Source organism: Tricharina praecox (genome assembly GCF_024521635.1).
Source record: "Tricharina praecox strain CBS 144465 chromosome Unknown BZA05scaffold_39, whole genome shotgun sequence".
NCBI classification, from domain to species: Eukaryota; Fungi; Ascomycota; class Pezizomycetes; order Pezizales; family Pyronemataceae; genus Tricharina; species Tricharina praecox.
Window position 1 is genome coordinate 19,308 of NW_026250441.1, and position 134,514 is coordinate 153,821.

General features: G+C 54.4%; 30 protein-coding genes and 1 non-coding gene across 31 annotated transcripts; 17 read left to right on the top strand and 14 right to left on the bottom strand.

Moving 5' to 3' along the window:
* Positions 1 to 1,003: 1,003 nt before the first annotated feature.
* BZA05DRAFT_449126 (uncharacterized protein) lies at positions 1,004 to 2,915 on the top strand (the record flags this gene model as incomplete). The annotated part of the gene is made up of 3 exons (XM_051487325.1): positions 1,004 to 1,108; positions 1,158 to 1,271; positions 1,317 to 2,915. The coding sequence occupies 3 exons, from the start codon at positions 1,004 to 1,006 to the stop codon at positions 2,913 to 2,915; spliced, it is 1,818 nt and encodes a 605-aa protein (XP_051335118.1).
* An 8,565-nt stretch (positions 2,916 to 11,480) lies between these two features.
* Positions 11,481 to 12,751, top strand: BZA05DRAFT_422498 (uncharacterized protein; the record flags this gene model as incomplete). The annotated part of the gene is made up of 3 exons (XM_051485792.1): positions 11,481 to 11,723; positions 11,772 to 12,569; positions 12,668 to 12,751. The coding sequence occupies 3 exons, from the start codon at positions 11,481 to 11,483 to the stop codon at positions 12,749 to 12,751; spliced, it is 1,125 nt and encodes a 374-aa protein (XP_051335119.1).
* Positions 12,752 to 15,402: 2,651 nt separating this feature from the next.
* Positions 15,403 to 17,170, bottom strand: BZA05DRAFT_462055 (uncharacterized protein; the record flags this gene model as incomplete). Its single annotated transcript, XM_051487697.1, has 2 exons — positions 15,403 to 16,756; positions 16,812 to 17,170. The coding sequence occupies 2 exons, from the start codon at positions 17,168 to 17,170 to the stop codon at positions 15,403 to 15,405; spliced, it is 1,713 nt and encodes a 570-aa protein (XP_051335120.1).
* A 4,970-nt stretch (positions 17,171 to 22,140) lies between these two features.
* BZA05DRAFT_439499 (uncharacterized protein) lies at positions 22,141 to 23,341 on the top strand. Its single transcript, XM_051486540.1, has 3 exons — positions 22,141 to 22,631; positions 22,688 to 22,893; positions 22,952 to 23,341. The coding sequence occupies exons 1-3, from the start codon at positions 22,461 to 22,463 to the stop codon at positions 23,217 to 23,219; spliced, it is 645 nt and encodes a 214-aa protein (XP_051335121.1). The 5' UTR covers positions 22,141 to 22,460; the 3' UTR covers positions 23,220 to 23,341.
* Positions 23,342 to 24,050: 709 nt separating this feature from the next.
* On the bottom strand, positions 24,051 to 24,136 carry BZA05DRAFT_t284. Its single transcript has one exon. It is a non-coding gene; the product is annotated as a tRNA-Asp (tRNA).
* Positions 24,137 to 24,901: 765 nt separating this feature from the next.
* Positions 24,902 to 26,464, top strand: BZA05DRAFT_379903 (uncharacterized protein). Its single transcript, XM_051481895.1, has one exon. It carries the CDS (start codon positions 25,284 to 25,286, stop codon positions 26,226 to 26,228), a length of 945 nt encoding a protein of 314 aa, XP_051335122.1. The 5' UTR covers positions 24,902 to 25,283; the 3' UTR covers positions 26,229 to 26,464.
* A 1,169-nt stretch (positions 26,465 to 27,633) lies between these two features.
* Positions 27,634 to 29,639, bottom strand: BZA05DRAFT_359900 (uncharacterized protein; the record flags this gene model as incomplete). The annotated part of the gene is made up of 3 exons (XM_051481477.1): positions 29,239 to 29,639; positions 28,304 to 29,124; positions 27,634 to 28,198 (listed from the first exon to the last, which is right to left on the bottom strand). Coding segments are annotated over exons 1-3 (1,479 nt in total), but the record flags the coding sequence as incomplete, so codon positions are not given.
* Positions 29,640 to 32,525: 2,886 nt separating this feature from the next.
* BZA05DRAFT_477502 (uncharacterized protein) lies at positions 32,526 to 34,042 on the bottom strand. Its single transcript, XM_051488309.1, has 2 exons — positions 33,093 to 34,042; positions 32,526 to 33,028 (listed from the first exon to the last, which is right to left on the bottom strand). The coding sequence occupies exons 1-2, from the start codon at positions 33,652 to 33,654 to the stop codon at positions 32,979 to 32,981; spliced, it is 612 nt and encodes a 203-aa protein (XP_051335124.1). The 5' UTR covers positions 33,655 to 34,042; the 3' UTR covers positions 32,526 to 32,978.
* Positions 34,043 to 35,726: 1,684 nt separating this feature from the next.
* BZA05DRAFT_412106 (cytochrome P450) lies at positions 35,727 to 38,107 on the top strand. Its single transcript, XM_051485067.1, has 6 exons — positions 35,727 to 36,385; positions 36,465 to 36,525; positions 36,579 to 37,050; positions 37,102 to 37,452; positions 37,525 to 37,802; positions 37,873 to 38,107. The coding sequence occupies exons 1-6, from the start codon at positions 35,866 to 35,868 to the stop codon at positions 38,033 to 38,035; spliced, it is 1,845 nt and encodes a 614-aa protein (XP_051335125.1). The 5' UTR covers positions 35,727 to 35,865; the 3' UTR covers positions 38,036 to 38,107.
* A 1,354-nt stretch (positions 38,108 to 39,461) lies between these two features.
* BZA05DRAFT_462066 (uncharacterized protein) lies at positions 39,462 to 40,629 on the top strand. The gene is made up of 3 exons (XM_051487698.1): positions 39,462 to 39,584; positions 39,646 to 40,039; positions 40,097 to 40,629. Exons 1-3 carry the CDS (start codon positions 39,466 to 39,468, stop codon positions 40,538 to 40,540), a joined length of 957 nt encoding a protein of 318 aa, XP_051335126.1. The 5' UTR covers positions 39,462 to 39,465; the 3' UTR covers positions 40,541 to 40,629.
* Positions 40,630 to 42,116: 1,487 nt separating this feature from the next.
* BZA05DRAFT_412112 (uncharacterized protein) lies at positions 42,117 to 43,502 on the top strand. The gene is made up of 3 exons (XM_051485068.1): positions 42,117 to 42,514; positions 42,575 to 42,925; positions 42,975 to 43,502. Exons 1-3 carry the CDS (start codon positions 42,311 to 42,313, stop codon positions 43,260 to 43,262), a joined length of 843 nt encoding a protein of 280 aa, XP_051335127.1. The 5' UTR covers positions 42,117 to 42,310; the 3' UTR covers positions 43,263 to 43,502.
* An 82-nt stretch (positions 43,503 to 43,584) lies between these two features.
* On the top strand, positions 43,585 to 46,842 carry BZA05DRAFT_359909 (glycosyl hydrolase family 47-domain-containing protein). The gene is made up of 4 exons (XM_051481478.1): positions 43,585 to 43,821; positions 43,892 to 44,085; positions 44,134 to 45,452; positions 45,501 to 46,842. Exons 1-4 carry the CDS (start codon positions 43,618 to 43,620, stop codon positions 46,679 to 46,681), a joined length of 2,898 nt encoding a protein of 965 aa, XP_051335128.1. The 5' UTR covers positions 43,585 to 43,617; the 3' UTR covers positions 46,682 to 46,842.
* A 1,650-nt stretch (positions 46,843 to 48,492) lies between these two features.
* On the bottom strand, positions 48,493 to 49,164 carry BZA05DRAFT_422508 (uncharacterized protein; the record flags this gene model as incomplete). Its single annotated transcript, XM_051485793.1, has 1 exon — positions 48,493 to 49,164. One exon carries the CDS (start codon positions 49,162 to 49,164, stop codon positions 48,493 to 48,495), a length of 672 nt encoding a protein of 223 aa, XP_051335129.1.
* A 2,432-nt stretch (positions 49,165 to 51,596) lies between these two features.
* On the bottom strand, positions 51,597 to 51,965 carry BZA05DRAFT_449140 (uncharacterized protein; the record flags this gene model as incomplete). The annotated part of the gene is made up of 1 exon (XM_051487326.1): positions 51,597 to 51,965. The coding sequence occupies one exon, from the start codon at positions 51,963 to 51,965 to the stop codon at positions 51,597 to 51,599; it is 369 nt and encodes a 122-aa protein (XP_051335130.1).
* Positions 51,966 to 56,668: 4,703 nt separating this feature from the next.
* BZA05DRAFT_192709 (uncharacterized protein) lies at positions 56,669 to 57,656 on the bottom strand. Its single transcript, XM_051479435.1, has 2 exons — positions 57,550 to 57,656; positions 56,669 to 57,483 (listed from the first exon to the last, which is right to left on the bottom strand). Exon 2 carries the CDS (start codon positions 57,263 to 57,265, stop codon positions 56,765 to 56,767), a length of 501 nt encoding a protein of 166 aa, XP_051335131.1. The 5' UTR covers positions 57,266 to 57,483; positions 57,550 to 57,656; the 3' UTR covers positions 56,669 to 56,764.
* BZA05DRAFT_344360 (uncharacterized protein) lies at positions 57,617 to 57,865 on the bottom strand (the record flags this gene model as incomplete). The annotated part of the gene is made up of 1 exon (XM_051481122.1): positions 57,617 to 57,865. A coding segment is annotated over one exon (249 nt), but the record flags the coding sequence as incomplete, so codon positions are not given.
* An 800-nt stretch (positions 57,866 to 58,665) lies between these two features.
* Positions 58,666 to 59,880, bottom strand: BZA05DRAFT_192690 (uncharacterized protein). Its single transcript, XM_051479434.1, has 2 exons — positions 59,043 to 59,880; positions 58,666 to 58,983 (listed from the first exon to the last, which is right to left on the bottom strand). The coding sequence occupies exons 1-2, from the start codon at positions 59,664 to 59,666 to the stop codon at positions 58,774 to 58,776; spliced, it is 834 nt and encodes a 277-aa protein (XP_051335133.1). The 5' UTR covers positions 59,667 to 59,880; the 3' UTR covers positions 58,666 to 58,773.
* A 5,095-nt stretch (positions 59,881 to 64,975) lies between these two features.
* Positions 64,976 to 66,784, top strand: BZA05DRAFT_344379 (uncharacterized protein; the record flags this gene model as incomplete). Its single annotated transcript, XM_051481125.1, has 1 exon — positions 64,976 to 66,784. A coding segment is annotated over one exon (1,809 nt), but the record flags the coding sequence as incomplete, so codon positions are not given.
* Positions 66,785 to 73,603: 6,819 nt separating this feature from the next.
* Positions 73,604 to 76,034, bottom strand: BZA05DRAFT_477511 (amino acid permease/ SLC12A domain-containing protein; the record flags this gene model as incomplete). Its single annotated transcript, XM_051488310.1, has 4 exons — positions 73,604 to 74,954; positions 75,019 to 75,170; positions 75,222 to 75,726; positions 75,807 to 76,034. The coding sequence occupies 4 exons, from the start codon at positions 76,032 to 76,034 to the stop codon at positions 74,067 to 74,069; spliced, it is 1,773 nt and encodes a 590-aa protein (XP_051335135.1). The 3' UTR covers positions 73,604 to 74,066.
* Positions 76,035 to 77,772: 1,738 nt separating this feature from the next.
* BZA05DRAFT_194108 (uncharacterized protein) lies at positions 77,773 to 81,326 on the top strand. The gene is made up of 4 exons (XM_051479437.1): positions 77,773 to 78,044; positions 78,149 to 78,948; positions 79,004 to 80,107; positions 80,158 to 81,326. The coding sequence occupies exons 1-4, from the start codon at positions 77,957 to 77,959 to the stop codon at positions 80,995 to 80,997; spliced, it is 2,832 nt and encodes a 943-aa protein (XP_051335136.1). The 5' UTR covers positions 77,773 to 77,956; the 3' UTR covers positions 80,998 to 81,326.
* Positions 81,327 to 82,775: 1,449 nt separating this feature from the next.
* BZA05DRAFT_422515 (uncharacterized protein) lies at positions 82,776 to 84,139 on the top strand (the record flags this gene model as incomplete). The annotated part of the gene is made up of 6 exons (XM_051485794.1): positions 82,776 to 82,811; positions 82,914 to 82,916; positions 82,964 to 83,180; positions 83,658 to 83,783; positions 83,848 to 83,897; positions 83,936 to 84,139. The coding sequence occupies 6 exons, from the start codon at positions 82,776 to 82,778 to the stop codon at positions 84,137 to 84,139; spliced, it is 636 nt and encodes a 211-aa protein (XP_051335137.1).
* A 3,320-nt stretch (positions 84,140 to 87,459) lies between these two features.
* Positions 87,460 to 91,081, top strand: BZA05DRAFT_412175 (uncharacterized protein). The gene is made up of 7 exons (XM_051485069.1): positions 87,460 to 87,783; positions 87,840 to 88,191; positions 88,246 to 88,876; positions 88,934 to 89,075; positions 89,130 to 89,189; positions 89,258 to 89,304; positions 89,367 to 91,081. The coding sequence occupies exons 1-7, from the start codon at positions 87,618 to 87,620 to the stop codon at positions 90,951 to 90,953; spliced, it is 2,985 nt and encodes a 994-aa protein (XP_051335138.1). The 5' UTR covers positions 87,460 to 87,617; the 3' UTR covers positions 90,954 to 91,081.
* Positions 91,082 to 91,606: 525 nt separating this feature from the next.
* Positions 91,607 to 93,516, bottom strand: BZA05DRAFT_477514 (uncharacterized protein; the record flags this gene model as incomplete). Its single annotated transcript, XM_051488311.1, has 3 exons — positions 91,607 to 92,604; positions 92,663 to 93,066; positions 93,364 to 93,516. The coding sequence occupies 3 exons, from the start codon at positions 93,514 to 93,516 to the stop codon at positions 91,614 to 91,616; spliced, it is 1,548 nt and encodes a 515-aa protein (XP_051335139.1). The 3' UTR covers positions 91,607 to 91,613.
* Positions 93,517 to 93,834: 318 nt separating this feature from the next.
* Positions 93,835 to 94,289, bottom strand: BZA05DRAFT_194131 (uncharacterized protein). Its single transcript, XM_051479438.1, has one exon. The coding sequence runs from the start codon at positions 94,189 to 94,191 to the stop codon at positions 93,925 to 93,927; it is 267 nt and encodes an 88-aa protein (XP_051335140.1). The 5' UTR covers positions 94,192 to 94,289; the 3' UTR covers positions 93,835 to 93,924.
* Positions 94,290 to 95,331: 1,042 nt separating this feature from the next.
* Positions 95,332 to 95,550, top strand: BZA05DRAFT_319554 (uncharacterized protein; the record flags this gene model as incomplete). Its single annotated transcript, XM_051480423.1, has 1 exon — positions 95,332 to 95,550. A coding segment is annotated over one exon (219 nt), but the record flags the coding sequence as incomplete, so codon positions are not given.
* A 1,797-nt stretch (positions 95,551 to 97,347) lies between these two features.
* BZA05DRAFT_412180 (uncharacterized protein) lies at positions 97,348 to 97,959 on the bottom strand. Its single transcript, XM_051485070.1, has one exon. The coding sequence runs from the start codon at positions 97,722 to 97,724 to the stop codon at positions 97,428 to 97,430; it is 297 nt and encodes a 98-aa protein (XP_051335142.1). The 5' UTR covers positions 97,725 to 97,959; the 3' UTR covers positions 97,348 to 97,427.
* Positions 97,960 to 103,785: 5,826 nt separating this feature from the next.
* On the top strand, positions 103,786 to 104,715 carry BZA05DRAFT_449149 (uncharacterized protein; the record flags this gene model as incomplete). The annotated part of the gene is made up of 2 exons (XM_051487327.1): positions 103,786 to 104,336; positions 104,601 to 104,715. 2 exons carry the CDS (start codon positions 103,786 to 103,788, stop codon positions 104,713 to 104,715), a joined length of 666 nt encoding a protein of 221 aa, XP_051335143.1.
* Positions 104,716 to 106,214: 1,499 nt separating this feature from the next.
* BZA05DRAFT_344359 (DUF1479 domain protein) lies at positions 106,215 to 107,705 on the bottom strand (the record flags this gene model as incomplete). Its single annotated transcript, XM_051481121.1, has 2 exons — positions 106,215 to 107,369; positions 107,418 to 107,705. The coding sequence occupies 2 exons, from the start codon at positions 107,703 to 107,705 to the stop codon at positions 106,215 to 106,217; spliced, it is 1,443 nt and encodes a 480-aa protein (XP_051335144.1).
* Positions 107,706 to 108,732: 1,027 nt separating this feature from the next.
* Positions 108,733 to 111,231, top strand: BZA05DRAFT_477518 (uncharacterized protein; the record flags this gene model as incomplete). Its single annotated transcript, XM_051488312.1, has 3 exons — positions 108,733 to 109,181; positions 109,368 to 109,438; positions 109,518 to 111,231. The coding sequence occupies exons 1-3, from the start codon at positions 109,092 to 109,094 to the stop codon at positions 111,229 to 111,231; spliced, it is 1,875 nt and encodes a 624-aa protein (XP_051335145.1). The 5' UTR covers positions 108,733 to 109,091.
* A 247-nt stretch (positions 111,232 to 111,478) lies between these two features.
* BZA05DRAFT_379935 (ER lumen protein retaining receptor-domain-containing protein) lies at positions 111,479 to 112,867 on the top strand. The gene is made up of 2 exons (XM_051481896.1): positions 111,479 to 111,726; positions 111,793 to 112,867. Exons 1-2 carry the CDS (start codon positions 111,630 to 111,632, stop codon positions 112,596 to 112,598), a joined length of 903 nt encoding a protein of 300 aa, XP_051335146.1. The 5' UTR covers positions 111,479 to 111,629; the 3' UTR covers positions 112,599 to 112,867.
* A 12,759-nt stretch (positions 112,868 to 125,626) lies between these two features.
* Positions 125,627 to 126,455, top strand: BZA05DRAFT_194191 (uncharacterized protein). The gene has a single exon (XM_051479439.1). The coding sequence runs from the start codon at positions 125,851 to 125,853 to the stop codon at positions 126,349 to 126,351; it is 501 nt and encodes a 166-aa protein (XP_051335147.1). The 5' UTR covers positions 125,627 to 125,850; the 3' UTR covers positions 126,352 to 126,455.
* Positions 126,456 to 134,514: the final 8,059 nt, after the last annotated feature.

The window sequence follows — 134,514 nt, forward strand, 5'->3', positions numbered from 1 at the left end:
TACAAGCCCCATTCACTTCTTCCCTCCGTTATATGCTCTTCGCGCTGCCTCTTTCCGCCTACAGCTCTGAGCTCTCCCATCGCTTTTCAACACCACCTCGAGACTCCAGCACATTCGGCGTCTTCCTCGGTGGAATTGAGTCTTTCACACGTGGCGACTGAAACACCTCCAAAAACATTGAAGGCTCAAACGATGGACTTAGTCACGACTGGAAATGTAAGGAAAAGCGTCCTTAAAGGTGAAAATTTACCAAACTCGAGTGCAGGTGGTAGGGCTTAAATGAAAAAATCAAAAAACGTTTGCGGTTTTGTCATTCTAGGACTCGTTGCACAGTCGGCCGTCATCGGTTTGATCAATAATAGTTTACCGTGCGGTAGCGGTGTCGCTGTCAAGCGTCGCATGTTTGATAAAGACGCCACATCTTTTCTCTGAGCGAGTCGTCATTCATTCTAGCCCTAGGTGCACGGAACCTACAATCACTACTCACCGCACGTGCCGCGAGGTTTGATTGGTGCCAACTTGCAAACTAGGGCATTTATTGCGTGCCCTGGACAAACTGGGCAAACGCTAGGGATTTTTACATGATGCGCTCGCAGGTTCTATTCACGCTCACACGCTTTCCTCAACTAACAACTTGTGAATTACGCTACGGTCTTTTCGTTGCCTGCAAGGTTCTCCCTCCTTAAATACCCTCCTTTCCCCATACCTTCCTTCCTTCTTTACTCCTTCGACCTTCACTACTTCGATCTTCACTCCTTTTCGCCTTAACGCTCCTTACGACTACCTGATCTACCCGATCTTTTCCCCAAAGCCTACCACCCCTACTAGTGAGTCATCCATTTCACCTGGGCTGCAACCCAAGCTGCTTATTGGATCTGCCTTTACCACTTCTTCATCCCTTGTTCCATCATGCCCAACTCAACCGAGCTCCGGTTGTATGAGCTTCAGAACTCGCTGACTTACCTGACTTCTTCAGCAGAACGGTTACGACTTCAGCAACAACATGAGTAACATGTATGTCTTCACGGCGGGCGGCGACGACCCAAGCAAGCTTATCGAGGCTTTGCAACAGAGCCAGGCCATTCGCTCTGCGGTTGAGGCTCCTACAGTAAGCCTAACATACCATCTTTTCAACATCATTGACTGACTCCTTTTAGGCCAACCTCACCTCTAGCACCCCGTGCACCGTAATCCTCCACCAGTTCCGTTCCGAGGATCAGCGCGGCAAGATCCTGTACCACATCTACCTCCCGGCCAACATCACAATCGAGGTAAGCATCACTTCTCATTCCCGCCACCGTCACTGATCATTGTAGGAACTACTCAACACCATCAGGGAAGAGTTCGGTGATGCTGAACGCACCGTGAGCTTCGGAAACATTCGCGTTAACGAGAAGGCGGAATTCATCAACAATCCCCTAACCATGATGCCGAAGTATATGGCCTCCACCTACCTCAAGCGGCTGTGGCCTGCAGGATGGCCATGGGTGTACTGCTTCCGCTGCATCGCTGACGACAATCCAAACACCGTTCGCTACGATATGGTTATGTCGAAGCAGGCGATGGGTCGTCCTCTATACGGCACCGTCCATCATCCAAACGCGCCAACTCTCAACAGCCCTCCGATCATTACGCACCCACAGCCGAATCCGAACCAGACTCAGCTGGGCCCAGCGGGCGTGCTGGTCGGTCACGACACTACTGGTAAGCCGATTTATAGGCCTATCGGTGCCCCGATGCCAAGCTCCGTCATTAGGCTCCCTGGCTTAGGTGGTTCTGTTGCCTCCGTTCACGACTCACCTCCGAACGACGCTACCCAAGAGAACAATGCATCTGCCCGCTCCGGAAATGAACTGCGGTCTTCGCCAACGGAGTCGATCGCTTCTTGTGCGCCTAAGAGGGTAACCAGAGAATCCCTCGCCAACTCCGCGGGCCAGGCCAAGGCAGCAGAGACACCTGTGCCGAAAAAGAGTACCATCAAGACTTCCGGCTCTACCGCGAAGGGCAAGAAATCGAAGCCTACCGGGGTCAAGAAGTCGAAGCCAGGATCGAAGAAAAAGGCGACACTTTCCTCCATCTCCCCCGCATCCACCGTGGTTACTGAGGAGTTGAAGAGCGAGCACACCTCGATTGGTAGAGACCCACCTGTGCCGAACATGCTTCTTATGGACACTCCGAGTCCTAAGGAGGTTCCACCCGTCGTTGCTCACAGGCTCGCCGCTATGGGTATCTTGAAGGAAGGAAACGTGAACGCCCCTAACACCTCTTTCTCGGGTGCGGCTGCTCCTCCGGCGGTGCACTGTGCAGATAAGAGAGAACCCGCGACTCTCAGCGCTGCTTCGGCTCTGATCACGCTGGCCTCTCAGGATCTCTCCATCGGTTCCAACCAGGAGAAGTTTCCCGAGACGCCAGTTGGTCCCTCGCAGCAGCATAGCCCCAGCAGCTCCCCCATGCTGCGCCGCTTTGAACGCTCCACTTCGCCTACCCACGAGGCCGAAAAGGAGGAGCTCTTGAAGATGTGGAGTCACTCGGTTTCACGTCTGGGCAAGTCCGCTGCTCTCAAGAAAAAGACTGCTGGCAACGCTGAGATCACAGAGACGTCGCAGCGACCTGTCGATGCCAATGCCGCCGAGACCTCGGATGACAAGCAGTACGACTCAGACGAGCCTATGAGTTCTAAGAACAAGCTCGCCGCTTTCCGCAAACAGGCGGGCGCCTCCAAGAAACAACTTGCTGACTCTCCCTCCAGCTTCACGCCGATCAACAAGCCCATGTCCAAGAAGAAGGTGGCGCTGCCCAGCAGCTTCACCCCCATCAACAAGCCCACCACCGGCGCGATGCGCATCGTGCAGGAGTGCATGGATTACGACGGCTCTGATGAGGAGGGAGGGTCAACTCCCGGCACCTCTCCGTAGGCATGGTATCCCTCGTGAGGACCAGCCTGCAGGCATCCATCCACGATAGTTCGCTTTCGTGCTTCAAGAAAATATCCTTTCTCATTTCTTTTGTTTCCGCGACGCTACGGCTTTGGTTTGACAACGGCTCTTTTCCTTGGTTCGGTTTTGTTAGCTGTTGAACGTTTTTAGTTCTACGCACGCGGGAGCAGTGTAGAATTGAATTTGTTCGGGCCTTGTCACTTGTGTGTTCTCATAATATCGTTCAGTTCCGTGATACTAACACGTAAACCCGACTTCAAGAAAAGAGCGACTGAGAAGTTGGCATCAGTGAGTTCGCAATTATACAGGCACATAGTACCGGCGGTATCAGTGGTACGTTCCTTCCTCCCTACTTCCCTACCGTGACTAGGAACTTCACCGTGATCCTCTATTGTTTAGATGATAACAACGTCGACGAGATTCTTGCCGTCAACCTAGCATCAGTGATTCGAATAAGCAATAGAAAGTGGATGGAAAAATGATATCATAGGCCGGCGATTTCTCGAGGATCCCCTCATCCATAATGCATAATCCGCCGCATACAACGTATTAATGTTTTCCCCGCGTATACGTCGATTGCGGCAGGGGGTTATCGACGAACATCGCGGGAGCTGAGTAGCCATTCCTGGCGAAGCGTTACCGGTCGGCACCGATACGTGATCGACGAAAATACTGGCTCGCGGTAATCTTGATCGATGGCGCGATGCTCTGCTGGAGGACTGAGAAGATGCCCACGTCAAAAGGCGTCTAGAGCGCGCTCGATACGTCGGCGGGTGGGCGCCGTCTCCGCCGCGATTGCGACTGGTGCGTACGTGATGGTGTCTGGTTTCTCCTGAGTATGGTGCATGGCTCCGACACTGTGCATGAGGGGTTTTGGCGCTTCATCTTTTACTCACGTTGACAGCTACCACCAACACAATGATGGCAAGCTTCTACTATATACGTACGGCACACGCATTGTCGACTCCAACACGGATCGGATAATTGTTTTCCTTCCCTTGATTTGTCAACACACTGTCAACCACCATATTTGTCACCATTTCCAACAGGCACGTAAAAGCTAGTACCGAGTGATTGTGCATGCTGAAACGTGCACATTGAGATTTGAAGTGAAAATCCGCACTAGGGGAATCGAAGACTGTTGGAAGGAACCGGAAATAGTTTCACAAGAACGTATGACTTGTATGAGAGTTGCTCTTTCAATTGACGGCTATCTAGCGACTCTTATATCGATCGTCCTGCCGGCGGCAGACTGGCCGGCGGACGACTTGGCGGCGCCGCCGCTGACCATCCACACCTTCGTATAGTGCTGGCTTTAAGGTGATTCGTCATACCTTCCAACAAGGACGGCGCTTCTCCGAGGGCTCTTCTCCAATGACACTGTGGGTCGAAAGGCCTGATGATGACGGGAGCACAGACAGAGGAGTGAGCGGGTGCGAGGTTCGAATCTCGATAGATAATGATCAAGAAAGAAGAAGAAACCAGCTGAAGTCCTCCATTCCCATTTAGCGACCGCGCCATGGATACTGAAAACATACGTTTTCTCCCGCCAACACCTCCTCCATCACTCCGCCACAGCGCCGGCTCCGAAATCGACAGCTTCCTATGTCCTATCCTGGCATCGCCCAATCGCGGAATTCAGCTCACAGATCGCAGCCGGCGCGAACTAAAAATCATCAATGTCGTGGGACATCGGGAATACATGCTTCTGCGTTGGGAGTGGATACTCACACCCAAGCTCTTCAAACGCACACAAGGAGATCCTCCTTCGCATCACGCTACACGCGGTACGCGTCGTCGAAATTGTCGCAACCCTGAATCCCCGGGTAGACGCAGACCGCGGCCGCTATCTTTACGTGTATAGCCACTCCAGGATCAATGCTGCCAACCGGACGCCCCGGCAAAGCACACATTTCCCTGCAGTGAACGCAAAGCTGGTTGTTCACACGGACACCACACCAACTCAATGGTGAGCATACTCTGTCTGTACCGTAGAGTGCTATAAATTGTATCGCAATTATAGTAGTAATACTATGTACACTGAATATTGCGGGCAGCGGGCTCCACCAACAGCGGTCACCAACAGCATCCAAACGGAGACTTTGCCACGAGTGCGTTTACGTGAATACATCTTCGCATGATACCGTAATACGTTCACACGGCACTCTGCCGATCGTGGTGCAGCTAGAATTAAACATGATAGAAGTCCATTACTAGATACAAAAGAAGAAGAAACCAAATCTCAACTAGCCCCCGTATCCTCCAAACAACGAACCGAAACAAATTCAGAATCCTCCAGCACACTGCAGTGAACCTATGATTTCAGCATAGAGTCAGCGATTTCTAATTGACCGTCGAAATTCAGGGAGAAAGAATGGTAAGTTATTCCTCACCCCGCTCTCCCTCGTCTGTGAGGTAGCAGGGATGGGGTATGCGAAGACGACTAGCTAGAGCTGGAAGGCCCCTCCGCAAGTTGAAAGAAAGCAAGATGAGGGGAAGGCGCGGGCCAGGTCCCAAAGACTTTCTCCAGCTTGCCTTCCATCGTGGTTTCCCGGTAGGTTTAAACCAGTCTCTGAAGCGCCGAAACACCAGATCAGGCCGAGCCAGGTAGCCAGAGCGGGTAGGCAAACCGGAAGAAAGCCCGGGTCGAGGAGGAAAGTACCGGGTGCCGAATACTTTATAACTCGCTTACGCTTAACGCTCGTGCGGTCCTGGCATATTTAAACCTCTCGGAAGCATTGGCAATACTAGAGCAGGCAGAGCCGATACCCTTCACTGCAGTATCATCTCTGCCAGAGCAGGCCGGGCCAAGTAGCGGCGGCCGATCGGCTGGCAAAGGAAAGCACGGGACAAGGGGTGGAGGGGGGGACCGAGTCCTGAAGGCTATCCGTGGTGTCCTGAGAAATCTAAACCCTCTCTGTATCGCGCAATGCCAGAGCAGGCTGAGCCGGTAGGCACAAAGCGTTTTCTGATGTATTGACAATGCCAGAGGAGGTCGAGCCAGGTAGCGAGCAGGAAGTCGGTAAACCGAAGAACACAACAGGACAAGGGGGAAAGGGGTTGACAGTCCCGAAGACAATCTCCAGCGTGCCTTCGCATCGTGGTGTCCTGGCAAATTTAAACGTTTTCTGTAGCATTGGCAATACCCAAGAAGGCCGAGCCGGACGCCTTCTCTGCAGTATTGCCAATGACGGAGCAGGTCGAGCCAAGTAGCGGCGAGCGGATCGGCTAACCGAAAGCAAGCAACGGGACACGAAGGGGGAGCACGGGCAGGAGGCACGGGAAGGGGCAGTACGAAGAGCACAGGAAGGAAGAAGGGGAAAAGGAAACCGCTGAGTAGGGTTACCCACAGAAAAGAAACTTTCGACAGTTGTAGTACGGTATTGACGTTCTTTGCTGGTACTTCTTGCCCATCCGTGCCGGTAATGTCGTGCTGTTGCTGGCCTGATGGTTCTTTTCTTTGTATTAGATAGATAATAACCTATCAAGGGTGGTGTTGGTGTTGGTGGTGGTAGTAAGGAGGAGGAAGAAGAGGAAGAGGAAGAAGGAAGGAAGTAGAAGAAAGGAATTTGAAGAAAGAAGAAAGAAGAATGCTTACTAAGAGTGTTGTTGGTGTTGGTGGTGGTAGTGAGGAAGAGGAAGCGAATGGTGGAGAGGAAAAGGAAGAGGAAGAGGAAGAGAAGGAAAGAGGGTAAGTAGAATGTGTGCGGTAGAAGAAGGAGCACTAGTGTTTTCGTCCACTGTTGCATAATTGGTTTCCGCATCTGAGTGTCCTCGCCGATTGTGCCGACCCCTTCGCACGGTGCAATTTCCGAACCCACATCTTCACCACTTGCAAAACATGAAGAAGAGGGCCCATGTAGGTGGGGAAAGGTAGGTTGATTGGGAAGAGACGGTCGAGGACCCGAAGTCTATCTACCTCCGTACATCCGTCGTCACTCGGACTTATCTACAACGCTACCCTATCTACAACCCTAAAGCCCAGCCGCGACTCGGCGTGTCATCAGCATATTCGTGAAAGGATTAGAATACTAGTGTGTTTCTGGGGCGCCGTTCGTTCATTTTAGTACTGCCTTTAGCTCTCCAGCCGAGTTTCACCCCACACTCTCCGGCTTCTGCTCCTGATCCTATCAACCACACATACGAAGACAACAGCTCGCTCTACAATCATCCCGGTGCAACTCTGCCTGTTCCCACCGCCGCCCCCCCCCCCCCCCCCGCATCCCACTCTCATCGACGCCACTATCACACCAACATGGACCAGAACGTTTCTACGATCGATGCCAATCTTGTGAGTAATACCGCCTCGTCCAGTGCATCGATTTCCAGCCCCGGATCTAGGGCAGGGTAGGAGAGGTCTCGGAGCCTCGTATCTCAGCATTATGCTGACATGTAAAAGATCGCAATCCGCCAGAGGAACGAATTGTATGGGAACACCGAGCACACTTCCACAGGCGACGTCAGTGATGCCGCGGATAGCGACGTTGGCATAGCAACACGACATGGTAGAGACTAGCGGATCCGCCGAGTCACAGGAATCGGACAGCGACGACGAGGACGTCGCTGTGCCACGCGCGCATACTCTCACCACCATTAACGAGAAGTACTCCAAGGAGACGAAGTCGAACATACGCAAGAAGCCTTCGTCCGACAGTGGCGAAAGCGAGTACAACACGCTCGTTGGTTCACCAGAGGTGGCCGCCACCACCACCAGCACCACTGCTGCCGACATCGAGCGCATCCGTCTTCTGGTGCAACTCGCCCAGGTCGAGGCCAACCTCGCGGCTGACGAGGAGAAACTCGCCAAGCACCGCAGTGAGCAGAAGATGGATGTGTCAAGCGCGGCGAAGTTCCAGGACCTAAGGGCACGACGTGAGGAGAAACACGAGAAGTGGGAGATCTTGAGAATGAAGAGAAGACTCTCAAAGCAGGCTTTTCAAGATTCAAAGTCTTAGAAGGTGTTCCATCAGCTGGACTCGATGATCTGGAACATGATTGACATAGGTTCCCAGATGGGGAATGGCGTGGAGTCGCTGGATCCCGATGCGGATAAGTATGATGACGCGGAAAAGGATCCTATGTTGGGGACTTCTTACATCACAATTTTGAGACCCAATTCGACCCTGGTTTTTTTTGACGAGCGTTTTGTGTGGCAATGTTTTTGAACGTCACCTGATTATGTAGTGCGCTAGCATAACCACTAGTCATGTAAGTTAAGTAACACTTGCTCTATTATAGACGATTCAGTGCTTTTGGCGGATGGTTCTGATTTTCTGCCACCGTTTTCTGTCATGGACCCATGGTTGAGAGCTTTAATGCCAAGATCTAGTCGAGAAGTAGACTACTATAGTACAGAGCCGCTAGTCCACATATGGTGACTGGCGCCCCTACATGATGTGGTCAGTAAAAACAAATGTCCCGAGTGATTGGTTTAAGGGGTCCCCAACCACATGATATCGATCGACCTTTCCTGAATCGTCAATTGTCCGTCCTGTACATAGCGTCAGGGAGTGAATCTCACGTCGTCCATCTCGTCTTTCGCATAGCCCAAAGCTGTGCCGACGGTCAACCTACATGCCAAAGGGATCGATTGTGAGTTCTCTGGTAGTAAAAACGCAGAACCGGTAGAACGTCGCGGAGCGTAACTGGCCGGCTAGTGAGATGAGTTGCGGCAACTCACGCCGTGCTTGTTCAGACAGTGAACTTTGACTGAAAGAAGGATGATCGCCTCGCTATCACTACAACCTGAAGACAGGATTGCACAGATAAGTCCCCGCCGCATATATCCGCGTCACATCGACTCGTGGCCAATCGACGAAACGAATAGCTTGACGAAAGTCTTCCTGTGTTTCCGCAACACAGCCTTCAGTGACGTATTGATCCCTCTCGACTCCCCCCACTGTACCCACGCCACGACACTGACTGAGCTCACTGCGATTCCTCGGCGCCTTCACGCGTAGTACTGCCTCTTCACCTTGTACTTTGTCTGTGTTCTAGCCCACATGGCAGATTTTTCCACCTTTAGATGGGCCGGCCCATCTACCAGCTGGCCAGCCCGTCTATGAATAGTCCTGATCGGCTTGTTGGCCGGACGATGCCCAGAAAAGTTCTGGTCCCTGGGCACGCTCAAAAATAATGTTTTGGAAACTTGGGGCCGGACCATCCACACACTCCTCCGGCTGGGCTGGACCATCAACAGAATCCTTCGGCTGGGCCAGACCATCCACAAAGTTTAATCTTTCTTTCCAAGCTCCCAATATTCTTAACCGCGCTCGCCTAGTATTCCTCCGGGAATATGAACTGACGGTGGGGAAAGAGATTCACTGAACAGGCCGTGACGAAGAACTGGCCGTGAGGAAAGAGATTCTCTGAACTGGCCGTGAGAAAAGAGATTCACTGAACACTACGCCCTTAATTGAAAATAATTTACATATTTACAACTAAGCATAACCATCCCTCAATCTTAGACCCGCCTTCCCCTTTTCGTCAGAGATCTTCCCGAGTCTGCACCCTTATTCGGCATAACTTTGGATGGAATGGAAACCCTGCGTACCCTCTTTCTAATTTGCTGGGCCAGTGGCGGCGGTGACTCCTCCGAGTCTTCAACATCACGAAGCTCGGACTCTTCAACAGTAACCCGGCCTACTTTCTCGCTCTCCGAGCCCACATTTTGGCAATCAAACTCTGTCGCTCCTGGAGCGAACTGTCCAATCGTGTGCCGCTTGTTGATAGTGGCGACAGGCAGTAGAGTAGAGGTAGCGATGGGTAGAACAGGTGCGGCGGCGGGTAGTCCTGCGCTTGTCTTAATTCATGCATCTTTCGAATTGCTGAAAATATTCTGTCGAAAACGGAGTGTATTGATTGGCTAGATGGCGGCGACGTGGGCGGTGGACTTGATGGTGCTGGGGATAACGTGTTGGTCGAGTGTTCGTTGAAATTGTAAACCTAGGGTGAATTTTTTTAACCTTGGCGACGGTCTTACTCTATGGACGAGAGGGTCCGCACCACTGAGCTTTATCAGCCCGCGCCGAGACGTCTCCCTCTCTTCCAAATCCTGTCTCGCTCTTTTTCCGCTTTCCCTTGCCTCTTCCTCTCAACCTTCTTCCATCCTTCATCCTTCTCAGCGTCGCGAGGTGGAGACGCTGCGGACACGGCAAATGCTGGTGGTTTAGGTGGTGCGGTGTCGGACTCCACTTCCCTATGCTCAGATTGCTCAGGCGTCTGGGTGGGGGGTTTGTTTCTCGCAAGCTTCTTTCACGGAGGAGTTTCCGGGAATGGGCGGACAGAAGATACGCTTGACGTCGAGGAGCAAGTCACGGCCCATGATCTACTTTTTTTTCTGCTGTCGTGGTGCTGGTTGTGAGGGTCATTACGTGGGTGCTATGATTGATTTGAGGGGCGGAATACCGGTGGTGGGTGGGATGGGTGCAGTTTGGACGCGGATGTCGGCTACACTTGTGCTTGATAGCTCTACAGGTTGCGAGATAACTATGACGGTGCGGATGGAGCTGAACTCTTGACGCATGTCCCAGGCTTCAGCATAAAGATTATCAAGTGGCATGTCCCAGGCTTCAGCATAAAGATTATCAAGTGGGTTTGTGAAACTCGTTACGTCGACTGTTGGACATGAGTGCTGGAACAGCGATGGCACCGCTGGTTGTAGTAGAAATGCCTGCTGAGATTCCGGTTTGATGGATGAGCAAAGTATCGAAGCAGAAATGGCCAAAATTATCATTCCAGTCCAGCGCGGGGTGGGTTACGGCACACTTTTGCGGATCTACAACATCAAGACGGCGCCACTAATATGTCTTCTTCTTTCGGAACCTGCATTCCTACACGGGTAGCAGATCTCAGGCATGGACAGCTGCGGTAAGGCATGGAAAGATGTGGTCACATGGCATCGTGCGTATTCAGTGAGTGTGTCTCACCATATGCAGTTCAAGCAGTAGAAACGCCTCCCCGCACCCACCAGAATTGTTCCAATTCCTGATGCAAAACTCCCTTATCCTCACGATTAAACACCAGGCCCGGGAATTGTCCGTCCAGTCCGTCCTGGGTTATGCCCCAGACGGGACGGGATTTGTCGGGCCCGGGATAGCAAGGACTATAGGGCTCCGGGAAAGCCAGAGGAAGACTGAAGCCCCATTGGGGCCCGGAAATGATGCAGCTTGTGGTACTAGTCGTGGCGTAGTGGATCTCTCGGCACCCCTTGATATTAGATCACTCGACATGCATCTCCCTTCCCAATATGTTGAAAGTGATTCTACTTGGTGAATATGGTGTATGCAGAGTGGCACGTGGTTTGAGGGGATCCAGCAAAATATCTACGTAGGGGTTGAAAGCCCTACTGTTCCAGGCCCACACCCAAAACGCCCCACTGTGATGGTTGACCTTCTTCTCCTATCGGCTTCCTCCTCCTCTTCTTCTTCTTCTTCTTCTTCAGATACACACAGACACGATTGTCCACGACTTTCAGCACCAACCGAAATCATGACGAGCCACAATTGCACTGCGTCTGTACTCCGTCCTCGCACCACTTCCACCATGCCCGACACCTCTCGTCGGGTTACCCCAGCCACGCGGCCCACCATACCGGAGCTGCTCGCGCAAAGCCGCCACCTGAGCGCCGCGTCGATCAGGACAATCACTAAGGTGACGTCAGGCAAACGCCTCAATCCTTTCGGCGAGGAGAACACCGACGGGGGACCTGCAGCCAGAAAGCTTCGGACTACCCGGCGCAGCGGCTCTGTTCAAGCACAGGCCGTCGATAGAGCCAGTAATGGCAAGGTAAGGGATTTGACCCCAGTAACGCTGACTATTACTAACTTAAGTTAGAGGTATCGTGATGCGACAGCACCGGACCTCGTACGGGAGCGCAGCTCCGCCTTGAACCGTCTTCCTACCAGTGGCCGTGATGGCGAGTCCGCTCGTCAGAGCCCTCTGAAGCGCCCAGCAGACGACGACCTCATGTTTCCCAGTGCCAAGCGCCTCACTTTTCCCTTCCCGCGCCTTGTCCCATCCTTCCCACGCAGGTCTCTTTACGGCCCGTTTGGACCTCGCGTCCATTGTTCATGGGGGCCGCCGAACGCTCCGAAGAAAGAGGAAGACCTCGAGGAAGCGTATCTTGTCGCGCTTGCCTTGGAGGCAAATCCGCTCGCTGAAGCAGAGGGAAGGAGTGCGCTAGATGGGGGAATGGAGACCTCGACGACCGAGGCGGAAGAGCTTGACCTGGATGGGAATCCTTCAATTTCCGTGAGCATCGTCGGTATTCCCTCCGCGCCAAGCTCTTCCGGACAGGGGCCACGCAGAGCCGCAATTTCCTCTCGTGTCGGTCGCCGATTTGCTCCCTACCGTCTGCGGAGGGACCGCGTCCACGGGCGCGAGGTTGAGCATGCAGAGATGAAGGAGAACGACCTTCTAGCCGCACACGATAGGGCTTTGACCCTCGAGCGCCAGCTCCAGAGAGAGATCGTGGTGGTGACCTTTGCGGATGAGGACGAGATCTGGGAGCAGCCGGGAGTGCGGCAAGCGGCGGAAGAGCCGGAGGACGAATCCCTTGTCAATGCGCAGGGGGTGGCCGAAGCGCAGCAGAGGCGGGACTTGGAGGAGGGAGTCGTTGTCGAAGAGGCACCCGTAAGCGGGGGGTGCCTGGTGTTGATGATACTAGAATGAAAGAGAGCTTGATCCGTTCCCTCCACTGTCGTTTGACTGCATTCGAAGCCTATCTACAGGAGATCTGTGTGGACAACCAAGGCACCATACAGCTGGCCAAGAACCGAAATCCCTATGACGGGACGAGGCCTATCGGTGAGTGATTTTACTTCTTCCTAGAGGCATGCGAGCGGGACGCCATTGAAACAATCCATCTGCCGATATCACAGATAGTAGCAAACTTCCTGACGAAGAGTCTCCCCAAGATACGCACTGGAAGCATGTGGTTAGAGTTGAGAACTTGAGATGACGCGTTGAGCTCAAGGGGAAGCGTTTGGTTTCGGTTATGAAGCGGACAGCGCTTACTGGTGCGAATTAGGATACATGCTTCTTTCATTTTCTGTTTGGTATACTCTTTCTCAAGTAGCCACGGGTTTCCTTCTGCTTGAAGGCTTTTTACGTGGCCATGAATTTCGATGAGGTACCAAGATTTTATGAGTCTTCGTTTGACGGGGTTTTCGTATGGGTCTTCAGTACATAGTTATTTCTTATGGGATTCCGAAGGAAGGGAAATGTTGTGGTTTGAACGTCCGGAAGCGGCTGATAATGGTCGCAGCCTGCGAGCGTTGAAGGTGTTCAATAAACACCTTCCACGCTAGAAGTATGTCAGTAGCTTGGACCATGATCGCTTCTGTCAGAGTGGGCAGTAATGCTCACGGCTGTAAAGAAATCACAGCCTTTACAATGAGCTTTTTAGGATTGGATCTGAAGTAATACAAAGGTGCTACTACGAAGCAGTAGAACGTCATGCTATCATTACTGGTCATAGTAAAATACTTGCCTACACAGGAGATTGAAGCGAGTTTTGAGCTTGTATGGCTGCGATCACTGATAGAAGGATGAATCATGACGAGTACCATTCTAAAGATATCACTGCCGCCACTGCTCATAAATACCATTCCTGGTGTTGATATCACTCTGCTGTTTGTTCCTTGTTAAACTCCCGACAGTCCTCACATCCGTACCTACCGACGCCGCCGAGGCCCCACCTTTCACACCAAACCTATCTTCTCTCTGACAACATCATAATTATGGATCAACGGTCTTCATCTACGTTTTTTCCCACCTGGAAGTGCGTTCTCTGCGGGAACCACAATATAATGAGCGCGCAAACGTGCACCCACGTCGCGTATGACAAGCGCTATCCCGACAAGGAGTTCATCGCCTTCCACATAGAGGTCCGGATCCGGCTTCCGCAGAGGGCACCGCCTGCCAGGGAAAACGCGCCGCAATAATCATGAGCTGCGTTCGAGTCCCCCTTACTGCCTTTCACCAATGAGATTTTCCAACGGTTCGGCTTTGTACAACTAACGGGACAGGGAAATTCTGGACAACCAATATTCAGCGATGGCTTCTGGCATCTCTCGAAAGACGTAGATTGCAATTACTGTCAACCTTCTTACGATAGGAGCTCACGTCGGTCGGGGCTCTGACGTGTAGCGGGGGCACCGATATTTTCACCTGCGCGCATGTGGGGGGTCGTAGGTTTCCTACAAGACATGTAGTGAGGCGTGCGTATTGTGGGTGGTTCTCTCCTTCGGCGCTTTCCTGTAATTTTATGTGTTTTAATGAAGTCTTGTAGTCTTCTTTTCTCACTTTCACCCTCATATAGTCATTGCCATGATCTCTTTACCGCGTTCCCAGACAACTGAGATGATCTTTCATCAGGCCGCTAAAAGCGAGTGATCTGGCATGACGGTGTTTCGTGGTCCGAAAAAAAAACTGCGGTTCTCTCACCTGTGACCTCTCCACCAAATAATCTCTCTCGGGCTTTCGGTTGAGAACAGTAATGTGATCCACAAATAACATGTAGAGTGCCGGCTCATCGCGATCGTTGCACTGAAGTCTGCTTTTACTTTGACCCATCTCTAGGCCTTTAACACGGCGAATTGATTCTCCGGGGTGAAGAAATCGGTATGGATAGACCGGGCCGCGGGTATCAGCCGCACCACAATCCCCGCTCGGCCAAAATTATTACCGACGTGAATTTTGCGTTTCGGTCGTATTAGGTAACTATACGTGACTATCACGACGTGGGATGGTATGACTGTCATACTGCCGGTGGCGGTGGATACACCTACCCGCGGGCTGCGACGTCGCGCGCACCAGACGTACTGCAGCCGGCGCTTAGTGGCTTGGCCACAGTATAAAGAAAACAGTGTGTGCGAATTTTAAGCGAAGAGCACGGCTCTCATCACGTGCGCGTGAATTGGGAGGCCCGGCCTGGGAGGTGCGTCTGGCGCCAACGTGCACCTAGTGAAGTCCGACAGCGTCAGAACACTGGTCGATGGGAGCTATGGAATACGGGTAGCGTGATAATTCACCCTCGCGTAAAACATCTCGCCGACGTTCCCGATTCGCAGGGTTTATCGAGATCCCGAAAAACCTCGATCTAGCGACGTTGTGCGATCCCGCGACGTGGGACTATGGACGTTTACTAGTAGTGAGAGCCTGTGTTTTGCTAATTATGCGAACGATGGGTGCATTAGGAAAGGTATCCTACGAGGTGAGAAGGGTCCGGTCGGCTTGTACAAATACATGGCGATTCTACAGCACAGGGCACACATATACTCAGTCACTCCGCACTCGTTTTCTAACTGTAAATTTTCGTGAACCATGATCTAAGTCCTATGCCATGCAACGCGCCCCCTCTTACCCGAAATCCTGACGGCCAAATCGTTTATTCGTGAGACAACATTTCTTGGAACTTCTGGTAGCGCGACAGCTCCACCCGGAATCCTGACAACCAAATCATTTATTCGTGAGACAACTTTTCTTGGGTCTTCTGGTGGCACGACAACTTCTCAATCTCGCGTTTTAGGATGTTCGCCATGTGGCCGATGACCTTAGTACTCACCTGCTGTGGCAAATGCATTGGCAAGGCGCTTGGGATGATGTCGCCATTCGTGGGGAGCCACCTGACCTTGGTGGAGTGCGGTACGAGAACCTCCATGATGGTCATGCAGACGCCACAGCACGGGGCAGAGGTACTGATGAGCGACGGCGTGTTGTGAAAGAGTTTCAGGAAAGAGTCATGGCGATCTTCCTTGGCGAGATGGCGGACGGTCGCGAGGACGGCTTCCGGGTGTGTAGTGAACTCGGGTATGAAGGACGGGTTCGCGATGAAGTTCTTCTCGGACCCGTTGGCGAACTGGGCTTCCAGCACCGAGATGGCGTCATTCTCGGTCTCCAGGTGGTGATAACGATAGATCCACTTGATGCAATCGCGCCACGGCAGCATCTCTCTAGAAGGGGGGGAGTACTCCAACATGCGTACGCGCACCGGGGGCAGATCAGTGTCGAAAAAGAGGGTTGGCAAATAGACCGGGCTGGTTATCAACCTGAACCAGTATAGCCATTCTATCGAGGGCGAGGCCTTTACTTCTACTGGCTCAAAATGGTAGAAGTCGCAAACGTCGGCGTACGCAGATGGCCTTAGGTCTTTGGTGTCGTCGTGATGATCTTGCGGGTCCAGGTTCTCGACCACTTCCGGGGCCAATGTCTGGAAGTATCTGCCCAGAAACGTGCCGATATGCCACCGGAAGATCTTCGATTCCCATGCCAATATCGAGAGGACTTGCAGCGGCGAGTCCAGCTCGGCGATGGTCCTCGTGAGTTTCGCCCTGTCTGGCGTGTCCCTGCCTATCTTCAAGCCCCCTTGTACCTCCATCAACGGCGGCAGCGCGACTTCCACATTCAACAGCAACCTGCACAGCAGGTGCTGGAACTCATTCAGGAAGTCACCCACCACTCCATACTCATCGGCGAGCTGGTGAGTCTGGAGCAACCGCACCATCACCGGGTACTCCTCAACTTCCTGTTCCTCTCCTTGCTTATCGCGTCTCGCTTCGAGGAGAGCCCTCAAGATCCAACGCTCATGTTCGTCGATCCGACTCAGTATTTCAATGGCGGGAGGGGAATCGAAGGAGGCAATGTTGACCATGGCGAAGACGGAGCGGTACCTGTCGAGGTAGAACCTGTCCGACAGCTGGGCTACATGGGTGATGAGCGCATAATCTCCAAGCGCCTTGTGAGCGACATGCGAGTCTTCACTCTCCGTGAGCAGGGCAGCGACCAGGCTTGCATGTTTATAAAAGTCAACATCGCCCCTGTGCGTTAGGTTAGCAGTGTTTCCAGCTGCATTTCGGTGCCGGTGGATCGTACCAGTTTGCGATGAGAAACTCCACCACCCCCGCCCTTGTCGCCTCGGACAGCTTCACCTCCTCACAGTCGAAAAGCTCCACAGTTCCTTTCCCCTCGTTTTCATTCTTGGAAACGGGTGTCCGGCCCACAAATACCACAACCTCGTCATTGGTTCTGCGCGGAATACATGCGACATCATCGCCGTCCCTCCAAAGGAGCACCGCACAGGCAAGGAGAAGTCGAAAGTCCCGACGCCAACGGGTAAAGCGATTGCTGTCGTTCTTCTTGGTGTTCCTGATGGCAGACAGAGTATGAAGGAGAGCAGTAATGGTGCGGAACTTCAAATCATCCGAAACGAAAGAGGAGTTGTCGTTAGGCATGGTGTTTGACTTTCACCTGACGTCCCTGAGAGTGTGTGATGGTAGTGGTGTTGTGGGGTACAGACGTTGGGAGACGGAATGTTAAGAGCCAAGTATGTCGGGAAAGGAAATTCGAAGTTCGAAGTTCGTCTGAAAAGAGATGTGGGAAGCGAGAGTCTTGAAGAGCGGACGAAATGGGGTGGTGAGACTTTCTCAACTTCGAAATTGGTTTGACACCGAGACACAACGTGGGATTCAAACTAGCGTTCTGCACCCAATGAGAGTAGGTTATTGCCCGCGGCATTTAGTGACTGTGTTTTTCATTGGTTCACACGATGATACTCGAAATGCGAGTGAGACCTGTGAAGGACTAGCGTGGAGTCAGGCAGCTTCGGCGGGGTCGGAAAGGCCGCTCTCTTTTTACCCTGATAGTGACAGCACTTCGCCTTCTGGGCCGCCATTATGTAAACATGTTAACCAGGAGTACAAGTATGAATTCTCGTTCGGATACAGCAGCTGCGAAGCAATCAAGGAACACAAGATTACAGAGCATTTCAAATGTCCCAGACCTCCGGGAATAACGCGGTGAATCTGTCTCGCAGCATTGCCTTTCAATTCAGAAACACAACATAAACTAAGGACACGAAAACTCTAGCCGCATGGTCTCCCTAATCAACAGACGCACTATCAATAATGATTGAGGGATAGACTCAGAGACATATACAGGCTTGTTTCGTGATTCATTCTACACGGCAAATAAAGGAGTGCTCGACGCCAATCGCAGCAACCCATCAACTTCACCCGGCTGAATCCATCTACCAGCAGTTACCGTGCGTGACATTCGATCACCCTTTGAGTGATCAGAAACACCCACCGAACTGGATTTCGTTCCTCTAGCAATAATTACCAAGCCCACCTAGTTTCATTTCTCCTGCATCATGTGGATAGTCGAGTGCGCGGGCATGAGTCACACTGCAACCCTGGTAATAGATCTCATTCTAACTGCAGGACAAAAATGAGTACCGCAACTCCGCTCCCTATTCCCGCTCATTCGCTCTGTGGTGCGGCCGATATCATGCATGCGATAGTCGCACCCATCAGGTCGATTGCGGAGAAATTAGTTCGTGTAAAGCTACTGATGCGTATACTTTCGCCGCTCCTATGTACTACATAGGCGATGTTGAGGTACCGGCGGCGGCGGTAGGCGACCGAGTGATCGGCGGTGGAGCGCCGGCAGCGCCGGCGGCGGATAACGGGGATTTGTGGCCTCGACACCAAGAGCCTGGTTTAGGTCGCTATCGCGTTTTTCCATAGTCTCTTCTTACTGTCTGTTGCATAGCATCAATACATTCTCATTCTCATCAACCGGTGATTATCACAAATAGTCGAGTAGGGAGATAATATAAGGCGTCGCATGATTTGTAAGCCAGGCGATATGTGCCCGGGTTATGTAATCCGCGGGGAAAACGACCCACGGACGTGAAACGGTGTTCCATGTCACCGACAAACGCCAGGCCCACAGTTGACAGTGCCGCACCTTCGGGGACTCCCTATTAACCGCTAGTTACAGGTAGGAGTTGCCGTACCCAATATCACGGCGCACCGACGAAGTACGGAGGTGAATATTTCCCTCTGCGGAACTTTCCGTCCCAATCGTTGGAAATCCAGCTCAGTACTCGGTATTTGGGACTGTGGGGCCTATCCGCAGCGCATATTTGAGGATAATTGGCCCCGCACCGACAGACTGCGAGCAAGGTAGCAGGTAGTTTATCACACCTCCGCGGCGCCGACGTGTGGCGCATTCGGAACTGCCCGGTAGGAATAGTCAAGACTCAAGAGTCGTTACCCTCCGTGCACACGGTGGACGTTTATTCGTCCCAACTTGAAGTCCCATTCCCAACATGTCGTCTGTGCGTCAGTGGTGTCCGTGTGTAGTTGTTTCCGTTTGACCGTCCTTCGACGTCCGACACGTGTCCATCCCGCTTGCGGAACCACCGGTTGCATTGTGCTGTACTCCTGCAGGTCTCATCTACCGACGAACCACGGGGCTACGTAGGTGGTGGAAGGAGGGAGTGCTAGTCCTAGTCAGCTTCGATGAGGATTCTAGTTTGTGAAGTGGAGTGAGGAGCGGGTCGTGGAATTTGATTCGCACATACCGAAGTAGGTGGGAATCCAATGATCCATTGAAGCCGCACAGACAGTGCTCAGCGAGTGACGACCGCAGTCACGATCGCATGTCGCAGGATCACCCCATTGAGGCAGAGCTTTGCCGTCCGGCAATGGAGCCAAAACTCCCAAGCACCGCGTGGCGCTCGGCAAAGTCGAGTCCGACAAAGCTGTGCGGTGCATGTAGAAGTGGGCAGGTCCTTCGACACCAGCGCTCGTGCGTTATGGATGAGGAAGTGGATTTTCGTGCAGAATCGAGTCGATGTGTCGAGTGATCGCGGGCGGAACTGGTGTTGTTGTTACTATTATTTCGTGATGGATGGGAGAGATGGACGATGTTTGGAGATGGAATGCGCTCCCGTCCATCCCGATGAGTTAGAGTAACCCGTTCCGGTGTAAATACTAGGTCTTAGTAGCATGCAGCGAGTGCTGTTTCGTGATGTACCGAGGTATCCGCAACAACAGCTGGCATTATTTTCCATCGGTGGCCTTGGGGACTAGTTACGAGGTATACCGTATGGACTCTAGAGCCATCTGACACCCCGCGCTCGACGATTATCCGGTGTGATGCGTATCAAGGTCTTACTACTCTATCATACAAGGTCGGCAAGTGGGGGGTCTGTATATACTACTACTTTATTATGAATCTCGAAGATCCCAGCGAATTTTAACGTCGGCGAAGAATTTTACGCGAGGAATTGCAGATATGTAGTGTGGAGTGCAGAAGGACACCTCCGGCGCACCGCACTCTAAATCTTAGATGGCCAGGCTACAGTCGCGGCTCCGGGTCAGGTTCCGGACCAGCGGGATGATGGGTTCTCCTTATGGATGTATAGATGTATGTGCCTGTTGTTATTTCGACTCCCGACGAACAAACGTGAGGGCGCACGAAGACAGTGAGGTTAATACAGGACGCCCTACATGCGGCCTAACGGATAGGTTTGTATAGAATTTACCGTATTCATGGGCTTCGTGGGGAGATTACCATAAACGTCACCATCAAATATCATACCTCGTTATCCGTGCAAGGAGAGGGTATTTACGTACCGTACGCACGGCCACACTCCGCCCACGCGTGACCGACTAGGAACATAGCTGTGTTTTCCCAACAAAATGTTTTTGCGGGGAAGCGCCGATCGTTTGGGCCCAGCTCTCGTACCCCTGTAGTTATGACCGAGATGCCTCGGCAGGTTATCACGAGCTACCGTAGTTACCGGCAACCCCGTCGCGGCGTTTGTTTACCACCGGCGCTATGTATGCAGGTACATTGAAACCGAAGAAGAAGTTTATCGAAGACAAAGCTGACTAGACAGGCTTGGTGTGTCTATATGTACTGTACATGCCCGGTGACATTCTTCGACATAATGCAGCTTCCGGAAAGAAGTGGTGGTTGGCGGACGCCGAGTCGATTACGGTAGTGGAGACTTCAGCACCGTAGGAGATTTTATCCCGCTGGTCCTGTGGCACAACCGATGACTCGATATCTGGGTAAACTTACTTAGTTCGAATTTACAGTTTACTCACCTTCGGCCTCAAGGCTCACGCCGACATCCGCCCCCAATCCACCGTTATTACCGGACTACCGGAAGAGAGGGAAGGGCCAAGATTGCCCCACACCACGTGGCCGGGTAAGGTTCCTCCCCCACCTACCTCCACCATACCCCCGACTCCTGAGCGGAAGAGACTGAGACAAGGGTGGTGGACAACCTCGGCGATAAGTTAGCCCTTCATATCCATTGAACGTCGTTTATACTAGAGCGCCCATAACGGCCGTGTGTAGTACATACTTCATACAACCACCCTGCAGAAAAAATAGGCGGGGCTCGTACCCGGAGCCGCAGGCTGTTGCGTCGTCGATTTTAGCCTGCGGCTCATGAGCATGATGTGGGACCAGCGACCAGCAAGGTACCTAACCCACTTACTTGGATGCATGCCATAGATCTATCGGCGGCTGCGATCAGGCGGCGTGCATGACAGGTTCTCTCCGTGGGGATTTGGAATACGAGGACCCCGCGATCTCCCCTCCATGACCTTGGTCGTGCGCTAATCGGCTTCGACATTAAGCCGCGGTCAAAACCTAATCCTTGAACGCTGCCGATACCGTTGGCCTCATATATCTGAATCGTTTGATGCATACGCCTTTGTCACCATCGAACGGCCATCCGCTTCCAGTCAACTTCTTTAATCGTGTACTAAGAATGTTCATTCACCCCGCGTATGCCCCCCGTCATTGCTGCGGTCCGGTCCGGCTCGCCGTGAACGCACTCGCCATTGCGGTCGGTCGTGGTGCCAGTCTTCTTGAGAAGCTCCGTTTTCCTGGCAGCTTCGCTCGTGTCGGCGGATCCCGTCACCCTGGGGCAGAGAAGAGCCGAGGGGATAACCTGTGCCTTGACCGTACCGTAGGCTATGTACTAGCTACCCGTGGTAGGTACGCAGGTGGCGTGCGGGGATGCATTGCCAGGTCAATGCTGTCTCCGCTCCGCCACAGTACAGCCAAAGCCGACCAGCGTAGACCTGGCCTCCTACCCCCCGCTCAATCCGTTTTTGACAGCTCGAAACTATATCGGAAATGTCATTAGATTTCCCACAAACTTCGATGTATGCACATACCTATCGTGCTCTGCAGTTGCTGGACCCATCGTGGTGCACAAGCCACCTAGATCATGACACCGCTCGACCGACCAATTGGTTGCAGATGCGCTACGGCCAGTGCGTATTCCCCCACAATATCTGCGCAATCAATTTAACGCTGAGCCCAATACCGATATCGCTACCGGTCCCCATAGTACCGATGGACCGTGCCAAGTACCCACCCCGTATTCCAACCACAACCGACGTGCCAAGCTATGTTCCATACTGGGCCACTCTCTACCAAACTCTACGAATGGAACGAACTTGAAGCTCCACCAAAACGTGTGGAGAGGATACTCCCCCGGGGGCTCCCAAGAATCGTCCTCGACTGCTCGCCTGTCTAGACTCAGAGTATATATACTCTGGTTTCCCTCTCGTTTCATATTCCCATCACCATCCAACCGCCTCCAGTCCTTCACACACTCATTCCTACTCGGTCAGCACCACCAGCTCAAAAACCCAAAAAACAGCTTCTCGCACCAGCTCACTCACTCCTTCGTTCCCAACAATCGCCATGAAGTTCTTCATCCCTCTCGTTTTCGTCGCCGGCGCGCTTGCGTCTCCGGTCGCCCTCGAGAGCCGCCAGCTGCTCAGCAGCTCGACCACCTCGAACGACTACGTGAAGGGAGGCTGCAAGCCTGTCGTGATGATCTACGCCCGAGCCTCCACCGAGTCTGGCAACGTCGTATGTACCCCCACCTACACATAGCTCGTTCTCCCATCACTGACATCTCCGTCCAGGGCACCCTCGGAGCCCCACTCAAGAGCGGCCTTGAGCGCGCCTACCCCGGCAACTTCGCGCTCCAGGGTGTCGAGTACCCGGCCGACTTGGCCTCGAACTTCCTCCCCCTCGGCAGCGGCCAGGACTCGATCGACGAGATGGCTCGTCTGATCACCGACGTGGCAACGAAGTGCCCCAGCGCGAAGATCGCCGCCGGCGGCTACAGGTACTTTCCCCCTCCCGCCCTCTCCCCCGCTTCCCCTGCACATCTAACTCCCGCACAGTCAAGGCACCGCCGTCGCCGCGCGCTCGGTCGCGCAGCTGCCTGCTAACATCCGCGACCGCGTCGGCGCCGTCGTGCTGTTCGGGTACACACAGAACGACCAGCTCAACGGCGGCATCCCCGGCTACCCGCAGGACCGCGTCAAGGTCTTCTGCAACACGGGCGATCTCGTCTGCGAGGGCACCCTCACCATCGCCCTGCCCCACTTCATGTACTCCGGAAAGGTCACCGAGGCTGTCAGCTTCATCGTGTCGAAGCTCGGAAATTAGGCGGTGGGCGTGTGCCAAAAAAGTGTGCTTAGCACGCTGAGGAAGGGTGGTGGATACGGTTGTGGATACGGTGGATATGCCGGCGGTGGTACCGGTGGTGTGAAGCGGGCTTCAAAAGCGTGGCGATGATATTGTATCTACTTTCTTTTATATCAATTGACAGTCATTTTTGCGCATGTTCACGCCTACCGTACTTACCTATCCAGAGACTCAAAAACTTGACGAGACAAAAACAATGAGGAATTGAGAAGTGAGGTCAATGACGTTGATGATGATGATGATCAGAAGAAAGCAAGACGGACAGGCAGAACAAAAATTGGTGACAACAGAAATAAATCAACGTTTACCGACCGCATCGGGTCTGATCCGTGTCCCCTCCATAACACATAGGTCCGACTAGGTCTCAATAAGGTCTCTCCTCCCAAACACAAAGTCTCAACCAGGTCCCTCCACTCCCCGAATCCCCGGGGCCGCACTCCGTCGGTACGCAGCTAAATACATCAGACCAGCGCATATCCCCTCCCAGTCGCTGGGAAACGATGCCATCTTCGATCTCGGCCCTTGTTACGAGAGAGTGGGCGGCAGAGAGTGGTTGCCGACGGCGCCGCTAACTGTAGTTGATAGTATGTAGTGGCCGCCCAAAAAAATAGCCGTGTCAACAGTCAACCAAAATTTCCCGGTAGTGCTTGGATCAATCAATCAATTTGTAATTTTTTTATGTTGCCACATTGTACTGTTACGTCTATAGCTGTGGCGTTCTCGTGTGTCGTCTGGTGAGTGCCAAAGACACTAGGTATGGCTCACAGCACACCTGGGGGGGAAAAAATTGAACTCTCTGTCAGGGAATTGAACCCTGGTCTCCCGCGGACTATCATTGTAATGACAGGCGGAAATACTAACCACTATACTAACAGAGATTTTCGATGAAACCAACCAGCTGTAAGTGGTTATGTAATCCTAGCGTCATAATAGACAGGAGTGTGCACATCGTCGCGATGTGAAGCAAGATCTCCAACTGCTGAACGTAGCAGCATCGTCACACTACTTGGCGGGCGGTCTCAAACACTCGGTATCACATCAAGGAAACTGTCGATGAATGCCAGCACCGATGGTACGATTGCTAATTTCTTCTGACGAGGTATGACGCGAAGCTTAGCTCGTTGAACCGTAATATAGCCTTGCGTTCCGACGTCCGTGCATCTGCTCACTATTCCAGTCGCTGTTGGCACTTTCGCACTGCTTTTGCTCGACGCTCTATATATGCAAGCGCATCTGTTCTGTTCCTCCAGTATTGCCAACGAGTACCAGCCAATTGCTCACGTCCGCGCTTGCATGGGCTATTACTCGGCTATATCAATCCTTCGAAAGTCACTCGATGTGCCAGCACATTGTGGCGGAGCAAATGAGAACGCTTGGTTGCCTTGCCTCTCCAATACAACACGGCTTGCAATTATAAGGAGCTCCTGTTTGTATGATAATTAATGCGGACAGCTCCGGGGCTGAGACTTGTCGAGACTCCACACAGTTTAAGGTTCTAGACATGCGATAGGCAGCCGCGATGTATTATGTTTGTTCTTCCTGCGATATCAATTACGGCCAAGAACGTGCTATATATCTATGCAGTGTTTTTCTTGTATGTTGGGAGAGTTCTCATTTCGCGGCCGTAGATTTAGCTTCGACAACTAGACGGCGCGACCACTGGCGTTGCAATAGGCGAAGCCGCTAATTGTCTAACCCTGCATACGTGTTAGTGCGTGATCGTCAGCCCTACTTCACCGAGCGAAACTTTTCTGTGCGTCCAGAAGCACATAGCTCACCGAATCAATGACCCCGCAGGTGTCTCTCATGAGGCGACCAATTACCCCGCGCCACATCCACACAACTTCACGGAGCTCAGGCCGGTGAGTTGGGGCAGTGCGTAGGCAACCACGCCGCAAAGTACAATAAGTACATTGTCTTCGTTTGTGCAGTTGTAACTGTCCGCACCATTCTTCACAAAATCGTCATCGTCTTCTTCTACACCTCGCGACGCGTCCACCCACTGCACAGCACTCCGACATCACGATGTTCAGATCATTCCCCGCGCTCCCATTCCCGCCCGCGTCCCTCGTCGCGCTCGCTCCTCTCGATGCGATTGCCGCTCGCACCGCAATAACCGGCACATCCTCATACCTCGACTGTCTCCTCCTTGCGCCGGGCCTACACACGCAGCAATCCGCCTTCCGCGCCAACGACGGCGAGCTCCCCGCGACCGCCGCGCTCACCACCGGCTACGTATTCCGCGTCGAGAACCAAGCGACGGTGGCGTTCTTCCAGCGCGTGGGTGTACCCGGCCAGCTCGTGAACTGCGCCGTCGCATCGCCGGGAGCCGGCGGTGCCGGCGTCGGCACCCTCGCGGAAGTCCTCTGGGGCTCCGCGATCTGCCTGACGGTCGCGGCGACGGTCGGCCTCGTCGCGCTCAAGGACTGGTATGCCGTCTCGTGCATCGGCGCGCTGGTCCTTGCCCGCGCGGTGAATGTCGCCGTTATCCGGCGGCAGAGTCGCCTGGGCTGGAAAGGCGCGCCTGAGCCGGGTGTGCATGGCGACCTGCTGGTGCTTGTTTCCCAGGATCGCTGGATCCGTATCTCCGGACTGGTGGACGATATAAAGACTGTCACTTCCGGCCAGTGGATGCGGAATACCACGGACGTGGAGGGGTTTGCGGTGTCGGCGGCTACCGTGCTGGTCTATGGCACTGCGGCGGTGATGGGGGTGGCGTCGGCTACAGGGAGTGCGGTGATACTGGGACTGCTGCTGGCCGAGGCAGGGTTGTTGGGGTTGAGCAATGCCGTCGCGAAGAGGGCTGTCATGTTTGGAAGGGGAATCAGTACGATTGGGAGCCCGAAGCCGTACGGGAGAAGGACGGATCTTGTGAAGGAACTTGTGGCGGAGACTGGCAGGGAAGATTGGGCTATTGGCTTGGGGATGATGGTACCGAGCGCTGGCCAAGCAAAGGAGATTCTGCTTTAGACGGACGGAGGTGTTGCATTTGTCTTCTAATAGATCGCGTTGGGAATGGAATCATTGTGCTAGTAGCCTGTATATGGCAGAAATGGGGAGCTGAACTTCTGCAAATGTGTATTGCCTAGGTACTCGGCATAGGGGCCGCCATCATTGCTGTAATATCCGCACCCAAAGCATTGTTGCTAGTTGGCGATGTATCATGTATTCACAGTGTACCAATCATCAACACAAATTACAGCGCGACAGTAGATGCTACCCCCATTGTTTTTGAATTACAGGACAGCATAAGAAAAAAAACATCAGCTAGCTACATCACCCCCATTCATCCACCCCCTGCCCACCCAGCATTGCAACCCCTTCCCCGCGAGGATTTTTATAGAAATGTAATCTCCACTCCCGACGCAACTAACCCCATCCGATACAAATCTCTCCCTACATGGCTCGGCATACAAATCACAGAAACTTTCAACATCTCATCAAGGGTTCTTCCCGCTTCACATACGACCCAGCATCCACCATGCCGGCAGCCAACTAGAGAATAATCTCCATCGGGTATGGGCGCCATGTGATCGGCAAATATTTTCCATTCGCGACGTTGCATCCCATGGCCATCGACTACTATCTTTCCATATCTGCACCAGGATTCCTCCTCGGCCTCGGTCGTCTTCTTGGTCTTCGTGGTCTTCTTGGTCTCCGCAGTTCTCTCGATCCGCATGGGTCCCCAGGTCTCCATGGCCATGTCCTTCCATCTAGGCATCTGGTTACCCGTTATCATCTCAAAGCCCGTGGTCTTGTTGAGCCTCCTCCGTTTCTCGTACCCCGATGGCTTCTCGGTCTCCGTTGTGATGTCCGTACTCCAAGGCCTCATGTCCGTACTCCAAGGCCTCTTGAACCGCGTTGGCGGCATCTCGGGCCGCGTTAGCTTCTCGTAGTTCCACGACTTCTCTGTCTCCGGGGTCATGTTAAACCACGTTGGTTTCTCCGTCTCCAGGGTTATGTTGAACCTCGTTGGTTTCTCGGTCTCCGTGGCCATGTTGAACCTCGGTGGTTTCCCGGTCTTCGTGGTCATCAGGTCGAAGCTCGTTCGTCTCTTGTACCCCGTTGCCTTGCCGTAGATCGTTGGCTTCTCGGTTGGATTGGCCTTGCAGATGTCGTTGTTCCCGCTACCCTCATCATCCCCGCTAACCGTGTTAAAGCCAGAAATTGAGCAAGTTCTGATATAGTAACCAATGCAAATGGCAGAGGTGGCCTTGCCGGCTTCATTGCGGTTGACAGCGACGTGGTCGAACATCGTATCGTAGGAGCTTGAATCGAACGAGCGCCCAGGAATCATATGTCCCTCGATTTCGCTGCTCTGTTGAAGCTTCGACCCAGTAGCAGACCACTCCACAAGACGCAGGGACTTTGTATGCTCCCATGATGGACACCACCGGCGTTGTGACTCCTGCTGATCCGAAGGCACAGGGTATCGGAACAGCAGTTCACCCCTCCCCCATCGCGGCATATGAGAAATGCATAATCCCCAGGCGTCTTCGGGCTTCTCGTCGATGTCGTATGCTGGTAGCGTCGGGCACCGCAGGATATAAGAGATAGAAGTGATCTTATCGATTTCGTTCGTCGCCTGACGGCCGTGTATCAACAGAAGCGCATAAAACAGCCGATCTCGTTCCTTTATAAAACAATTCATGGTGTGGGGGTGCATGACGCATTCCACGGCTAGCTGGAGGAAGTCCCTCTCAATATCCTGGCCTTTCTCCCTTCGACCGCCAACCATATAGTTGCCGGTTGACTCCTGGACCGTCCACACGCGGTTCTTCCAATGTCGCTTTCCGTCAAGAAGAGCCGGGTTATTATCAAAGCATCTGCCTAGGCCGTTGTAATACCGGAGAACGAAGGTGTCGGCCTTTTCGCGATACACATTGCCGATGGTCGGTACATCAATGCGCCATTCCTCTTTCCGGAGATCCCATTCTACCCTCTTTGCCTTCCGTGCTCCAGCTGCTGACAAAGGGCGATCGTTTGTGGATAACGTCGTCGTGCGTTGACGGATCAACCGCAGCCCTTCCGTGCCCCGAGGGAACCCCTGGCGCAAACAGAGGACATCCAACCAGCAATATTGCACTCCCAATGCAAGCACCTCTCGTCGTATACTTTCCAAGTCGACACCGACCGGTATGGTCACTGGCCATTGTCCGCCATTGATCGGCGTCATGATCGTTTGTGTATCGTCTGTCCACGCATGTGAGATGGCGCACAGTTTCCGACCAGCGCTGGAAACGACCTGATCGTTTACGAAGGACTCCCAGCCATTAGAGCCGGTGAATGAGCAATACGCATAGTCGACCACCCTGTTGGCATACAGATCCCAAACGCGCCTTGGTGGGATTTGGTACGGATCGATGATCATGGTAACCCCTATCTTGTCGCGATGAATTGCGCCCTTCCTGCGAGCGTGAAGAAATGCCCTCCAGTTGTCCATCTCCTTCTGTGCGGTCCCAAGTACCCCATGACCTTCGAAGCATCTCCACAACGGACGAAGCATCGCATAAGCCGTGCCAAAGTCCTTTCCTATGGTAAAGCCAAGGAGCGAATCGTATTCTAGTCGATACAGATACGATGTTTCCATGTGCTCGTTGATCATCTGGAAGACCCATTGGATGTCTTCACACCTGATCGATGCCGCGCTTTCGCCTTGAAGTACTGCGGTGACGTCGTGCGAGCGTGAAACCTCGGCGGTGAGGTGCAAAACAGTGGCGGATTGCCCATGCGAGCCAACAACCTCGGATTGCCCATGCGGGCCAACAACCTCGGATTGCAGCTTCAATTGATGGAAATCTGCTGCCAGGTCTGACTCGCGTTTTTTGAGGATGTGCGATCGTGATTCTGCCACCGCTTGTCGAAACTAACGAAGTCAGTACTAAACTTTCAAATTCGCCAATGATGAACTCAAGACTTGTGGAACGGTTATCGACAGTTCTTTGTACAATGAAATAGATGAGGAATGTAGGGCAACTACTTCTGGTATTTCCGTGCCGCTTTGCGAACTCCCGAACTCCCGGGAGGTATTGCTTAAACTTTGCGGCCTCCTAAATGCCCCACCAAACGCCATAAAAACCTCACCACAGGTATTTCACCGTTGTACGCTAGCGCTTCCACGGCCCGGCGGAGAAGCAATGTCTCCCGCAGTCGTACGGTACGGTTAAAGGAACTCAGAGTCGCTGATGCGAGGTCTGGAGGCCGTCCGGGGGGTTTAACGTGATATTGAATCGGAAAGCGCGTGGGAGGAGGGAACGAATGCAGCGACAAGGAGTTCTGGCAGAGGAGTAATATGGACGACCGAAAGAAAAGAACCCATGAGGAACGAACAGTTGTGGCGGGCGGATGAGAAGAAGACCTGGCTTCCAATTGACCAAATATACGGACAGGACGATTGAGATTTTGCACCCCGGCTTCGATAACAGCCCCGCAGGCGTATGATACTTGGGGTGTAGTGATTGCATGCCGAGAAGAAGCAACATCAACATTCGATTTATTAACTGGTCGAAGGTGACAGGATGCAGTCCACCTTACCACCGAGCTGACATACGGCGATGTTGCGGTAGTGTTTGTACATATCCTCCCGCTTCAACCGAGATCCTAATACATAGCACTATTCGAAAGCTCATTGACAAACATCATTCAAAGTGGGGGAAAGAATATTGTTATCCGCTAGCTGCGTGAGCTCTGCCGTAAAAGAACACGCGTATTATCGGTACAGATGCCCATGTTTAGAAGCACAAATTAGCCAACACCGCAGAAGACACCATCCAAGTTCCAGCAGGAGATCTGCTTCAGATGTTCTGACGACGTCCATATTTGCCGCTTAGCATTTCTCCCCGTTCGATGTTCCGCGTGCTACAGATGGATATCGGGGGTACCATTGCTGGATCGAAACGCAGGCCGTGTCATGAAATCATTCGATCAGATCGCCTTCCGAAAGTTTAAAGGACAGCAATTCGTCTGCTTCATCGGCGAAGCATGCCGATTGATTAGTGCGGGGTTTGTGCATGACGGTGGTGGGAGGGGTTGGACTCTTTTCAATATTAGACTTTACCTACACACCGTCAAAAATAGATACAGCGACAATTACTCCATGTTGTCTGTCCATTCAATCATTGTAGTGGCTTTGTGGTGATTACCGATTGGAGTCGTCCACCTGCCGCCTAAAAACAAACTGTAAGCGGAAGTTGGCAGAGCCGGATGTCTCGCACCAGCTGTGCCGTGGATGAGACAAACAGAGGTTTCATGAATTATTCGGTGTGATGGATTTGTCGGTGTGATGAATGGGTGATGTGTGAGAAGAACAAGAGAAGAACAAGACGAACAGACAAGCACAGAAAAGAGGGAAACGATTCAACGTTTATCCCTCCGCATCGGGTATGATCCTGGTCACACTCCCATAACACTAGCTCGCCGCAACACAGAGATGCGTCTATAGTACCCCGCGCTCCCCGCAGTGTTCTCCATATGTACGTTGTCGTGTCCGGATTGCCAACACTCAGTCCCATCCGAGCATCGGGCGGACGGTTTGAAAATAGTCCGTCCGGGGTCGGTCGCAGTCCGACGGTGCGGACCGCCGTCAAAGTCAGGTGACGACGGCCTGTGACTAGTCTGTATGCTGTTAGACGCTAGCCGCCTTTTACAAAGCGGGTGAGATATCATGAGATTCTATGTTTGAACTGTGGGATTCGGGGGCAGAGGCGGCTCTGTTTTACGGCGGGCGGCCAAGGTGCATACTTGAGCATGCCACGTTCATAATATTCCATTTCGTTGCTATATCGGTCTAGGTAGTAAGCTTCAGAGAGTTGCGCGAAGACGCATTCATTTGAATGCAGACTTATTGCAGGCAGCGATAGTGCGACCAATATCAAATAACTGGATTAATTATATGACTACTTCGCACCGAAATCGCATTGTGCATTGCTTCGGATATTCTAAGACTTTTCCTCCTCCAACAATTCCGTCGTTTTTTTACTGCCTGTATTCAATCTCACGACCGTGATGTACCGGTACTGCGGCCACACTGATAAACCCCCCTTTTTGCCACAGTATAAGGTAAAGTACTAGGTAGGTCAAACGTCTTCCTACAAGGGCCGTTTTACACCAAAAATGCCCATTCTCAAGTAACCAAAACCCACGCTTCACGTGGCGGAAAAAAATCGAGTCTTTCATAGAAGCTTTAGAATCGCAAGAGGCGTACGAAAACTCTTGACCTGGTACTTTACGAACGAAGCTGTCATATGATGAACGAATTCCTGTCCACCTCCTCAGCTACAGCCGCTGGCACCGAGTTGCGTCTGAAGTAGGTATGCGTCGAAGCCGAACGAGAAACAGAGAACCACTATTAAGCGAAAGGCATGAATGATATTAGCCTTCAGCTCCCCATGTCAGGGATTGAGAGCTCAGAGGACCGCACCTCCCACCATTTTAAAAGCCCAATCGTAAAAAAACTGAACAATCGCTGCTCGGCGGAGGGGCTGAGTTGGAAAGACAAACTTTTGCCATTTCTGCCCCGGATAATATGCGAGATTTTGTAGGACATGGACCATGTCTCACTGTAATAACCAACACTGCCATATGTATCAATGGATGCCCGACACAGCGACACGCAGCTACTAGGCTCCGTTCATCTCACCATTATCTCATCATGCGGATGTGCCAAGCACGTAGCGCGACATAATGCTTTTAGCATTATGTCGCATTATGTCGTTTCGGCGCCCAGACTTCTGAAGCAACGCCACATCTATTGCTGCCACTACATAGAAGCTAGCCGGTAAGCGTAGTTGAAGGGGAGCGAGCGGAGGTGAACCATTATGTAATAGAGTAGGGTCCTGGAGCCTCAAATGCGATGGAAAAATGGAATGGATTACGCGTTTCCACTGGAATCTCGCGGATTTACTCAGTCATTCTTTCGATGACTATAACTGTATGAGTTAATTGACTCTGGCAATGCTTCCCGGATGACGCGTGTAATGAAAACCATTGCTTCCATAGTCTTCAGCTGCCAGAAGTTGCAAATTCTTCCGAAGAATCACGTTTCCTGCCGAGGCAGGAGTTTTTGCTGTTCTAGTTGTTGAAGTATCTGTACTCTCGTTGATTTTCGCGTCATGGTGGTGGTGATGGTAGTGGTTGAGGTTGTCGATGGAGACTCCCCCCCTTTTTTGTTTGCGTGGCGCAGCCCTACTTGACATAATAGCGAGATAGTGGGTTGAGATGAACATTTGCCACCTCAAATTATTAGTGAAATAATGGTTGTCAAGTTTGTGTGGTAGCAGGATGAGATAATGGTGAGATGAACGGAGCCTAAGAGACTGCTAATGAATCACGTACCCGGAATATCGTCGTCGAGTGACTCCGAATGCATGGCTGCCATCAGTGCCAATGCCAGTAGATACTCTACCGGAGTACTCTTCGTAGATTCGACTTGTCGATAAGTCCCACGAATGTCAAGATTCACAGAGCCGATGAAATCTGCTTGTGCAGCACTGCCGTCGCATCGTCCCGACGTCCAAGCTGCCGAAATCACCGGTATTACGATGTGCTTGACGTCGTTGACGGTTGTGGCGACTCTGCTCGACAGCATGACATTCATGGGTACTCGAAAGCGAACTTATGCGCAGTCATGTCAACACGATTTCCATTTCTAAACAACAGCGTTGAAGACCTCGCCATCACGATCCGGCAGTAGCCGAGAAGCCGTATGTATGTACCACTCCTCTACGCGGCGGCGTCGCGATCCCTCAACCGCTGCCGCTTATCCCGCGCCTCTGCAACGCACGCACCGTCAGCCGCCGCCGCCGTCGCCGCGCGCCCTCGTCGCCATCCACGTACCTTTCCTAACGCGATACCTCTCCTTCCACTTATCAGTCCTCTTCTCGATCCACGCGTCGAGATCACCATGGCGCTCCCTGGCGAGTGCCATGACATCCTCCTCCAGCAGCATAGTCGCACGGACACTATGGACCATATACGTGCCCCAGCGACACCGGGCCAGCAGCTCGTCGCGCCCCAGCCGCCACTCCGCCCGCGCATCCGTCATCGTCACCCCCTCCCACCGCGTGTCGCACCGCCGACAGCACCGCACATCGTTGAATACGCGCGCGACGCACCGCGTGCGCCGGTCGCAGAAGCGGCAGCGCATGTGCGCATGCCGCAGGTAGGTGCGCGTGTAGGGCGCCTTGAGGCGGGCACGGGGGGAGGAGGGGAACGCGAGTGATAGCTTCGTGAGCAGGTGCAGGCTGTAGGACTCTACCGCTGAGTGCAGGGACCGGCTGCTCAGGAAGAGCGCGCTGAAGGCATGGCGACACAGCGAGGGGACGCTGGCGGAAACGGGTGACAGGTGCGATAGGATCTCGTATAGGACTTCGCGCGGGAGGTCGTCGAGCGTGGGCATCGCGGTGGGCGGGTGGTGGATCGCCCGACGTGGAGGTTGCGTGGGTGCGTGCAGCTTGGCTGGGTAGCGGAAGGGGAGAATTCTCCAGATATCTAATGGATCCACAGAAGAAGTTGACAAGTCTTCAGCTTCGCGAACGGAGATGGTGGTGGTTGGTTAACGCGCCCGCGAGCAAACAGCTTGCAGCTCATCGCTTCAGCCAGACGTCTGCCTGGCCACGCCACGCTAACTAGTCCGTATATGGGGTAGCGTAGTTAACATGCGGCGGACGCTGACTCACAGATACCTGGCAGTGAAGGTGTGTCACGTGCGACGATGGGGAAAATGGCTTCCGAGCGTGGTAGTTGGTAGTAGAGTACTTCACTTGGACTACCGGTAGAAACTGATTCTTCGAGAGGATACGTTAGAATTACGTTGACGTATTGATCCATTGTGACTTGTCCACATCCTGATCTCACCACGACCTCCACCAGCAGCCAAGAGTCAATCCTCTGCCTCCACCTATGCCTCCGTCCTAATCACAGCAACAGACTCGTTGTGTGCATATAATTCCGGTTCCATTCTTCCCCCGCAATCCAACCGAGCGGAAACCGGCACCGGCACCGACGCTGCGCACAGACTCGATCATCCTTGACTTGTCACTGCGCATTGCGTGGCCGGCCGGGGTGATCACCTTAGCGGGGACGGAACATTTTTCGGCTTCCCGTCCGGATGCCGGAATCCGGAGCTCGGATACTAGTAGTTGCGAGTAACGACGGGAGAAACCCGATGTGCAGTGGTGGGGAAAGGATGCCGGAGTTTGGAGTCTGGAGTTTCGCATAGGTAGTTCATTCTGAGTGGACATACGTTCTGGATGGATTGCAACCGTCCCCCTCCCGGATGCGCTCTCTCGTTCCAGAGTATCCGACACCACCACCACGCAGGATTTCGTCTTCTCCCCACACCAGGGGTCCTCAAACTTATCTAGGTGAAAATCTGGCCGGGTGATAAGGTGTTTTTACTGGTCCGGCAAATACCGAATTTTCCAGAACCCGCTAAAATTCTCCAAACGCCGCTACTTTTGCAGACCGCGAAAACACCGTCTGCGTGCCCGTCTGGGTGACTGCAGGAGCTCTAGCTCGCCTCTAGCTCACTATAATAGGTGTAGGTAACGGCTGGTTTCTGCGATCAAGGACTGAGACTGTAGAAATTTTCTCTCGGCGCCGGTCTGGCCAGTTTGTATTGAGGAAAGCGGCCCGATACGCTTCCTTCCAGAACAGCACCCGGCACGGGGTCCTCAAACCTACATCGCACGTCTGGCCATTCTGATTGGCCAATGTTTCTAGACCAGATTCCGGCCGGATTTTCACCCAGATAGGTTTGAGGACCCCTGCTATCCATTCGTCAGACTCCCTCAGCTCTTCTCCACACCACCACCACCACACCACCACCACCACCACCACCACCACCACCACCACCACCACCACCACGCTAAGCGAGCAGCTGGAACTTGGTTATCAACTTATCATCGATCATGCATGCATGCAGCCTGGATATAACTCTAGTGTAATCGAATCACGTCCATCCCCGGTCGCGGCGGCTACCACCGTCGCTCGAGTCTTCTGGGAACGTGGCGCTTGGCTCTCGTCTCGTCGATGGCTCGGCTCGTGCATGGCTTGAGTGGGGTATGCTGCCCCACTCCGCTCACCCTCTCGCCAGCCAGCTTCATGTCCCGACCGAACACAGACACGGGAAGGAGAAGGGAAAGGGCAAGAGGAAGGGGATCTCGATTCTCGACGGGATGAACACGCTTCCAGGTTCGGGTTCAGGTTTCCCTGGTCAGGGACTCAGACGATTGGAACTGCCGATCTGCAATCTGCAATCTGGACTGCGTTCTGCGCATGCACGCGCCAACCAGACCCAGCCCAGCCTAGCCGAGTCCAGCCGGGCGGTCGTTCGGTGCGGGGCCGGCGTGCGGGAGGGAGGGTGGATGCAATCGAGTGGGAGGACTCGTCTCGCCGGTGGTGGTGGGCTGGGCCAACTCTGGGATTTCCATAGAAGAACCAAGTTCTTGGGTTGCCAACCCATCAGAAGTGTATTCCTGCCACCGTCGTGATCCCACCGCACCCGTCCGCAAAGTGCAAACCCAGATTCTCCCCTCCACCCCCTCCACCGCCAAAACCCAAAACCCAAAAACCAACACCACGGACCAGCGGTCATGCGCACGCGCGTATGCAGCTCCTTCTCGGAACGGAGCGACGGCTGCTGCGAGCCGATGTGCACTCACCAACCACGGTAACTAGTGCACATTCATGCATGCGCCAGGAATCGGGACGTAGGCGAGGTGGCCGTGACAACCACGGATTCTTCACGATTGCAGGAGCTAAGAAGGTGCTGTCTACGTGGACGTGGATGCGGGAGACGACCTTGGTTACTAGGCGTCTGATAGCTACTCTACATAAACCTCCCTCGCCCGCCGCCGTTGCCAGTATCGGCCACTCCACACCAACATTCCACCGCACAACGATGGCAGCCCTCGCCGACCTGCTACGCTACATCGACCTCTGGGTCCTGCTGTACACCTGGGCGGTCGTGTACGGCCTAATCGTCGTCCGCCGCGTATGGTTCCACCCGCTCTCGCACGTTCCCGGGCCTCCGCTCGCCGCCGCGACATATATGTACTTTTCGTGGTACCAGGTGCTCCAAGACGGGGCCATGTGGCAGCAGCTGCCGGCGCTGCATGAGAAATATGGTTCGCACTTGTCGGCGGATGGCGCGGGAGGGGGAGGGGAGAGGGAGGGGTAGTGCTGATTGAGATTCCGCTGTTGCAGGCCCCGCCGTACGCATCAGCCCGACCGATGTCGATATCATGGAGCCTGAGTTGTACCATCAGTGAGACCCGCACTTCTCCCTGCACAAACAGAACTGACGTCGTACGCACACAGAGTCTTCGGCCTACAGACGACATACCTCAAAGACCACAACATGTACAAGCTCACCGGTCTCTCGCGGTCGAGCGCTTTGACGTGCGACCCGGTGGAGCACCGGGCGCGTCGCAGCCTAGTCAACCCGTTCTTCTCGAAAAAAGCGATCAACGACGCGTGTTCGACGGTGCTATCACCGATCATCGAGAACTTCTGCGACAAGCTGGACGCCTTCTGCGCTTCGGGGGCGCCGGTGCCGCTGGCAAACGGCTTCTACTGCGTCACGGTAGATATCATCTCGCAGTACTGCTTCGGCCGCTGCTGGAATATGCTCGATGAGCCGAACTTTACGAGTGACTGGGTCGAGAGCGTGCTCAGCATTAGCGATGGGATCAATATTAGACTGCATTTTCCGATGCTTACGAATGTGCTGCTGTTTGTGTCGCAGTTCGTACCCAGCCTTGTCCCGCTCGCTTATAAAAGGCTGATGGAGGTGCGCTGCCCTCCCCCTCCCCTCGGATATGCGTGCTGACCCCAGCTGAAGGAATGTCAAACCCTGGTGCGGGCCTCAATCGCCTCCGTGGCTTCCGCACGCACCTCGGGCGCACCCCGCAAGGCCCGCCCGTCCACGGTAATCGAGGCGATAATCGACCCCCCGCCCTCCTCGTCATCATCGAAGGAAGCATTCGTGACTCCCTTCCAAGACCTGGTGGAAGAGGCCGTGGCCCTGACCTCGGCCGGAACCGACAGCACCAGCAACTGCCTGCAGTACTGCGTATGGCACTTCCTCACTAAACCCGAGGTGCGCGCGCGGCTGCTGGTGGAGCTCGATGCTGTCGAGAGGGATGCGGACGGCAGGTTTAGCCTCGCGAGGTTAGAGGGGTTGGCGTATTTCGTACTCCCCCCCCCCCCCCCCCCCCCCCTTCCCCCACTCTTTATGAGTGGTACCCGTGCTAACACGGGAAAGACTGGTTTCCTCCAAGAAGTCCTCCGCTACAACCACATCGCGCCCACCCGCCTTCCGCGCGTCGTGCCCACAGGCGGCCTGACGATCCCGTCTACCGGGCTGCACCTCCCCCAGGGCACTAGCATCGCGTTCTATATCACGCTGATACATATGGACCCGCGATTGTTCGAGAGCCCGGAGGAGTTTCGGCCTGAACGCTGGATGGGCGAGGAGGGGAAGGTGTTGAATAAGTGGTTGGTCAGCTTTAGTAAGGGTGATAGAGGGTGTTTGGGGGTTAAGTAAGTTATTCCCTGCGACGAGTGGGGGGGAGGGCGGGGGAGGAGGAGGCTAATGTGTGGGGTGCGGCAGTCTGGCGTATGCGGAGTTGTACCTTGTCCTGGCGAACCTACTGACGAGGTATGAGATCGAGCTGTGGGAGACGAATAGCGAGAGGATGGAGTGGTCGGATCATGGCGTGGCGAGACCGAAGGAGAGGATTCAGGTTAAGGTTAGGAGGAGGGTTAAGGCGTAGGTACTTGGTCAGGAAGTCGGTCGGTCGGTCATAAAGTGGTACTCGATGAATTATATCCCATGATGATTCCAGTTGTTCGATAATAGGTAGCCGTGCACTCGCCCCGTGACCCCCATCACTGTGATACCGGCCCGTGCTAGCTGCAGTGGGTCTTCGTTCATTGAGTACCGTAACTTTCTATACATGCCGGAGAGACACGCAACAGGCTGCCTATGCTTCGGTCCTCCGCTCGTGTAGCTACATTGTACTCGCTTATGTAACACTTCCTCCAGTCTCCCCGCCCTGTCAATGGTCATCCAAAATACCGGCAAGTGCCACAGCCACAGCCACAGCCACAGCCACAGCCACAGCCACAGCCACAGCCACAGTCCCAACCACGCACGTGATCAGAGATCCGACTCCCGGCACCTGCACACTGGGCGAGCAGTGACGCGCACGACCGCACGCAAAGAGTATGGAGTATTGACTATTATGTGTAGCACAGTATGCCAGGCAGAAATCCTCCCCAAGCGGAAATAGCACTCGAGCAGGACTCGTAATTCGCTATGGCACATGTACCCCCAGGCTCCCCGCCACACCGGGAACCTACGCTGACAGTCGGAAACTTCGAATGCGCAGTTCGATGGAGGCTGGAGCTGTCGGTATTAGTACATGGGTCCTGAAATATCCCGTCTGGTAGCGAGAGAGGGAATCGGTTTATTGGCTCATACTTATGGCCTTGCTATCCACACATGGTTGGTGCTAGGTAGACTACGGCGACCACAGCTCAGACATTCCCGGACCCAGATACACTAATACTGTGGAGTACCTATACTTAGAGAGAGATCTTCAGTTACTAGCAGCCTACGGCCACGAGTCCGAGTACGAGTGACCATTTGTGACCCCGTGACCATCCGCCCTACCCACGGTTCTACGGTACCTGTCCATCTGTCCCTGCAGAATCCGCGCCCTACCTCCCTTCTCCTTTCATTTCCTTTTGTTCTAGAAGAAACGAAACTCGAGCCGATCCGTAGTTATAGTAGGTACAGCTTACGGTCATAGGATGAGAGGAGAGCCCGGTGAAGCGCGAGGTACCAACTAACTGTTGGGGCATCGGTACTAGAGTAAATAGCAAATAGCAAATAGGTAGCAAATAGCAGGGCGATCGTTTCACGCGCAGGACTCAGCACTACTGCTGCACCCGGTATTGTCACTAATACCTGTACTAGTATACGACCTAGTATACGAGTGCCCGTTGCTATTGCTGGGATAATGCCACCAGCGAGCTGTTTCGTCCCATATTTGGGAAGACCCAGCCAGCAGGGTACCGGCGGGGTATCGATGGTCGGTGCCTGCTGACATACTTGGTGCCTGCTTCGATAGGCCAGTATGTATAAGATGCGGCGTGAGCCCATGTCGAAGCACTCACCAAATACCGGACGAAAATAACAATGCGACCAAGTTCCCGCATATTCCTGTCAATACTCCCGGCCGCCGCGTCGTTGCTCCCGCTGGTCGCCGCAGCAGGCACCTGGCCCGGCTGGAGCGGTCTGAAGCACATGATAGTCTTGTAACTCACCCCTCCCTGCCGCCGCTCACCCGCCCCGGGCGCCACCAGCTAACCCCCACAGCGGCGACTCCTTCACGCGTATCGGCTACGTCCCGGGCAGCTCTCCCGCGCCCTCATCCAGCAACCCACTCGGCGTCCCCGCGCCCGGCCGGCCCTCCTCCAACGGCCCCAACTGGCTCGCGTACCTCACACGCACCTACAACGCGCAGCACACAGTACTCACACACGACCTCGCCGCAGGCGGAGCGACCGTATCGCGCAACCTGGTCGCCGGGCCGGCGACGGCAAAGATGCTGAACGAGCAGTTGGCGGAGTGGTTACCGCTCGTAAAAGGGTGGACTGGGAATGAAACGCTGGTGGCAGTGTGGATCGGGATCAATGATGTCCGCCTTGGATGGCAATCGGATGTGCAGGTGGAGAGCGTTGTCGGGGAGTATTTTGTGCAGTTGCAACGGGTGCGCTCTCCCCCCGTTCGGGCACCTACGGCGCCGTGGCTGATAGGTAGTAAGCAGATGTACGCCTCCGGCGCACGCAACTTCCTCCTGCTCGACGTGCCGGACATGACGCGTTCGCCGGAGTCGCAGGCACTGAACGGTAGCGAGCGCGCAGCGCTCGGTGTGTACAATACCGCGTACAACTCCCTTCTATCGCAGGGGGCGCGGGAGTTCGAGGCCGCGAACGACGTCGTGGTTTTCACGTTCGGGATGGGGGAGGTCGCGGATGATGTCCTCGATCGCTACACCGAGTTTGGGATCAGTAATACGCATGAGTTCTGTGCGGCGTATGAGAACAGGCAGTATAATGGGAACGGGGATTGGGAGACGTTCGTGGATGCGAATTGTACTGCTGCGGTTGGGAAGTACTACTGGCTCGATAAGACCCATCCGACGAGTACTGTGCATAGGGAGTGGGGGAGGAGGCTGGCGGGGTTTTTGCAGGCGAAGGCGCCGCAGTGAGGGACGGAGGGGAGTGGGGCGAGTGCGCAAATAGATTAATAGCGGGAACGATCATGGGATATAATTCGTCGAGTCCTGCTGCATGACTGACTGACTATCGACGCCTTGACGGTCCTTCGCTTGATCTTGACGTGTACCTGCTCGACCGGGCGGGCAACGCTATGATCTGACTAATCTATCCGCTCGGGATCGGAGCCTCGGGCACGAACTCGGTCGGGTACTCGAACACCCGCGGGTACATGCGTGTCATCGTGATATGAACATACCTAGTGAGGTGAATGGGCGGTGAGGCGGCGGTGTTGAAACTTGAAAGACCACCGCCGGTACACACCAGAAGTACCGCCTGTGTGCTAGTTGGGAAATCACCTGTGGTCACCTGCTAAATTCAAGAAACGGGAGAGGGCTGCTAACGTCTGAATACATGACTATGATATCATGTATGTTTTTGAAGGACCGTGAGGATGAACAGGACCACGAAGAAGCTCGCGACTCCACAGGTGCGGAGACTCGACAGCCAGGGAGAAACATCAACGTGCAAGTGCAGATTTCTTTATGATTTCCTTTATTTATTGTCGCTCTTACTCCACCTACTCTAGCGTAGGGTGGGTGATATTGGTGCCGCGACGCGCTAATAGTAACTAACACCTGCGGGCCAGCGGCGGCCTGGGGGGACAGGTCCTCTGTCATGATCGGTCACGGTCCAACACAGAAAGGTGAAACAATGTATTTTCCCCCCACTTGCCAGCCGTCCTCCCCAAAGCCCCCTATGGCCTGCCGTCTTTGTTACAGAATCAGGATGTATCCAGATCAACCAACGAATGTCACATGGAAGATTGAACACTGCTTTGCCACGTGACTCTATGTGCATACTAGTATCGGCCCGTCCCGCCGTCCCGCCGTTTGGAACATTTTCCAAAAGTCCATGCACCGGATGTCACTGGTCACGAACGCTCCGATTATCGGTATGTGTGGTTTCATAGGTAGTTCCCGTTTCCGAGAAATCGGACATGGTTCTGCATGAACGTCGATATGAGCCTAATGAAACGAACAGGCGGTGAAGCGGCGGCAAGGGAGCCGCGGTGTTGAAGCTTGAAACCACCGCCGGTCGCTTGGTCGGGAAAGTACAGCCTGGCTAGTTGAGGCTGGCCGTCTGGTGAACGGGGTAGATCGGGCTGAGAAGGGCGTTCCGCGCCCATTGTCTAGATACTCTATCGATGCCTCGTGAGAACACACGTTGCGGAAATAAACCTGTCCGCCCAGACTCCGGCCATATGTACTGTGCCTCATTCCTACATTCTAGCATTTATGTAGTGGCCCGGCTCGCCCGGGCGTACACTACTAGTCCATACACACAGGCTACGCCGTTGTAATGGGTAGTAGTGCCATCCCCATATCATCGACGACATGATCACGGCGGTTCAGCGATAGCTTCTTTTCTGCAGCGATATCTTCTTTCCTGAGGTGTAATTTTTCTGTAAGGGCTCTTGATACAAGCTTCAAATGACGTATGGCGTACAGTATGCTATTAATAGTCCACTCCTGCATATGCCATTACCCAGCCGCAAGCGCCCATTTCGTCAGGGACCTGGCTGGTGAAGTGTTCGCGCGCCACCCGGAGGCTGCGATTCTTCAGGGACCATCCTCCAAGCAGCATCCTCCGTCCCATCGCGCACTACCCCCGCCTAGTTCCTGCCCGGCCCCGCCGTCACGCCCCGCCACCGTCCCGCTGTCGTCCCATCCTCAAAACCCCGCGCCGCCCGCATTCCAAAGATGTCGCAACCTGTAGCAACAGAAACGGCCGATGCGACGATGTACTACACCCCCTCGCGCTCGATGTTCTTCCTCATCCGCATCGCCGGGTACACATGGTACAAGACGTACCGGACGATCGAGATGCTGGCGGGCTCACCCAGTACCGCGACGACCCGGTGGCTGGAACACAAGCAGACGGAGCTGAACTTCGCGTCGCTGATCGTGAGTCCCTTGGCTGGAGCAGTAGAGATTCGGGGTGCTGATGGTGTAACTACTCTACAGGGCGGTCTCCTCGCGTCGTGCGTCACCGCGTCGCTTTCGTGGCCCGACGTGCCGACCGCGCACTGGCTCGTGCGCGCGTGCTGGTACGTCTCGCTGAGCATGGTGATCACGTCGGTGCTGGTGGCGTTCCAGCAGGTGGCGGGGCTGGGCGGAATCCTGGCCACGCATGGCTCGCACGCGAGTCTGTACAGCGCCCTGCTCGACAGGAATGGAAGGCCCGATATAAAGATCGTGTTCGTCCTGCAGGTGCCCGTGCAGCTGCTGAGCTATTCGATCTTTTTTTATACGCTCGGGTTGGCAGTGCATGTTATCTCGCCGCTCGGGTGGAGCGTGTGGGGTGATGATTCTAAGGTTCGTTGTCCGCTCCGGAGACTGTTGCGTAAGGTGCTGATGCGCGAAGATTGCCGTGTTCTATTGCGTCGGTCTCGCCGTCTCTGTCTCGCTGTTCATGATAGGCAGCCACTACAGCCTGCAGTTGCTGGATACGTCGAGTTTGGTCGGGAAACAGAACGAGGTTATGGGGAACGAGCATGGAGACAGCGAGGAGAGCTTCTCGAGGAGGCCAACGTTCATGAATAGGGAGACGAGTCTCGAGGAGGCTGCAGATCGTGTCAACGAGGAGCGAACGAGGAATCAAGGCGTGTCGGGTGGCATCGGAGGGTTGCAGACGAGGGAGATCGTCGAGTGAACCAGGAGCTGGACTCTGGTCACGTGAATGGGAGCTGTACTTCGATCACGTGAATAAGGAGCTGGACTCTGATCACCGTTGGTGGACGAGGGAACGCAGGAGACGAATCAAAGACGCCGGAGTAGGAGGAACCGCGTTGTGCGAGAGCATATGGCGAATTATCAGGACGGATGATTAGATGGATCAGATACGCCATAGAGTCTATAGCCGCCGAATAGAGAGCTTGAGCAGATCACCCAGAATCCCTGTCCTCACGTGCCACAGTTATCGCCAGATTTCACCTTCTGCGTGTCCCCCTCCCGTCTGATCATCATCGCTACATCGCACGCATGCCACCTCTACATCCACGACCGACATGACCCCGCCATTCTCCTCGGCCGACCACGCACGGCCTCCCGGAATATACACGCTACTACTACCACTGCTTCTATTGCTATGTCACGCGACTACTACCGCGGCGATGACGCCGACGCGAAAGCTCGCCCTGAGGGAGGAAGCGAGGACGATGTTTCGCCATGGGTGGGATAGTTACTGGGAGATTGCGTTTCCGGAGGATGAAGTACGGAAGCATGTCCTATCGAGGGATGAGTAGGGATGGAAGTGTACTGACGGCGAGCTTGCGCGTGCAGGTTAAACCCCTTACGTGCATCCCGCACCACCGCGACCGCGCGAACCCGAAGGACATTGGCACGAACGATGCGATGGGAGAGTTCTCGCTCACCGCGATTGATGCACTGAGTTCCATGGCGGTTATGGCGGCGAGTGATGAGGTGGAGGCCCAGAGGTTCTGGGAGACGGCGGAGGAGCTGGTGCGGATCTACTGGTGAGCGCTCCGTTCTGATGTCGGCTAGGGGACGACTGACGTTGACAGGTATAATAAGCCGAAAGACCAGGAGTCGGACAGGAGGAACGCGTCGTCGTCGTGGGGTAGGTTTCAAGGCAGGCACAGGAATACGCGCGGGTTCGATATCGATGCAAAAGTGCAAGTGTTTGAGACTACGATTCGCGGGCTGGGGGGACTGTTGTCGGCACATTTATTTGCAATTGGATCGCTCCCAGGATTGCCGAAGGAATTTGAGGGGAAGACGAAGACGGGATTTGTTTACAACAACGAGCTACTGCACCTTGCGGAGGACCTGGGTCGGCGACTACTCCCCGCACTGACGAAATCGCCGACGGGAATCCCGTACCCACGGATCAACCTCCGTCACGGACTCCCGCACGGCATCAAGAACCCACGGTACTACAACCGGATCCTCGGCTGTCCGCAGTACCACCCTGATCCGGACAGCGAACCCGAGCATCCGTCTGAACGCTTCTGGCGACACCCAAATCCAAAGTCGATAAAACGGGAGCGGCCGGACGAGGAGATTACCGAGACGTGTACTGCGGGCGCGGGCTCGCTCGTGCTGGAGTTTACTACGTTGTCGCGGTTGACGGGAGATCCGAGGTTCGAGGAGGCGGCGAAGAAGGCATTCGACGCGATCTGGAGTCGGAGGTCTGCGATTGGTCTCGTTGGCGCTGGGGTGGATGCCGAGAGCGGACTGTGGACAGGCGCGAACTCGGGGATCGGCGCGGGGGTGGATAGCTTCTTCGAGTACGCGTTCAAGAGCTATGTATTGCTAGCGGGTAATGCCGACGAGAGCTACTTTCTGGACGTGTGGGAGAAGGCGCGCACCGCGCTCGAGCGACATGTGCTCGTGCGGGAACCGGCGACGTGGTGGAACAATGTGCATGTCAACACTGGTGTGGGGATACAAGGCGGGGCGTGGATCGATTCGCTGGGCGGGTTCTTTGCCGGGACACTGTCGCAAGCTGGTGGTGCCTCGGAAGACGACGATGCTCTAGATCTAGCGGTCAAGGGAAATCTTGTCTATTCTGCGCTGTGGAATCGATACAATGCCCTTCCAGAACGGTTCAACACGCGACTCTCAACGATCGAAGGTGGCTTGTCGTGGTATCCAGGTCGTCCGGAGTTTGTTGAATCAACCTATTTACTCTACCGAGCCACTAAGGATCCCTTCTGGCTTCATGTGGGCGAGATGGCGATGCGCGATTTGAAGCGCAGGTGTTGGGCGAGATGTGGTTGGGCGGGCCTGCAGGATGTCCGCACCGGCGAGAAACAGAACCGGATGGAGAGCTTCTGGCTGAGCGAGACGTGGAAATATTTGTTTCTCTTGTTCGATGAAGGTTGGTTGTGCCCATGTGCTTGAAGCGACATAGCTGACATCCTTCCAGCAAATCCTTTGCACACCCTCGATGCACCTTGGGTATTCACCACCGAAGGGCATCCGATCATCCTGCCACGTCCATCCTGCGTAGTTACCTCCTCTTCGCCCCCACCCCCGAGAACGTGTCGCGCTCCGCCGACGTCGTCCAGCTTTTTCTCTACTACCGCGTCTCGTCCAGATCTATTCCACGCCGCTTACTTCACCAAGCTGCACCTCTCACAGATCCCCGACTCGACCGTCTCCTCCTCCGACCCGGGCGATCTTTATGTCTCACCAACGAACTCCACCTTCTACCCATACACTCTCCCGCTTCACCTGATACAACCCAACGCCACTAGCGCCCCACTCCCTACCCGCGATTCGCTAGAACTCCTCTTCCCCGAAGGCTTCGCGGCTCCCAACGGAGTGGCCACGTCCACGATCCTCTCCCGTTTCACCCCCAAGATTCAACGCGTCCCCAACGGTGTCCGGATCCTTTCGCTCAACGCGTTACGCCTCTCCCTCATCGACTCGACCGACACCGAGGCACTGCGTATCAACAAAGTCAGCGGCATCCACCTCGGCCGTGAAGAGCTCGTCTATATCTCGCGCGATCTCATTGACGGTATCAAAGACACCAACTTCGACGTCGTCCCGGACACCGAAGTCCTGGAGCTCCACCTGACCTTCCATGCCGTTCCCTCTCCGCAGGGCAACATCCTGCATGACCTCCTGAGCTTCCTCAACCCCACCGCCTCCTCATATCTCTCCTCTCTGAGCAAAGACTACGCTATCCCAGCAGTCATCTCTCGCGGCGAGGGCGCAACCCCAATCTCGGACTTCGACGCCGCCGATATATTCATTTCCTCCTCGACCGCCTGCTCCGGTCCCCTCCCCTACACCGCCCCAATCATCGTCGTTAAACGCGGCGGCTGCACTTTCGCCGACAAAATCGCCAACATCCCCGACGACCCCAGCGTGCGTCTCATAGTTGTCGAGGATTTCCTTGCCGGCACGGGGGTGGAGGGGGTTGTTGCGCCGGTTGTCGACGGGATTCAGCGGAACGTTCGGGGACACCGCACGAACCAGGTGGGACTCGTCATGGTCAGGAGTGGCGTACGGTGGTGGGAAGTCGAGAGTGTGGCGGTTCGCAAGAGGGTCGGCGTCAGGGTCCAGGGCAGGGAGGTGAGTGGGTTGGTCGTGGATTAGATTGTAGATGAGTTTTTTTCCTTTTCGCTTGGATATTGGATATGCACTGTGTTGCATTTAACGAATGGAATGATATGGATTCGATTTTACGATGTTGTTCCAGTATTGGTGCCGGTGATGGGCTCGGTGTATGCCCCTACCGGCGATTTCTGCAGAGCTGCTAGGTGGCGATATGGCTACAGAGAAATACTTTCGTGAATACGGGTGATGTTCTGTTAGAAAGCCTACTTCCCGTTGGCCGTATTCGAAGGGAACGAAAGTACAAGCATTCACACGATACCATCGGGTTCTGGTACTACCTGGGTAGCTCTCGAGCAAACATCGCGATATCACTGGAGTAGCGTCCGCTGAGTAGTGTTCACCCGCACAGGGCGCCGAGTAGTGCCCGCCCGCACAGGTCTCTATGCCCGTAGAGCGAGCCCCTATTCAAGTCAAGGCAGCGAACTGAGCGATGAGTTGTGGTGGTGGATAGCTGTTTATCCTTCATTTCAAGGACCTCCCATTCCCGTAACAACACCACCCCCACCCCCCACCACCCCACAACTCCCCCGCCATAACTACGTTTGTTTCCCTCAAAACAACCCCCAGCTCCCAACCACGCTACAGCATGTCCGCACAGTCCTCCTCACCCCCACCCCCACCACCGCCCCACGCACCACCAGCAGGACCTCAGTCCCCTACTGCCACTCTCGAAGCCGCCGCTCGACGAATAATCGGTGCGCCCATCCTGCCACCCATCTTCCCATCCCAAAAACCAAAACTAACCCAACCCACCCCCTAGCCTCCGACGCGCAAGTCTTCGCGAAGTACCGTGCCGCTCAGCGCACTCGCGGAACCCCCGGCAATCCCGGCGCTCCCGGTGCTTCCGGCACTCCTGCCGCGCCGGTGGGCGCAAAGAAGGCCGTCTGCGGGTCCGATAGTTGCATGCACCTGTCTTGCCTATGGGCTGCGGCGGGCGACGCCGCGAGGAAGAATTCGAAGCGGAGGAGGACGTAGCTAGGTTATTGCGGCCGGGGGGAACGGAGAGGCGGGAGATCTTGCGGATATTGAAATCATGATGCGGGTGTGGGGATATTGGTGTTTGGGGATCTCCCGAGTCGAATTGTGATGTTTGTTGGAATCGTGTATGTATGTATGTGCATGTGTACTGAAGCGCTGCCACCAAGCCAGTGACCGCACCGAATTCACTGCAAAATTCCTGCACCAAAATATCTGTTCCCACACGGCTGCCGCGCTAATCGCTGCGTGGGTGACTCCTGTAGTGTACGATCTTCCCGGCTCCAGACGTCATTGCCGGAGATCCTGTTCGCTCTTCAGCCATCCGAGTGATGATACCACGACGAGTCTGACTAAGGGGATATGTGAGGACCTGAAGAGGTGTGATTTGTGTGGGTTTGAACTGCGAGTGCCCATAGCCACCTAAGAGATTATCATCCGCGAGTTTCATTCCATGGCTTGCTGAATTAGTATGATGGTATGGTGGAGTGAAGGAGGAGCTGTCGGCCTGAGGAATGAATGTGGTTAACAGTGGGCATCAATGTTGGTGGGCATTGCGGGGAACACCAAACGAGGAGGGGGGGACTTAAGCTGGTACCGGCGGATTATCTTCTTCTTTGCTGATCATCGTCTATAGAATCGACAGTCAACCTCCCCATCTCTGCTCTTTCCTCTTTGCTTATGAGCGCGTTGACCTCAAGAAACACGGGCACGTATCACTTCACAACTCCACATGTAAGTCGATAGAGCAAACAGTCAACTTTTTTCTATTTGTACCCCCGATCACAACACCTTTTTTCCTCCATATTCACAATCTAATGAACCACAGCTCGCATATTGCCACCCATAATATCCCTACTGAACTTCAACTCTCCACCAGCCCTGCTCTTCGGCCAATCACCACAGACCTCCTTGATCAACATAGAAGCTTCGGCAATGATCTGGCAGGGAACCTTGTTCTTGTAGCGGCCGCACAAGGAGATGTCGCCACCCTTCCACTTGTGCATAGTGCTGCACTTGCTGCCGCCGATGTTGTCCTGGGTGCAGGTGTTAGAGGCATACGCAGCAATGCGGCCGATGCAGTAGTTGATCTCGTCGAAGGTGGGGGAGGCCCAGGAAGTCTTGCAGTAGATCTTACCGAGAGCACTGGTGGACTCTACCTCGGACGTGGAGCGGATCGTGACGAGGTAGGCGTTCGGCTCCTCGGTGTCGAGCGAGATGGTCGCCACCACGCCACCACCTTTCTCGGAGTGGTCGGCGCTCGGGAGAGCGGGCAGCGTGATGTTGTATGGCTTGAAGTCGGAGGGTCCGTTATTGCCGAAGGTGTTGGCGTCCTTGACCGGCGAGTGGTCGGTGCCGGCGCGAGAGACCACCGGGAGGTCGCGCAGCTTGACTTCGGAAGATACGTGACCGCCGGAGGGAGCAGTGGAGACCAAAACAGCCATCGTGGAGAGGGCCCCAAAAATGCTGAGGATGTTGATATGCATGTTGATGTGGATTTTATTTTGTTGATTTTTATGATGGTAATTTCGGGGGTGGGACCAAAAGAGTGGGGGATGTGAGAGGGGAGGATGGAGTTGGGAAAGGGAGTTGTTTATAAACCGAAAAGTTCGAGGCCCAAAACATTGATTGTATCTAAATCTAGTCTTGCATACAGATCCCGCTAGTGTTGTCGAGTAACAGAACGAGTAGCAAACACCGCATGATTTCACGGTCAACGTTTGTTTGCAGCTAGTCAACGTTGAACTAGAGGTGATCACCGTCGAAGGGTGGATCGAAGTACATTTTTGGCCGACCACCCGTGGTATCAAACAACTGTATGTGTGAAAAAACCAGCACATATCAACCTCGTACCTCCTTCCAGGCAGTAACAAACCTCACAAATCGGTTCATCGAGCACGGAACAATCAATAATATCCGAAGTACCTACCTAGCTCGTTTCCGCCTCCATCAGAATCAAGTCTACAATTCTACTTGACGCCACTCTTATGAAAAATTATTAATCCTCACCCGTTCAAACCCCCCCCCCCCGTCAAACCCCCCCCCCCCCCCCCCCCCCCCTCAACAAAAACAGACAAGAAAAAATGAACAGCGGAAGCCATGGAAGCAATCATCCATGCCCACGCATTTACCATCGAGCACCAAACAGTACACCGAGCCTCTCCGAGGCGCATTCCGGAGCACCACACATCTCCCGGTATGAACCAGTCTCGTCCTCGAGCTCAACCTCCTAAACGTCCCCAATTAGCTCCCCGTGCAAAGCATCGACAATCGAAGGAACAAACGGTACATAGATCTCAATCCGCAGCACCCACTTCAATTCGGTGTGCGATTTCTCTCTCCCGGTTCTCGCATCTTTCTTGACCAGAAAATCAACTGTTCATCCGCTCCGAGCACGATCGGACGAGATTTTTTTGTCTTGCTTAATCATCATTACACTCGACCTTGGGGTCCTGGGACGGTTGAATTTCCTTTTCCACGCGGCTATCACAGACCGCTGGCCGCGAGCTCGATACCGGTTTCCTATCACATGCTCTCCACCCAGCCCTCTCCCCGAGTCAACACTCCCTGCCCAACCCTCTCCGCTCAACCATCCCCGTTCAATACCCGCAAGAAGGAGGGAAAGCAACAAAGCAAGACAGAAAACAAGAGCGAAGGAAAGAGAGAATATCCCTGCCACCCGTGTTTTCCATGTCCTCTGCCGGCAGCCCCTCTCTTCGTTCGTCCAGTCGATAGGCTTTATCCTCTTTCTCGCCCTAGTTCTCACGCTTTCCCAGTTTACCGGCGATGAGGCCGATCATCCATGACTCGGTGACTAAGCTGGAAGAAGTGGGGAGGAAGAGAGGTGCGGTCTCTTTCCCCAGCTCTACGATTGGACGAGATTTTCGGGAGCGTCATGGGTCTGTATTCGCTTTTGGTCCTATCAAGTGCGGGAAACCCCGGTCACGCACATGCGGGCTGAGATTTACCCCCGGGAGTGTCTACTTCCTCCCAAGTCCCTCTCTCGGTATATTGGGCCTCTGCTACTTCGATTGAAGATAAACAGGAACGTCGAGAAGCGGTGCGGAGAGGAAGGCGAAAAGTAAGTACGTCCGTAGTTGCGCCTAAGGTTAGGGTTCGCTGCGTAGTCCTCCGTTTTGGCGGTAATAATTCACTTTCGGATCCAACCTGAGACAGTTCGCGCGTGGCAGACACGCAAGGGATGGAGGGAAAATTATTATTATTGTCCTCTGCTGCTGCTCGGAGAGCCATCGAGATTCCCATGGCTCCTTTGCCTAACCTGGCTTAGCTTAATAGGCTCATGGTAGCTCCCTTCTTCTCCAATCTCTTCCGTTTATGACCCCTTTATTAGCGCTTATCTTTATATGTTATCCATCAATCCGCTGTTATCCATCGATCTTATCTACACATCTTATCGTACATCCCCCTTCCCTCCCCTCTTAGGTAAGGCAGACGACACTACTGCCCAGAGAGCAATCCATCTATACGGCTGTATCAGGTACCCTCTCCCAAGCATGTACGATTATCATAACCACCGACATCCAACGACGCCGCGATGCCACCACTTTCAGTTTGGGACCCCCTTCAGGACGGATTGCTCGAACCATCCCACTCTGCGCCTTAGTAATCAATTTGTATGAATACGAGCTTTATCCATCATAATTCATTCAAATCGAGACATACTTGGCTAACTAAGCTCACTAAACGAGCGTATGGAGCAGAACTAAAGGAATCATTGAAAAAGCATCCCTCCCGCAATACCGTATCCCATAACGTCCTCCATACCGCCTACAAGAAAACCACATGACCATGAACCGATCCTCCTTCTCCACACCCCCGGAAACCTTTCCACCGTCCCCCTCCCCCTGCCCTAGCCCGCTTCCTCCGCCAAGAGCTACCGTGACATTTGCGGCACGACCTAATCCGCGCCACAAGTCCCCGTGTCGCCGTTATTGCACTTGCTGCTCGGGCCGTAGGCGCAGCACCCACCGCGGGTATTACACTCGAACGCCCAGTCCCTGTAGTCCGTTCCGGGATAGGCACTCGTTCTACCCACGTCGGTGATGTATCCGCAGCCCCAGCAGTAGACGCCGGGGTTGGACACCGGGTAGCACTTGCAGCCGTTGTTGATGCAGGCACGCTTGGACAACTCGGGGGCGGGCGCCGCGTCGCGCCGCAGGAGTTGCGCCCCGCTGGAGTCGCCGTCGATTGGTGAGGCGTCGCAGTAGGAGAGCAGCAGGAGGAGGCCGAAGAGGCTGAGGAGGAGGTGGTGCATCGCGGTGTACATGGCTGCTGGTGTGGTGGTTGTTGAGGTATGCGACTGCGAAGTGAGGACTGTTAGTGGGTGGCCGTGAGACTGTAAACCCGGAACACAGGGTATTGTACTTGCGTTTGCTGGTCTGGATGCGGGAGTTTAAGTTGCTGTTTGAGTCGCTTTTGGAGTCGCTTTTGGAGTCGATGTTGGAGTCGATGTAGGATGGATTGCCAGAGACGGAGAGGTGAGTATTTATCCTCCAGTCATGCTATGACCGTGAGAGTCTTTCGCTGTAGCATTCATACGATCTCTTCCAAGAATCGCTCTCCTAGAGCTCGCCGACGGCTTCCCCGCTCCGCACACCAGCAGAGGCACCACTCCCGGTGCACCACGCAGCACCGTGCTGCTATCTCTGGCATCAACCGGACATGAATACGAGGTCCCACCGGCCAGCCAGGCAGAACCAATCCTGATTGAGCTCCTCTCGTCCAACGACGCAATGACACTTATGCATCGTAAGCCAGCCATGGAGAGGTTTTTAGGATGGACACCTCGTATTTCGTATTTGGGGCTGAAGCTGAACATTCGAGCCCTGGACGAATCGTACATGATGCATTGAGCTTGATTCCGTTGGCACTCAGCACCGGTCCGCGGCCTGTGTGGGTATCGAGTTAAAGTCACGGGGGGAGGGTGCGTGGAATTGCGGGAGTGCGGTGGTTATTCTCAACGAGTCCAAGTGTTCCACCATTGTCAAAAAATTCTGATCCGGACGGATAGAGAAGATGTTGACCCCCGTGTAAACCGTAGGCAGCGAGGTAAAGCGGACAACTATGGCCGACCTACCTACAGCATGATAGGTATATCGGCTACCGGATACCTTCCGCAGGCCGTAGGAGATGTATCGGTATATACCTCCTCCACCCCAGGAGCGGTAGCCAGTGACTTCATCGGAGCACTTACCCCGCGCCGACCGCCTGTGTCTATTCTTTGCATTTAGCTATTCATATCTTCCGGTCTAGTCTTGCTCTGCAGACCACAACAGCCGCGGTGCAAGTGGCAAACCAATGCCTGCGCATATGTCTATTCCGTGGCTGAAACGTGCAGACACCGATCATGGCACCCCTGCGGACGCGAGTGAGCCAATGGCATACATACTCCATCTACATTTCTGCAACCGGCGAACTGCGGCGATTCCCATATGGTGTAGACTCGGTACCAATTGCATTGCGGTGACGAGACGGAGTATTTCATTCGGTATTTAGCAGAGGGCTACAGCCGGGAGACAAAATCAGTACAGACGACGGGACTAGTTGCCTGGGTACCGTGGTACACGAGGACTTTTCGGACCTATAAAAAATAATCAATTGCGGAGCGTAAGACACCAGGCCGGACGGAGTGGAGGCCGCAGGAATACGCTGCTCGATGAGTGGGCTTCTGTTTGTCGTTCCAGCATACATGCTCGCAATTATCATACAGAACATACCTACGTCATAAGTGCATCTGCCAAATCCCATCCATCATCGCTGAAGCCCTGGTATGTCCCGGGCCCGGTGCCCGTACCCCCATCTCCCCGCCTACGGCTGGGCCACGGGAACTGTATGTATGCAGCGCAGTACAAGAAAAGAAAATAAAAGAAAAGAAAACAAATTGTCGGCTGAGTCGGCTCACGTCTGACCCTTTCTTGCGCGCCGGGCAGCCCGCCAGCCCCTCATACGGGCCACCGTCGCTACTTATGTGCTAGTACATCCTACCCGTAGATTGAATATCCAGAGGAAGCTAATGAAAGTGCCGGTACGATGCAGCGAAGCGGTTTGCAATTCCCAAAAACGACGGGTCACGGGGGTGGGCAGGAAATCCCCAAGGATCAAATTTGGAGTGGTCAAGAAGGGAACGACTCGTGAGGCCTCCGCAGCCACGCAGAAATACGCGAGGCGCACACGTGTGTGTGGAAGGGGGTGGGATTGGAATGTGTGCTGTATGATGTACGACGGGAATCGTATCCAAAGATCTGGGTCACGTGGGTAAGAAGCTCGTCCCCTCGCCCAGTCTCAGGGCTGACGGCGTACTAGCCCAATCTAATCTTATCTCATGGTAGATACCCAACGGCGGAGGAATGATACATGTTTCATTGGTGCGTGCGCCACAGTCGGGTAAGGCCGCATGCGGAATGGAACTGAACCCTGGTTGAATGGGTCGCCGCGCCACATCAGCCCCGTGGAGAGCGCCACACCCGTAATCCTTCCCCGTCTGACTGTTCGGTGACGATCGCGTTGGCCACTTGGTGACGAAAACGAGTAAAGCTCGGCACAGACAACGCGTCGACAAAGTAACTCGGAGAGAAGGAAACACCATGGCTGCCATAACCTCGGACCAGGTGAGCCTCCTGTGATGCACATGTGTGGCGGGAATGTAGTGCGGATATGTGGTGCTGATTCGATGCACAATGCACGGTAAGAGAAACCGGTCATAGAAGTGGTCAATATTAAATAGGTTTGCCCGGGAAACGCATCTCTGTACATATAATGAAAGCCCCCCACCGCTCATACAGAATGGTGTGATACGTAAATATGTAACTCTCAGCCACTGCCCTTCCATCACACTTCACTCGCGCGCCACCTCCGCCTTACCATTACACCACTAAGTGCTTGCCTCTGGCACTGCCGGCAATCTTTTGCTTTGCCTATTGTCCCAGCTTCAGATCATTTTACTGCGGCTTAACATGTGTCTTTTTTCCCAATTGCAGTGGAGTTACCTCTCCAACCTCCTTTTGCCACGGAAATTTAGCTGCCACCTGAGAAAACCCGTTTGCTAGCTGACCCGCTTCCCTGCGAAACCAAATTTGCAAACCTATTCTACGGACACATATTTTGCATTAGGTAGCTTAGCCGATCCCCAGATCATCCTGGGAGTGAGGAAGCCAGTGCCGATAATCCAGGGACCAACGAGCGGGTATTAGTCTAGTCCCATCCCGTGTTTCAAACTGATACCGTCCCATGGCCATCACTACACCCGTCTTTCTCGGCGGGTATGACATCGGCTCCCTTCTCGGCAAGCAGCCGTACCACTGCCTTGTGCCCGTTTTGCACGGCTAGATCCAGTGGCATCCGATCATCGTTATCGGCAGTTGACACTTGCGCTCCTTTCTCGATGAGCAGCCGGGCCACCGCTTCGTTCCCCGAACGCGCAGCCAGATGAAGTGGCGTCCACCCATTTTTGTGGGCGGCGTCGACGTTCGCTCCCCGTTCAACGAGCAGTCGGGCTACTACATCTAGTACCTTCTCTAATGCCCGATACAGTGGCGTCCGCCCATACTTATCGGCAACAGAGACATCGGCTCCATTTTTAACAAGCAGCCAAGCCATCGACGAGTCCCCCAGTTGCACAGCCAGATGCAGCGACGTCAACCCGCCTTCATCGCCGGCCGAGACATCAGCACCATTCTCGACGAGCAGCCGGGCCAATGCCTCGTCTAGCACATCATGGCCACGTGCAGCGGTGTCCGCCCGCTCGTGTCGGCGGTTGAGACATAGGCTCCGGGCCATCGATACGTCCCTCTGTTGCACGGCCAGATGCAGCGACGTAAACCCGTCTTTATAAGCGGTAGACAGATCGGTCCATTTCTTGACGAGCAGCCGAGACACAAAATCTAGGTTGCTCGCTAACAGTGTTCTCCATAGTCCGGTCCGGACTGCAGTCTAGACAGGACGGCCTGCCAAGATCTAGTCTCATCCGTAACTTTTTGTGGATGGAATAAAAGTAGTCCGTCCCGTCCGCCAATTTTCAAGACGGGGTTGGACTGCAGTCGACTCCAGTCCGGTAGTGAAAACAAATGCCACTATTTTCAGCACTTACCCCACGAACTTTGATAGTATTCCCCACTCTGGTGTGTTCAATTCCGTCCAGTACCAGCAAAACCGTGAGCGGCGACACCACCTTCGTCCCGCACCAGTACGTCCGCGCCACAATCTTCGTCCAGTAGCAATAATCTGCGCCACAATCTGCGCCACAATGTTTGTTTAGTACCATGAACGCCGCGCCGTAATCTTGAGCCCATGCGCATATGCTTCCCTCAGCCACTATAACCGCCGATAATATGCCGCGGGCTTTCTATCGTGATTTCTATCGCCTTGCACTAGTCTTGGCAGTCGATTGCAGTCCGTCCCGTCCGACCATACTGGTGGACTAGTCCGTCCGACAGACACCTCCTGACGGACTGGATGTATGTAGTCCAGTCCAGTCCGAGGCTCAGGGCGGGCGGATTGGACTATGGAGAACACTGCTCGCTAATGCTAGACAAAGTAGCATCTGCCCATCGTTATCGACGGCTGAGACGTCGGCTTTGTTCTCGCCAGAGAGCCGAGCCACCGCCTCGTGTCCGTTCTAGACGAGCAGCTGAGCCACCGCCTCGTGTCCTTTCTCCCATGCCCGCTGCGAGGACATCATCCCGTCGTTTGTAGCCGCCGAGCTTCTCCCATCTGTGATCCGGGTTGAGAGATCTACTCCCTTCTGAATGAGCAGCCGGGTAACCGCCTCGTGCCCCCTTTCTACTGCCCTATGCAGCGGCATTCTCCCATCTTTGGTAGCGAACGAGATCTTGGCTCCATATTCGATGACCAGCCGGACCAGTGCCTCGTCGCTCATCTCCGAGGCGCGATGCAACGGGGTCCAACCCTCGTGGTCAGTGGCGGAAACGAAGGCCCCACGTCTAGCAGCTTACGGAAAAGATCCACGTCTCGTAATCTGCACGCGTGGTGAAGTAACTGGTTGATTCGTGGCATCTCCAATGGTTTGGATTTGAATACACTGGTAAACCTCCGCTTGAGCCCGAATATTCAAACCGAGGCAAGTACGTTGTTTCTTACACGGTGTATTTCTATGGTCCTTTTCCAAAACATGCTTCTGGCGGGTCGCCACATAACTCTCCTGCCATGATATTCACGCCATCGTTGGTAGTTTGCCTCTGACATGAATGAATCCCAAAGAGGAGTCAACATTTCATCTTCGCAATGGCCGAAATGCCACAGCCAAAAGACCGCCGAGTATATCAAAAAGTGGCGACCGAGATACTGCCCTTCACTTGTAAGGCTAGTTCTGTCGTAATCAATCCAAGAGTCCGAACTGCAGAGGAGCGAGGGGCAGGCTCTCGCGATCTGGGTATGGGAGTCGATCTTGCGCAGCCGTGTCTCCACGTATTCGTCGACGGAAAGATACGCAAACCGGAAAACGTCAAGATCTTTGTCCAGGACTAGCAGATTCTGACAAGCCTTTAACAGGTCGTTCGCATTAACCGACAGATCGTGCGAAAAGCCACCCCGGCAGTCGACCTCCGCCATGATCGCATCGAGCAAGGTTTTGCATTAAATCAGCTCGTGGGAAGACTGAATCCCCCGGGACGCATTTAGTGCAAACCGCGAAGCGCTGCCTTTCTGCGTGAGAATGCGCTGGGAGGTTTCGTCGTACGCAGCGGTGAGGATTTCCGGTAGCACCTTGAGACTGGGTCTTACGTCGTTTTGCGTGGCCATATCGCAGAGAAAGGCGATCTGAAGTGCGGCTAGTTGTAACCTGAACCGTCAGTTTCTCCGCTTATAAGTGACTGGAGTAGTTACGGTAAACGTACATTCCCTTGGATCGCTGACGAAGGAGGTTGCATATATCGGCTTGGAGCCCAGGACACCATGGACTAGTCACTCCTCGTCAATGGCCATCTGAACATTGCTTTCTATAAACTCGTTGATGTCGCCGACATTGTCATCAGGTTGCAACTCGATGCGGGGAAACATCGCAAGCTGCAGCAGAATATCAGTGTCCATTCGGGTGGTTGCAAAGATCTTGACGAAATTCTTCGATTTTTCGACGACATACTTCAACGACTTGAGTAAATCTATCCGGACTTTGCTATCGACTTCGTCCAAGGCATCAATGCAAATTGCCGTCTTCAAATATATGTAGGTTAGTCAAACAAGAAGCTCCCGGCTTTCTGCAAGGCTTAGTCTTGCTTTTTTTTGCCCATTTTTCTCCCTCTCCTCGTTGACATGAACCACCGGCTTCAAGAGTGTGTCCTCTCCGGACCCAGTCCGGGCGAGTTGTTGAATGAGAGTAATGAGAATACTTTCCGGATTTCGGCGATTATCCTCGGCTCGATTGAGGTAGAAGTATGCTAGTCTCTCGGGGGTTGGACTGGAAACAAAGGAATCGATAACGCGTGATGCGATGTATGTCTCGCCCGCTCAAGCTAAACGACCGGTGAGTCAAGACATCCGGCAAAAGGGAATCAACACTTACGAATGCCCGTAAGAGCAGCAGCTTGGAAATACTGGATGATCTCCACTCGCAGTGCTCCCTCCTCTCAAAAAGCCATTCGCAAGTGCCTTCCAAGCGGGTTTCACTGGTTCGCGTATGGTGACTTGAGTAAGGGACAGTGGATATGCATTGCACCTCCGAGTCACTAGAATAGAGTGAAAAGGTGAGTACAGGCGTAACTACACTGTGGGGAATCGGCTCGCTTTCGTACCCGCAAGTGTTCGCTGCATGTTATCGATTTGAGGTCCAAGCCGTGATGACTTCATGTCTTCGGAGTCCTCCAGCAGCGTCTGAAGTCTCTCGAACCTTATCCGCGTAGCTGAATCGCGTCAAAATTTGAATGGTTCGTGAGGCTGACCAGAACTGGGTTATACGTACATTGAGCTTCGGCAACACAAGCATCGCGTGCAACCGCTTCCTCCAAGTCCTTGACATCATTAATGTAGTTGGAGGTTTCCCCTGTCGTGAATACCGCCTCGAGGTGGTTGTCTAAGGAAGGATTAGCGGTGGCTCCTCCAACGGCTACTGTCCGCAAAGAATACTATGCCCCTTTCAATCTCACTATGGACTTGGCCAGGAATTTCAAGATTGCCGTGTACAGCCGGAGTATTGACTTCTCTAGGTTTTGAGAAGCCTCCGTTGTTTTGTTTAGATAGAGATGCTCGTAGATCGCGCACCAATCGGTGATGCAGACACTCTTCTCAAGTCCCACCAGGATCGCGTCTACCGTTTCCTGCTTATCCAAGCAAAGCTGTTGGGTTTATCGTCAGCGGGTTTCTTTAATCGCAAGTGGTTGAAACCAAATTTCACCTGCAGCAGGAATCGGAAGCCCGCCCACGGCAGCGCAGCGTGTCCGGGGTCGTATTGGACGACAATGTCCCCGATGTCCTTGAATCTCTGAATCCACCGCCCGATCTTCATGGCAATATCTCTCAAGACAATATCATCGCCTTTGAACCGAATCTTCCGATCCTTTCCTTTTCTTTCCTCCATAATCCCATTCGTCATGGTCCCCAAAGCGGCCGCAATCTGACGGGTGTCGGTGTCGATGCGAATACCCGAAAGCGCTCGGCACTCGTGCGCAGACAGCTCACCGCTGTTGAAAGCCCTACTCCACAACGATGGGGCATCGCCACCGCCAGCCGTCGATGTCGGTTCGTCTTCGTTTCCATTCTGCACGTGTGTCGCATCGACCACCGGAGCCGTGTCATTTGACATGGCCGTGTCCTGTGTCGCATTCGTCACCGGGGGCGTATCCTTCGACATCGCCGTACGCTTCGGCGTCGCCATGTCCTGCGCAATCGCTGCATTCGCTGTGATTACCGTGTCCGTCGTCGTCGTGTGCGTCACCATCCTCGTGTTTTGCGTAATCGCTGCATTCGCTACGGCCACCGGGTCTGCCGTAGCCGTGTCTGCCGTGTCTGTGTCCGCCATCGTATCCGTCACCGGAGCAGTGTCCTTCGAGGTGGCCGAGTCCTGCGCAATAGCTGCATTCGCCGCGGCCACCGTGTCTGCCGCCGCCGTTAAGGATGTTAGCCCGGGCTGACTTGACGGATCAGAGGGCTGCGTCGTCGGTTGCACCCCCCGATTGCGGCTCTGCCGAGGATCCTGTCGACGGGACAAGCTGTTGAGTCGAGGGCGAAGGTACTCTGGTCGGGGAAGCTGCTAACGTGAAGTGTAGTCCCACCGGTGAATGTGCGCTTACGGCTGGCGACTTCGATCGTCCGATTTTCAAAGCCGCGCGTAATCGATCTCGTTTCCTGGCCGTGCCGGGAGCCATTTTCGTGAAACGATCACGATGCGTTTCGCCGGCGATGGATGACCGATGTAGCTGTGTAGTCGCTAATTGGTCAAGATTTTGAATGAAAGATCGTCGCCGTATGGAGCTGCAGAGGCTCAGTTCGCGGTTTGCGGGGTTGTGTGTCGACGCGTTTCCAGTCAGGCTTCCCCTCACTTTGATCTTGAGCACAATCGGGCGACTGTCATACATAGAACTAATAGGCGTTTGGGAATTCCTATTGTATTATGCCGCGCTAGTTACTGCTGCGCAACATCTACAGACCTTGGGGCCAGCCGGCTGGCCGGTGCTGCGCACGTACCAAGAATTGCCAGAGAGTGAGCACTCGCGTGAAATATAAGCGGGGAACCCATGAATATGATAGGACGCTGGGAGGCCGAAGCGTGGCGCAACCCTGTAACTGTATCGCAATACTGTGTAGAGAAAACATTCACTGGTGGTGCTTCTTTACAGTTTCTCTTTCTTATTTCACTGCTCGGCGTTATCTACGGCTGCGGTATGTACTAGGGATCTAGAGTATCTGGGATGAAGACTTGCAAGTGGCAACTACCTAACTACTATGGAATCTGGATCGCGATAACCACGAACAGCAACGCAAGAAACGACCGAAGCCCGCATAACTTACCCTTATAGGTACATTGACTGCTCAGATAGCTTCAAACATGGGGCCCGTAGTCGGTCCATCGCGATATAAAAAAATTCCCGTTGAGTCTCAGGAGTCCGCAGGTTTCTATACCCCTTCCCGGTGATGAATACGTTACAGACCACTAGATACCCGGCCAGCAACAGGAGACAGGGAACCTTCGGACAAACATGCAAGATCATTTGGACGTGCGAGGCTTAGACCTCGGTCCACTACACTTCGAGTTCCGTGTATTCGATGATCACATGCGATGTTTCGGGTTCCTGCGTGGTCGCCGAAGGGGCAGCAGTCAACGAACGATGAGGCGGCCGAGCACTGACTTCTGGCGCATTGTATCGATAAGTGATCGCTTAAAAAGAAAAGAAAACAATCCTATCGCAAGGTGTAACTGACCAAGCCGTTGTGGCAGAGCATCTCCATCAAATCGCTGTGGTAAAAACTCCTCGTAACGTAAAGAATAACGGCAATCGCGAAAACTGCCGTTCCGACGCAAGTCAGTCTCCATAAATGCCGTTCCATTTGAGTCCGAAATTCCAGGTTTTAAGCCGCCATATAGAGCCCAGCGATGACGATTATGCATCATAGCCCTACGATGAACATAGTACGAGAATTCTCCTGACGAAGTTGCAGACTGTGTAGTAGCCTCGCCTTCTGTTGGCATTGTTTGGAATCTGGTAGAGAGTTGCTGTATCTAGTCCGGCCAATGAGGGAGGTGTTGTAAATCACGTAAACCACGATTTTATGGACGGCTCTGTCGGATGTGGCGGATCGGCTCCGGCGGCGGCCGTGATACGGCAATGTGTTCCTGCTGATGAGGAACCTGGTTATGCCCAGCAATGCCGACCGCCTCCATCATCAATCACGACTAGTAGCCCTTCTTCGCTGAGATGACGGATTGAATGCAACGGAATCTCCTCACCGAAATCAGCAAGAATGGGTGTAGCCGTCGGAGACAGGTGCGGAGTCACGTCATCCGTCATCCGTCTGTTGCATCGCCGAGTGAGGCTGGCGGCTGGCAACGGTTCGGTTAGACCCTCTTCTTGAGGTCAAGGCGACCGAGCTCGTTGAAGTCCGTTGGCTTCCGCCACCAGCACAAAAAGATGAGCATTGTGCAAGCTACCTGTATCCGAAGTTCAGAATATGAAATTCTAACAGAATAAACTCAAGTTAAGGGCGGTTTCTTCATCGGGGGTGCTGCCTCGATACTGAAGAGATTGAACCAACAGCCACAAAGTCTGCAAAAAAGGGAAGATCTTCCCGATATGAATCGCATTGTCTTCGTCCACGATTTCGTGGGCATTGAATTGTAGAGGTTTCTCGAAGTCGTCAAAGTATCCTCGGCCGGTACGGACATCAATACAGCCCGAATGAAGATCCGGGAAGTTTCCGATAGCCGGGGGATGGTGTTCAAGTGTGCACTACGGTGCAAACGCAGATCACGAACGTGGCAGTGCGGCTGAAGACGATGCTCCAATTTACGCGACCGGCGAGCTCCGTACATAGCGAAGGTCATGTCACCGAGGGAGGTTGCATGCATGCCATGAACCTGGACGCCGGCGGCGATATCCTGGTTGTACATATTACCTCGTGAGTGAGATATGACGGTATTGCGGGGTAGGCCTGATTCAGCCAAGTCAAGTAACCACCATCACCGACGCGAACGTTTTACCATAAACGCGCTGACACGTATGTCTCACAATTTAACCAACCCGCCCAAGGCTCTCAGTTCACCTTAATTACAAACGCCGTTTTCCATTTCTCGGTGACAATCCCAATTTTCAGATACATACGATTAGATTTCATAAGCGTTCATAGGCAACCTAATGGAGACCATCCTAGTTGAGTAGGCACAAGGACACCATCTCCAGACCTGATCAGGTAACGATCGCCTCGGGGCCCGGGTGGCCTGCAGCTGAGTTCAGAAGCTTTGCGAGAGCGGCGCTCTAATAGGTATCGATACTCGCATAGGGGTTTCGCAATCGGAACGGCCGGGACTATCTGAGGCTGAGGGGGAAGGTCCGCGCAAGGATCGACTTGAAGGCCTTCAGAGAAGGTGACGTTGCCTGCGAGAAGTTTCAACTGAAGCCAATCCAGTGTTCTCCGTAGACCAGTCCCGACGAAATTTGGGTATGGTCTGATTGGGTCGGGATATATCACGACCGACCAGGCATAGGTTGGGACAAGTCTGACTAAGAAATAACATTTAACGTCGGAAAAGCTCTAACAACCGGTAGAAACTAAGAAAACATTTGCAGCTGATAGAATTAACAGTTAACCCAACGTCGGCCGACCTAGGCCAACCGAGCCGGGCAAGGTCTGGTCGGATCTGCTTGATTTTATCCCGACCTATCAAAGCCACTGTCTGGTCGCGATATATCCCGACTGACTTAGACCGCTCGGCCCACCGGTCTGGTCTATGTAGAACACTGAGCTGCCCATCTAGATGCCTACGCAGGGGGCTGATACATATTACTCTATGTACTCTACTAAATACGATGTCCTGATTTCGAGAACCATACATATGAGAACGTGAAGCGACATCTGCTTGCGGTCCTCCAAAGTACTGGGACTAAGTCGTACAGATACTGTTACGTAAGTAAAAATGTGTGAGCAATCGCGAGCTCATAGCGGTACATATGTAGGAGAATAAGCTATCGATCTTGCCGACTAACGTGGTGCGGTTGAAATTGATTTTGTCTTGCAATCATGCATAAATTCTACAAGCACAAGACAGATGTCACTCTTTCACGGGGCGGGGCCATTGAACGCCGCATGGACGGATGGGGGTACTCTAGTTGAACGTCACCGCCACGTTGTCGCCGTGAATAGCCGAGTAACTATTATCATATGTCGGCATGTTTGTGCTCCACTCCGCCATTGCAGAATCTAGATTGACACTGACGCAACGATGTGTGTCTGTTTGACGACCTCCCCGCACCGCGTCACCGAATCACGGACCGTGGCATCCGGGAGCCGTGGAGTGCGCTATCCGCAATCGATAATGACCCGTCACCCTCTCATCGCGTGGTTCCGTTGTAATCGTTGATCCCTTGCGCTAGGGAGGAGCGGGAAGCTAGAATACATCTTTAAGAAGTTCAATATCGGCAGCGGATGGATTCAACCCCCATTGGCTGCTCGTGGCTCTTGTCAAATCACTGAGTGGGGGGGAGGGCTCAGGAAAATATATTTTCACATAAGCCATGCTAAGCGATGGCATGCCGCATAGCTCACCTCGCGGATGGCTAAGATTGTCTTGCATGGTGCGTTTACCGTGGTCAAGAATAGCTCAAGCTGCGAAAAACAGACGTATCACCCCACCGACCACTCCAACACTGCCATCGCCCTGTGCTGTGGGACACGAGACAGCTGTACCAGTTGACGATGGTGAATGGCCCGTCTGGCCAGCTGGCCGGTTTCAAACGTATATACCTCCCGAGTTGCTACACGTGGCGGCGAGGATGCTGATAGAAGTCGGGACGGCGCGATGGTCCGAGGAATGATCGATATCAGTGGTGGTGAAAAGAGTACTCTACATACGCTGTTGCTCTTCCATATTGCTGCCGATAGGCTGCTGATGGATGCGGTAACGGCGCCAGCACATCTGCCAAGTCACGCTGTGCTTTTAGGTAAGCCACATGAACCCGATGTTCTTCCGTACATAGGTAAGCCAATAACTGTTGCGGCAAAGGTGAATCATTGATGCCCTCGACGAGGCAATCTAGAGACTCGGGCATTCGTCAGAGGTCTTCGCCATACACACCCACAGACTAGAAAGAATTATTGTCAGAAAACCGGGGTCACCTCAGCCGAAAACCTAAAAGAGGGTTGCGAGGCGGGGATTCGGGGCATCCCTGGTTCCTTCAAATATTCGCCCTTCGCTCAAGGACGGTTTACTTCAACTTTATCGACAACAACTGCTTCTTCAACTTTATCGAAAACAACTGCTTCCCGATGTCAAAACGCCAGAAATCCGACCACCATACGCGAGCGCCTCCGCCAGTGCCAAGTGTCAGGCTATCCGGTGCGACACCGTCCACGCACCCAACAGACTCTAGTCGCAGGTACCAGGGTACCACACACTTGGAGTTTAGGGGAGGGGAGTTTCATGGCGGGCAGAACTTCTATTCCAACGGGTGAGTCTCGGGACTACGTTTGGAGATCGCATATTCTACTTAGTTCGAGTAGAGTGGATTTAAGGATGGCTAACCGGAATTCGCTAGCAGTTCCGACAGTAAGCGACGTTGCTCGATCAAAAACACTTTACTACCCTCCTGGAACTAACTTTGAGCTTTAGCCCCCGAGTCGAAATGTTTGCGCTGTCTCTACACTTCCGACTATGAATCCCACAAGGACAGAAACCCTAAGCGAGTGGATGGAACGCTTGAATGGTTTCTCCGTCACGAAAAGTATCGGCACTGGCAAGAAAAAGATTCGAGTCTTCTATGGGTGACGGCAGATCCGGGATGCGGAAAAACCATGCTGGCCGCATTTCTAGTGGACGAGCTGAGTGTCCACTCGGAACCTCGCGACACCGTCTGCTTTTTCTTCTTCAAAGATGACAATCAGGAACAGAAATCTGCGACATTGGCTCTTTCCGCCCTCCTCCACCAGCTCTTTTCGGCGAAGCCATTCCTTCTCCGGCATTCCTTGAAAGATTACAACGACAAGGGCGCGAAATTTACAGAACAATTCGGTACGCTGTGGCGCATCTTCCGGGCAGCAACCACCGACCCGGACTGCGGCAATGTCATTTGCATCATCGACGCTTTGGATGAATGCGAAGAATCGACTCGAAAGTCCCTCATCGATTCTTTAGTCAGCAGCTACACACCAGCGATCGGCACAGGGCGCAGCACGGGCGAAACGCTTCCAAAATTCATCCTCACCAGTCGCCCATACGGCTCCATCGAAAAACAATTCGGTACACAACTTATCAGATTGAAAGCGGAGGAGCAAACACCCGCCATCAGCGAAGACATTGAGCGTGTCATCGATTCCGAAGTTGAGTTGCTGGGGAATGTGTGGCACCTCACTGATGACGACCGGATAATTATCCGAGACAAGCTCATCCGGGGCGCCGATCATACATTCCTGTGGGTTTCCCTGATTGTCAAAATCCTCCACGGTAGTCAAGCAGCTTCGCGGAGGAAATTCCTTCAAACTCTCAACAGCCTACCGAGTAACCTCGAAAGCGTCTACGAAAAGATCCTTGAAGATATTTGTGACCGCGAAGAGGCCAAACGGATTCTCCAAATAGTCGTCGCGGCTACACGACCCCTCACACTCGACGAGATGGACATCGCACAAGCGATTCAGCGGGATCACAAATCAATCGAGGACCTCCAGCCGTGCCGCCTGTACTCCTTCGAAAGCACGGTGAAGAACACATGCGGACTTTTCGTGAAGGTCATAGACTCGAAGATCTACCTTATCCACCAAACGGCGAAGGAGTTCCTGATCAAGGGCACAGCTACCGCCACATCTGCTACGGAAATTACCACGTGGAAGCAATCACTTTGTCCTATCGAATCAAACCTCACCCTCGCGAAGAGTTGCCTTTATTTTCTCTTGTTTAATGTCTTTGAAACCCACCCTCTGGCACTACGAGCGCAGGGATCGGATATAGATGGCTACACCATAGGGCATGTGTTTTTAGATTATGCAGCTAAAAATTGGACGGCTCACGTCCAAGAGGCCAAGATATGGGAGGATGAGAAACTCTCCGCTATTGCGTTGAAGGTTTACACGAGTGGGTCGGGGCGGCTGCTGACATGGTTCCAAGTTTACATGGCGAGCAACTGTGAGTATTGGAACTTCGATAACATGAGTGGGCTTGCAGTAGCATCATATATTGGTCAGGATGCGGTGGTGGAGCTGCTAATAGAACAGGGAGAAGACGTCAACAGTGGCCGTAGCCTATACAACAATGCTTTGAATGTGGCTGTTCGAAAGCGAAATAGGAATGTGATCATGTTGCTGCTCAACAGAGGAGCCATTGTCTTTCTATTCGGAAGTGAATATTGGAACCTTTTAGAGGTTAACAGATGTCTTTCCCTTTCCATGACTGAAACCAGAGCTAATAGTTTGCTTATATCGTGCCATAGTCTGTAAGTAGAATTGCTAGTTGGCAAAAGCGTCTCTCTGATAAAAGACTGACATTCGTGGCCACTTTCCGACAGCGAGTATGAACACTTCCTCCTCCCTACAAGCGCTGGGAGGGATCGCTGACATTCATCCCGTTTCTGTCACAGCGGGTGACCTGACCTATTTCACCCCTCCAGTCGAGGTGTACCGCTGACAGTGAGCGCTGTGCGCCTCATAGACGGTATGATGCGTATCGTTATACCTTCCTTACTCTCGACTGCACTGACCTTCGGGCACGATGGGAGAAACAGGATGTACGTAAAGCTGATGGCAATTCGCTATTCTTCGACGACAGTGCTGACACTGACGAACGACTATGATAGTTTGTGAGTGGGCGAGATAGATGCTCATTACCCACGGCAAACATAACGGACAGCTGACCTCGGGGTTGTTTGTGATGGTAGCGGGTAGACACTCATATTACTCAGCCTAGATTGAGTAAGGAAACAAGACTAACATTGAGTTTCCCATCGAAAATAGAAAGTGAGTGCGAGGAATGGGCCTGTTTTGGCTCCTAGAGACTATACGGCTAACGTTCGGTCCACTTTGCAATAAAGTGGGTAAATGAAATAATGAGGGTCCGTCTACTACATTAAGAGTGTATCACTGATTGTCGGTTCCTGGGGAACGAAGACCGTGAGTGAACCAAATCACTTGGGTGTGCCTCTCCACATGGCTGACTTTCGGATCGCTTTGCTTTGCAGGAAGTAAGTGAACCAAATCACTTGGGTGTGCCTTTACACATGGCTGACTTTCGGATCGCTTTGCTTTGCAGCGCGTAAGTGAACCACATCACTTGGGTGTGCCTTTCCACATGGCTGACTTTCGGATCGCTTTGCTTTGCAGTGGGTAAGTGAACCAAATCACTTGGGTGTGCCTTTCCACATGGCTGACTTTCGGATCGCTTTGCTTTGCAGGAAGTAAGTGAACCACATCACTTGGGTGTGCCTTTCCACATGGCTGACTTTCGGATCGCTTTGCTTTGCAGATTGTAAGTGAACCAAATCACTTGGGTGTGCCTTTCCACATGGCTGACTTTCGGATCGCTTTGCTTTGCAGGAAGTAAGTGAACCACATCACTTGGGTGTGCCTTTACACATGGCTGACTTTCGGATCGCTTTGCTTTGCAGCGCGTAAGTGAACCACATCACTTGGGTGTGCCTTTCCACATGGCTGACTTTCGGATCGCTTTGCTTTGCAGTGGGTAAGTGAACCACATCACTTGGCTGTGCCTTTCCACATGGCTGACTTTCGGATCGCTTTGCTTTGCAGCGCGTAAGTGAACCAAATCACTTGGGTGTGCCTTTCCACATGGCTGACTTTCGGATCGCTTTGCTTTGCAGGAAGTAAGTGAACCACATCACTTGGGTGTGCCTTTCCACATGGCTGACTTTCGGATCGCTTTGCTTTGCAGCGCGTAAGTGAACCACATCACTTGGGTGTGCCTTTCCACATGGCTGACTTTCGGATCGCTTTGCTTTGCAGATTGTAAGTGAACCAAATCACTTGGGTGTGCCTTTCCACATGGCTGACTTTCGGATCGCTTTGCTTTGCAGGAAGTAAGTGAACCACATCACTTGGGTGTGCCTTTCCACATGGCTGACTTTCGGATCGCTTTGCTTTGCAGGAAGTAAGTGAACCACATCACTTGGGTGTGCCTTTCCACATGGCTGACTTTCGGATCGCTTTGCTTTGCAGGAAGTAAGTGAACCACATCACTTGGGTGTGCCTTTACACATGGCTGACTTTCGGATCGCTTTGCTTTGCAGCGCGTAAGTGAACCACATCACTTGGGTGTGCCTTTCCACATGGCTGACTTTCGGATCGCTTTGCTTTGCAGTGGGTAAGTGAACCAAATCACTTGGGTGTGCCTTTCCACATGGCTGACTTTCGGATCGCTTTGCTTTGCAGGAAGTAAGTGAACCACATCACTTGGGTGTGCCTTTCCACATGGCTGACTTTCGGATCGCTTTGCTTTGCAGATTGTAAGTGAACCAAATCACTTGGGTGTGCCTTTCCACATGGCTGACTTTCGGATCGCTTTGCTTTGCAGGAAGTAAGTGAACCACATCACTTGGGTGTGCCTTTACACATGGCTGACTTTCGGATCGCTTTGCTTTGCAGCGCGTAAGTGAACCACATCACTTGGGTGTGCCTTTCCACATGGCTGACTTTCGGATCGCTTTGCTTTGCAGTGGGTAAGTGAACCACATCACTTGGCTGTGCCTTTCCACATGGCTGACTTTCGGATCGCTTTGCTTTGCAGCGCGTAAGTGAACCAAATCACTTGGGTGTGCCTTTCCACATGGCTGACTTTCGGATCGCTTTGCTTTGCAGGAAGTAAGTGAACCACATCACTTGGGTGTGCCTTTCCACATGGCTGACTTTCGGATCGCTTTGCTTTGCAGCGCGTAAGTGAACCACATCACTTGGGTGTGCCTTTCCACATGGCTGACTTTCGGATCGCTTTGCTCTGCAGTCGGTACGTGAACCAAATCACTTGGGTGTGCCTTTCCACATGGCTGACTTTCGGATCGCTTTGCTTTGCAGATTGTAAGTGAACCAAATCACTTGGGTGTGCCTTTCCACATGGCTGACTTTCGGATCGCTTTGCTTTGCAGGAAGTAAGTGAACCACATCACTTGGGTGTGCCTTTCCACATGGCTGACTTTCGGATCGCTTTGCTTTGCAGGAAGTAAGTGAACCACATCACTTGGGTGTGCCTTTCCACATGGCTGACTTTCGGATCGCTTTGCTTTGCAGGAAGTAAGTGAACCACATCACTTGGGTGTGCCTTTCCACATGGCTGACTTTCGGATCGCTTTGCTCTGCAGTCGGTACGTGAACCAAATCACTTGGGTGTGCCTTTCCACATGGCTGACTTTCGGATCGCTTTGCTTTGCAGATTGTAAGTGAACCAAATCACTTGGGTGTGCCTTTCCACATGGCTGACTTTCGGATCGCTTTGCTTTGCAGGAAGTAAGTGAACCACATCACTTGGGTGTGCCTTTCCACATGGCTGACTTTCGGATCGCTTTGCTTTGCAGGAAGTAAGTGAACCACATCACTTGGGTGTGCCTTTCCACATGGCTGACTTTCGGATCGCTTTGCTTTGCAGGAAGTAAGTGAACCACATCACTTGGGTGTGCCTTTCCACATGGCTGACTTTCGGATCGCTTTGCTTTGCAGGAAGTAAGTGAACCACATCACTTGGGTGTGCCTTTCCACATGGCTGACTTTCGGATCGCTTTGCTTTGCAGGAAGTAAGTGAACCACATCACTTGGGTGTGCCTTTACACATGGCTGACTTTCGGATCGCTTTGCTCTGCAGTCGGTACGTGAACCAAATCACTTGGCTGTGCCTTTCCACATGGCTGACTTTCGGATCGCTTTGCTTTGCAGGAAGTAAGTGAACCACATCACTTGGGTGTGCCTTTACACATGGCTGACTTTCGGATCGCTTTGCTTTGCAGCGCGTAAGTGAACCACATCACTTGGGTGTGCCTTTCCACATGGCTGACTTTCGGATCGCTTTGCTTTGCAGATTGTAAGTGAACCAAATCACTTGGGTGTGCCTTTCCACATGGCTGACTTTCGGATCGCTTTGCTTTGCAGGAAGTAAGTGAACCACATCACTTGGGTGTGCCTTTACACATGGCTGACTTTCGGATCGCTTTGCTTTGCAGCGCGTAAGTGAACCACATCACTTGGGTGTGCCTTTCCACATGGCTGACTTTCGGATCGCTTTGCTTTGCAGGAAGTAAGTGAACCACATCACTTGGGTGTGCCTTTCCACATGGCTGACTTTCGGATCGCTTTGCTCTGCAGTGGGTAAGTGAACCAAATCACTGGGCGTGCCTTTCCACATGGCTGACTTTTGGCCGGCCTTCCAATATACAGGAGGTAAGAAAACCTGATCACCCGAACCTCCCGTGACATTCATCTGACCATCGCCTCTCTTTGCGTCGCGGAAGGTAAGTGAACTGAAGCACCATGCATGTGTGACGCCGGTAGGAAAGTACTGAAATATGGGCTCCGGTTTCGCGCAGATTGTAAGCTCACTTCCTTTGAATGCTGTTCACTGTGCCCGGCGGTTGGCTCACATTGGCTTGACTTTCTTCGCAGGCGGTAATTGAACCTCCTCGCCGTGATGATCATTGACTGATACTATCTGCCTTTCCCCCTGGCCTTTTACGTCTTAGAAAGTACGTGACTTGTTCTATGATCCTCTTTGCTTTGTCGGTGCTAATAAAAGGTATCTGATGTCTCAGTTTGTATGTATCATTCTTTCGGTTCATTCCGTCTGCGCCACAATTGATCGGTCTGTTGCTAACACACGGTAGCTGGTAAGTAATATGTTCCCATCCGCGCGTCGTACTGTGGTGCTAACGTACGGCTGATTGATTTCCGCAGGAAGTAAGTCTTTTCGCTCAGGGCCCTTTTCTTTCTCGGAGCTGTTACCGACTGTAGGCTCTTCTTGGCCTCTAGGAGGTAAGTGGGGTCTTTTTCTGGTTGCTAGTCGTTTATTTGTCATCGTTGACCTTTTACCAGTTTTGCCTTGATGATGTTTGATCATGTTTCATGATCCTCGACATTGGAGACGGAAGTAGGAATGGAGAAGGAGGCAGAGGTGGAATAGGAGGAGCGAAAGCAAGTTTGAGGGACGACGGAGGGAAAACGATGTTAGAGAACATCGAAATTGATGGTGGAGACTGCTTGTTATCTTGGGGCGGGGCGAACATGGTGGACTAGTGGTGAGCATCGCGGTGTCGCGGCGGTGGGCGTACTCGTATTCCTGTAATTGGGCACTTGAAGACGGTCATGTGAGATTTTACCCATCGCGACCGTTCGTTTCGCATGTGACTACTGGATCCCGAATGATTACACCGAGCTCCGTGCATGACTGTCGACAGCAATACTAAGTGGCTATTTGAAGCGGCGAGCGCAGGTATCCGCGTCAAAATGCACCGCCGCCTCTGGGTCTCGGTGCACCATTCTGTCATACCTCTGTTAAGATTACTCATATCGCCGATACCTATTTTGTATCGGATCCTCTACTTCTCCCAGAGTAAGAGCATCAAGCGAATCTATTATATGCTGTCATGAAAGATGGATGTCGGCGAAAGACGTAGACCTGCGTGTGGAGGCCTGAAGCCGAGACGTCCGGATGACTCCCGACTCTCGGAGGTCCCGACGTGATGGTTCCGGCGAGTGCCATCTTGTGCAGGGCACCCGGAAAAGGTCGATAGGAAGCGGCTCGCACCTCTCGCGCAGGACTATCGAGCCCCGAGCTGATAGGGCTTGTACGCTATGTAGAGATGTTATCCCGTCGGACCAGAACCTCGGCATTCTATGTGAAATGTCCTGAAATAGATACGCGGATTGGTAGGAAGATAGAAGTACAGGTGGAAAGATAACTGTTTTGTAGCTTGCCTCTTCTCTATCGTCCGGTCCGTCCGTCTAAACCTAGGACGTGGCGGCCAAGGCTTCTTCGGCGGACGGACGAGACGGACGGCCATCCGGCAAGCCGTGGGTAAACACCTGATTTCGGGCGTGGCCTTGGCGGCCAAGGGAGATATGATGCCTCTAGCGCTGTGACAGGGGCCGGGCGCCGCAGCTTAGGCGTCCGAGTCAGAATACTGCTACTTTTCGTAGTAACAGCTAGAGGAGGACTGCCCATCTCTGTGCGCGGTACTGGCCAAAGGTAGTTGATCCCCACACAAAATATATCGTGATATCTCGCTCGCATATCTGCAAACGGCTAGTGAACGCCCTTATTGGGACGAGTGATCCGGATGTTATCACATGGTATGGACGGTCGTCCACTGTCGTCGAACGAGGACCGACCCGTCCGTCCCAGGCTCAGACCGTCCGGGAAAATCGTTTTAGCTATCCGTCCTGTCCGGACGATGGAGAACACTACATCAGACCCGAGCCGTGTGCTGTGATTGCTGCTACACACAGTGCTCTCCTTGCGACTGTCTACATACATTATATGCAGATTCCTCCGTCGTCCCTAAGGTTCTTTCGATTCCCGCCGCTTCACGACTTCTTCGGCGGAGTGCTGCGCATCACTCATGAGCGACATGGCATTCCGCGCGTGAGCATGAAAAGGTCACATACATACCGAAGCGATGATCCACGCCGCAGTCGAGGAACGTTCAATCGGCTTGCTAGAAATCTCGCGATCGTTACTACTAGGTGTACACTGGACGACTGATTTCCCATGGTGGCGTGTGGACGGATGTGTCGAAAGTGCGTTCGGGGGATGGAGGCGTACACAATCGCAGGATACAACAACGGTAACGGCAACGGCAACGGCATCACAGTTCACCAAGCCGGTATACCATCTCCCATGACCCGTGAGAGACCGAAACCAAGTCCGTTTTGCGTCAGGGGTTATGTGAGTACTTATCGGATGTAGAACTACAACCCAATCCTCCAACCCTCAGCGCGCCCGCCCAAGCTCCAAGTTCCAACAGCGCAGTCCTGCTCGCATGATATGTTTACATAACTACCTGCACGCGATGACTGGGGCCCGGTTAAGTACCGAGATGCGAGATGGCTCCGCCACCGCAGCTCCGCTGCAACGTGCCGCTACTCCCGCCGCTACTCCCGCCACTATATACCCCCGCGGCCGCTCACCCCGGTCGGGAATAAAGGATTTGCACCTTGTGCCTGCAGACGCCGTGCTGCTAACTAACTACTCACCGGCGGTCAGCCTACGGGTACTTGCTACTATCGATAGATAAGTAGATAAGTAGGTACGTAGGTACCGGTAATGATGTCGGGACTCCGAACTCGGAGCCGGGACTCGGGACTCCGGACTCGGGAGTTGGAGATCGGGACTCCGGACTCGGGAATCGGGACTCGGCAGTTGGGAGTGCTGCTGGGTAGGTACCTGCAGCTTGGTATCTTACTATCCTGATATCGTGATATCGGCACTGTCTACATGTGTTCGATATTGAGCATCATCGTTGTCTTCCGGCGATGGCTGTGACTGATTGACTGACTGGCCGGTGTTGCCGGAGTTGGTTCGGCCATGGGCGCCCGGGCAGCCCACTGTTCGGGTCTGCGGCGCGTTCCGATCACGATGATGGATTATCTCCATTCGCACTATGAGATTCTCTTCATTCGTATGATCGTATCATGGTTTGCGGCCCAAATCCCCAAAAATTCCCGCCACAAAACCAATTGAACCCAAAACCCAAACCCCCAAAACACCCCGTCCCCCGATAACCCCTACTGCCTACCCAAAAACCCAACTCGCAAACTCCCACGCCCAGCCCCTCCTCCTCCTAACCCTAGTCCTATCAAACGCCTCGCGATGAATACTATAGCTCATCTCCGCGGCACCCACCATCGGCGTCCTCACGACCAGCAGCTTCGTAACCGCATAGATGAGCACAAAGACAAACACCGCGAGATACGCCGCCAAAAAATCCGCCTGCTTGAACGGCCTGAAAATGAACACATCAAAGCCATTAAACAGGATTAGCAGCGCGCACCCCACAGCGCCGATATACGCGGCGGCGGGCTGGCCAGGGGAGGCGTATGGATAATCGCCGCTCGCGCGATCGTACGGCGCGGTCCCAGTCTGCAATCCGTGATAGAACCGGATAAACGCTAGACACTGGCACAGCCAGACGATGAGGCAGGCGACAGTTTCGATCTGGGAGAAGACGCCGAGGAGCTCCTGCGCGTTGCCACCGCCGCACTGGAGGTAGGCGAGGGGCGCGAAGATGCAGCTCGCGAAGATGGCGGCGAGCGGGACGCCATTTTTGGTTGTATGGCGGAACACGGAGAGCACCGGGTGCGTGTCGTGGTCGAGCTTGACGGCCATGCCGTAGAGCGTCCGGCTCGCGACGAAGAGGGACGTGTTCGCTGTGCTCATATTCGCGAAGATGAGGGCTGCGCTCACGAAGCCGGGGAGGAAGGTGATCCCCGCGTTCTTGATTGCGATTACGAAGGGCGAGAGGTCGCCGGTCGCGTTGCGTGGGTCGAAGAGGTTGGAGAGACCGCCGTCCGTGTACGGCACCGCGAGGGAGACGGAGAAGATCGCGGCGAGGTACAGGCTGAAGGTCAGCCAGAAGATGCGTTTGGTGGCGCGGGGGAGGTCGTCGCGCGGGTATTTTGCCTGGAGACAAGGTGTCAGTTGCTTTCGTCCACGGTGAAGAGAGCGTAATGGCTTGGGTACATACCTCGCTGGCGGTGACTGCGACAATCTCGATACCGATGTATCCGAAGGCGGCCAGAGTCATACCCTTCCAGATAGACAGGAACCGGCCAAGGTCACCATCGAGGTTTTCTTTACCGCCAAAGTTCGGCGAAAAGCGGTACTTAGCCTTCCAATCTGATAATCATTAGCGCCTCCCGTTGACATGTACCAGGAGTCGGAACTCACAATCGACGCCATGAACCTTCCCCTTCGGCCCAGCGCCGCGATTGATAAACAACATCAAGATGATCAACCCAACCAGTAGCACCACCTTCAAAAACCCGATGACATACTCGACCTCACCGAACACACGGATGCCAAAAACATTAATAATAATAACAACCGCCAGAACTCCAGTAATAATCCAGCCCTGGCTCACATCTGGATTAAACCCGGTCGCTAGAATAGCGGTACTCGTGACCAGCGTCGTCACTCCCATCGAATAGCAGAACCAGTACGCAATCCCGACAGTCCATCCGAGCGCGCCGTCCACGAACCGTGTGGGAAAATTCATCAGCGCGCCAGACTCGGGAATGAGCGAGACCATCTCGCCGAGCGACGAGACGACGCAGTGCAGGATAAACCCGGTGAACAGGTATGACAGCAGCGCGCCCGCGGACCCGCACAGCCGCAGGATCTGTCCGCTGCCGATCAGAATGCCCATGCCGATCGTGCCGGAGAGCGATATCATCTGCACCGGAATATTCAGTATCCAATCGCCGGGCACACGGACACGGAGCGAACCCGCCTAGCACAGAGTACAATACATACCAGAATATGTCTCCTAACAAGCAGCGGCCGCAAATCGTAATGCGTCCCGAGGCCCTTCCGTGCGCCGGGCGGCACGCGCGGGCGCGGGCGCGGGCGCGGCTCCATCTCGACGTCGTCGCTCTTGCCTTCGCCCTCGCTGTAGGCCGAGCCGCGCCGGTCCGCGTGCGGCGACAGCTCCGGGACGAGCGCGGACGTCCAGGGCGGGTGCGTGGGGATGTGCGGGTTCATGGGAGTGGGAGGGTGAGTGTGGGTGTGAGTGTTAGGGTTGCTCATGGGTTCATGGCTCATGGCTCATCGGGGTGAGGTGTGTTCGCAGCTGTGGGGGAGGTGGGTGCGAAGTTGTGGGGTTTTCTGGGGCAAATGGGAGGGACAGCGACAGGAGCGAGAACGGGCGGTAGATATGTATGGATGGATGGTGTGGATGGGGTGTCGCAGAACATGGCCAGTGGTAGGATGGCAGCACTGCGTGACCTGAACCCATGCGTACCTACTAAGGTAACGACTCGACAGTGACACAGCCCCCCAGCCCCCGCTGCTGGCTACCCCAGTCGTGCGCGTCTTTGACATGCGCGCTCCGGCATGCGCAGGCAGCACGTTAGTTCCCGCAGCGGCGACAGCTTCCTACGTGGGGCGGCTGAAGGCGGTGAAGATACCGGCGACTCGGCACTGGGCTGTGGGCAGTGGGCGAAGGTGTTATTTTCAAGGAGACTGTGAGTGTGCATATTATTGATTTTTGTTGATGGCGGTGGGCGTACTGGTTATTGATAGAACACACGGATCGAGGAACGAGTCTTGCGCTCCAGCCGTCGTACTCATTCGCAGTGTGGGCTGCCATATCGGCGTCACTCTGATCGACGCACTGCAGGGACTGAGTCCATGGGTGAGGAGGGCCCCGGCACGTGACCGGGAAAGGCGCACTGATCATTGATGGGGCGCACTAGCGGATTCGCATTCGTATCCTCGGTGTCTATTGGGACTACTACTCAATAGAACCAATTGCATCCACCCTCCATCTCTATTCTGCCTGCTGTACCGCACCACCCTTTGATGCTGTTCCTGAATCTGGATGTCAGCATTCCCGCCTGTTGCAGCGGGCTTCACCTGCTTCTAGAGACTGGCAAGTTCGTTGGAATGGTGCGCTTAATCCAGGTGCCGTGCAATCTCTCTCGGCCGCGCAGACGTTCACTAGTTATCAAGGGGAATCCCGACTCCCGACTCCCGAGCCCTGCTTGACGAGACGAGACGAGCGGGCACACGGACCACTGTTCATGCGCCGCAGCCGAGAGCTGGCGCCGCGCAACTCGGAACCAGCCTGTGCGTGGCACCGGCGGAAGGAGGCTGGCGATGGTGGTATTGCGCTAGCTTCATTGCGGATAGCGCGGGTGGTGCAAAGGGGCCGCCCCTGCCAATCGTCTCCTCTCTGTCTCGGGGACTCGTCATTATTCTTCAGAGCTTCGATCCTACTCACAAACATAGGACCGCACGTGTGCCGGCTGCGAGTGGTGGGCCAAAACACCAACTGTACCACGGACTTCGAAGCTCTACCGTATCCTGGGGTCTATGTATTCCAGTTTCATGACCGAGTCCACTCCCGATCTGACACCCCTGCCATCAGGCAGCGAATCAGCCGGCAGTCTGCAAACGATGTCTGGCCCATCCGTAGGCAAAGTATAGCACTCCACCTGTACTCGGCTGCGAGTGCTGCGCCACGGCCATCTGCCTATCTACCACGGCCCTGGCAACGGACGGCCCTTCTCCCGCCCGCAACGGCCACTGCTGCATCGACGGCCGGAACAGGTGGCTCTACAAACACTCGGTGTCTGCCTTGCTTAATACACCCCGCGTCTCCTCCTCTTAGGAGCCTGGAGGCCCGCTTCCCCTACACACCCTACACGCACCATCGTTCTGCCCATCCCATCCCATCCCGTCCTGACGTCGTCCGTCCGTGCGGTCGGTACCGGTCTAACTAAATTACACTACTGAGCCGCTGCCTCGCCGTGCCTGCCCGTCGACAATATCTCCGCCCGTACCGTACCATAACTATCGTCGAAACCGCCGGGCCATCCCAGAACAGCGTTATATAACTGAATAAATAATCCGCCCGTCGCGTTACTGACGGATCGCAAAGTCTCCCGTCGACCGGTATCCATATGCAGTCCGCATATGACAGCGATCCGGCGGGGAGCGCCCTGACGAAGAAGCGGCGCAGAGTCGACAGCAACACCAGCAACCTGAGCGGTACGTACCCTCCCCCGCAACAACCAACTGCAGCCATATCTCCGTACCTGCAGATCTCCGTCAGCCGCGATCACCTATAGCTAATACCTGTCTCCCCCGCGCAGGCACCTCCGCGACCGCGCAGCCATGCATCCCCACCCTCCCGCTCACCACCGACCAAGCGGAGCTCTGGCGGTCCTCGCTGCGACAAGCCAACACGTACTCCTCGTCGGTCGACGAGCTGTGGCCGGCTTTATGGCTACACCCAGACATCAACGCGGTGGTCGGGCGCATGACCAAAAAGATCGAGGGCGGGGACTACACGTACCGGCGAGCGTGGCAGCTGATGCAGATCGGGGATCTACAGATCGTGTACGTTCTGTCCGGACTACCGCAGGCGCTCCGCGACCAGGGCAAAGCGCACAGCAGCCTACTGATCGCGTCAGTGGCGCTGCGGTGCGCGCTCGCCCTCTCCGCGCCGCAGGTCAAACACCAGATTCCCCCCGACTGCTTCATGGAGCGCGAGATCCAGCTGCGCGCGCTCGGATCGATGCTGAGTCTGCTGCAGCTGCTGAAGGCACAGGCGCCAGCGCGGAATCCGGTCCTCACCGCCGCCACGGAAAAGCTACTGTGGGAGAACCTGCGTGTCCTCCAGGAGGACCTGAGTAAGAGCTTGGGAGGCGCCGCGGATAAGGGCGACTGCGAGTTCATGGCGAGGTACGCACAGAATTTGCTCGCCGATCTGCCCGGAGATGATAATGTCGCCACCAAGTGGGCGAGCAGCATCATGAATATCTTTTTTGCGGCGGGAATGGCGTATCAGTACAATGGGCCCGAGGCGATAAAACTGCTGCGATTGGCCGTGGAGCCGCTGAGCCATAGGGGCACTAGCTGGCACAGGGAGTTTGATCGATTTCATCATGTGGTGAGCACTCATGGTTCCGGTTTCTAGTATGAACCGATCGCTAACGACAATACAGACAATGGTGATAATCTCGTGGTCATTATATCACAACGCGGGGTCGAGCCCGGCGTTCCGCCTCGCGTGCAGCGACATGATCGGGCTGCTGCGCAACAAGCTTCGCGACGGGATCAACAATCTGAACGCGCAAGGCAGCACCAAGCGGAAGATCTCCGCGCTGTTCCCTAGCACGGAGGCCACCGACTCCTCCGTGCACATGACCTACGGACTGCTGTACCTTCTCGGACGGCTAGTGGAGCGGTACATGGCTGGCGGCGGGTCGAGCCGCGAAAAGCAGATCGCGCAGCTGACGGATGTCCTGGTCTGGGCGTGCCAGAAGTCAAAGTTCGGCGAGATCAAGTTCAAGGCCTACGAGATCCTGTTCGCGATACTGGCGCCGGTGCCGTCGGCAAATACCGCCGGGACGCTGTTGCAGCATCAGCGCATGACCGAGGTCGAGGGCGACTCCCGCATGGAGCGTGAGCGAAGACACGAGGAGTGGGCGACCCATGTCGAGTGCATCCTGGAGCGGAAGAGGCTCATCGATAATTCCCTCGCGAAGCTTGATCTCGAGCAGATCAAGCGTGCGAAGGATGATTACGAGCAGCAGGTGGCACGCACGCCGATGACGCCGCCGACGAAAAGTCACGATATGATCAGGGAGTACTCGCACGATTCGATGCAGAGCGCGGGCACGGGACCGGGCATGGCTACTGGAGGTGCGGGTGTGTTGCGGCAGGATTATCGATTGGATTTTACGCTCCCCGCGTTCCAGTCCCCGAATCTACTTCCGCCGCTGAGTCCGGCTACTTCGTATGCCGAGAGCGACGAGTATGTGTGGCAGCAGAGCCCACCACCGTTTCCGCTCGAAAGAATGACCAGGACCGAACCGGCAGAGATCAAACTGAAGGGGATACCCGTGTGTACGCAAATCTCCAATACCGGGCACAGCGTTGCATTTCTGTCGCGAGATCATCTTGACGTCTACGGGATAACACTCGAGGAGAATCCCACACTGTCCCTGTCATTGACGCAGAAACTCGAACAAAAGCTGCCCAAGAAGTCCGACTTCGTAGCCACCGCTGTCAACGACCAATTCGTCGTGGCCATCTCGCGCAACCAGGTGCGTGTAACACCCCCCTCCACACTATCTCACTCGCTGACATTCTCCAGCTGCAAATCTACGACCACTCCACTCCATCGCAGCCCTCAGGCACGATCGACTTCGACTACCAGCCGGAGCCCGTGCTCCGACTAACCTCCGTAGCGCTCACCTCCACAACACCTCCCACCATTGCGCTCGGCCTCATCCTGCACGACAAGCGCACGCGCATCCACCTGTACGAAGCCATCCCCTCACCTGGCCACCTGCCCCTCCACCACCTGCGCACACTCTCCTTCGGCACCTCAGTGCCCCAACCTCACGGCGCTGCAGGCTCCCTCAGCTTCTCCACCTGTTCCACCCACCTGCTGTGCACGTCCACCCTGCGCGGCGACCTTCTAACCTGGCCGCTGCACTACGCCTCCGCCACGCCCAGCCACCGCACCGTAATCCCCATCAACGACGGCCTGGGCCACGGCATAGCGGGGATCACCTCCGCCGCGCTGTTCCCGAGCACACGGTACATCATTGCCACCACCGGCGCGTCCTCGCAGCCCGCTGTTCTGGCAGCACGCAGCTCGGCGGGAGCGGGAGCAAGGAGGCCGGCTCTGCTGGATATTATGCAGCCGCAGGCGGCGATGAGGGCCTGTGCTGTTGCGCGGCAAGAGAATGCAATAGCGCTGATGACCGAGAGGGGCGCGGTGTGGGTGGCCAAGTTGTCGGGCGCCGGGGCACAGGTGGGACACGCGGTGGCGCTGCCGGTGTTGGTGCTCGAGAGGGGGGGGGCGGGGGCGGGGGATGTGTCGTTTGGCATAAGCGAGGGAGGAAGGCAGGTTCTGCTTGTGGCGAGGGTCGATAGGCCGCTGTTTAAGAGTCGGTGGAGGGGGGATGTGGTGGGGGTTGTGTTTTGACTTCTTGATTTTGGCGCGGGGTTGCAAGGGGGGTTTGATGCGAGGTGGGGTTGCGTGCATGGTGTATGTGAGGTCTTGTCTTTTGGTAGAATATAGTAATATCATAGTGGGGGGTGGGGCGGGGGAGCGGGAAAGGGCGTACGGATTGCTTTGTCCTTTTTTGCGTTGTGTTCGGTTTTTGGATTTGGATTTGGACTTGGGGACTTGGAGTTGAATGGAATACATAGGTACTTACGCATACCTTGTACATCAAGCGGGGGCAAAGGCGAACAAAATTATGTGTTGGTGAGAGGAGCTAGATGAAGAGGTTATTGTTCAACTTCGAGGAGCCATCTTATGGCTCTCCACCGCAGCCGACAACCCTCGTTGTCCCTCGATCCAGCTAGTAGTCGGGCTATCCCGGTTACCCACTCTACCGTATCTTTTTTTTGGAACGACGGATGTGAGGAGGAAGGCTCCGACTGACTTCGAGGAGGAGGAAGGGGAAAGCAAGCATCGGAAGCAGAACCAGAGTGCCCAGCAGGATAGTATGTCTGCGGCCTGTGCTGCTGTGTGGGGAGGTGAGGAGCGACTATATGTGATCATCTGTTCTTGTGACTTCCTACCTGTGTGTTTTGTCTGGTAGACCGTAGGCAGCGGCGCCACATCGTATCGGCCGGCAGGAGGGTCTCATCTCCGGCCCACCGGAGTGAGCAGGAAAGAAGTGTGATGGCTCTCCTAGCTCCATAATCTAGATACGGAACAGCGAAATCAATTAAAGATTTCACTCTCTCTCCCCAACGCAAACTTCTGCCACGCCTATCTCCAGTGCGTCACGTGAAGCAGAGCGAGTGATATACCATGCGTACATACGTCGTCCACCTCGGAACCACTCGCATCAGGAGTACCCGAGTATCGATCAGAAGCGGTACGAAATCGGTGTAGAAAGGATGCACGTGGCGACCGTCGGGCGATGGCGTGGATGGGTGTCGGAGCACTGCGCGCGGCCGAATAATCGACCTGCTTCTGGCTTCGCGGTTTGAAGCCCGGATACCTCCGGTGTATGTTCCACTATTCGCAGTACTAGCAGTACCAGTGGCTTCAGGGATACTTCTGGACTAAAACAGCGGCTCACTACGGCCGGTTCACTCGAAGTCCGACTTTCTGAAAAACATTATATTTTTGAATAGCCAGCTATTCCTTACACTCCTTTCTCACACTCCTTCCCAACACAACTCCATAACATCCTCACCTACCACTACCTAAAGGATCGATACAAACCGGCACACGATGCCCACGCCACTCTCGAGGATTGTAACATCCACTTCCGGGCCGCCGCCCGGAAGGTTATCAACCGACACGTTCGGTATGGAATCCCCAACCCACCAGCCGGTGGTTTTTGGGAGCACCGCATGACCCGGCGTTTGGCTTGGGCCATGTGGTGTCAGGTCTGCTCGGTGTGGACCCGAAGGCAACGGATTTCCGATGGACTTTCGTTGCCCGCGAGGGCAACGCCGGCTATCCGCTCGACTGTCGTTGCCCCCCGGGGCATCCTCGCGTCAAGCACCAAGACCGACCCGGCGCCATTTCCAAGACCCCAGCCGATCTGGGGATTCATACTGTGGTTGTCAAAGCGGGTTTCGTTCGGTCATTTCCGGATTTAGTTCTGGTCTGCAATCACACACTCAATTTGGCGGCGGGTCGGCTTTTCCACTTATTGCGGATGAAGAGATGAGGAGATGGATGGCTCGCGAGCCACCCCCACAAGGGGCCAAGCCTCCACAGCACCTCTAACCAACATGCTGAGCTTTGACCGCCCGTACCTGAAGGGTGTGGTGGGAGGTGGATATCCGACGATGGCACTGTTTTCGAAGTTCATTTTGCTGCGGTTTGTTGCCGCAGAGGCAGAGCAGAATATCTGCTCGGCGTGTTCCTAGGAAGTAAGTTCCATTATGAAAACTGGAAAATAGCATGCTGACTTTTTCAGGTAACTATTTGGGGCTGTTTCATTGTCTGGGCCAGATGGATTAATCCTCCCGAAACCATTCCCGGGATGCCCACGTCCCCAGGGCTCGCGGCCCCTGAGAGCGGCTGCTTTGCCACCTTGGTGGCCGATCCGGCACCCACTTGTCGGGTCAGCGCTGCGTACTCGTTCACTGTCGGGTCGGCGCTGTTCTCTATTGAAGCGTTTGTTCAGATCTTGGGTATGAAGGGATGATTATGGGAAGTCGGGTTGTGTTTCTTTCATGGGGTCTCTATTTCTGTTTTCAGTTTGATGCGTTGGATTCTGTTTTCTGTGTTTTGGAACGCGCTCTGCGGGGGAGCGTTGCGGCCCGTAGGGCCTTTGTTGTCGGAGCAGCGTGTTTGATCGAATGACGGTTCGTGCACGGTTCACGGGGAAGGTTTTAGTTCGTCTAGGACGACTATAAGTACAACTAGAACTTCAGCTAGAACAATAACCACTACTTCTTCTTCTTCTTCTTACCATCTTCTGGTCGTATCGCCCACTCAAACCTTCGCGTGCGCACCTCACCTTCAGATCGTGCATCAACATCTATCCCCCTACTGAGTAGGACTGTGGTGATTATAAGGATATTTCTAGCCGGCATGGCTTTTGTCTTTGGGTACATAATTCTATCCAGTGCAAATCTATTTAAAGCCTCCGCCTGATGGTCCTCCAGGCTCCAATCCGAAGCTTACGACCCCGACCACCACGACCACCACGACAACCGCGACCACCACGAACAACGGCCACGCCGCCGTGTTTTTCCGGCGAGCAGAAAATATGCTCGGCGTGTTCCCAGGAAGTAAGTTCCATAAGCCCCGGATACCAAAAACTGGAAAACGGCACGCTAATAGGAGGAAACGCAGAGGCTCGAGAAATTAATGTGGTGGTGGTGGTGGTGGCTGCGGCGGCTGCGGTGAGGTTACCGCCGCCAAGGGCCGCTCCAAGAAACAGCCCAAGGCCATCAAGTACTGGATGGTTCTCACTCCCGCTGGCGGGAGGAGAATCATGCATGTCGCCTCGAGTGCGGAGGTGCCTGAGGACACGATTTCGGTCAAGATCGTGGTCCCGGCCTCCCACCGGTTCTTGGACTGGCCTGCGGTGGCGAGATTGAAGGGGAAGGGAGAGGGGAAGGGGGAGGAACAGGAGCAAGAATAAAAGTTTTTTTTCCAAGTGAAACTTCTCGTGAACCATCCGTAGTCTGCCGATGTTGTCATCTAGAATCAAATCTGAGTCCGCCTTCGTTATGTAGAACAGAGTGGCTCTGCGAGGGCTCTTGTGCCAATGCCTCTCCCGGCCGGCAAGCGGGTCGAGAGACGGAGAATTGACATGGAGAGAGGGGAGTTAGAGAATGACCTCAACATTTCGAGGACCTACGGCTCCCGTCAGGCGCCGGGATTTTTGTCCCTATGACTGGACTGCTCTAGTCCGGCAAATCCTGGCCCCTGGGGCCTGACGGGACCGCGTCGCCGGCCTCAATAGTCTTCCGTCCGACTAGACTATTCTCAGGCCTGAACCGAAGGACCATTAGCATGTATTTTCGAACACATGTCGACGGGCTTACTCAATATAATCTCTGCTGGAAGCCTGAGCCGTACATAGGTGTCATGATGGTAAAGAACCAGGGAACTCACAGTGTTTGCAAAAGCAAGAAAGATTCATACTGTAAAAACGCACAATGATATTTGGAAGCGCCGAAGCGCGCAAAGAAGCGACCAACAAACCAAGAAACCGGGCAGGCTTTCCAGACGACTGATCCATTCCGTCCGGAAGATGAAATGCCCGGATACCCGGCAGGTACCTATAGGTACCTGATAGCACTAGCGTGCTATGCTGACTACCAGTTCGCGGAGGACTCTAGTACATAGCGCGGTAGCTACCAACAGAATTTTCAGCCTTGAGCAGAATTTTCAGCATCGTCAAACAATCGAGCTCAGGAGATAGACACTGGTAGAAGTAGGAACGGGGTGGTGTGAAAGTTCTATACCGTGAGGGACACTGCGAAATGGAGCCGCATAGCCACACATCCGCACACCTGCACCACTGTGTGGCGCCACGCCGCTTGCATTGTCCTAGTATTGCAGTCAATTTCGGGCCCTGTAGGGTATTCGTCCTCATTTCTCCAGCCCGGAAGACTGTAGTCCTTGGTCTCCTCTGCCCGACTAATTCCGTCCCGGGCCGGGCAACCTTAAAGACGGACGGGACGGACGGTTGGCAGCCCTGACGAGAACTGGACTAACATTTACCTCTATTCATTGATTCACTCATTCTCTCTTTCCTTCTTTCATTCTTTCTGGCTTTCTTTGTGTCTTTATTTCTGCCGGGTTAGGTAGATGGTTGAATAAGGAGGGTTGACTCGCGGGGCGGGCAGGACGAAGAGCAATAGCCTTGAATCAGTATCGATCTCGCAGCCAGCGGGTGAAAAAGGATATATATGTAATCTGCCGTGCTCTACTGCGGCCGAAAGCAATGATGATTGCACAAAATACCAATAGGGAAAGCAGTGTCACATGTCACGTACCGAGTGACATCTAGTGTTTCACTCTTGCTGCCAAAATTAAATATCATCACCACCCCCACTAGGTGGCTTGGAAATCCCAACTGATGTGTGCCCTACTGCCAATCGCCCCTTACCAACCCTTCCTATTGGCTCGCGTGTCATACATCCTCAACATCTAAACGATTCCACTACTACCCAGCCTCGGTCTTCAACAATCTCAACTCTCATTGCTCCTCCCACTATCATCGTTCTACGGCTCCACCGGCTACACTTACAGATTTATATTAGCTAGACAAGCGGACAAGACGTGTCTGTTATCGTGCCCGGAAGATTTTGTCTAGCGGATCTGAGCAGACGAACGAGTGAGATAAAGATGGAGATGTGATTGCTAGATACCGAACAAAAGAGAGCGCACAACAGAGAGAGTATTTAAGGAGATACATAGTAGCAAAAAACCAAGTCCCACGATATCCGTCTGTCCCATCTTATCAGTCTGTCCCACGACATCCTTCCGTCCCATCCTATCCGTCCGTCCCACGACATCCGTCCGTCCCCACTCGGTCTATTGATACCCGAGGACATTAAACCAGATCATCGACAGAAGAGACGGCATCGAAGGATGAAAAAGGGTTCGATGTCACCAACCTGAAGGCTGATGGCTTTGTGATTTAGATACCGTACGGCCGCTGCACCGGGTAACAGTAGTAAACACATTACTCCTAAGAACCTCTGCTGTGTGGGGAGTGCGGTACCGGTGGTGGTAGTATGCCATATCACTGTTACTAGTATTTTCTGCGAATCTGCAGTTCGGACAGCCTGCTGGTGGCGGCGGTGTAGTCGAGGGGTTTAAAACCAATACCAGTTATCTAATATATTCTACACTACCGCTCTCTAGTTAGTAGATATCTCAGTTCACCGGACAATCCATTCGTGCGGAGTTAAGTCGTTCTTCCGCGCGTCCTATCAGCGTCCCCTGACCTCTACTTTGGAGTCTACAGAGTTTTGCCGCACGTTTCGGCGTTCGGCGAGTGATCTCAGATGATGCACATGATCAACCCGACGTGTTAATGTTTTTCCGCTGCCTGCTTCATCGCCGTTCTACCTTCGACATCTTCACGTCTTGCTATTTTATCATACCCGAAGGGTCCTAATGGCCGAACCTGTTGCGGGTGTCCCACAATTATTCGGCACAAGTGAGATAGTACTGATGATAACTAGGTAGTAGCCTTGTTCGAGGTCGCCTCTCCTGCCGTATTACACGTCCGCCCCCCACAAACATGGTTCCCCGCACGGAATGCTGGTGGCAGCCACGATGATGTGTTATTTTGGCGCCACGCACTAGTAGAATCATACACACCAGATCCCAGGAACGTAACGATCGACTCATTACTTATGCTTATTTCGCAATGGCGCCGCGCCGTCTGTATACACATACTACGATTAGACGGTCCATATTACTCGGCGCACACAACGGCTGATCATCCGCCGGGAGAATTCGATTTCTCTCGCCTCCCCCGAGGTTCCATGCCCTCGGGTTATCGGCAAGCTTTAGCCTATTTGAATTGATCCGAGATTATCAAGCAGGTAACCGGGCCATAAATCTCGCCTTATGGGGCACGGTTGGATGTGCTGTGAACTGCGTCTAGCCGAGAGGATCTTGAAGCTTTCTCCGGAAATGACTGGTATGGCAGGCAGGCATAGAATGAGCTCGCGTCGTATCGCTCGCATGCCAGTGCAGCTCTTCGCTTCGTGGTCTCTCATAGCATATGACAGCTTCATTAGCTTCACAGACTTTCTTAGGTACATACCGACTTGCTTAGATTCCGTACGGAAAACGCCATATATAGTGCGGGATCTTCGGGAGGGTTTCCCGGGTTCCCTGCAAGCCGTTTTTATTACCCCGGTTAATATCCCTGTTGATCACCTTTTTGCCGTACACTAACCCGGTCTGCCCTGACACTTCCAACGTTCCCCACCTCGATCACTGTGAAGTCCCGCTGGTGCGCTCCCGCATTGCCGGGATAATTTCCCCAGATTACGCCGACAGTGTTCCCAGGGCGCATTGACCTGATAAATATGTCCACCGCTGCTGCTACTCAATCCCTCCAGAGTTGGCTTCAGTGATATTCACTCCAAATGAAGCTCCCTCACCTCCAGCCGCTGCTCGCTGCAGCCGGACTATTCGTCACCCTCTCCTCCGCCCTCGGCCAGAAGTCGATAATATCAGCCAACAAACAAGCTGGAGTGCTCACGCTCGTCGAGAACAGTCGCCCAGTCGCCCGCATCCATGTCTCCAGCACCGGTGGGTTATTCCCGTGCCCGTCTCCTGAGGGAACCCGCGCATCTAAAACCTCACAGACTATCCTGCCGTTATCCGAGCGGCCCACGACCTCGCGGCTGACTTCGGCCGCGTGACGGGCCACAACATGACATTAACACTCACCAACTCCACCGGAAAAGCCGCCGCTGCCGCCGCCGGCACTTCCGCGATCATCGTCGGGACCATTGGCGAGTCCGCACTCATCGACTCGCTCGTGGCGAACAAGAAGCTGAATATCTCGGGGATCGTCGGGAAATGGGAGAGCTTTCGGACTACGCTGGTAGACAACCCAATTCCGGGAGTCTCGCGCGCGCTAGTGATTGCCGGTAGTGACAAGCGCGGTACCATCTTCGGCGTCTACGAAGTGTCGGAGCAGATCGGAGTTTCGCCGTGAGTCCCTAGATTTGCGGTCGGATGCTGACCGATGCTTACCAGATCGTGCAGATGGTACTACTGGGCCGACGTGCCGCCGCAGCAACACAAGGCCCTGTACGCATTGAAAACGACATTGCAGCGTGGCGAGCCGTCGGTCAAATACCGCGGCATCTTCCTGAACGACGAGCAGCCGGCGTTGACCGGGTGGGTTAACGACAACTTTCCGCGCGGCGAGTACGGCCCCGGCTACAACCATGAGTTTTACAGCAGGGTGTTCGAGCTGCTGCTACGGCTGCGCGCGAATCTGCTCTGGCCCACCATGTGGGACTCGATGTTTGCCGTCGACGACGCGTTAAACCAGAAGACAGCGGATATGTACGGGATCGTCATGAGTACGTCGCACACCGAGCCGCTGCAGATGTCGACTAAGGAGTGGAATACGCTCGGCAACGGCACTTGGGACTACACCAGCAATTCCGGGGAAATCTATAAGTACTGGCAGAAAGGCGTCGAGCGCGCCAAGGATTATGAGAACATATGGACCATTGGAATGCGCGGGAATGGAGACAATAATCTCGGGGAAGGTGTGGTGACGGAGCTACTGAGTAAGGTTGTCAAGGACCAACGGGAGATATTGGCGAATGTACTGGGAGTAGACGATGTGGCTACCGTGCCGCAAGTCTGGTGTCTCTACAAAGACGTGAGCCTCCTCCACCACCATCTCGTAGAAAATTCCGGCATTGATGGGTGCGATCAGATTCAAGCATACTACGAGGCGGGCATGAGGGTCCCAGACAATGTGACCCTTCTTTGGACAGATGACAACTGGGGTAACGTGAGGAGACTGCCGTCGGCCAACGAAACTCATAACCAGGCGGGGATCTACTACCATTTCGATTGTCAGTTCCTTCCATGTCCGCCACCGCCTTTCTGCATCTAACAAACAGCTCCAGATGTCGGAGACCCCCGGAACTACAAGTGGATCAACACGGTTTCATTGACGAAGACGGCCCGTGAGTATCCATGAACAAACTTCCCGTTCCAACTGTAAAATCCTTCTAATATACTTTCCGCTTTGTAGATGAACTACACTTGACGTATGAAAGGGGTGCGCGCGAAATCTGGGTGGTGAGATCGCTTTTTTACCGTGCCCCCCTTGTCCATAGAGCTAAAGCAAGCGGTTGATGTAGGTAAATGTCGGCGATCTCAAGCCACTTGAAGTTCCCATCGACTACTTTCTCAATCTCGCCTACGACTTCGACCGCTGGGGTGGAGTCGAGGAGGTGGATGCGTACACGGCACTATGGGCGGCACGCGAGTTCGGCACCACGCACGCGGCCGAGATCGCCTCGATAATGTCGCTCTACGGCACCTACGCTGCACGGCGCAAGTACGAGCTGGTAGATTCTACGACGTACAGCCCCATCCATTACCACGAAGCCGAGCTGGTGCTGTCGCAATGGAGAAACCTGTCTGCGCGGGCAAAAGCGGTGCACTCAGCACTCCCGGCCGCATACCGCCCCACCTTCTTCGAACTGGTACTTCATCCCACTAAGGCCGCCTACACGGTCTACGATATCCACGTCACCACCGGCCGCAACAACCTATACGCGTCCCAGCGGCGCACCAGCGCCAATGCGCTCGCCCAGCACGTGATGAAGCAGTTCGACGAAGACGCCGTGCTGACGCGCGAATACAACGGCTTGTTGGGCGGAAAGTGGAACCACATGATGGACCAGCCGCACCTGGGCTACAACTACTGGCAGCAGCCAATGCGCAACACGCTGGCGCCGCTTGCGTGGGTTCAGGCTGGCGTGGCGTCGGTGGCCGGACACATGGGCGTTGCGATCGAGGGCTCGAACGGAACCGTCCCCGGCGACGACCGCTATAACACCGTCGCCTACGGAAACAATACACTGGTTCTACCAGCGCTGGATCCGTTCGCCGCCACACCTTACCGGACAATCGAGATCTTCTCGCGCGGTACCGAGCCCTTCTTTTTCAACGTGACGCCACACAACTCTTGGGTGCATGTGCAGCCGAAAACGGGGTTTGTCGACCCCCAGGACCCGGCCACGGATACCACGGTGCGCGTATCGGTGGATTGGGACGCGGCTCCGGAAGGCTACAACATCGGCTTCCTCGACATCACGTCTTCCGCCTCATACGGCGACTTCGGCGCGCCGTCCGTAAACCTACCGATCAACAAGACCGCCGTGCCGACGGGCTTCACGGGGTTCGTCGAGAGCGACAAGCACGTCTCCATCGAGGCGTCCCATGCATCGCGAAATACCTCCAACGGCGAGGTGCACTACAGCACACTCCCCAATCTCGGCCGCACCGGTGATGCGGTGACCATATTCCCCGTGACCGCCGACACGCAGGACACAGCCTCCGGGCCCCGGCTAGACTATGATCTGCATCTCTTCACCGTGCCCAGCTACGGCGCAAACATAACCGTATATCTCGGCGGCGCGCTCAACAACCAACCGGGCCGGCCGCTGAAATACGCTATCGCCCTCGACGACGAGACGCCACAGGAGGTGCAGTACATCCCGAACCTGAAGACACCTCTCGCGATGCCGGATGGGTGGCTGGAGATGGTGGCCGATGGAAATGTCTGGAAGCATACCACGAGGCACAATATGACCTCGCCGGGGAAGAAGACGCTCAAGCTGTGGGCGCTGGAGCCGAGTGTGGTATTCCAGAAGGTGGTGATGGATTTGGGAGGAGTGAGGCCCAGCTACTTGGGGCCGCCGGAGAGTGTGAGATTGTGAAGCAGGGTGCGTGTGCATTTGGCGCACGTGGGTTGGCCATGACGCTTGGTGAAGTGTCTCGATGATGGCTGCGTGCTTGTTCTATGGCGATCAATAGGCGAATATCTAGTTATCTAGTACATAATAGCAATTACACCAGCATCCCATAGTTCCCACTGCCCAATATTCCGGATTACTCATTTCTCGGCTTCGCATGAAATTCTGAATTTATAGAGTCGTCTGTGCCGCACCTGCCGCTCGAGTGATAGCACGTGGAAGATTGCAGCTCATGTGCAAGAAGTGCAAGCATCTGTGACGTGCTTCGTATCGCACCATTACTATTTGCTGGCCACCATACCGCACCATACAGTATCTCGTTGAAAACTCATGGATACCTAGGCCCAAACTAAGTCGCCACATATGAGCGAAACGCGATCGCCGCTCGAGACTGCAATGAAACTGTGGCTAATGTATTTTGTTTGTTTGATCAGTATTTGCTTGCAACCTAAGTAGATCATACCAATATGTGTACACACTCCGTTTCCCCGCCACTGTCCGACCCGACTTTCATCGAGTGGCCCGATGTGGCTTTGCCTGCCACCGCCTCGGCCTGTCCCCGCAACGAAAGTAGAGCGCACCAAGGAAACAACACTAGGAAAAGACATCTTCCGCTCCCTCTCCCTACTCCCCTCCGCTTGCTACCTCTTCAAAAAGGGATGCCATGAAAAAAGGTGTGGTGAGCAACAGCGGGCTTGAGCCCAGTTCCTCAACTTCGGCACACTCCTCCTCCTCTCGCCTCACTGTAGATATGAGCGATTGCTCATTTTCTCCATCGTCTCTCTGTACGATGTGGTTGCTCGTACCAACGAGTGAGCTCCGTACAGATGTGGCGCCGGGTCTTTTCGCTGTAAAATCTAACGGTGTCTTCAGGTAGTCGTATCTGCACCAAAGCTGATCGCGTGATTCGACGAGGAATCGCGCCCAGTCGTGGAGGTCCTTCGTGTAAAGGCCGTGGTGTCGAATGTCTCGCTCAAACCTGTCGAGGATCGTGTAATCGTCTGGACATGGTGACGAGAGGCATCCTTGGGGCGAATGCAGCGACCGCCGTATGCAGGCTGATCGGGATTCTTTCCAGTGGAAGTCGGTCTGGAGAATGAACTCCACCACATCCAGCTGCTTCCTGTGAACCGCACGATGTAGTGGATTGTCGTGTTGGTAGGCGACAGGCACGTCGGATTCTTCGGCCTCCCGTGCACAGGAGTAATAATAAGCCAGCCTTTCCACGGCCGCTACTCTACGGGGGTTTGTCGGAGCAAGCATTGGAATCAGTCGTTCCGAGGTGGCTTCCGCGGCACAGATACTACCGGTAATGCCGTAAAGCTCCGCGAGCTTCCACAATATCGTCTCCAACATCCACAAACTGTCGTGGCACTCACCGATCGCAGATGGTCGGAGCTTCCGAAAGGCCTCGATATTAGAGAGGAGTTGTTGGTAAATCGATCTGGCTTCCATGTGTAGCTTATTTCTCGAGCATTTTTCAGCTAACGCTATTGCGTAGGAGATTTGCGACAGTTGGTCCTCATTAGGCATAGAATGAGCCCAGATGTGCGACTCCGATCCAGCATTGATCACTTTGGTGGCACTAGCTACGGCGAAGTGTAGTTCTCCGATACTAAATATACCACTCGTCAACTTTCAACTCAATCAGGAGAACAGTATCGAGTCCGTACCATACAAGTGCCGCAACACAATCTCTCAGATGATGGGGGTCTCCATGACTGTTTTCGACTACCGAAAAGAAGTCCGAGACCGCCGTACCATAATTGTTGAAATCGGGGCGACCGGGTGCCGGCGTGGTGGACTGTCTACCGCCGACAGCAATACCATTTCCGACGCTCACTGCCTCGACTGCCGGCGGTAGGATCGTCGAGGCGATCATGCTCGCACGCTCCTCAGATACCGTGATCCAATGTAATTCCTGGCCGTTTCGATGCTTGGTGTTCTCTCCGCCGGCTCGGTTGAGCTTGCGTTTCTTTCTACCGTCCTCGAGCCTGGGTCCCGAGCAAGGAAGACTGCGGATACGACAGTGCTTGCACTCACCGCCAAGCCCCATGTTTCCGTCGGCGAAACGGCACTGCGTCGAAGAGTCAGTATAATGTACTTGGCAGACGGGTTTTGGACTCGGTGTGAAGACACATACTCTGCGGTGACCGCGAGCACACTGCGTACATCTCTTCGTTGTGTTAAGCGTCCATCCATCGGGTGGCTGGTTCGAACACTCGATATTCAAACCGGTGCAACGGTCACACTTCCGTGAGTTCGTGTTGAACTTGCACTGATTGCGATGGACGGTCAGCTTTGGTGGTAGTATGGGGGTGGAGGGGGGGATGGGTGGCCACGGTGGAGCTAGAAGATGCGTATACTTGCCTACCTTCTTGTGATCGTTCTCACACTTCCAACATCTGGGCCGTTTGCCAGGAATAATGGACTGGCCTGGGTCGGCTCTTCCGGTGATGCACATGGGCCAAGCCTCAGCGTATACGTCGGAGGCCGCAAAATATCCGAGTGGAATCGAGTTTGACATGGCAGGTGTCGGGCTGGAGGATAAAAAAATAAGGAGGATGGAATACTGGCTGTTGAGAAGCAATGTGGTTGATGTGTACGAAATCAGATAATTGAAAAGTCAAGGTGGGAAGGAGAAGATATGGGCTTACATCATGACGCGAGAGGCTATTTTTTGTTATGATTCTTTCTACAAGCACCTTGCACGATTGGCGTCAAAGAGGCTCGCGATTCGCGACGACGGAGAGAGATAAGAAAAGTTTTTACCCCTGATTTTCGTGTCTGTAACGTAACCACGAACCATTCCTACTACTATCACCATATCCAAATAATTTCAACCCCGGTATGACTTCCCTCACATACCATGCGTCGTATTGAAAGAAGCAGCTCTTTCAGTTAGATAAATCCGTTGATTTACCTGTGGATCAGTTCAACGGAGTTTGGCCGTTGGTGTGCAGTGTCTACGAGTTTCAAAATAGGAGTGTACAGCGGAACGGAGCAGTATCCAACCATGAGTCGATGATAATCCGATAAACACAGAATCAGCAGCGTCCGTGATAATGATCAGTGTCCGGTTACTGTCGAATTGACGGGTCAACTCATCGCACTGCATCCTACCGTTATTCTCGAAGGCGAAACCAAAAATTACCACAGTTACCATTTTGAAACCAGTTGCACGGCGAAAAAGCCAGCCCATCGCCACAGAAGTCGAGAAGAACTACCTATTCCGCTTCTCATATTATATTTTCGCTTGAAAACCGAAACGAAAATTTTAACCTGATGTCTAGCAACTGTTGGTATACCTACTCTTATATTTTATGGGCTGAAACAGCTGTGTATGAGGAAAACTAAATGGGAGGCCATCGCCAGCAGCGAGTCTCGAACTTGGATGAAGGAGTTTAGGGAACTGTTGCACTGTTGGTAAATTAATTTACGACCGAAGGAAATTTTCGAAAGGCAAAGGCCATGGGAGTTGTAAATAATTTCTTTTAGAATAATTTTACTATGAGACGAGTAATTGCGGCAAACATCTGAACATTATAATTTGTAGGGTTATTTAAAGGTCATTAGTCGGTATGCTAGTCGTGCTAGACGGACGATAGTATTAGGCGGACGAGGGTGTGTACATATGCCGGGGCGACGACTCTTCAACAGGTGACAGTCACACCATCCCTGTAAGTTTAGCGTTGGGCGGCTGATTCGTAGCGACTGCGCCGACCGCTAGAAAATATTTCACGGAACAACTATATACCTCGCGTGAGGAGTCCCCCAGTTATGTAGCCGGGTTGTGATACGTATCCGGCCCGGCTAACAGGTCTACCTTACTAGGGCAGCCCCCTTCCGTATGATACGACGAAAATTCCGTATCGCCCTACTTCACCGAATTAGTTGGTAGGGTTCATAGATGGTGAAGGTTGCTCCTGCTTTTCATTGCTATAACTAAAAATGATTCTATGCTTACCGGAGTTTTAATTCTGTCTTGGCCCTCCTTCTCTTCACCTTCCCCTGTAATGTCACCACCCCCTTTGGGGAAAGGTGGAGCAAAGGGGAAGGGGAAGACACGGAATAAATTTAATTGATTCCGTCCGTTTAGCGGGTGTCCGAGTCATTATCGGGATTTTTGTTTTATATATCTATATGTATAAAATAACAAAATGACCACACAAAACTTCTCGTTGGCCCTCCATTCTGGACCAAGAAAACGAAGAAACATAGAAATAGTACAACACACACGTGATATTAAGTTTTTCCCTTTTTTCTCTCCATCCCCCAGGGGGGAGACAGAAAACATAATTGAGTATCTAGGGTGTGGGAATCTACACAGAAGAGAGGGTAGATTACTTCCACTATCCATGTAAGTAATCTATCAGCTATACTTGATATTATGATAGCCTTTTTTGATCGTTATCCTCTACAAGGTTCTAAAAAGGTAAACTATCAAGATTTTTGCCGTGTAGTTTTTATGTTGAGGGATAGAGCTCACTTGACAAAAGAGGGGTGTGAAGCCATAGCCCAAATTAAATCAGGTATGAACAAACAAAGAGTTTACGAAGTGCCTGAAGATTCGGACACATTAAACGAGAACCACCAATCTCGAACCAAGGCACTCTCATGCTGGAGTCCGGACTGAGGCCCCCAGAAGCCCAGCTCAACAACAGCCATGCGCAGATGAGTGCAACGTCGGCGAGAGGAAACGGATGCACTTAGTGTAGCTTCCAGTTAGGGCAGCATGGGGAGGGAGTGAACTTGGGAGGTTGTCCGAGAGGCCTCCTCTCTCTCTCTCTCTCATCATCACCATTTTGGGAGGCGAAGGCACAGTCACGATGAACGACGAACTCGCGGCCAAAGCCCATGCGATAGGCTGGTTGAAAACCCGTACGGTCCAGATTTCTTGATGGACAAGGGAGGATCTCGGCACGGAAACATATCAAGGTCCACACGGGGCACGTGCACAGCCTACGATGCGCAGTGCGCAACCATTGCCTGAGCAGTGGGCACTGGAAGCGGCCTTCAGGAGGATTGGTGAGGACGTTGAAGCACCCTGCCCCCGGCCAGAAGTAGGCCATGCAGGGCACGGAAAAACCCTTCAACACCCTCCTCCACTTGAGGGAGCCCGAGATCATTTTTGAGATTGGATGAAACAGTGGTGCCGCGGTAGGGCTTGTGGATCATGGTGATCACCACTTTTTTTTTAAAAAAAAACAATTAACAACCACAGGGCAAATGAGTACATACATCGCCTCCTATCGGTTTGCAATCAATCCACCTTCGATCGAAAATGTTTCGTGGCACTGTTGTAATGTTTACTGTTACATAGATGGGGCGTTTGCGGTGCGCCGGTGGCCGCTACATACTCTGCATTCAACGCCCGCATCCTGTGTGTGAGGACGTGATTATCCTACCGACATCAGCACTCCGAACGAAAACATTATAGTACACATCACTCCTTTTCGACGCCACCGAAGCATCGTCGTCGTTTTTGTTCATCGGCACACTTTTGTGCTGAGTCCCCCACCACATCATACCTCGCCCTCCTTGCACAGTGCAAGACAGTGTTATCCATCGTCCGGTCCAGACGGCCAAAATACCGGACGTCCCTAGCCTAGGACAGACGGTTGCAAAAATCCCCCGTCAGGTCCGAGCTTGGGACAGACGGATCGGTCCCAGTCCGACCGACGGTGGAGGACAACCGTCCAAGTCACGTGAATAACTACATTTCTGAGCACCGATTCCAACATCACCGCGTCGGTTTATCCCTTACCGCTCCACAAGCTGTGAAAAGTAGCAGTATTCTAACTAGGATGCCTAAGGTGCGGCGCCCGGCCCTTACCACCGCGCTGCAGGCACCATATCTCACTCGGCCAACCAAGGTCCACGCCCGAAATCGGGGTTTCAGCCAAGGCTTAGCGGACGGCCGTCGTCGGCCGTCCTGCGCCGAATATCTCGTTCGCCCCCTGAAAAAACCTTAGCTATCACGTCCTAGGCTCGTACGGATGGGAGGCACGCCGTCCGTCCTCGTCCGAGGCTCAGGACTGACGGACCGGACGATGGAGAACACTGGTGCGAGGCATCCAATGGTCCTGTGATGTAGTGGTAAGGCACTCCAGGCATGCGTTGAGGACATGGCCATGATATCGCGGTTCAACTCGTTGCGAGTTCCTGGGTTCAAGCGAGGATGGACTCTATACGCAGTCGACGTTTCAGCCGGTGGCGACAAGTTATCCAGGCATTTCATCCGACCCTTCTCGATCCGCTTTGGATAACCATTTCGGGCCAATTCGCCAGTCGGTCGTTGTCCTTGTCGGGATCATTCCCTGCGAATGGCACTTCCCCGACCCAAGATTGGAGAACCGTTTCTTTCCTTGTTACTCTATTACTGTAGATATCCAGCCCCCACATCAACTAAACGTACAATCCTCTTCTCTCCACGGATCACCACTGTATGCGTACACCGATCATGATCATAACCCAACCAAAGCAAAAGCAAAAGCAAAACCCCCAACGCCCAACCGCAGACAAAACTCGAGAATATGCAGATGCAGCAGAAAACAAAAAAGCAGAGACAACCACCACCAACGCAAGGAAAAAAACTCCAAGAAGATACCATCTACGCCCCCCAACTCCTCCCGTACCCGTAACGATACCCGTACTGCTCACTCGGCCCGGGCAGCCGCCGCTGCTGCCGCACCTCATACGGATACCTTTCCTCCTGCTCCCTGAGATCGACATTCCAGTACCTGTTCACCTCCCCGCTACCACTACCACTGGTACTCTCACACTCACTAACACTCTCAGCATGATGCCGCTCATCATCCGTCCACTCCGAGCTGCCACTACCACTGCCGCTCCAGTCCTCCTCAAACTCGGTCACGGCACTGTTCCGTACCGCGTTTCCTGCACCCGCACCGGCACCGGCACCTGCACCTGCACTTCCACCTCCACCTCCCCCGCCGTAGCCGTAGCTCCGCCCGCTAGGACTGGGCGACGGCGCCGTCACCCGCACCGCCGGAATGGGGATCGTGGCAGCGTTGATGTCGTCCGGCGAGTAGTAGATCGACACGCGCCGCTGGATCTGGCTCGGTGGCGGCCAGGTGCCGGCTGCATTGAGCGGCGATGCGATCATGGGCGGCGGCGGCGGCGAGGGCGGCGCGGGGGACGGGGTCTTGGAAGCTTGTGTGGAGGAATTCTGGCGGCGGGCGAGGAAGGCGCCGAGCAGGAGGAGGATCGTGAATGCGATGAGAGAGCCAACAGCGATTCCGGCTATTGCGCCGGTGGATAGGGAGGATGCGGCGGCGGCAAATGAGGATGAGGCTGCGGTGGTTGAGGTCGTTGATGATGTGGACTGGGTGGATCCGAAGGTGCTGGTGGTGGTGGTGGAGGTTGAGGTGGTCGAGGCAGATGTGGTCGAGGCGGAAGCGGTTGTGGAAGCTCTTACGGAGCTGCGGGAGGAGACTTTTGAGGTGCTGCTGGCGGCGACCGAGCCCGTCCTCGTCCTCGTACTCAAAGTCGAGACCCTCGTCCTCGTACTAAGATTTGGTACATTCGGCCGTGTCGAACTCTCTGCCGCAGTGCTCGACGAACGGACCACCGCCGCCGTCGTGGTCACCATCACCGGCGGCGGCACGGCATTCGTCGCATCGGGCGTAAACGCACCAAACCGTGCCCGATAGTATTCCTCGAACTCAGGGTCCTCGCTCGCATCGCCGGCACAAACGATATCCTTATACCGCCCCAACAATTCCCTCTGGCGACCAACAACGGCCGGATCGCACGTAGCCAAGCATGCCGCCAGTCGACTGGTGTATTCCGAAGCGTCGGCGGTGGTGCTACTGCACCAGCAGGATGACTGCTGAAGTGGACTGCGACCCTCGGTGCAGAACAGGCGGAGCGATGTCTGGCAGGTGTCGCCGCAGATGTCGAATCCGGGACCGTAGCCGACTTCTGCGGCGGCGAGGACGAGGTGTAGCAGGATGAGGAGAACGGCAATGTGAATTCTGTGGCTGTGGCTGTGGCCGCCGCCGCCACCACCACCACCGGGCGATGGGAGCATCTTCATGATGTGTAGAGTTTCGTATCGAAGATGTAGGAGCGTGTACGTGTGGGGTAGAGTGATCGCGGTCGTCCATTAGGTTGTGATTAGGGGCAGATGGGGACGGATTGCTGGAAGGTAAGGGGGGATGGCGATGCAAAAGGACATTCCAGTTGTTGTTTTCACAGCATTCCCACTTTCCTCGGGCGCCCGCAACTAGAACAGTGCAATCAAGGAGAGAAATTCCACTACTCTCCTAACAGGGGCGGGCGAGTCGGCGGACAGGGCTGGTGGGGTGTATGGATAGGCGCGCGCGCGGAGAAGGACCGTATCGCCCAGATTAAACGAGGGTTGATGTTGATAAAGACCGTCAAACAGGTACCGAGATGATAAAGGAAACAAGGCAAGAAGAAGAACAAGAAGAAGAAGATAGCGAGAGAAAGAACGAAGGAAAGAAGCCCAGCGGATGGGCTGAGGAAGCAGCTGCGGCGGTGCTTGCGCGCACCCAATCGCCCATATATGATATATCGCCACACGAGTGGACCGCCGCCGCCGTCAGTGTCGTGATACATGGTGGGCAGTGTGGGGTTAGGAAAAGCACCTATTGTGAGCTGCGTCTACACCCTGCGCGTCCGTGGCCAATCAGCGGCGCCTACCCCTGACGATTTTTCGGGGATTTGGTGGGAAGGATCTACGACAACGTGCGTGGGCGCCTACTGGTCCATGCCGAGCGAGTACTTGACTCCTACATGAGGTAGTAGGTACTGGTACCTGCAGTACTCGCTTCGGTCAGCAGGAATTCAAGACTCCGACCCGGGGCCGCTGCCGCCGGAAAGCAAGTCGATACCGGTTTTCGATCGCGAACTGTACATACGAGTGGGAAAGAGAGACTTCCTCCGACCGCCACCGCACCAGCACAAGAACTCCACAGACTCTGAAGAGCAGAGCGTGTCGTCTCGTGCCATTATGCCATAGTACATAGCTGGCTAGGTAGCTGCTATTATCCTCAGCTTCCGTAAATAGAATCCATCTCCTAGAAGAATCATTCGATGCGCGTCGTTGGGTGGCAGACGGTCCACAGACGGCGTCCGCCACTCTGTTCGCAACCTGGTGTGGCTGTCATCACTGAACACTGCATAATCGGCAGCCACCACAGCAGTTCCATTGGCGAAGAGCTGCCATGCGGCCAGGCCATGTCTATCATCCGCGATAAAAATAGATGCAGAAGAACGACGCGTCGAGTCAAGTCGTCAACGCCGTTTGGTGCGGAATCCGGAACCATATCGCAGGAGTGAGAGAGCCGAGAGGTGTGACCACTGACAGCCTACAGAACATGTGCACTTTCGTTGTGGTGGCGTCGGACGCGGAGCCGAGATCGCGCCTGTGTGGCGTCGTCATGTGGCGGATACGCCACACCGGAGGTGTCTCGGCAAGGCTAATTGCACAGCCACGAACACTTCACCTCGCTATCACTCCTATCGCGATCGCTTCGGTGACAGCGGGATCGCCAGATGATTCGTGGCGCAAAAGCTGTGGCTGAGTTCCGCAGATCAACTGACAACACCACGGCCAGGCGGGGGGGAATCAACCCCGGCCGGCCGGATCTGCAGCACTGCTGGTCAATGGTCATTGATGCTTATGTACGCAACGCGCTGAGCGCGACTGCTTTCCTAATCAAACTGAAAAGTTCGCCCAAGACCCAAGTGTGTAATCGATACGGTACCGCTCATCCAGCATTCCGCACTTGTGAACTCCACATTCCGCAAGCCCGAGGCCGCTACGGTAGCTCCACCTGAATGAGACCGCCCAGTGCCCACCATTCCCGCAGCAGAATGCCAGAATGAGGCGCCTCACGTATGTATTTCCGGCCAACTCGCCCGGAAACCCTTCCCTTCTTTCTGAATAGTGTGATAGTAGCTCGCTCCAGTAAGAGCCGTACCGCCGACTTTCCCCACACCGAAACAGCCTCCATCAAGCCAGCTTTACACTCAATAAAAGGTGATCTCATCGATGCCATGCGCTTCGGTGCTCTTTAAGCAGCGGAATTACAGTACAAACATACCTGTACCCGTTTTCAATTCCTCCGTCGGACATAAGGAGAATCAGGCACTCACAAGTTTCCACCGACGTTGCGCTCGCTAGAGTGCTCTAGAGGAGACCGATCAACGCTCCGTACTACGCAGGCCATATGTCTCGTTTTTGTTTTTCTGTTTAATCATCTTGCGGTGGGCCATGTGACCGAAGCGAGCGCAACAAGGGGGTCTTCAGATCGAGTGACGGCGCATGCTAACTGCATTCCGGCCACCCGCCTCAACTCGCGTGCCGTATTATGAAATTTAATAGATCTAGTCTATCGACTACTGTTAGTACAGTCATCCCATCGCATCGCTGCAATAATTTGATCTGTCATTGAAAACCGCGATCCCGCCCTTCGCCCTTCGCCCGGTTAGCATAGAGTAGAGTAGAGTTGGCCAGGTCCGCCCTGCCACCAGCGTGCCTAACCGCCGACTGATCGCCAACACAACACTCCACGATCCCCCAAGCTCGCTCGCGTTCGCGGGCGCCTCGCGAAATTAAGGATCTCCCACCCCACCCACCCCACCCCACCCCTCCCCTCGCTTTGTGCTCCATGTAGCATGGCCGTTGATCCAACTGACTAGCAGCTGCCAACTGAGACATCGGTCGATAAGCGACTTTGACAGCTGCTGAGTGGTGCACAACTGCGCAAGTGCTGTTCTTTAGTTTCTGGGTAACTATTGCACATCCTTTCGGCTTTGCACATGCCGGACGGACGGGGGGGAACGGGCCTGGCGTGGTATGGCCTGGGCGACGAGGATGTGATGGTGATGGTGATTTCGATGTTAGAGGTATCATACACACATACATGGAGAAGGTAGGCAAATACAAGCAGTTCTACCGTTATATGCTTAATACGACACTTATTATCCCGTCCAGGCTGTCCTGCCCGCCTTCGCTTATTCGAACAAACGTCGAGGGCGACTGAAACATGCACACCAGCTGGAGCTGATGCTGCTTGGTGATGTATGCAGGTGGGGGGATCAGTGGTACCGGTGACTTGAAATCTCTGCGATCCAGGACCTGTGAAAGCGCGCAGGACTTGGAAATTGGAGTCAGAGTCAGAGTCGGTGGGCGATGCGACCGTGACGGTGTGACGGACTGAGACCTGACTTGGGCTGACTTGACTTGATGATCTGGGTCTCGTGTGAATGTGAATGTGAATGTGGATGTGGATGTGGATACGTCGCTGCTAACTACGCCGTGCGACCGATCGATGAGGACTCGGGGAAAATGGTGGTTCCCGGGGGAGCGGGGGAGTGATCTTCTCTGCTCCACACCTCCACCCCCGGGGGCCGGCGCCCAGGTGAGGCTGCCTCAGTGGTTCTCCATAGCGGTAGGTATGTACGGTCAATACGACGAAACAAACACACAAATGACCGCCGGTGATAGAGATCGATATATATGATATTCCGTTCGTCCGCGCTGAAGTTCCCGAGCCCGAGAGTTAGATGGTGAGTGATCATTCATGCCGCGCATTGAAGGGCCTACCTATCATACCGAACCCGAGCACCGAAAGCTCCCCGCCTGCGCCCATCCCGCTTCGCAAGAACATCATCCACTGACGTCTAAGTTCGAATCAACCCGCAACCAAGACCGAGACCTCACAGCCAAAACCGGCCAATCCTCGCGCTCAGTCACCCCTCAGCCCCTATAGGTACACGAACCCCAACCAATCCCCGCCCCAACCGATAATCGGTACCCCAGCAACGGGTGCACACTCGCGGTCTCGTGACTGCTAACTGCGCGTCGGTAGGTAGGTAGGTACTGTTGAATTAAATGATACAGTAACCACTTCGCGAACACTGAACAGCGCGACCTCTCTATATAGATAGATACAAGGCGGCAGACTCTCGGTCGGCGGCGATGTCTTCGGCGGCGCCGCCTTAGTCCGCCGGCCGGTGCTCCGTCAGCCGTCCTCCGTCCTCCGGCCTATGGGTCCGTGCCCGTGTCCGTGGCCGGTGGATCCTCATCTCCGAATGCCATATTGATAGGTATTTACCGGATCCACAAACCTCGTGAGCAGTAGTGATGAGCAGTGATGAGCAGCGGGTTGATATGGATGACTTGTCACGTGTGGTTGTGGCCATCCGGCGTGGATGTTGGGATTAGTTGTTGTGTAAGATGGCAATGTAGTGTGGTTGCGTGTCAGTACATAAGGTGGTGGGTGGATCAGTGCTGGGAGGTGTCGGTTGAGAGGCATGGGTGGTGAGTACGCGAGGTGGGAAGGAAGGAATGGAGGAGTGAAGGGTGAATGGCAATCGAACGTAACCACATACCCTGAGCGTTTGAGGGACTTCTGAATAACTGCAAGTCGGAATAGGTAGTACTGCAGCTCATTCGTCGCTCGCTCGCACAAGAGCATGCACAAGATTGTGCTGCGCTCCACCACTCAGCGTCACTCGGCACCGAGTCGAGTCGGATAGGCTTGGAAAACACAGACTGCTCCGATCGCTTCTGTGAATGAATCGTCAACAGCAATCAAAACCGCTATTGAAGCCGCAGCTCACGATCCACGCACCTGTGGAGATTTCCTTCCAAGCTTGTATCACGTGACCCGCCATGACGCGACGCTGCATCCGCTCCTCTAGGCACTTATCCCTCGCACTCGCACTCGCACCCACCACTCACCTCCCACCCACCTCCCACCTCCGAACCCACCTCCCACCTCCGAACCCACTCTCGATGACCACTTCCACCACCGCGCGCCCTCTCCCCATCCCCCTCCCACCCACCCTAATCCCCGCCCTCCTCGCCTCGGACAGCAGCATCTACCCCTCCCCGCTCACGCTTTCCACTTTAACCAGCTGGATCACCACTGCGCCCAGCAGCACACTATACTACCCCTCGAGTGGCATCGCGGTCTCGCTGCCACTGCAGCTACCATACTGGCTCCTGCTGACCTCGGGAGAACTGAAGGAATGGGAGCTCACACCCTCCATGTTCGCCGCGCCTGGTGCTGCGGCGGCGGAGGTCGGCGTGCACGTGTGGCATGTGGAGCGGTGGGATGGCTGGCGGAGGGAGTGGGGAGTGTTTGGGGATGTGGTGCGGCAGGACTTGGGGCTGGCGGCGGGAGGAAGGTGGAGCGCGCTTGTGGTTACGCATGAGGGCAGAAGGATGTTTGAACGCCGCTGGGGAGGACGGGAGGGGGCGTATAGCGGACAAGTTGTTGTGGGGGGTGTGCTCAGGGAGAGGGAGGAGTGGGAGCGGAAGGGTGGGGTGGGCACGGTCGAGGGGTGGGGAGTTATGATTGTTGGTGGAGGGGGAGGGGGCGTGGGGGAGCAAACCGCGATGGAACGCGATGGTTGAGTGCCGTGGGGGAGGGAGCCGCGATGGAATTTGCCTGTTGAGTGTAGTGGAGGAGCAAGCCTCGATGGAACTTGCCTTTTGGTTGCCACGGGGGAGGGGGGCAGGGGGCTAGACTCGACGAAGAGTTCCTCTCCTCGCGCTTTCGGGTATGAACTTTTCCGGCTGGTGTAGCCTTGCTGCACCGCGTGTAGTAGCTGGTTGGAACTATCGTCGTCTTGCATCAAAGACTACGGTGACGCCCCGGAAGTTGCCGCTATTGATATCGACAGTGGAGACGGGTTGTGGAGACGGAAGGCATTCCTCTAGGGATAGGGAAAAGTGTATGATTTGTTTCGTGCTTCTGTTTCTTTTCTCCATTGAGCGCATACCATGATGCCACAGCCCGTTCCAAGCCATGGAGATATAATTATACACCCTCTTCCCTCATTTTTGCTTTTTATGTTTCGAGTCGTGAGTCTGGAGTCTCGGATTGGAATGCACGATGCAACTCCGTCACTGTCATATGACATCGCCAGCTGCAGCGTATGCAGCGTAGGAAGACCCCCACCGCCCTCTTTTTTCATCTTCTTTGCAATTACCACTGCATTCGACCTCCCTAGATCATGGTCAGTTACATAACCAGTCCCTCCCACAGTCCCACTCCTCATGTTCTGTGCCGAGGAAAGCGATGAGGCGTTAAACTGGCTGGAGGAGTTAGTTGGGGGAAGGGACTTCGATGTGGGGATTTGAAAGACTGGAGGCATGTCGCGCGCGTTTTCCTTTTCCTGTTGACGTCTCCTTTCCATCTTTCTTTCTGTCTCTTTCTGTGTGTAGACGGACTGGGCAGAGAGCAATAGGGAACCCCGTCGAGCTCGCGGCCAGTGGCCAGCGTTCGGAAACAGTAGGGTGGAACCGGATGTGTGTACGGCATAGGTACAGCCATGATCTGCTAAGGTCGAATGCTACCTACTAGGATGAAATCAGAAAATAATCTTCATGTTTTGTTTCTCCATTGTTTGCATGCGCCCGATCTACCGTAGATCATGGTAATGGGTATACAGCGTACCCACTCCTGAGTCCTCATGTGCCGGCGCCACCCGATCCACCAACCCCACTACCCCATCTCCGAGTGACCGCTGATGCGGGATCACCCGGAACCGCCCCGCATCTTCCCGCAGAGTAGCAGAGTAGCAGAGTAGAGAAGCACAGTGACATCACCCTGCAGACTGCGTCGATCTTCAAACGTCGATCTTCAGCCTCGTATTCCCCCGCAGCGCATCATTCACTTTCGCGCATTCCTCGCTCGTGAGTCGTTACACCTGATTTCGATTCCTGAGGGCGGAAACGAGTTCCGGCCGGCCGATGGTGCATTTTCAGATGCATACCTTCGTAGATATGTGTGGAATAGATGGAGGCGTCTCCGCAATGTTCATTCCGACAGTTCTCTGCGGTGGGTACTGGGTTTACATGTCACGGAGATTTCTCGAGATCGCGGTACTAGTAGTTGCGTACTTCGGTGCAATCACTCTTTACGGTATCATGTATTTTCTTGTCTAATCACCATCGCATCCGACCTTAGTACTCTACATACCTAGATCAAGGCCGACACGGTACCATGGTTGAAGCGACAGATCTCACGGATCTCACGCACTCGTACATACGCGAGTGAAAGCAGCAGTAGCAGTAGGCACTTGGGTAGACAGATGAAAAATAATTATAACCGACCGACCGAAAACTGCCTACCCCAACCAGCTAGATAGGTTCCAACAAAAAAACGCCCGCTCAAAAAAACCATAAACATACACAGCTACGGAGATGGCGGGAAACTACCATCCCATAATCTCATTCCCCCTCCAGACCGCCTCCCTCGCGCCCTCCGTCATGTCCTCCTGCACCTCCCACCCCTCCCCCCCCATCCCCATCTCCCTAGTCCCAGCCGTCTCCCAATCCACCTTCCCGACAAACTTCCCCTCCCCCACAGCCGGATTCCCGGCGCCCGGAAAATCCGGGGGCACCTCTCCCGCCAGCGCCGCATCCTTCTGCCTCCTGAGGGCCTCCACATTCCCGGGGGTCAGCGGGGTGGCGGGGATATAAAACACGCTGCTATCCGCGCGTCCCGCATGCGTTTTATCAACGGCATGAATCGCATCACAATGCCAGGCGACAAAATCACCGGGCGCCACTTCGGGGATCGAGACCATTCCCTCCTGCAGCCTCAACCCGGGGTGGTTATCGGACGAAAGCTCCTGGCACGCGCCCATCGCGGCGCCCTCGAACCCCGTGCGAGCCGGGTCCACCCGTCCATCCTCGCCAATAAACGGGCGTAGCATCCAGTATGCCGTCGCCTCCTTCAGCGCGGGGAACAAGCGCAGCGTGCCCTCGCCCGGCGCCGTGTTCGACAGCGACAGCCACCCCTGCCACATCCGGAACATGCTGGCGGCGCCCGCGCCATTGTACATATCCATGTTTGCGCGCACGCGGTGCGTGGCGTCGTAGGCGTCGTGCGACTCCCACTGCCCGGACAGGATGCGAGAGTAGTTGGCCCGGTACACGGGGTCCTCCCAGCGCTCGAGTGAGCCGCCGTCCACGTGCGGGCCGAGAGCGAAGCCGGAGTCGCCCGGGAGGCGGATGCGAAGGCGGTCCGCGTAGGTGAGCGGGTGTTGCGTGGAGATGGGAGTGCTGGGCGAGGAGTGCCAGAGGCTCTGGAGGAAGGATTGCGTGCGGAGGATGTTGGGGTGCGAGCGCGCGGCGACTTGTGCGGGCGACCAGTAGAGCTCGTAGACGGCGGGGGAGGCCGCGGGGAAGGCGCGCACGGAGGAGGCGTTGGACCGGATGTATTCCTGCGATGAGGACTTGAGGAAGAGTGCGAGGGACGGTGGAAGGACGTTGCGGATGATGACGCTGCCGCGCGCTTTGATCTCGGCGAGGGTGGCGGCGGGGAGCGGCGAGGAGAGCGCGGAGAAGTCGATCGACGGGATGATCTGCGGTTGTCAGTAGGTGCGGGTGGTTTGGGTCGGTGGGTGGCATACACTCGGCCCTTTGGCACGGATCTCGTCGATTTCTCGGTCGAGGACGGGCAGTAGTCGTCGCCACGAGTCCTGGATTGCGTTCTCCCGTCCGGCAACGAGACTCCGCTTCAGCTCGGCGAAGCGCGGTGGCAGTGGCTGCGCTTTTGCGCCGTTGAGCGATGGAAAGACGGAGCTGATGTCGCCCATCGCCTTGGTGCGGCTGTGGTTAACGGCTGCGATCGTGCCGACATGTCTTCGTGTGCGGACGGCCGCTCTGGCCGAGTTCGAGAGTCGAGTGGTTGAGAGCATCGTGGTACGGGTATGGTATCGACCGGTGATGGGCTTTCGGAACAGATGGGTTGGACGGACTGGACAGTGGACAGATGACGCCCTTATTATAGACTTCGCACTGCTCAGCCGCCCTCGCGACACAGCTCGCCCTCCCATCCGGCAACTACGCACTTCCTCGCTCCGCTGTGGTGGTACGGAACGAAAATGGCTGCTTGGTCCCGCTCGCCACGGGCCAGAACCTGTCCTGCGAGCTGCGAACAATCGTTTCCTGATCGGGTGATCTATGCTCACGGGTGCCACACGCAGGTTTCCCCACCGAATGGGTGTGGTGGGCTGGTTCAAGGTTGGCATAGGGGGAAGGCGTCAGATGAGAGATGACCGGCGTATCCACCTAACCACTTTGCACTCTTACTTCCTCTGCTCGTGCCCTTCGTGTAGAGTAGGCAGACAAGGACAAGGGGCTGCAGAACGAGATGGGCGCCGTCCACCAATATACCCCGCGGCGCGCACAATGTCGTCTCCGAAGTTGGAGTACGTGCAATATACACGGCCAAGCACTTACGTAGACACTTACTCAGGCATCCGTTCTGTCTCGCCGGCTGTGACGTGCGGGACGGCGAGTGAGCACGCGTGAAGTGGCCTCGACCGCCGAGGCGATTATAGGCTAAACCGCTCCGGTGCACAAGCGAGCAGAGATTGAATGCGCCTCTGAATAGCATCGCCACCTTCTCTTCTCGCTGGAGAGCAGCCATTCAACCACGCATGCAGGCGCGGCAGCAGCACTCTACTGGCACGCATACCGGTATCTCAATACCGAAGTACTCTAGGCCGGGCGGACGGGCGGACGGACGAGTCTTTTCCCATATTGCCGTCCACCGTCGTTGCAGCACCCATTCACACTCCATCTCGCACATCCCTCGCCCTCGGTCGTCATACGGACATCGCCTGCACAGTGCGCGCACACACATTCTCTCTCATCCTCTCGAGTCTCGGCTCTCTCGTCTCGATTTCCGTACGTGATCGATTGAGCCGCTGTGGAAGCGTTGCCCGATGCGGCAATGCAAAGCAATCCCCACCACTCCCGCTCCCCTCCTGCTGCCCGCCCCCCCATCCCAGTCCCCGTCCATCCCGACCACAGCAAATCCATCACAATCCCCACCCCTCCCCCACCGCCTTTGCCCCCGACCCAACTGACTTGGTCAAATCTACCAGTCGAACACACCGTCTCAGCCCGCTTCCCGTAGCGCCGGCTACGTGCAGAAGATTTACTTCCCCATCCAGCAACAAAACTTCCCCCGCACTTCACACCACGGACGGAAGAAAAAAAAAAAAAAACTTCCCCCCCCCATCCCAGACAGAAGCGTGTCGGAAGGCGAGGAACACGCATAGTCGCATCCAGAGAAGATGGCTACCGTCGTTTTCGCCGCCAATAACGAATCCTACCGCAAACGCCGTCGCGCTCATCGCGCTTGCGAACAGTGCAAACGACGCCGCGTACGTCTGTCCGTCTTGCCTGCCCCCCTCCTGTCCTTTCCTGCCCCTTCCTGCCCCTCCCCCCCGTCGGGGCTGTCCCGGTCAGCTTCCGTTCCGTCGTCTTGACAGTTCTTCTGTCTCCGTCCGCCTGCTCGTTCTTCCGTCCGATCCGTCTCGGTGCTGTGCTGACTGTCCTCCCCCGGCCAGCGCCGCTGCGAACCCCCCTTCGAGAACCATGACCGCTGCGCCGGCTGCACCCGGGATGGCATCGCATGCAGGTATATAGATACTCCACTCTTGGATGCCGTACCGATCCCCATCGTCGTCGTCGTCGCCGCTAATCATCGCCACCGCCAGTCTCGTGATCCCATCACCCTCGCCGAACCCTAACCCGCTGCTGCCCCTCACCCCGCCGCCGCCGCCGCCAACGCCGCCGGGTGACCATCCCGAGGCCTCGACTCGGCCGCGCTTCGTGGGCGACCTCAACCCCGAGTCCGTTTTCCTGACGTCCGCGGCGGTGCCGCAGCAACGGGATCTCGCGGAATGCGGCGTGTGGGCGGTTCCCTCGCCGACGTCGCCGCAGCCACCGCCGCAGCACCACCAGCACCACCAGCAGCAGCATGTGCACCACCAGCAGCAGCACCACCAGCAGCACCGCCAGCACCAGCATAATCCCCACATACCGCCTCACCTGCCACGAGCGTACCTCACCTACCTCGACTCGATAGGCGCGTTCTCGTTGCCAACGTTACGCGCGCGGGAAGCACTCGTCGGTATCTTCTTCGAGTGTGTGCAGCCTTTGCTGCCACTACTGGATGAACCGGTGTTCCGCGATCAGCACGCGAAGAGCACCGTCAGCATACCGCTTCTGCACGCGGTGCTGATGGTTTCCGCGCGATATCCGAATGCGGCTCGCTACCTTCCCGCCGGGGTGTCGGCACGGAGCTTTGCGCAGAGCACGGCCGACAAGGTGGAGGCGCTGCTGCATGGGGGCGTCGAGCGGGAGAGGCTGACGCTGGTGCGCATCCATGCGCTGCTGGCGTTTCACTCCGAGGGGCCGAGCGGGAACGAAATCGCCAGCCTGCACCTTTCCACCGCCGTGCACCACGCCTACTCCCTAGGACTGCACCTGGACCGGCGCGTCATCAACCGCGAGGAGCTGCGGCTGTGGTGGGTACTGTGGGCGCTCGACGCACTGCAAGCCAGCCTGTGCGGGCGTCCCGTCGGCGTGCGACGGGAAGACGTGTCCGTCCCCACGCCGGAGCAATGGGGCGAGCGAGGGCTCTTCGTTGCGGCAATGACCATCGCCGACGTGCTCACCGACGTCATCAAACTCTACCGACCGGGCAACACGGTCTCGGGCTGGGAAGGCCCATGGATAACGCTCGAATCGCTCCTCCCGCCGGGCGGCGACACGGGCGTAGCAGCCAACACCCTGCGGCTGTTCTACCACGCCGTCACGATCCTCTCCTACCGCTCCTCGTTCGCCTCCTCCTTCGTGTCCACCCACACCTCGGCCTCCTACGCACGGCGCATGTCCTCAGCACACGCCATCCTCGCCCTCTTCAGCGCCCCAAACAACAACCCCTTCCCCCCGCTTCCAGTAGTCCCGTACGCCGTCTCGCTAGCACTAACCTCGTTCTTCTCCGCCCTCCGCGCCGACCCGGACTCCCCCCACACCGCGGAATACAAATCGTCGTTCCTGCGCGCCTGCTCCATCCTCGAGGAGCTGAGCACGTACTGGTTTTTCGCCGGTGCGATGGCCGCCATGGGGCGGCAGGCGATCGAGCGAATGGCGGTGAAGGAAGCTGCGGGCGTGCTGCGCGTGCTCAGTGGCAATGCGGGCGAGGAGCAGACTGTCAATGTCGGCGACGCCGGTGGCGGCGAAGACGGCGTCGAGGCGTGGTTCCTCCAGCTGTTTCCCGATTTGGCACTGCCGACAGGACTCTTTGGCAATGGAGCGGGCGATGCCGTCGGCGCGTTGGGGTGGGAGGAGCCGGTGCAGGGAGCTGGGGCGGGGATGGGCGCGGGTGTGGGGGCGGGTGCGGGGGTGGGGTGGGGGGGTTATTGAGTGCGGATGGGATGGGCTGTGGGTGCGGAGGGGTGTAGGCTGTAGTGGGATGAGTGTATTTTATGGTGATCGAAACCGAGATGGAAATGATGATGAAGCTATGGAATGGTGCCTATCATAATGTGGACAAGTATTGCGAGTACATAATGTGTGATGTGTTGAATGGGAAGGCGGAGGTAGTATAGCGACTTATGCTTTCTATACACATGATCCACGACTCGTTTCCTCTCATGTTACGCCACACCGCCACACTGCGCCACACATGCGGCTCCCACCAAAGCCACGTGTAACACCTCCACCTAAGCTCCGCGTCAGCTCCATCCATTCCCCAGCACAGCTCCACCTTCCACCACCACCACCGCACCCATCACCGACTGGCCACAATCACCAAACCCACCATGCTGTTCAACTTTTTCCGGCTCGCCGCCGACTTCTGCCATCTCGCGTCGAAGGCGATCCTGCTCGTGACGATCCACAAGCACCGCAGCGCCGAGGGTGAGCCCGACTGATCTCGCATACCCCCTCCCGTGCTGCATCATGCTAACATCCACTTTCCACCAGGCGTCTCGCTGCTAACCCAAGCGCTGTACACGCTCGTCTTCTTCACGCGCTACCTCGACCTGCTGTTTACGCCCCCGTTCATGCAGCCGTACAACACGATCTTCAAGATAACCTACATCTTCTCCTCTTTGTACACAGTCTACATCCTCCTGCGCGTCTTCCCACGCTCCCGCGAATCCGAATCGCAGTGGAAACTAGCGATCTACCTCCTGGCCGGCTCCGCGGTCTCCGCACCAATCTTCCAATACTTCTTCTCGCGCGGCGCCGGCAGCTGGTTCCTAATTGAGACGCTCCGGGACTTCAGCCTGATCCTCGAGTCCGTCGCGGTTTTACCGCAACTAACCCTTCTCGCGCACACCTCCGTGCCCACAGTGCTGAATAGCTACTACCTCCTGGCACTGGGCTCCTACCGCGCGCTATACATCCCGAACTGGATTTTACGCGCGCTCGACCCCAAAGACCAGTTCCAGGAGCCCGTAGCGGTGCTCTTCGGGATCGTGCAGACGCTGCTGTACATCGAGTTCGCGTGGATCTACTGGCGCCGGCAGAAGGTGAAGCTGCGCGGCGGCGGGGGCGTGCTCGATGGCGAGGAGTTTGCGCGCGGGCTTGTTCTTGGAAGGTTGATTGGTGGGGGCGTCGGGAAGACGGCGCGCGGAGGGCAGACCGGGGGCGGCTGGAGGGGAGGCGGGATTAGTGTTTCCGCCGATGACTTTGTTGTTGATGAGGAGGAGAGTGATGATGAGGAGTTGCAGCTTGAGAGGGAGGATGACGCGGAGAGGGGCCTGATTGAGGGCGGGAGAGCGTAGTGGGGGGTGGAGGGCGGTGGTGGAGAGGGGATTGGAGGGATGGTGGGATGGGATGAACAAGGGATTTGGATGTTTTTTTGATGAGGAAATGGAGCATGGTTTATGTAACTGCGATAGCAAGCATCGGACGCGAGTGATGACAAGATCCCGCCAGCTCTTAAGCATCCTCACTTGGGGACCAGGGTCCAGTAACGACGGGTGTGCGAGTAATGATCGGGGTAAAGAAAACTGGCAGTAAAGACGTAAGCCGAGCTCGGAATCAAGCGATACATTCGTCGCAGCCGGTACTGTGATCATAGAGTATCACTCGGGTCTCAGTGCTTTGCTCACCCGTTGATGTCTTCAAACAGGAGAAGGAGCAAGCAGCGGCGCAGCGGCACAGTAACGAGCCCTATTAGAGCTGTGTCTTCAGGCGAGGGTTGGTAGGAACCGCCGGGTGAGAAATCGCCAGTCTTGATAGGCCGTTTGCGGCAATGAGTTGATGTTCCCTGGTGGGAGGGAGGGAGATAGAGGGAGGCATGGAAGGAGCAAGTCCGAGAAATACACCTGTATTAGTCACAGCAGCTCTCCACGGAGTTACGGGCAACTATAGTAGTAAATACCGGATCCGGGACCGGAAATACCGAGGCCGCCAGTTGTTGGCATGCGGTCTTGCGGTCGGTCAATATGCCAATTTGGGGATGCGGAATAGGTCCGTCCTGTGCTGACGGTCCACTGATGGGCAGGTGGAGTTAACGTACATTCCATCAGTATTGGCGTATGTACAGCTGCATCCATTAGTATCGAGCAACTGGGCGGGTGGTGAAGTAGATTATCTAGGTGCAGCGTCCGCTGAGTTGAAGCACTCCATGAGTCCATGGCTGGAGTGATGATAACGGTAGGTAGTGGATTGAGTTACTGCCGCGAGGGGGACGGAAGGGTTGTTTAAGCATCATCGCACTCCACCTTCGTACGTAGATCATGGCAGCGAGGCACGCACCACTTCATAATTTCCGAATTCGCATATCCAGCACGGAAAAACCCCCGCGTGGTCTAGTGGTTTAGACTAGGCAATCGGCGAGGGGAGTCAGGTCTAAAGCTCCGGGTTCAACCCAGGTCGACGAACTTTATATTCAGCTCTTGGGGTTTCCAAGCCACTCGCCGGGGGTGGTGGTGGTTTTTGTTTTGGGCTTGAGGGTGGGAGCATACGCTATCACTCGGTATGTGGCAAGTGACCCCACGCGCGGCTGGTTTTTTTTTGCAATGCTTTCGTAAACCTGGGAGGAGGTAGTAAGCTTGAGGCAACTCGCTCACAGCACTGGCTTTATAATATCTCCAGCCTCCGCTTGTCTTATCATACTCAGAACCTAGGATTTGTCGTCACAGGTGAGCTCACCGGCTTTCTATACTTTTGCTTGTGTCGGCCCGAGGCGGATGGGTAGGGGAACTGGTGCGCCGCATGGGACTGGTCTGTACCGGGGCTTTCACCTGGACTGGCCACGGCAGACAGGAAACGGAGGCCGTGGGTTCGCCATAGTCTAGAGAGGCTGCATGCGAAATAAAACAGGAAGATCTCTCTCTATCTCTCTCTCCAACACAGGGGTAAGCAAGCAGCAGCCCAGCAGCGAACTGCTCGGCAGCAGTGTATTCAGACGGAGCCGGTAGGAAATGGCGAATAAGATTCAGGAAATCGTGATGGTCGTGACAGCCGTTTGCGACAATCAGTTGGTTTTCCCAGGAGGGAGGGAGGGAGGGAGGCGGCGCGCAGCGGAAACTAAGCTGTGCGCGGGCGAGAGGTGTTCCCTCCCTTATTTAGTCGGAGTAAAGAGATAGCTAGTCATACCTACTATACTCATGAACTATTGGCCTGCCGTCCAGTGATCGGTGGCTATGAGATGAGGAATACGTCCGGTGCTGTGCTGAAGGTCCACCTTTACACATGTGGGGATAACTTATAAGACTCCATCAGTGTATAGCTACGGTATTGACTATCCCGGGACGGGGTGGCACACACCACTTCATAATTTTCAAAATCAAGTCTCTAGCACGGAAAAACCCCGCGTGGTCTAGTGGTTTAGACTACGCAATCGGCGAGGGGAATTGAGTGCAAAGTGCCGGGTTCAAACCAGATCAACGAACTTTGTATCCAGCTCTTGGGGTTTCCAAGCCACCCGCCGGGGGTGGTGACGGTTTTTGTTTTTGGCAAGACGGGTGCAACATTGGTTCTCACTCGGCAACTGACACACCTTGCGCTGCCGGTTTTTTTCATGTTCAAAGAAACGACTCATAGTCAGACCGAAGTACTCATTTCCAAAAGTGTTGTCCTAGATGTGATGCAATTTGGTGCGTACAGTTCAGTTGCAACATGTAGATGAATAAGGTGGACTTTGTCCGGTAGGAAGGGCTGCTATAGTTGCTTCTCGGACGTTTGCCTTCTACCATCTTCACGCGTGAGCTGGTTACATACGCTGCCGGCCCGAGTCATGTATCCGGGAGTAGGTAGTACACGTGAGCCAGCTCGCCCACAGCGCTGGCTTCATGATATATCTGCAGCCTCCGCTAGTCGTACTCGGAACCTGGAATTTGTCGGAATAGGTGAGATCGCCGGCTTTCTATACAGGATCGGGGCTGGAGAGATTGTAGGTGTGTCTTCCATTGAATAGATACCGCCGGATCGCTAGATAAAACCACTTCTTCCGTGCTCATATCATCCCTCCCACATCATCCTTCTCTAGACTTCCAAACACCTCACGAACACAATAAAAACCTCCAGAACACATCACACACAATCAAAACCTTCAGCGCCCATCACCGCGGGTCTTTCGAACTCTTTCTAGACTCGGTACCCTTTTTCAACCAACTACCCTCAAAACACAAACGCAATGGGTGGCAGAACGTCACAGAGTCGCGTTTACTTGTGGAGATGCGACAATTGCTCGCACAGTAACAGCATGAACTCCCGGACGTGCGAGCAATGCGACAAGCGCTGTTCGCGCAGAGCCTGGGTCTCACACTGTGAGGCCGAGTTGAAATATTAGACTTACTAGTAGGGCGCGCTAGGGATAGCGTCTTCCCTGGATGGGCGGTCTGCGCAGGTTTGGGTAACTTTCTCTGTTAGGTTTGCGGGTATTTCTGTTGCGTTCGATGGTTTTTTTTAATGTCTTTCGTGTTGAAATTCCTTGCTGTTGTTAGATGTTGCACGCTTGAGTGCTGGGAGTCTGACTTTCTTGTTTCTTGGTGTGTACATAGGTCGCTTCCTCATATCCGTCTTCTGACGTGCCGATTGTGCATGTTTCCAGTATCAATCTTTCCTGATTTTCCAAACGTTTTGAATTCCATGTTTCTACAATAGTGACAGTTATGGTTCCGGATTTCTGCAGATATCGAATTGGGTGGTAGGCTGCTAAGCAGCAACGGACAGTGGTGGTCGAGCTTTCTCTCGACCCGTGGAGCTGGCAGGAAAAGTCGGGGCGTTGGTGGTCGCCACAGTCTATTCAACGAACTGATGCCATATCATATACGGCTGCGAGTTTCTATAATGATACATGTATGCATCTCGTGTGAGTTTTTGTCGATACATACCGGCGGCCAACCATAAGCAGGCCGGCTGCTAACCCCTCGAGGGTCCTTTACTATCCACCTTGCATTTTAAACGCCTTTCTCCCGGAGTTGAGGAAACTCGGTGGTCAATTCAAGATGGCTTCAAGGCCGTTTGGCAACCCACTTCCCATTACCGCAGGAAGAAATTTTGCTGTATTTGCGCTTTTCTTGAAATCTACGAAGCCATGTAACCCAGTTTTTTAAAATGTGGGTTTGATTAAAGTCTTCACCATACACACCAACAAGCTGCCGAAGGTAGAGTCCGCAGTTTTTTGCTACCGTAGGTCTGAAATGTAATTAACACCGCCTACTTTTGCCAAAAGAAATCTCAAAAATCGCTTTTTATTACCCGCTTTGTAATTAATTCGATTTTTTCATCAATTTTATACCCCATTGACTCAATGAGTCCCCTGCTATACGGTAAAATTGACTTCAGGTGGGACTAGCAGAAAATGTCGGGCAAGAAGTCGCCACAGTCTTGACAGGCCGTTTTGACCGTTAGTTGATGTTCCCATGAGGCAGGGAGGAAGGGAGGAAGGGAGGGAGGAAGGGATAAAGGAGTGGAGCAAGATCAAGACTTCGCACCTCCAATCCCATCGTCCGAAGTAGGTAGCCAAAGCAGCTCTCAAGTCTCCACTGACAACCAGTAAATACCGGATCCAGGACCGGGTACATGAAGGCCATGCATCGTGTTATGGTGCGGGCGTCGCGCAGTGAGCGGAGATCAAGCTAGGGCCTTGTGAGTGAGGGTGGGGGGTGTTCTCTCACTCCCTCACTCGCTCGTTTAGCTGAGGCCCGGGAATGAAGAGATACCTTATAACCATGGTTAAGCACTACCTCTTTAATACGCTCTACTTGTATCGCCGGGACAGGCCAGGACGTAGGGTAGGGGAGGCCACACCTGGTCGCCGGCTGCAGGTTGAGTTACGCGGGGCACCTATCACTTTATCATTTTCGAATTCATGTATCCAGCATGAAAAAAACCCCGCGTGGTTTAATGGTCAACAAGCTGGGCCATGCAATCGACAAGGGGATTTGAGCGCAAAGATCACCGTCCAAACTCAGGTAAAACTTTTTTGTATTCAGCTATTGGGGTTACCAAGCCACCCGCTGGGGGTGGTGATGGTTTTTGTTGGCCGCAGGGACACAGCTGCCAGCATGGGATATCACTCGATGCGTGACTCGGCTTCCGCTCCAGTCTCCCCTAGTCGTATTCGCAACCTGGAATTTGTCAGAACAGCTGCGCTCGACAGCTTTCTATTGATCATACCGGCTGATGGGCTTTCAGGTGTGTATTCCATTCAATAGATACCGGCGGATTGCTTGTTAAAACTCCTTCTTCCATGCTCACATCCTCCCTCCCTCATCATCCTTGTCTAACCTTCGAAAACACCCCACGAACAGAATCAAAACTTTCAGAACACATCACACACAATCAAACCCTTTAGCACACATCACCGGTCTTTCGTTCAACTCTTTCCAGACCTCAGTTTACATCACCCCGGCTCCGTACCATCTTCCAAGTTCGAGCTAAATACCCTCGAGGCACAAACACAATGAGTGGCAGAACTTCAAAGCCTTGCGTTTACTTGTGGAGATGCGACAATTGCTCGCACAGCAACAGTATGAACTCCTGGACGTGCGAGCAATGCGGCACGCACTGTTCGCGGAGAGCCTGGGCCGCACACTGTGAGGCCGAGTTCAAATACTATCAGACTTACAAGTAGGGCGTGCTAGGGATAGCGTCTTCCCTGGATGGGCGATCTTCGCGGGCTTGGGTAATTTTCTTTGTTAGGTTTGCTGGTATTTCTGTCTTTCTGTTAGGTTCGATGATTTTTCTGTCGTTCGTGTTGAAATGCTTTGCTGTTGTTTGATGTTGCACGCTTGAGTATTGGGAGTCTCGTTTTCGTGTTTCCTAGTTTGTACATAGATCGCTTCCTCATATTCGTCCTCTGACGTGCCGATTGTACGTGTTTCCAATACATATAAATCTTTCTTTCCGTTTCCAAAAATTGTGAATTCCATAGTTTTTTACCATTATGACAGCTGAAATATCGGGCAAGAAGTCGCCACAGTCTTGACAGGCCATTTTGACTGTTAGTTGATTTTCCCATGAGGCAGGGAGAGAGAGGGGAAGACCAAGATATCGCACCTGAACTGGTTGAAGCAGCTCTTCACGGACAAGTATAATAGTAAATACCAGATCTGCGAGGATCGAGGCCGCTGCAGCGTGGTGTGCGGCGTTGTACTGCCAGATTTGTGCTGCCTGCGTCGCGCAACGAGAGGAGCCAAAGCTGTGGCCGTGGGGGTCCAATGGACGGCACTTAGTCGCTGTTCTCGTCCGTCACGGAGCATGCACCAATTCATAATTTCCGAATGCATATATCCAGCACGAAAAAACCCCCGTGTGGTCTAGTGGTCAACAACCTAGGCCACTCAATCAACGAGGGGAGCTGAGTGCGAAGGTCACCGTTCAAAACTAGGAAAAAGGCCGTTTTATTCAGCGCTTGGGGTTTCCAAGCCACCCACCGGGGATGGTGATGGTTTTTGGTTTTTGGTTTTGGTTTTTGGTTTGGTAGCACGGGTGAAGCATGGGAAGTCACTCAGTACCGGAAACCTCACACGCTTCTAATAAGGTGGACTTTGTTCAGTAGGGCTGCTATCTTTGCTTCCGCGCGTGTGCCGTCAACCATATCCTACCTAGCCTTGAGTTTGTACTTGCAGCTACCTCAAGCAAACCGCCAGTCTGGCCGGCTACTTCTCACGGGCCGATGGAATACTGCTCTGATGTAACGCTGATGGACTTCGGGCTCATCGTCTCGGTGTCGGTTAGAAGGATTTACTGGCGATCCTATAGAAAATCATTGGGAACCTCTAGCATATCCCTAGGGGATGTTTCTGAAGCACGTGTCCAGGCTCGTCAGCGGTCCATATGCCGCGAATGCCACCACAGCAACAGCCGATTGCCGGCTTTCTATCCATGATACGGGCTGGAGGTATTGTAGGCGTATGTTCCATTCAAAAGATACCGCTGGATCCCTGGTTAAAACCCTTTCTTCCGTACTCACATCGTCCCTCCCCCATCATCCTTCTCTAACCTTCAAAACTACCTCACAAACACAATCAAAACCTTTAGAATACATTACACACAAACAAAACCTGCAGAACACATCACCACCGGTCTTTCGAACTCTTTCTAGATCTCAGTTTATTTCACCCCGACTCGGTACCTACCACCTTCTTCCAACCAAGTTCCAACTACCCTCAAAACACAAACGTAATGAGTGGCTGAACGTCAAAGCCTCGCGTTTACCTGTGGATATGTGCGTTTTGCTCGCACAGCAACAGTATGAGCTCCCGGAAGTGCGAGCAATGCGGCAAGCACTGTCAGCAGAGCGATTGGATCGTACACAGGGAGGCCGAGGAAAAATATTTGCGTTAAGGCGCGCTAGGGATAGCGTCTTCCCTGGATGGGCGATCTGCGCGGGTTTGGGTAACTTTCTCTATTGGGGTTCAATGATTTTTCTGTCTTTCCTGTTAAAATGCGTTGCTGTTGTTTGATGTTAGACGCTTGAGTCTCGGGAGTCTCGCTTTCTTGTTTCTTGGCTTGTAGGTCGCTTCTTTGCGCGCTTCGCCGGCGCTGACCGGCGGGGGCATGGGATGTCACTCGGTACGCGACACGTGACAGGAATAAAAATCCAGCTCCTCGTCTCTGACGCCCGTGTTTTCTATATCCTGCTTCACGCCCTGACTCCTACATGTTCCTAGTCCATTGCCGATAAGGCCAAACTCTGGGTGAGGACGCTAGGTGCGGTGGGGAGGAAGAGAGGCGAGGTCTCCACCATCTCGCTTTCGTCTCCCCTGGCTCTTGCTTCTCTCTTTTCTTCTACCCTCGCCGCCCTTTCCCTCGCCACTTTCCTCGCCCCTGACCTCTCTGATCTTTCTATGATATGTGGGGTTCGCTTCCAGGTCAGATTCCAGAGGTCTGACACGGGGGTTTCGTTGTGTCTTCCGTTCCGACGGGTGGTACCCCCCGCTGTACGTCTATAGTTTAAAGCAACGCACGCACTGCGTAGCAGCCATCCCCATTCTTGTCTTTTCCCCTCCTGCTCCTTTTTCTTACCTTCGCCCATAGGGGTTTCTGCTTTGCTTTCCATTATGGGTAGCTCATAAAGAGCTGGGGTGTGGATTATGTACTGGCACCACCAAAATCGCGCTGAGGGAAACCCGCGGCAAATCTGCTCACAACCCACAGGCGCTATCGAGTAAATCTGGCAAATCTAGGAGTTAGTTGAGTGCCTGGCGGATGCTTTTGGATCACGTGTCCAGGCTCATCGGTGGTAGATACACCGCCAATGCCGCCGCAGCACAAGCGGATTCCGTTCCAGGGTAGTAACTGTGAAGCGGATATCCGCTCTAGTATAATAGATGAAGAATAATGGCCGCGTACGTTCCGTGATGACCGGCATTTCACCTCTGTATGAGCCGCATGGCTTTCTCGACTACAGCCGGGACTGTTTTTTTTGCTGAGCATGAGTCGAGCCGGCTCTCTCCTACGCTGTCACTTTTGCTTGCCATCATAGTCGGAAGCTGGGATTTGTCGGTTGGGAGGTATTGTATAACAGGTGAGCTTGCCGGCTTTCTATTCATGATACCGGCTGGAGGGATTGTAGGCGTGTGTTCCATTCAAGTAATACCGCCGGATCCCTAGTTAAAACTCCTTTTTCCGTACCCACATCGTCCCTCCCCCGTCATGCTTCTCTAACCTTTGAAACTACCTCACAAACACAATCAAAATCTTCAGCAGACATCACCGGTCTTTCGAACTCTTTCCAAATCCCAGTTTACTCACCCCGACTCGGTACCGTCTTCCAAGTTTCAACCAACTACGCTCAAAACATAAACGCAATGGGTGCCGAATCGTCAAAGCCTGTCGTTTACATGTGGAAATGCATCATCTGCACGCACATGAACAGTATGAGCGACCAGTGGTGCGACCAATGCGGCAAGCGCTGTTCGGACAAAGCCTGGGCCGCACACAAGGCTGCCGCGAAGCGATATAAGCCCTATGGATGATTGTTCTTTGGATGGGCGATCTGCGCGGGTTTGGGTAACGTTCTGTTGGATTCGGTGATTTTTCTGTCTTTCTTGTTTTAATGCCTCGCGATTGTTTGATGTTGCACGCTCGAGTGTTGGGAATCTCGCTTTCTCGCTTCATGGCTTGTAGGTCGCTTCTTTGCGCGCTTCGGCGCTTCCAAATATCCTTCCTCCAACCTGCCGATTGTGCGTGTTTCCAGTACTATGAATCTTTCTTGCTTTTCCAGACATTGTGAGTTCCATGATTCTACCGTTGTGACAGCTATGGCTCCGGGTTCATGCAGATATCGTATCGAGTAAGGCTGGCGACGATCAGTGTTCTACATAGACCCGACCGGTCGGCCGACCGATCTGGTCAGTCGGGATATATCCCGACCCGACTTTGGGTTTTGTCCGTCGGGATAAAATTAAGTAGACGTGACTTAGGGTTTAGTAGGTCGGGATATATCCCGACTCGACCAGACCTAAAATATTTTGGTCGGGATATATCCCGACCCGGCCAGACCATGCCCAAATTTGGTCGGGACTGGTCTATGTAGAACACTGAACCTTTTATCCTTTTCCTCGCTCATTCTCTGGACTCCGCCCATTTCTTTCTTTTACGTACCCTCTGTTGAATGTGTGCTAAGGTGCGGGGGCCGGGGTGGATGTCGGAGAGTGAGGAGGTTGAATGGTGGGGAAGCGGCGAAGTGAGGTGGTGTGGTAGTTGAGTATTGGGGTGGTAGGGGAAAGAGTATGCGCGGATGATCTAGGCGCAAAAGGGAGGATCTATGTAACGCTCAAACAGCAGTTTTCGCTCGTAAAATTGTTCAGCCCCCCTCGTCAGACCACTCAGCGATCGTGCGGGAGACCTTTCGGTCTTCCGCTGCATGTCGGGCCCACGTATCTGCCGTCGCGTTCCGGGGTATGGTTACTCTCCAGGTATACCTAGAGTACAGTGTGGTATGTATGAGTGATGTTTACGATGGCGATACACCTCATGTCACTCGAGCCTTCCGCAGCCGTGTGAGGGTCTAGTTGACACTTTCGGGTGCGCTAACCTGACATCACAATTCATGCCTCTGTACAGGGTCACGGTACTAGTAACTGGTGACCCGGGGGCCGGTTCTCACCCATCCGAGAACAGAGCACCACCGCTCACTCGTCACTAGCACAGCTTGGCCAGACAATGCACGGACGGCAAAGTGGCGTCTATGTACTGATCGTGGATGATTCAGCTGGTGGCTGGCTGGACGATGGCCACAGTTAACTAGAGTAGGTACTCTAGCCCTCATCTGTTAAGCAGGCAGATGTCGGATTTCAAAGTCCGGGCCGGAGTCCCGAAGCTGTACACTTCCATCCCATCGTATGCTCCCCGGCGGCTGGGATTCGAAATACTCACCCACATCCCCCCGTCCTCCTCCTTCGCGCGGAGATGCATATTTCAGCGCCGTCGCCGATGTTTCTCTCTCTGTTTCTCTCTCATCTCATCTCGTCTCGCCAGTCGAAATCGAAATTCAAAATCGAAATCGAAACACACATCCCACGTTCGGGCCGTGCGTGGGTGAGGTGAGCGGCATGCGCTCGTGATCCCTGTCCAAGCAACCCTTCCGCCTCCCCGCGCGGCTCCGTTTCTGACGTGTCAGATTTTTGTAGCGCCCACGCCGAATTTCTGCCCTCCTTGGGGGCGGGGGGGTTGGGTACGTGCTAGTGTGTAGTGTGAGGCCTTTTCTGCCTAATACGTGTTCTGGAGCGGTCGGCGATGAAATGTGCTAGCATATGGCAGGTGGCGGGGGGTACTGCGTCCTGGACTGGTTCGGTGGAGGGGCGAGGGGTGGAAATGAGAGGCGCTGGACACCTCGCTCGCTCGCTAACTGAATCGACGCGGAAGGGCTGTACCGCGCCGTACCGTACCGCACCGTACGGATCATCGCTCCTTATCTGTCAAGCTGCTGCTGACGACGACGATTTGGAATTGTTGACATGACGATAACTAGATGTCTATGTGCTCTACTCTGGATACATGATACATGATCCATGACACCTACATCACGCACCGGCAGTTCAGTTCAGTTCACATGCTCTTGGCTCGAGCTCGTTATCTGTTCGTAAATATCGGGATAATCAACTAGGTATGTGCTCCACAGTAGTTGCTGGACCTCCACGCGGCAGATCCAGCTCGACACGTCGTCGTCGCTCGGACTGCATTCCCGAGGAGATGTATTGGACAGCGGAGAGTTCCGCTGTGGACAACTCGCTCATGCAAGATCATAGGTACTCTACACATCTATTCTACTCTAGCAGCGGCGAGATTATGGGGGATTCACCCGGACCCGGGGGCCGGATATCGATAGAAAGTCAATCGTACATATGTAAGTGCTTTCACGGGTGCGGTACCGAGCAGTGCGAGTGGGGGGCTGGCATTTACCATGACCAATGAATAGTCTCCTCTAGGGAAACGAAGCAAGCCACAGGGCCCGGGGGAACAGGGAGTCGCGACGAGTGATCGGCAGTGAGCTGGCGGTGGTCGGTTCGAAATCGGACTGTTTAGGTTCGGGCCTGACAGTCCCAGGCTCTCACTCAGCAACTTTTAAATTCTCGACTGGTACAGCCTGCGAGTCTGAGGTGAAATTGAAGCTGCCGATGATTTGCCTGTTCCGGCACGGCGACGGGGTCCGGAGCGGGATGAACACCGTACCTATGGTACATATCACTCTCGATGTGGCGCGGGCCCGAGGGAAGCCACGGATACATACTATACTACCTATGCCCGCTGGGGATGCGTGGGGTGGAGGGTCAGCACCATGGGAGGTGACTCGGTGATCTGTGGACTGGCGCGGCCGATGACCCGTGGACTGGCGCGGCCGATGACCCGTGGACTGGCGCAGTCGATGACCCGGGTCGCGATGATATCACTGCCGCTACATACCTACATACGTGACACGCATCACCGTTGCATCGCTCGACTAGAGGTTGGAGTATGACCGCGCTGACAGACCTGAAGTAACGGCATATAGATTGACGTCGACTGCTGACTGCTGACTGCCGCAAACGACGCAGCGGAGAGACTCATCGTCGAAGCACAGAAGCCGGATGCTGGAGAAGGTGCGTGCCTTACCCTCTCCCCGCCATTGGTCACGAAGAACAAGAAGAAGAAGAAGAAGAAGAAGAAGAAGAAGAAGACGAACACAGTGGCAACATGTCCGGGGGGGGGGAGGGGGGGACGGCCAGCTGAAAAGTTACCAGATAGGCACGGTGCATATCGGATCGTTCTCGGGGATGCGGTTTTGGGGAACATAGGTAACTAGGTACATAGTTACCTATGCATACCAACAGTGCAGAATCCGAACCTACCCGGGCAGCGGGACATGGATATAGACGACCGCTCGCGTTCAGGCTTGGATGTCGGGACCCAGAGCCTTCCCAGTTTTCTCACTGGTGGTGGTGGTGGTGGTGGTGGTCGTCTTTCGTTCATTCGTACCAGCTGAGGGGTACGAAATACCGGGTGGACGCAAGTGCAGTACAGTACAGCAAAGTACAGTACAGTGCAGCGCAGTGGAGTGCAGGTTAGGTTCCACCCACCTCTACTATCCTTCGCTCCACGTAGGCACGTATCCGCAGACTCGCAAGCGAAAGGGCAGAGCACGTATCCGACGACTTGTAGATGCGGTTGGGAGTTGATGCGCACTCGCACTGTTTCTCGATCGCAACAACTGCCGACAGACGCCCCCTTCCCCTTCCCCCCACAGTTCCGGCGATTTCCGATCTATCCGGACCCTTCTGGATGCTCCGGAGAAGGTTCGGTGTGGTTTGAGGATCAGGATGAGGATGAGGATGGGCATGCAGGCACGCAGCAGAGTCCCGCGTGCTAGTTATCGGCTTAGGGTATTGCCCGAGCCTTGAGGAGGGAGAAGGAGGATGACGTTTGTGCTGGTTGGATGGCAGATGCAGATCGATTGCCATTGCCATTGCCCGACCGTGAGTTTCGCTTTTTTTCTTTTCTTTTCCTTTGCTTGCTTGCTTCTCTCGGAGAGTCGGAATCTCGGCAGATGCTTGCTGCTGGCATGAGATCTGTCTGTCTGTCTGTCTAGGAAAGCGGATACCGAGAAGCACACCCGCCGTTTTCTTACAGCTAACGTTCCGTGCGGCGGACTCAGTTAGATGTATATTTTGCCCGGCATATATGGATACTTGAGCAAGTACTCCGGGGGTTTACCATTCGAAATCGATTCCGGGGAGTTGTTCCGTTTCGCCCAGTACCAGTGTACCACTCGGAAGGATCAATCAGTATCACCCGCTCCCCAAGAAAAAACCGATGAGGGTTCCCCTTGCAATTAGGGCGGGCACTTCAGATATCTCTCGACCAAGCCACCGGTTATTTCGGGTGTATATCGACGGCGAGGGGGGTGGGCAAGAACTTTGTTTAGAGCAAGCATCACTGCAGCAACGGCCCGGATATATGGACCGCCTGATAGCATTATTGCTGTGATAGGCACATAGATTTGGAGACACAGCGGGAGCATGCGTCCAGCTCGGAGCCGGAGCGGAGCAATCAACTGCACGTGTGCAGGTACAGCTACTATATGTACTCTAAAGTATGGAGATATATATTAGAACAACGGGAGAGGGAAGGAAACCCGAACACACGCACGAACACACGAACGCACGCAGGCAAGCACGCGTATCTTTCCCTCCCTCCCTCCCGCGCCCCACACAATGTCTCGGTAGATGGAGATGGACACTCCTCCTCCTACACTGGCTGCAAATGGGAGTTTGGATCTCCAACGTACCTTTGATACGCGGCTGCGGATCGTATCTGGGACGGTGCATGGGCATGGGCTTGGGCGTGGGCGTGGACGTGGGCATGGGCTTCCGCTCTGTGGGCGTGCGAGAGACCTTCTATAGTACCTACATAGATCCTCCCGAGGCAAGAATCAGAATCAGAGCCGGAAGTGCAGTTTCGAAGTCCGTTGCGACACGGGACCCAGGGGTGCACCTGGGGGATCTGGAGGCAGGTGGAGAAAACGAAACATTCGACATTCAGTCTGGCCAGGGGGGTAGAGTAACTACTCGATACATAGTCAGCTCATGGGGGTGATGGCGGTGGTAGGCCTCGCTTGGGATACGGCCGACCGGACAGTCGGCATTACGGGGTGAATCCAGTGATGGTGGATTGAGATTGATGGCAGCAGGGAGGGATGTGGTATACTAGCAGATACCGTAGAATCGTGCTGGATGGCTGTTACGGGTTCTATTCATCCTTGCAGGAAGTAGATTACTAAGAGGTAGATAATAACTGTACGGTATGTATGTACTCGACGAGGAATGCCGTACTGCAACCACAACATCACACATCACACATCGCACAATCGCACAATCGCACAATCGCCCGCTGCACCGGCATCACGAACACACAAGATATCAACCGGGGTGGGAAATCTGGCAAATGCCATCGACCTCTCGACGTTTCCATTTGCCAATCGCTCGCAGGCCAGGGCCCAGGGGGGTGAGTGACTTGGTGGCATGATGCAATACCATCCGACGACTCGCCTTTGGGGAGTTCTTATTTTTATCTTTGCTCAAGCCCGGCCAAGTCAACGCTCAACGCTCTCCTCCGCGCCCGCACGCCGTCCCCTCCGGAGTCAGTCCGACTTCGATGTCGTGCTTTTTTTTTCTTTCGTTTTTCTTTTCCGTGGCTCACCGTCGTCGTCGAGCCTGAGCCAATCAAGCGGCGCGAATGCGTGGTGATTCTCTTCAAGGCGAGAGTTGTGGCAGCCAATGGGCGGCGTTGAAACGGCCTCTTGGCGTCACAGCAATTTCGGGAGGGATGGGGGGCGGATGATCCCTGATTTATCTCCACCTCGACTCTGGAGAATAGAGTGAAAGGCAGTCGCACACGAGATCGCTATCGACGAGTACTCTACCTCCTCTACATAGTTACTATAGTAATTATCTAGGTAGGTAGGTTCTCCATCAACAGCCTCACTTTGGACGTCGTTTCGGTGCCGAGTCGCGGTTGTCGTCGGAAGTGCTCGATTGGCCCACCGCGACTGGCTGGTTGCCGCGTAGAGTACTCTGGTCGAACTCGACTCGACTGGTCGTCGTCGAAATGACATGGGCATGGTCAAGGTCATGGTCATGGTCATGGGAATATGTCTCGATGGGGGGACATGGGGGCATGGGGGAGAACTCAAGTCTCCAGATAGCCGCCGGGAACCAGGCACGTGCGATCAGGGAAGAGATATCTTACCACCTCCACTACCACGACCACCATCACCTCCACCACCACGAGTCTATAGTACCGTACCGACCGGAGAAGCCGCAGCTCAACAGCTCAACAGCCTCAAATTCTGGTCCGGATCGTTTTCTGCCTATCACGGCCCCCCCTCCCCGTCTAGACCCTGGAGCGGCGGATGTACTAACGAGAGAGTACCGGTAACTACTATACAAGTAGATGTGTAGAGAGACCTCTTCGGCCTGCTTGTTTTGCAAATTTGAGGGAACAGAGGGGGGGGGGGGGGGGGGGCAGCAAAGGTGTGACCCGACCCCACCCCATCCTGCTCGTCTTTCCGTCTGCCCGTCCGCCCCCGGCGAATCCGACGGATTCTGCACCATGATTGATAGATGAAGAAGGGACGCCTTGCTCGATCCTTCAGCCGAGGCGAGGCGTGTCTTGGACTCCACGCCTAGTTACGCATGGAAGTCCGTATGTGGGGATGGCAGCCAGCTTCCGTCGCTAGAGTAACTAGCCCGGAGCGGGACTCGGGGAGTCGGAGCCCGTCATAACGAGACATTTTAGTAGCCGGTTGGCTGGCTGGCATTGGCGTGCAAGGCTGGCTATCCTACTCTCCGTCGTGACGAGGCTACTAACTACTGTACAGAGACATCTTGTTTCTTCGCTCACGTTGCCGTTGATGGTCGCCGGTTGGTAGTGAACATGGGGAAATTGCTGGTCCGGTGTGCACTATTAGTGGTGGTGTCGGAGTCGGAGTCGACGAGGTGGGATTCTGGGATGGGGATGTGGAATGTGGGGTGTGGAATGTGGGCAGCTAGAGCCATATGGAGCGCGTGGTTGGCAACGAACGAACGAACGACCACCGGCTCCTTAGATTGCCCCTGGGTGCGTCGTCCAGCCAGTTGGTCCGTTTCTCCCGAGTGATCGAGACACGACGTCACTCGACACGGTGAGCAAGAAGCTTGCCTCGTCGTCGTCGTCGTCTTCGGAGAAGGAGGCGGGATTCGCTGCTGCGCAACCCAGTATCGCTTAACTTCCCGCCACGCACGCAACCACCGCCGTCGACTCTTGCGCGGAACACGGTACACGACAGCTGTGAGTGCATCGCTGCCTCTACCACTTATGCCCGGTACGGCGGTACACCACAGCTGTGAGTGAGTGAGTGAGTTGCATCGTCGCTTCCAACCGCATATGCAGTGACATCGTGACATCGTGACTTTTTCCAAAGTGGACAGTCGGTCGGTCGGTCGGTCGTACTTTGCTTTTCAAGTCGAAGCTCGAGCTCCCTACCGCGAGCAGTATCTGCACTCTCGAGGAGCCCTCCCCCCCCGTTAACTCCGATCCGCCACGATCAACGCGGTGCCAGCTGCCCCACGTCCGCCAGTCCACATGCACATACCCGGAGAGTGTCGAGGCTGGAAGTCAACGCACGGAATCCGACAGCAGCCTGCCCTACAGCGAGTGAGTGAGTGCGTCCATCGGGGAGATCTTCCGCTGCTGCTGCTGTGCACTCCGCTGGGAAGCGGTGGTGGAGTGGGAGCGGTCAGAAGGAGCAAAGTCGGGCTGGGACGGCGCGGATGACTGGCAGCAGCAGCAGGTATGGTCAGATACATTCTGCAGGTAGAGGGGAGATTCGCAGTATCTTGCCCCGCAGTGCTGGTTCTGCTGCTGCTGCTAAATGGAAAGCTTCGGATCACACAACTTACAAGTCTCCGCCCGCTCTCCGGCGTTTTTTTCCGCTGCAATACTCCGAGTGACTGCCTATGCGTTTCGTGTCGTGTCGTAATCTGCCCCCCCACCCCCGGAATGGATTGGCCCTTATGCGCGCATACGCGGGTCGCAATGCATTATTCCATCATCATCGAGGAGTACATGTAGGTACATGTGCAACGTATGCATAAATCTCCATGAGAGGATCCCCATGGCAGGTCAGCCGGCGGAGTGCGGAGTGCGGAGTGGGTGAGTGAGTGAGTGAACCGCCACTGTGGATGGACTGCACTGGACTGGTCACGAGACGACGGACGTGCCCCCTATTCCGTGCATATGTGGTCTTTCCCGTGACGTTGGACGGAGATGGAGTACATACACGTAGGTACACGTACATCCCCCCCTCCTCGTACCTTCCTATCCCCCGGCCAACGTAGCATATAGCGGGGGGGATATATCGCAAGCCCCCCCGCCCCCGCGAGCACGCACGGTATATATGTACTCCATGTACGGTATGTACGTACGTCTATTTAAGAGCACCAACCAACCAACCAACCAACCGGCACGTAGCACCAGAACATCTCGGTAATCTTCGCTTGCTAGGCCATGGGGAAGGGGGGGAAGGGGGGGAGGGTGGGTCAGTAAGTAAGTCGGTCATGTTTTTCTTCTTCTTCTTCTCTCCCTCTTCCTCAGCCTTGGGACTTAGGATTTGAGATTGATTCAATCGGAATTGCTGCTGCGCCGGGCTCAGCCTCTACGGGATAAAACGGGTTTCAACTCCGTGTCAGTGGGTGGGTGGGTGGATGGGTGGGTGGATGTGTGTCGTGTGGGTGGGTGTGTCTGTGTTGCTCTTACTACGGCGGCATGAGGTCTCAGACTCAAACTCTGCTCCTCTCTAACCTCGAGAGTCAGCGTCAGAACCGAGGAGTCGGAAGCACCCTCACCGCCCGCAGCATCAGCATCAGCCATCAGCCATCAGCTGCAATACCTCCGCCAGCGATATGAATTCCGTGCGCATCCATCAATCCATCCATCCATCCACCCATCCATCCATCCCTTTCCGTTCCGTACGTACGTGTACGTAGTAACTTAGGTTGGTAGGTGGGCGGTCAATTCCGGCCGTGAAGTATGCGGGTAGCCGTCCGGAGTGGTACACGAGGAGTAGGACTCAGGAGGGTGGGAAAAGTGAAGAGGACGCAAGACAGGACCAGACCTTACTATGTACTCGGTGACGGTTGCCATGGGAGAGCTAATAAAGTCCCAAATCGAGGAGTGCAGCAGGCATCTACTCCATGTAGATAATAGTAACAAGAGTGCTATGTGGTGAGGGTATAGTACACCTGGCCCTCTCGTCGCTAGCACCGCCGCGTGCGAGCCATGCGATGTCTACAGCAGTTTACTAGTACAGCAGCCGCAGCAGCAGCAGCGAAGCAACAGAAAAAAGGAAAGAAAGAAGAAACAAAGGTTTTGTTATCATGTATTCCCTCGTCCCCCACCACGCGGAACTCATTGCTTCGCCGGGTCAGCTTGGTGATCGTGCCTGTGCCGGTGGGATGGGTGAAACGGATGAACTGTGGATGTACCATTGTACCATCCATGAGCGACCATTGGCCACAGGAACAGGGCAACAGGAACCGGGCAGGGCTATGATGTACTCTACCTACGCATGTACATACCGAGGTATGTATAGTTAGTACGTATTCTGTTTCCCGCATTCGTTTCGGGATCTCCAGCGGGAAGCAGCTTGGGGATCGTCAGGAGTATCAGGAGTATGTCGAGCAGTAGGAGGAGTAGGAGGAGGAGGGCTGGTGGATGTACTTAGCTTAAACATCGCGTATATAGGTCCCACGGTTGTGTATCCGGTACGGTATGGTACGCTACGGTACGGTGGTTGTGGTTGTGTAGCCACCCACCCATCCGGGAGTGCTACCATTCGGAGGAGTCTAGGGAGCGGAAGCTGAGGAATTAGCATGGACAGGATAGCTAGATACGCTGCCAGGTGTAGGAACGATGATGCTGGTCAGTGGTTACTTTCGAGCTGGGTAGGAAAACTACCAACTAGACCAAGAACTCCCGTTGCCCCCCCCTTGCCCCCCTAATCAACCGGTACATACCTGTTTGGCTCTATCCCGATTCCCGCCTGGAGCCCCCCCCAAATCTATCTAGTATCGGTACATACCTGTTTCCCTCCCTCCCGATTCCCGTAGGAAGTGATGATGATGCGATGTGCCTCCAGTCGACTCGGATAGGGGGTGGAGGTAGCTTTGCGTGCGTATCTACATGTCGGCAGTGCTCTCTCGCAAGACTTGGGGTACGAATAGTGCTTACTTTTTAGCAGTCCGCTCAGCAAAAAAAAACCGTGAGTACCCTGCAAGGCTGCATCATCCCGGCCCCCCAGGCATGCACGGAGGATCACTCGCTTGGCCGCCTACCCTCCCTCACCCCCCGGTCCCGGTCCGGCTAAGTTACTAGAGCAATTCCCACCCTCTCGCCTATGAAGTTACCGGTACCTTTCTCACTTGACCTCTGCTGCACCGGCGGGTACCTACATTGATGCCTACTTACATACAGGTCCCCTGTCCATCCATCCATCCATCCATGCCCCCCCCCCCCGCAACACCGTCGTCGACTCACCTTACCAGCCAGCCAGTCTGCCTGCCTGAAAGAACGGAGAAACCTACGTACCGCACGCACCGTAACTAGTAACGACACGACGTCACGGCCATGGGGGCTACGAAAATCCAGCTCAATCTCCAGACTCCAGTACCTATTCGCCTATGTATGTATTGAACATTCACAATGCACATTTCCTTTCGCAACTAGGGCACGTGCGCCCGCCGGGGAGTTCTTCTTCCAGAGCTGATGGTCGATGTAGTTTTGTACCGGAGGGGACGGAAGGCGATGGTGTCACACCCCCCCAACTCACCCCCACGGAGGAAAAAGCGCACGGTAAAAAGGAAAACGTAGCCTGCCATGGTGAGTGAGTGCGTGAGCTCTGCGTCGCCACTGGACGATTTCCCGAAACGAAACGAAACGAAACGAATCTCGGATTCTCGGCCGGGCGGGGTTGGGAGGGGGGTCGCGTGGCAGCCTTGCAGGGTGAGTGAATTGAGTGAATTGAGCTCTACGAAACTACGCAGCTACGCCGCGCGGGGGGGTTCGGTGGTAATTTATCTATCCATCCGCTGGGTTCTGGGATCGATATCTACGGTAGATATACATAGTACTATGTAAGTGGTAGGTAGTGATACTGTATGTAAGTACTGCACCGCCGCCTCGTCATGTATCAGCCTTCAGCTGAGGCTTCGCCTTGTTTTGCGCATCTTCTTTTCCATACATATGACAGCCCACCGTCCACGCCTCTATCAGGGCTTCCCCATGCATACACACATAACCTGTAGATACATAATCCACCAGTCCGGCCCAGCCCGGCCCAGCCCAGCCAGCAGTGCCCTCGCTTGTCAAAACCAAGACGGGTTACTGGGATTGATCATTGGGCTGGCTTTCACACGTTCTGCCCCCAAGCTGAGGCTCCCACACCCCACGCCACGTCCACGGGCTACATACGGGCCATGAGTCATCTACGGAATACGGTGGTGGCGGCCTTCCCGTTTCGGCCGTGGATATCTAGGTAGAGTAATTAACACAACACGGTTAGCCCATACATATTTCCAGAAATCCAATCCAGAAAGCCTGACATCTTATTTCCCCCCACCGAATGCTCCTCCATCTATGTATGTAGTCTGCTCTCCGCACCTCCTCGGCGAGAGCGCGCACGTGTCTCCCCCGTGCGCCTGCGTGGAGTGGCAGAACCGGGTTTGTAACTTCGCAGTCGGTGCATCAGCATAATGCATTGACCGGCGTTGACCGGTGATGAATGCGTCGGGACTCGGGACTCTAGTTGATCGCGCGCGCCGAGCGGGCGGGTGGGCTAGGGCGGGCGGGCTAGGGCGGGCTAGGGCGGGATAGGGCGGGCGCGGGCGGGACGGTGGGACGGTACATACGTGGGCGGAAGAGATCTCAGGCTTCGGGGTAGAACGAAGCGTGGAGTTCCAGCCTACCCCCCCCCCCCCCCCCCCCCCCCCCCCCCCCCCACCGCGCTCCGCGGGGCTGCCACCAGCGACTCTGCGAGCAAGGCAAGGCAAGAAAAGCACCAAGTCATATGTACAATACATATCCGCACGGAGACTATCCAGCCGAAGAGGCCGTGCGCTTTACTATGTACTCTATGTACCGGTACATGGGTGGATCTACTAACTAGTAGTAGTGATAGTGCTAGTAACTACTCTACTAGGTGGATGGGTGGATACTAGCATCCATCCGGCGCTCTGCGGATATCAAACAGACTGCGCACTTCGACCTGCGGACTGGAACTACATACGGACTGGGACTGGGACTGCGGACTGGGACCACGGACCACGGACTGCATATCCGTTCCGACTCCAGGGAGCACATCAGGCTGCAGCCTTCAAATTTTCTTCACGATGATCATCGTTCCTACTAGTTAGAGGAGGACCTGGGTCTGGGGTACCTAGGCGAGCACTGCCGACCGAAGTGGCGGACATGAGCTCGCTCGCTCTATGATAGATATGTGCATACATATCATACTAGACTTAGGCACGTCGCCGCTTATGTATGTATGTAGAGTATGTGCCTGCACCTGCCGGTGGCGGCGGGCACTTATGTACGTATCTGGCCGACCGGGCCAGGTATGTACATAACGACGTGTTCTTTTTTTTGTTTCTTTTTTCTTTCAATCATTCCCGCACGTGGACGACACTGGCAGTAGATGATGGGTGAAGTATTTCCTTTGCTCCTTGATAATCATAGTTATCATAGCCATAGCATACTTTAGAAACGCCGTTTCTACACTACATGTCGTAATCTGGAGTCTGGGGGACTGGATTATCCTATCCTATCCTATCCAGCCAGCCCGGGGCGGCGAGAAGCCAGCCAGCAGAGAGAAGAAAGAAAGGAAAAAGAAAAAGAAAAATACCTAGCCGAGAGAGAGACAGAGACACGGAAACAGAGACAGAGACAGAGAGGGAGAGAGAGAGAGAGAGAGAGAGAGAGAGAGAGAGAGAGAGAGAGGGGGGGAAATGACCAATCAGAACCCCCACCATCCCCCCATCCCATCCGCCTTCCCATCCCATCCCCCGGAAACACGAGACCCGAAAGGAAAGAAAAAAAAGAACCTGACATTAATGAACAAAGAAAACAAAAAAAAAACAGTCGACGGACCAATGCTAGTAGCTGCCAAATGACCCAGGAAATTTGTTTGGAAGAAAAGAAGGAGAAATTGGAAAAAGAAGAAAAGAA

Bases quoted from the DNA above. Each gene is read 5' to 3' on its own strand.
- BZA05DRAFT_439499 (XM_051486540.1), top strand. From the start codon at position 22,461: ATGAAGTTCTTCATCCCTCTCGTTTTCGTCGCCGGCGCGCTTGCGTCT. The intron at 22,632-22,687 runs GTATGTACCCCC...ATCTCCGTCCAG, and splicing joins CCACCGAGTCTGGCAACGTC to GGCACCCTCGGAGCCCCACT. The intron at 22,894-22,951 runs GTACTTTCCCCC...ACTCCCGCACAG, and splicing joins ATCGCCGCCGGCGGCTACAG to TCAAGGCACCGCCGTCGCCG.
- BZA05DRAFT_379903 (XM_051481895.1), top strand. From the start codon at position 25,284: ATGTTCAGATCATTCCCCGCGCTCCCATTCCCGCCCGCGTCCCTCGTC.
- BZA05DRAFT_477502 (XM_051488309.1), bottom strand. From the start codon at position 33,654: ATGCCCACGCTCGACGACCTCCCGCGCGAAGTCCTATACGAGATCCTA. The intron at 33,029-33,092 runs GTACGTGGATGG...CGTGCGTTGCAG, and splicing joins GAGGTATCGCGTTAGGAAAG to AGGCGCGGGATAAGCGGCAG.
- BZA05DRAFT_412106 (XM_051485067.1), top strand. From the start codon at position 35,866: ATGCAGCTCCTTCTCGGAACGGAGCGACGGCTGCTGCGAGCCGATGTG. The intron at 36,526-36,578 runs GTGAGACCCGCA...GTACGCACACAG, and splicing joins GAGCCTGAGTTGTACCATCA to AGTCTTCGGCCTACAGACGA. The intron at 37,803-37,872 runs GTAAGTTATTCC...GGGGTGCGGCAG, and splicing joins AGAGGGTGTTTGGGGGTTAA to TCTGGCGTATGCGGAGTTGT.
- BZA05DRAFT_462066 (XM_051487698.1), top strand. From the start codon at position 39,466: ATGCGACCAAGTTCCCGCATATTCCTGTCAATACTCCCGGCCGCCGCG. The intron at 39,585-39,645 runs GTAACTCACCCC...TAACCCCCACAG, and splicing joins CTGAAGCACATGATAGTCTT to CGGCGACTCCTTCACGCGTA. The intron at 40,040-40,096 runs GTGCGCTCTCCC...GGTAGTAAGCAG, and splicing joins ATTTTGTGCAGTTGCAACGG to ATGTACGCCTCCGGCGCACG.
- BZA05DRAFT_412112 (XM_051485068.1), top strand. From the start codon at position 42,311: ATGTCGCAACCTGTAGCAACAGAAACGGCCGATGCGACGATGTACTAC. The intron at 42,515-42,574 runs GTGAGTCCCTTG...ACTACTCTACAG, and splicing joins TGAACTTCGCGTCGCTGATC to GGCGGTCTCCTCGCGTCGTG. The intron at 42,926-42,974 runs GTTCGTTGTCCG...TGATGCGCGAAG, and splicing joins TGTGGGGTGATGATTCTAAG to ATTGCCGTGTTCTATTGCGT.
- BZA05DRAFT_359909 (XM_051481478.1), top strand. From the start codon at position 43,618: ATGACCCCGCCATTCTCCTCGGCCGACCACGCACGGCCTCCCGGAATA. The intron at 44,086-44,133 runs GTGAGCGCTCCG...TGACGTTGACAG, and splicing joins GAGCTGGTGCGGATCTACTG to GTATAATAAGCCGAAAGACC. The intron at 45,453-45,500 runs GTTGGTTGTGCC...ACATCCTTCCAG, and splicing joins GTTTCTCTTGTTCGATGAAG to CAAATCCTTTGCACACCCTC.
- BZA05DRAFT_192709 (XM_051479435.1), bottom strand. From the start codon at position 57,265: ATGGCGGAGGTCGACTGCCGGGGTGGCTTTTCGCACGATCTGTCGGTT.
- BZA05DRAFT_192690 (XM_051479434.1), bottom strand. From the start codon at position 59,666: ATGGCGGACACAGACACGGCAGACACGGCTACGGCAGACCCGGTGGCC. The intron at 58,984-59,042 runs GTGAAATTTGGT...TAAACCCAACAG, and splicing joins GCTTCCGATTCCTGCTGCAG to CTTTGCTTGGATAAGCAGGA.
- BZA05DRAFT_194108 (XM_051479437.1), top strand. From the start codon at position 77,957: ATGCAGTCCGCATATGACAGCGATCCGGCGGGGAGCGCCCTGACGAAG. The intron at 78,949-79,003 runs GTGAGCACTCAT...ACGACAATACAG, and splicing joins TTGATCGATTTCATCATGTG to ACAATGGTGATAATCTCGTG. The intron at 80,108-80,157 runs GTGCGTGTAACA...GACATTCTCCAG, and splicing joins TGGCCATCTCGCGCAACCAG to CTGCAAATCTACGACCACTC.
- BZA05DRAFT_412175 (XM_051485069.1), top strand. From the start codon at position 87,618: ATGAAGCTCCCTCACCTCCAGCCGCTGCTCGCTGCAGCCGGACTATTC. The intron at 87,784-87,839 runs GTGGGTTATTCC...AAAACCTCACAG, and splicing joins CATCCATGTCTCCAGCACCG to ACTATCCTGCCGTTATCCGA. The intron at 88,192-88,245 runs GTGAGTCCCTAG...CAGATCGTGCAG, and splicing joins GAGCAGATCGGAGTTTCGCC to ATGGTACTACTGGGCCGACG.
- BZA05DRAFT_194131 (XM_051479438.1), bottom strand. From the start codon at position 94,191: ATGGGCTGGCTTTTTCGCCGTGCAACTGGTTTCAAAATGGTAACTGTG.
- BZA05DRAFT_412180 (XM_051485070.1), bottom strand. From the start codon at position 97,724: ATGTCGATCTCAGGGAGCAGGAGGAAAGGTATCCGTATGAGGTGCGGC.
- BZA05DRAFT_379935 (XM_051481896.1), top strand. From the start codon at position 111,630: ATGCTGTTCAACTTTTTCCGGCTCGCCGCCGACTTCTGCCATCTCGCG. The intron at 111,727-111,792 runs GTGAGCCCGACT...ACTTTCCACCAG, and splicing joins CAAGCACCGCAGCGCCGAGG to GCGTCTCGCTGCTAACCCAA.
- BZA05DRAFT_194191 (XM_051479439.1), top strand. From the start codon at position 125,851: ATGGAGATATATATTAGAACAACGGGAGAGGGAAGGAAACCCGAACAC.